This window comes from Suricata suricatta, chromosome 4, assembly GCF_006229205.1.
Source record: "Suricata suricatta isolate VVHF042 chromosome 4, meerkat_22Aug2017_6uvM2_HiC, whole genome shotgun sequence".
In the NCBI taxonomy this organism is placed as follows: Eukaryota; Metazoa; Chordata; class Mammalia; order Carnivora; family Herpestidae; genus Suricata; species Suricata suricatta.
In genome coordinates this window covers 131188521-131328203 of record NC_043703.1, presented here as the reverse complement: position 1 = coordinate 131328203, position 139683 = coordinate 131188521, and the positions used below count along the sequence as shown (strand labels likewise).

The 139683-nt window shown below is 46.3% G+C and overlaps 6 protein-coding genes and 2 long non-coding RNA genes across 12 annotated transcripts in view; 5 read left to right on the top strand and 3 right to left on the bottom strand.

The window, feature by feature from the left end:
• Nucleotides 1–520, top strand: part of NEURL3 (neuralized E3 ubiquitin protein ligase 3) — a 5862-nt gene extending 5342 nt beyond the window's left edge. The window contains exon 4 of the mRNA XM_029938545.1: nt 1–520. This exon is cut by the window's left edge and continues 363 nt beyond it. The gene's annotated coding sequence lies outside the window, so the exon portion shown is untranslated.
• An 11288-nt stretch (nt 521–11808) lies between these two features.
• LOC115289263 lies at nt 11809–13258 on the bottom strand. The gene is made up of 3 exons (XR_003907519.1): nt 13235–13258; nt 12738–12876; nt 11809–11883 (listed from the first exon to the last, which is right to left on the bottom strand). It is a non-coding gene; the product is annotated as an uncharacterized LOC115289263 (long non-coding RNA).
• A 5321-nt stretch (nt 13259–18579) lies between these two features.
• Nucleotides 18580–38309, bottom strand: LOC115290115. The gene is made up of 2 exons (XR_003907967.1): nt 37952–38309; nt 18580–19206 (listed from the first exon to the last, which is right to left on the bottom strand). It is a non-coding gene; the product is annotated as an uncharacterized LOC115290115 (long non-coding RNA).
• On the top strand, nt 37452–42066 carry ITPRIPL1 (ITPRIP like 1). Of its 3 annotated transcripts, none has more exons than XM_029937872.1 (3): nt 37452–37720; nt 37879–37992; nt 38826–42066. In XM_029937872.1, the coding sequence occupies exon 3, from the start codon at nt 38840–38842 to the stop codon at nt 40481–40483; it is 1644 nt and encodes a 547-aa protein (XP_029793732.1). In that variant the 5' UTR covers nt 37452–37720; nt 37879–37992; nt 38826–38839; the 3' UTR covers nt 40484–42066. The 3 variants fall into 3 exon arrangements, with proteins under 3 accessions (XP_029793732.1, XP_029793731.1, XP_029793730.1); XM_029937871.1 differs by having other exon boundaries at nt 38549–42066; XM_029937870.1 differs by lacking the exons at nt 37452–37720; nt 37879–37992 and adding an exon at nt 38403–38503.
• Nucleotides 37847–77999, top strand: NCAPH (non-SMC condensin I complex subunit H). Of its 2 annotated transcripts, none has more exons than XM_029937868.1 (18): nt 37847–37992; nt 50775–50994; nt 51147–51237; nt 52392–52484; nt 52817–52955; nt 53629–53753; nt 60013–60202; nt 61771–61862; nt 62580–62785; nt 66390–66538; nt 66860–66963; nt 67537–67659; nt 69965–70075; nt 71237–71413; nt 72052–72165; nt 73777–73868; nt 74223–74298; nt 77462–77999. In XM_029937868.1, exons 2-18 carry the CDS (start codon nt 50828–50830, stop codon nt 77519–77521), a joined length of 2109 nt encoding a protein of 702 aa, XP_029793728.1. In that variant the 5' UTR covers nt 37847–37992; nt 50775–50827; the 3' UTR covers nt 77522–77999. The 2 variants fall into 2 exon arrangements, with proteins under 2 accessions (XP_029793728.1, XP_029793727.1); XM_029937867.1 differs by lacking the exon at nt 37847–37992 and adding an exon at nt 46057–46131.
• A 10682-nt stretch (nt 78000–88681) lies between these two features.
• On the top strand, nt 88682–116774 carry SNRNP200 (small nuclear ribonucleoprotein U5 subunit 200). The gene is made up of 45 exons (XM_029937866.1): nt 88682–88842; nt 89308–89471; nt 91866–92037; nt 92707–92899; nt 93383–93438; nt 94450–94548; nt 94928–95080; nt 95190–95289; nt 95470–95606; nt 96191–96274; nt 96365–96538; nt 96831–96968; nt 97189–97344; nt 97881–98051; nt 99503–99696; nt 99905–100028; nt 101349–101498; nt 101737–101847; nt 102389–102520; nt 102697–102885; nt 103660–103857; nt 104489–104641; nt 104753–104833; nt 105107–105190; nt 106074–106180; nt 106495–106613; nt 106871–107025; nt 107139–107328; nt 107535–107708; nt 108815–108975; nt 109292–109519; nt 109881–110072; nt 110158–110336; nt 110505–110656; nt 111530–111638; nt 112428–112536; nt 113037–113226; nt 113323–113487; nt 113714–113835; nt 114059–114202; nt 114301–114477; nt 114791–114951; nt 115064–115145; nt 116183–116275; nt 116366–116774. The coding sequence occupies exons 1-45, from the start codon at nt 88798–88800 to the stop codon at nt 116507–116509; spliced, it is 6411 nt and encodes a 2136-aa protein (XP_029793726.1). The 5' UTR covers nt 88682–88797; the 3' UTR covers nt 116510–116774.
• Nucleotides 116775–119155: 2381 nt separating this feature from the next.
• CIAO1 (cytosolic iron-sulfur assembly component 1) lies at nt 119156–123441 on the bottom strand. The gene is made up of 7 exons (XM_029937865.1): nt 123148–123441; nt 122426–122574; nt 122176–122287; nt 121982–122070; nt 121535–121736; nt 120802–120889; nt 119156–120016 (listed from the first exon to the last, which is right to left on the bottom strand). Exons 1-7 carry the CDS (start codon nt 123284–123286, stop codon nt 119776–119778), a joined length of 1020 nt encoding a protein of 339 aa, XP_029793725.1. The 5' UTR covers nt 123287–123441; the 3' UTR covers nt 119156–119775.
• Nucleotides 123442–123608: 167 nt separating this feature from the next.
• TMEM127 (transmembrane protein 127) lies at nt 123609–136135 on the top strand. Of its 2 annotated transcripts, none has more exons than XM_029937863.1 (4): nt 123609–123768; nt 124177–124494; nt 133599–133763; nt 134541–136135. In XM_029937863.1, the coding sequence occupies exons 2-4, from the start codon at nt 124251–124253 to the stop codon at nt 134846–134848; spliced, it is 717 nt and encodes a 238-aa protein (XP_029793723.1). In that variant the 5' UTR covers nt 123609–123768; nt 124177–124250; the 3' UTR covers nt 134849–136135. The 2 variants fall into 2 exon arrangements, with proteins under 2 accessions (XP_029793723.1, XP_029793724.1); XM_029937864.1 differs by having other exon boundaries at nt 124084–124494.
• The last annotated feature ends 3548 nt before the right edge of the window (nt 136136–139683 follow it).

Here is a 139683-nt window from a genome sequence, read left to right as displayed (position 1 = left end):
CTGCCCACACCAGAACTATCTTCCTAGTAGGGTTCCTGTAGAATGTGGTTCAGTAGTGGGCCAGCAGGCTTCTCGTCCCCCCTGCTTGGCTCCAGATTCGTTTGTGCCCAGGGCTTACCTGGGCTTTTGGCTGGCCACCTGGTACAGCCACCATAGTCCTAGCTATCCTGGTACACATAAGTCACATCAATGAGAAGGACTTTTGCACAGAGATGGGACAGCCTGATCCCTGGCTTTATAACTGTGGAAGTTAAGGTAACTGTGTGTATCTAGTGAAATCCCAGCCCACCTCTGGGTATTGAGAAGCCTGGACCAGACACAGAGAGGTATCTGGAATGTTTACAGTCTTGTGCAGAAGCTGGGTCACCTCTGACGAGTCTTCCATAAAGTGGATAGTAGTTTCCCGCCTGCCTGCCTTGTAGGGTGATTGTGAGGTTCCAGTGAGATCGCGTAGGTGAAGATGTTTCCGCACATAAGACTCCACTGTCATTGCTCTGCCTATTTCCTTGCCGAATTCTGATGTGTCAAAATAAAGTTTGTCTTTTGTGAATGATTTGCAATGACTGTGTCCTCTTTGCTGCAGTTAGGGGGAGTGGATGGAGCTATGGGCTATCAGGATGCTAGAGCATTTAGAACATGCCTTCTGTCCTCTACCGATGCCCCCTAGGCTTGCTGTGGACTGAGTGGGGCTCGGGCATTCAGGTCTGTGGACTTTATTCTGCTGAGCGCGTGAAGGGGATAGTCCTACACTCGAAGCCCTGAAGTGACAGCCAGGCCTTGCCCCTGCCTCCCTTGATTTTGGGGGGACTTCCAGGAGGCCCTTACCCCTGAATGAAGGGAGGAGTTGACCCAGGAACCCACCTCAGCAAGTGCTTTGGTGGGAGCAAGCCATACCTGTTGCTTTGCTGTTGTTCCTTGCACCGTGACTAGTGAGGAGGTATCTCCCGATAGAGGAGACTAAAAGGGCGGTTCCAACTTACTGTGCTCAAGCTTGTAATGACGGACACCTTTATCAGCTGCCTCCCTAGCCACACCATTGCCAACCAGTGGGTCAGTACATGGGGTTTGGTGACAACGGAGTAACTTACATTTTGGAGTAGGATCCCCTCTCCACTACTCATGAATGGTCTAATTTTGGTTGTGTGACTTGACTTCTGTGAGCCTCAGTTTCTTCATCTGTAAAATGGAAATAAAATCATTTTCTTTGCTGGTATGTGTGAGAATAATGAGTACGAAACTTGTACCTTGGATGAAATACCCAAAATATGGCATCTCCCTTCCCCTGGAAAAGGCATCTCCCAGGGGAAGCAGCCAAGAGGTCAGCCGGCTAGGTGTCAGGGATTTGGGTGTGAGTCCTGGTAGCCTACTGAGTTTTACCAAGGCCCCCCACGTCACCCCAGGATTTTGGAATGATTCCTATAGATTCTTTTTTCATCTTTTAAGTGTCCTTTTGTTGTTAAATCCAGACATCTCCAGGGCAAGGATGGTACTTTAATCCTATTTCCAGTGAATACCTTCTTATTAGTTAACCTCTAAGCAAGCCTGATCTTAAAAAGGATCTGTAGCCAGAGCAGGGAGACTTCTGCAATGGTGGAGTAAGGAGTTCTGTAAATCCATTCCTCCATAAAAGCAACAAAAATATTGGCAAGGTTATAAAAATCAACTTTTCCAGATTAGGAAGTCCATATTTGGTTAGGCTAATAACCAAAGCCTAACAACAATCTGATGAGGGGTCTATCCAAGAGAAACTGCTCAACTTGGTAAGAAACAGTGGGGTTTGTGGGGTTTTAACTTGGCCTACTGCCATCCCTCAACCCTAGCTCCATAATAGCCTTAAAAACCAGCAGCCTTGAAGCCATAAAGGGGGCAGATTGGGTTAGGAGCATCTCAGAAAGTTCTATCACCCCAACATCATCACTATTTGACCTGTATGGCAATTCATTGGAAAAGCTGGATTTATGGGGTGTGATCATTACTTAATCCAACTTGGAGCTCTCTACCCGGGAAACCCCCTATTCCCAGGGCATTTGTCAAATTTAATAAGCTTCAATTGCTTCACATCACAGCTGCCTAAGACTGAGATACTTGTTGGGGCAAACATGAGCCCAGCCAAAAATTTAAAAGGAAGACCTCAGAAGAGAGACGTTCATAGGGGACTTTGAAAAACTCTGGTATATTTCTGGAGATCTAAATGACAGCATGCATGGTCTGGAAAGGCCTGAGAGGGCCCCAGTCTCTCACTTCTGGCTCATCTTGAGGTCCTGTGCAAGCAGAAAGTAAAGACTGAGTTGTAAATTGCCTGAGCATTAGAGGCATGCCTCAACTCACAGAGTTCCTTGGCAAAGAGTGGAAGATTTACAGCTCAAGGCATTTAAGGAAATCAGTGTCCAATCATTAGCTGACTGTGAAGCTACCTGAGTAGAGACATCAGTGGCTGCACGCTAATAGATCTTATAGAACTAGTCCAGGAAAGTCATTAAACAAACAAATATACAAACAACGGTAGCAACAAACCCTGGTGGTGGTGATGGTGGTGGTGTCATATTCAGAGTTGCCATATTATATTATCTAGAGGATCTGGTTTTCAGAGGAAAAATAACTCTCTCTATATATATATAAAACCTGAAAAGAAACAGGAAAGTATGATTCATATACACAGGAAAAAAAAATCAGTCACTAGAAACTGTCCCTGAAGAAGCTAGATGTTGAACTTACTAGACAAAGATTTTATTTCTTTTTCTTTTTTTAAATTTAAATTTATTTTTCTTTTTCTTTCTTTTTTTTAACATGCAGGGTTATATTAGTTTCAGGTGTACGATATAGTGATTCAACAATTCTATACATTTACTCAGTGCTCATCATGATAAATGTATGCTTAATCCCCTTCACCTATTTCACCCATCCCCCTACCCTCCTTCCCTCTGGTCACCAGTTTGTTCTCTGTAGCGAAGAGTCTGATTCTTGCTTTGTCATTCTCTCTCTCTTTTTTCCTTTGTTTATTAAATTCCACATTTGTACGAAATCATATAATATTTGTCTTTGACTGACTTATTTCCCTTAGTAGTATACTCTCCAGCTCCATCTATGTCACTGCAAATGGGAAGATTTCATTCTTTTTTATGGCTTCTTTCTCTTTTTTATGGCTTCTTCTTTATCAATTCATCTATCAATGGACACTTGGGCTACTTCCATAATTTGGCTATTATAAGTACTGCTGCAATAAACATAGGGCTGCATATATGCTTTTGAATCAAGTGTTTTTGTATTCCCTGGGTATTCAGTAGTGTGAGTGCTGGATTGTAGTGTAGTTCTATTTTTTATTTTTTGAGGAACCTCCATTACTGCACCACAGTGGCAGTGGCTGTGCCAGTTTGCATTCCCCCCAACACTGCGCAAGGGTTTCTTTTTCTCCACATCCTTGCCAACACTTGTTGTTTCTTCTGTTTTTGATTTTAGCTATTCTGACAGGTGTGAGGTGATATCTCATTATAGTTCTGATTTGCATTCCCCTCATGATGAGTGATGTTGAGCATCTTATAATGAGTCTGTTGGCCGCTTGTATTATAGAGACTTTAAATCAGCTATTATAAATAGGTTCAAAGTATTGAAAGAAACTATGTCTAAAAAATTAAAGGAAAGTGTGTTACCAGTGTCTCACCAAATAGAAAACATCAGTAGGGAGATAGAAATTATAAAAACAGCCAAATAGAAATTCTTTTAATTAATTAATTAATTAACATCCAAGTTAGTACATAGTGCAACAACGATTCCAGGAGTAGATTCCTTGACGCCCCTGACCCACCTAGCCCACCCCCCCCCACAACCCCTCCAGCAACCCTCTATTTGTTCCCTATATTTTGACCCTCCCTGTTTTTATATTCTTTTTGCTTCGCTTGCCTTATGTTCATCTGTTTTGTATCCTAAAGTCCTCATATGAGTGAAGTCATATGATATTTGTCTTTCTCTGACTGATTTCACTTAGCATAATACCCTCTAGTTCCATCCACGTAGTTACAAATGGCAAGATTTCATTCTTTTTGATTACCAAGTAATACTCCATTGTATATATACCATATCTTCTTTATCCATCCGTCAATGGACATTTGGGCTCTTGCCATACTTTGACTATTGTCAATAGCGCTGCTATAAACATTGGGGTACATGTGCTCCTTTGGAACAACACACCTGTATCCCTTGGATAAATACATAGTTGTGCAATTGCTGGGTTGTAGGGTAGTTCTATTTTGAATTTTTTGAGGAACTTCCATACTATTTTCCATAGTGGCTGCACCAGTTTGCATTCCCATGTAACAAGTATTTATATAATATTAATGTCAGCCAGTGAAAATAGCACCTTACATTTAGGGGAAAATCAATTGTAAAGACAGTGGTTTTCTCATCAGAAACCATGGAGGCCAGAAGAAAGTGTCATATTTTTCTAAATTTTTTTCAATGTTTTATTTTATTTTTGATACCGAGAGAGACAGAGCATGAGAGGGGGAGGGGCAGAGAGGGAAGGAGACACCGAACCGGAAGCAGGCTCCGGCTCTGAGCTAGCTGTCAGCACAGAGCCTGACGCGGGGCTCGAACCCATGAACGTGAGATCTGACCTGAGCTGAAGTCAGAGGCTTAAGTGACTGAGCCACCCAGGGACCCCAAAAGTGTCATATTTTTCAAGGGCAGGAAGAAAAAGCTATCAGTTCAGAATTTTATGTCTAGAAATAATCTTTCAGGAATGAAGAGGATATTAAGATCGTCTCAGATAAAGGAAAACTAAGAGAATTCTTTACCAGCAAACCTAAAGGAATGACAAAAGGAGGTTCCCCAAACATAAAAATCAGTAATTATAGAAGAAGGAATCTTGGAACATGAGAAAGAAAGAAAGAATAAGGGAAGAATACAAATAGAGTGAGGTCTAAGAGCTCAGTGGAGGATGCAGGAGCATAAAGAGATGTGCAATATGCCTGGTGGCCATTCCCAGCTGCTCCATTTGTATACAGCTTCCCTGATGCCCATGAGCACAGAGCTCCCTTGGACCCATGATACATGGGTTTGGCAAGACTGAAAGTGAGTACAAGCACAAGGCTATTGCTGGGAAGCAGCTGCCCAGCCTGGGACTACATTTTGAACCTTCACCAAAGGAGTGTGAGAGAAAGCAATATGTGCTATATCTGGTCTGAGGCTCTTCTCTTCCCCAGTTTACTTCCTGGGTGCAAAGGACACAGATTCTAGGGGATGGTCAAAACATAAGACAGAAGGTGACCAGGAATCACCCCACCGGATTGTAATGTGGATGAGAACTGAACTCTGTTGTGCCAAACCACTGAAATCGTGGGCTTTATCTGTTACTGCAGTTTGTGTTTCCTTTGAGTTTCTATCTTTGCAGAATCATAGCACATGACTTTTCCATTTAATCGATAATATTTAAATCTGAAATAATTTATTTTTATATAATTTGCTGAGCAAATGTCTAACATGTCTTTTGATACAATTTATTTTATTTAATTGTTTGCAATCATGTTATGTGCTTGTGCATATTTACTATGTTCGATGTGTTCAAGATATTTTAAAGAACAATGTAAGAAAATATTTGACCTCAGAGAAGTGGTAGCCTTTTAAAATGAGATTTAAAAAACAAGACAATGAAGGGAAGACTGACAAGTTTGATTACATACAGATTGTTAAAAAGCTCTTGTTTGCCAAAAGATACCATAAATAAAACTAAAAGGCAAGTTAATAGGAAGTAGAGTATTTCAGCATATGTAATACAATGGACTGATGTCCAAATATATACAGCATTCACGCCTACAGTCGATAAGAAAAGCCCAAATAGCTCCCCATGCAAGTGGCTAAGGTCACATACAGGGAAATCAACCCAAGCAGCCAATGAACATATGGTAGATGATCTTGTTCACCAGGATCTGGGAAATGCAAACGAAGGCAGCAGTAAGGTACCAACAGAATGGAACAAAAAAATTTGTAGACATTATCTACTGAAATTTAAAGCATTGATGGTGTGGGGTGCCTGGGTGGCTCAGTTGGTTAAGCGTCTGACTTCAGCTCAGGTCATGAACTCGCAGTTTGTAGGTTCAAGCCCCGGGTCAGGCTCTGTGCTGACAGCTCAGAGCCTGAAGCCTGCTTCGGATTCTGTGTCTCCCTCTCTCTTTTTTCCTCCCCTACTTGCTCTCTGTCTGTCTCCTCTCTCTCAAAAATAAATATTTTTAAAAATTTTTAATAAATATATAATAAAGTATTCTAACCGTATTGCCCCAGTTTTATCTGCTCTAAAACATCACTCGTACTGATGAGATGGAAAGTCACTGGATTAAAACAAATGGAGAGAGTGTGTGGGTGAGCTTACACGTTGGGAACTTTGTACCATGGTTACAAAGAATAAGTTATCATGATATTTCTGACATACAGAATGTGACATATAATAAGTTTAATGTATATAAAAATATGTAAAGTGTGTATTGGTAAATGCATAGTAAAGGATCTAGAAGGATAAGAGAGCTAACTCTGATGAAAGGAGTGGCGTAGCGGAAACGTGACTGAGAAAAATTTAAATTTAACTGCATTATTGAGCTTTTTTTTTTTTTTACAATAAGAATGAGTTTCTATATCAGTTAAAAAATAGTTGCTTTGGGAAATAGTCTGGTAGTTCCTCAAAAAGTTAAACATAGTTATATGACTCAGCAATTACACTCGTAGGTACACACGCAAGAGAACTGAAATCTTATGTCCACACAAAACCTTGTACACAAATATTGATAGCAGGATTATTCATAATAGCTCCAAAGTGGAAAACAACCCAAATGTCCATCAGTTGATGAATGGATAAACACGATGTGGTATAGCTATACAATGGGTAGTCTTTCACCATAAAAAAGGGACGAAGTGATAGGATGCTTGGTCCCCCCCCACAAACTAAGGGTCCAACTTTGGCTCAGGTCATGATCTCATGATTCATGGGTTCACACCCCGCATTGGGCTCTGCACTGAAAGTGCAGATCCTGCTTGGCATTTTCTCTTCCTCTTTCTCTGCTTCTACCCCACTTGTGCTTTTTTTCTCTCTTTCTCTCTCAAAATAAATACACTTTAAAAAAAGAGAGAGAGAGATGAAGTGCTGATGTCTACTACAACATGTTTGAAGCTTGAAAGCAGGCCATATATTGTGTGGCAGAATAGGTAAATCCACAGAGACAGAAAGTAAATTAGTAGGTGTCATGGCTGGGGACAGGGAGGAATAGGAAGTGACAACTAAGGGGTACAAGGTTTCTTTTTGGGGTAAGGAAAATGTTCTGAAATTGATTGTACTGATGGTTGCAAAACTTTGTGAATATACACAACAACAACTGAGCTGCGCACTCTTTAAAAATTTTTTTTTAACATTTATTTAATTTTGAGAGACAGAGACACAGAGCATGATCAGAAAGGGGCAGAGAAAGGGAGACACTGAATCCGAAGCAGGCTCCAGGCTCTAAGCGGTCAGCACAGAGCTTGTCACGGGGCTTGAACTCACTAACTGCGAGATCATGACCTGAGCCGAAGTAGGACGCTTAACTGACTGAGCCACACAGGCGCTCCTGAGCTGCGCACTTTAAAGATATCGATATTATGGAAAGTGGATTATACCTCAGTGGTAAAATGATGCAAAAGAGAGAGAGAGAGAGAGAGACCATCCCATACCCAATTAACACTAAAATAGATGAATAATGAAGTGCTAGTGGGAGAAAAAGAGGAAGGCAGTATAGTCCTGGGAGCAGGAAACGCTTCAAAGAGGAAGTGATGTTTGAACGGTACGTATAGGGCAAATGGCTATTTGGGGACTGGAAGGGAAATTCAGATAGTCCACATTGTGAGCACAGCTCATGGCAAGGTGGAAAACTGCGGGATGTGTCAGGGGAGCAATGAGGAGGCCACATTGGTCAAATCAGAGGGAGTAGGAAGGAGAAGGTGACCGGAGCTGGCCGCAGAGTGCTTCAACAGCTGTGGGTGGCTGAGGGCAGCCCTTGCTGTCCTAGCTGACCCCAGGGAAGCTAATCTGTAGAGGCCACAGGACAGCTGGCCTGTCCCATTGCAGCCAAAAATGCTCTGCTTATAAGGTACTTAGGAGAGGGGTGCCTGGGTGGCTCAGTTGGTTGAGCCTCTGACTCTCAGTTTTGGCTCAGGTCATGATCCCAAAGTCATGGGATCGAGCCCCGCGTTGGGCTTTACACTAAGCATGGAGTCTGCTTGGGGCTGTTTTTCTCTCTCCCTCTGTCCCTCTCCCCTGCTTGGGCTCGCTCAAGCGTTCTCTCTCTCTCTCTCTCTCTCTCTCTCTCTCTCTCTCTCTCTCTCAAATAAATAAATAAATAAATAAATAAATAAATAAGAGTACTTAGGAGAGAAACAGGCTGTTCTAAGTTTCACTTTCCTGGAAATTCGAGGTTCACAGTTTTTGGTGATGCCCCTGGATCAAAGGAAATAGAGTGAGTATATAATGAATCACCATCACCAGGATAATATATAGAGTGAAAGAAAAGTAAAAGTGCAACCAAGGATTAGCAATGTTTGCTATAAACATAAAGCCACCTTAGGCTGGGTCCAGGGACCTGCGAGGGGGCTTTCCTGGAGACTGGAGAAAAATTTCCTTGCTCAAGTGACTTCCAGATAAGGCTCCTGACTCCAGATAAGGAGTGTATGACTTCAGTCTGAGGAATAACAAACCCTCCCTTAGGGACCAGGTCCATTGTGTCCCTGTCCATCTCCCCCTGACACACACACACACACAGACACACAGACACACACTGTCTGCTTAATCCCCCTCAACCCCCCCCCCCATCCCCTGCTCTGCATGCAGAGGCCTCCTGCCTGCTGATAAGCTGTTCAGGAAATTCCACTTGGAAGAAATCCACAAGCAAAGGCTGGGGAGCGTGACGGAGAGGAAAATTCCTGAGCCTGGTGGCAGGATGAAGAGAACGAGGTTCTGTCCCATCCCACTGTGAACCTGCACTAGGTCTGTGTCCTATCTGCCTCCTTTGAAGGAGGAGGAGGCAGGGGTCCCTTCATGAACCTAGATAACTCTGTGATCTCTGGTCTGCATGTAGTAGGGAGGTCACAGCAGATGGTAATATTTCCATTGTACAGCTAGGAAAACTGAGGCCCAGACATTGTGTCCAACTTGCCCAAGGCCACTCAGCAGTCCACAGTGTTGTCAGGATTAGATCCCAAATCCCTGGATCCCAGCCACTGCCTCATGCTGTGGCATTTATGGTTGGCCATAGATACAGATCACCTGGTAGATACCACCTCTCCCCATCCCCCCAAAGTTCCCGACAACAACAGCAAAGGTCAATTTGGACGCAAACAGTGATCGAGACGGAAGGGCTGACAGCTTACCAATCTCCCTTCTGGGCCCGAACCATCGTTCTGGCTTCCTCTCCAGGACCTCTCCCCACTCCCTGTGCTCCTCCTGGGTCCTGCTGGCCGAAAAGAGGATCAAATACATTCAGTTCACTTGTCCCCTCAAAGTGTGTGTGGTCCTGGGGTGGACTACCCCAAGAGCCCTGAGCTTCCTGAAAGGAAAAACCCAAGTACAATATTAGAGAAAAGACACTGTCCCTTTCATTCCCCAAATGGACACTGAAGAGAACATGACCCTTGGCTGAAAGGGGACAGAGACCCTTGAGTTACCCTAAGGTAGAATCCTTTTTTAATGTTTGTGAGGGACCCAAGGGTCCCTTACCTCTGTAGCAAATAGGTGTTCTCCCAGACACAAGGCCAAGCCAAGACAGCGTGTGTCCTCTTGGGGGGCTGAATTGGGGACTGACCCTGGAGAGGCCTGAGGGTAGCCTTTTCTCTTCAGTGAGTTCATGAGGCCCAGAAATCTGATTCTGACAGCACCCTGTGGAGGTGGTCGCCTCAGCAGCCTGGGCCCACAGTCACCAGTATGCCCCGGGGAAAACCTACTGAGGGAAGTGTGAACTGGCACAAATGCCTATGGCTGCCACAGAAACGGCCTACTCACAGCCTGTGGGGGCTGTGAGAGACCAAGAGCCCAGCTTCCCACGGCCACTCCTGGCCTTTGACTGACATGGTGGGGCTCCAGGGCAGGCCCATCCCTGTAGCTCAGGGGTTCCTGGGATGGTGCCGTTAGTTCAACGATTGCCTCATCAGCCCAGCCGAACCTTCCTGGGAGCTGTCACACAGACCCGGCTCTTCCTCCAGCCTGCCTTCCTTCCCTCCCTTCTCCCTTCATGAGCATCGGGCTTATGCATCACATCTGAACGCTCTCAGCTCTTTCTCTATTTATCCCCCTTTATCCTTCCCAGACCTTAACCCCCTCCCCCAAAAATGCCTTGTATATGTAATTGTCTCTTGGCAACTGCTTCTAGAAGGACCCAAGTGCCACAGCGTCCATCAACAGTAGAATGGCTGAAACCAGCATGTTCATACAAGGGGTGAGCTAGGGCTAGAAGTGTCACCCAGACAGACCTCCAAAATATACTGTTGGTGGAAAAAGCACGTTGCAGAAGCATGCTTCAGATCAGTCCCAGTCCACTAGCGGCTCTAAGCAGCTCACAGGAACTTATGTATTTGCCACTCACACCAGCATTCTGAGGGAGGACCTATCAGCAGCTCCTTTTCACAGATGAGAAAACAGGGGAAAACCTCACTTCTCTGCACCGCAATTTCCTCATCTCAAAAAGGGGGTAAAGATAATGCCTCCTTCACAGGCTACGGTGAACATGGCAATATATCCATACAGCAAAACCTTGGATTACGAGTAACTTGTTCTGCGAGTGTCCCGCAAGACAAGCCAACATTTCTAACAAATTTCAACTTGGTGTTTTTTTTTTTTAATGTTTCATTTCTTTTTTGAGAGAGAGAGAGAGAGAAGCGTGAGCAAGGGAGGGTAAGAGACAGACGGAGACTCAGAATCTGAAGACAGGCTCCAGGCTCTGAGCCAGCTGTCAGCACAGAGCCTGATGCGGGGCTCCAACCCACAAACCGTGAGGTCATGACCTGAGCTGAAGCCGGCTGCTTAACTGACTGAGCCACCCAGGCGCCCCAAATTTCAACTTGTTAAACGAGCGATGTCTTGCAATTTGAGCAGTACATAATGTTGAAAGTCACATGATCACAACCAAGCCAATGATTCTTCTCTCTTGCTCTGTGGGATTGTGGGTAATTATCTCCCATGTTCAGATGCTTGATCTCAGGCCACAGTGTTGGCAGGAATCAGTGATTTTTCAGAACACTGGAAGGTGCCCAGAACTGGCACTAGTGTATTTTTTTGTCAGTTCAAAGCACCCATGGACAGTTCTTTGCTTTTCCATACAAGAGTAAGTTCAGGAATGCTTTGCTTCATTCTAGGTCAGGCTGCCTGCAGATCTAGACCTTTCCTCTCCTGCCTTATTGCCAGTTACATTAAATACAGTCGATGACAAGAGAGTATTCACACTGTACTGTAGTCCACATCCGTGTGAGTGTATACAATGCCCCCCATGCAGAAAAAGGTTCCTTTGGGTCAAGAGATAGTGATTCTGTTAGTGATAGTGAAAGTCATCCTACACAATAACCCTTCTCTCTCTTGTCTCCCTGCCATGACAGTTTTCAAAGATAAATGGCAGATTAACTTGTTTATTTTTCTTTATATTTTGTATTTTCTGTATTATTTTGTATTATATTATTGTATTTGTATTGTATTTGTATCTTAATCATTTTTATATGAATACTTTTGGGTTGCAGAATGAATCATCCGCCATTATTTCTTATGAAGAAATTCACTTTAATATACAATTGCTTTGAATTACAAGCATGTTTCCGGACTCACGAATTCAGGTTTTACTGCATAGGATTTCTCGACAAGATTCAGATTGCGAATACAGATCCATAGTCCTGAAAATTTATAAAGATATGGGTTTGGGAATTTGGAATTTTTTAGATGTGAGAAAGGGAAAATAGCAAATGTACCATATATTGCATTACACCAAATCCATGGAAAGGGCTTATAATCAAACATCATAAATCCCCTGCCACAGACTTGTGGATATTATGTTAAGAGAGAGAGATAAATGAGGACTTCACTCAGGTTCTGCCTCCAAATGACTCATGGAAAATCTTTTGGTTTCAGAGCTTTTTAAATTTCAGAATCTTGGATAACAGATTGTTATCTGTTACTCAAGGATCTACATTAGGACTTACTGTCTATGTTCACAAGTGAGAGAGACCTGTAATGGTCAATTTTCAGAATGTCCTCATTTGCTTCTAAAATCCAGGTAAAAATAATCTTATCAAGTCTTCCTTCTAGGGCCCCTGGGTGATTTAGTCTGTTAACAGCTCAGAGCCTGGAGCCTGCTTCAGATTCTGTCTCCCTCTCTCTCTCTGCCCCTCCCCGCCTGGTGTCTGTGTGTGTGTGTGTGTGTGTGTGTGTGTGCGCGCGTGCGCACATGCACGCATGCACACGTGCACATTCTCTCTCTCTCAAAAATAAACATTTTTTAAAAAGTGTTACTGCCTTTTCTGTTTGTTGTCACAGTTCCAAATTCACCAATAGCTAAAGATGTGCAATGTTACCGGGAACTCTGGGGTCTTTCCTGACACCTGCCCAAGTAAACTAAATGTGTGGCCAGCGCCCTGTCTGCGCGCAGGGGTGGGGGGAAGCTGGCAGATAGCAACGCAGCTTTCTCCTTCTCTCCCACAGCCACCAGCATTTCAAGACTGGGCACTTGCCCCGGAGAAGAGTGTATTACCCATTCAAGGGAGTTGAGCAGGAGGCTTGGGCAGAAATGAAACCCCATCTCTTCTAGGCTCCCTTTGGTGTCCCTGGTGAGCAGCCACCGCCAATGCCTCAGTTCCTGGTGGAAGTCAAGGCAGAGTTCCTAAAGGAGTCTGACGGAGAAGGATAAGGCCATGGGTAAGAGGCAGCCAGGGCATGGCATTTTCCTTTCTTGCGTTGGGTTTTGTCTGCTGTCCTGCCTTAACCTAACCACAGGGTTGGACTATGGTTGGTCCTTTCATGGTGGCACTCCTCTCAGCAAGCTCCTCCTCGAACATGACAGCCCAGGGCCTGTCTCCTGGCAATATCACCAGGAACACCCTTGGATCAGTGGGGTTACTCATTAGCCTCCCAGGTGCTGCCTAAAAACTTTCCCCAGAGGCTCATGGGAGGCTTGTGCTTTCTGTGATCTGATTTCACTCCTTGAGGGTCTACTGTGCTCACAGCCTCGTGTTCAGGGGAGCACAGTACCTCTGCCCTCAGGCTCTGCTATGCCAAGCCCTCTGGTTACAGAGAACGTGTCCAGCTAGAGGTTAGGGGCCTCAGGGAGATGGGAGCCCAAGCACATGATGGTTAAACTGTGGTCAGCAGGGTACCCAGTGGCAGTGGCGGGAGGGCTGACTTCCCAGTGCATATCCACCCATTGGCTTATTCGGCAAAGTTGTCATCAGGGGAACAAGGGTAGAGAGGCGGGTCCTTGGGCCGAAGCAGCTCTGGAAAGGCAGGCCAAGGTTGCCAGACCCAAAGCAGCATGGGGTGCGTTATGGACTGGGGATGGGGTGACACGTGGTACCCAGGGGAATGGTGGCTTGCTCAAGTTTGCAAGGCTCAGTAGGACTCCTCAAAAGAGTCCAAATATTCTCTCAGTCCAATAGTCCCCCTACTGGCCTTCATCCTGTAGCCACATACAGTAATAACATAACCAGCACTTCCTGAGCTCAAACTCTGAGCCAGGCACTGAAGTAGCCGTGTCCACCCAGCCCTATGATGCGTGTATGGTTATTATGATCCTCCTATTGAAGCTGAGGACACTGAGGCCCATGAAAGGTATGGCCAAGCTTTCACAGCCACGAACTGGCAGAGCTGGGATTGTTAACCTGGTGGTCTGGGCCATGTTACCTCATCTCTCAGAGGCTCAGTGCTCTCAAATAAAAATCAAGATTACAGCAGTACCTACATCCTGGGGGTGCTGTGAGGGTTTGTAAGTTACTACCTGTGAAAAATCTAACAACAGGCATAGAGTCAAGCCAAACCAATGTTATCTCCTGTTACCTATGATGCAGATTCATTTTTGGAAGTTTGTACCTTTTGGCCACCTTCACCCATTCTCCACCACCCTGCCTCTGGCAACCACCAATCTGTTCACTGAATCTATGAATTTGGGGAGGTTATAGTTTTGTTTTTTAGATTTCACGTATCAGTGAGATCATATAGTATTTGACTTTGTCTGACTTTTTTCATTTAGCATTGTGCCTTCAAGTTCCATTCATGTCGTCACAAATGGCAGGATTTCTCTCTTTTTTATGATGTAATAACACTCCATTGTATACATACACCACATTTCTTTATCCATTGGTGGATACTTAGGTTGTTTCTGTGTCTTGGCTGTTGTAAGTAACGCTGCTATGAACATGGGGGTGCAGAGAGCTTCTCAAGTTCCCAGAGGAAGGGCTAGTTCTCCATTTGTTGTAGTCCTAGGGGACCCGTGAAGGTAAGCCCTGCGGGCCACCAGAGCCAGGGAATCAGAGGGTGTCTCCTGGACAGCAGCCACAAAAACTGGGGCAGCAGATTTGTTCGCAAGCTCCGTTTTGGGAGACACTGGCCAGGCGGAGCTGAGGGAGGCAGAGAGCACAAAGCTAGCACCTGCCCTCTGAGGAGGTTTCTGGAGAGAAATTACCAAAGGCCCTTAGATGAGTGTTTAATTAGAAGCCTGCCCATCAGGCTGCAGCTGTGAAGATAGACTAATAGGGCTCTTTCGCCTCAGGCTATGCGTTGGGGCTGGTTGCTGGCTAAGAACTACTCCTTTGGTAACAGCCCTCTGGGATCCGGGAGCACAAGCCCTGCTGGCCACCAGAGACCAGCGGGCAAGGGTGGTAGCCGGGAAAACCAGGATGCCAGGCTAGAGCTCAAGGTCCCTTTCTGGAGACACTAGTGACCTGGAGTGAGGGGAGAGGGTGAACACACATGATACCTGCTGGCCTCCATCTTGGAGCTTAGCTCAGTAGGTCCTAGATGTGTGTTCAGTTAGATGCCTGCCCCTCAAGCCAAAGCTGGAGGCCTTTTCCACAGAAAGACTGGGTGCTTTTCAGTTGGCTGCATCTCTGCCGGCCCCGAGGGCTGCCAGGTGAGTCCAAACAATCCCTGATCCCCTGTAAGAACTGGTGCTTTTTTGCCAAGGTCTTGGTGGGGGTCTCAGGGACATAAACCCCATTGGCTTTCAAAGCTAGATGTTTTTGGACGTTCATCTCTCAGGTATAGGTCTTAAAAGTTGGGGTGCCAGATGTGGGGCCCAAATCCTTCACTCCTCAGGGAATTATGGGTTTAGAGTTCCCTCCTGCTTTTGGATTGTCACACTGGGGGTGCGGTTTATAGTAAGATTTATGTCTCAGCTTCTACCCCTAAGCATTTTTTCTCATTTTTAACAGATTTTATTTTATTTTTTAAAAGTAATCTCTAGGGGCACGTGGGTGGCTCAGTCGGTTAAGCATCTGATTTCAGCTCAGATCATGATCTCATGGTCCATTAATTCGAGCCCTGTGTCAGGGTCTGTGCTGACAGCTCAGAGCCTGGAGCCTGGTTCAAATTCTGTCTGCCCTTTCTCTCTGCCCTTCCTCCTCTCTCTGTCTCTCTCTCTCTCAATGATAAGCATTTTTAAAAAAGTAATTTCTACACCCAGTGTGGAGCTTGAACTCACAATCCCGATTACCAAGAGTTATCTAAGCCATGTGCCCCTCATTCTTCTGATGTATAGGAGTTACTTATCTAGATTAGGGTTTCTTTCAGAGGAAACTGTTCCATATGTAGCTGTAGATTCAGTGTGTCCACGGGAGATGAGTTGGGATCGTCCTACATCATCACCTGAACCAGAAGCAGTTTGGCGTTTTCTTTAAAAGTTAGGTGTACACCTACCATATGGCCCCGCCGTTCTAGTCGCAGCTATTTAGGCAAGAAAAGGAGAGCAGAAGCTCCCACAAAGACTTGCACATGAATGTTCAGAGCAGGTTTATTAGTCATTGCCCCAAACTGAAAACAAAACCCCCAAATAAGCCCATGAACAAGTGAACAGGCAGACAGATGACAACGCATCATATACGGGAATGGTACTAGGCAGTAAAATCGAATGGACTATTAGAAAAGCAACATGGATGAATCTCAGGATAATTATGGTGAGTGAAAGAAGACAGACAACCTTTTCTGGAAAATTCAAATGCGTCTGTGAAGGATGAGGAGGAACAGGAGGAAACTTTGAGGAATAATGGCTATGTTTATGATCTTGATTGCAGTAAGTTTCACAGGTGTATACGCATATCGAAATTTGTCAAACTGTACAATTTGAATATATGGAGTGAGTTCCATACTAAGTACCTAAAAGCTGTTTTTAAAAATGCAGCAATGAATTCCTCACCTGAGGGGAAACTGCAGCCTAGGCCTGATCAAAGCCGCCCCTGGCCAGGGACAGAGGTGGGGAATGCTTGGTCTTGAATGCTTTTCACATGCTGCACTGCCACCGTGTGGCCAGAGCAGGGCATCAGTGCAGGGCAGCCTGACTGAGCAGCCATGGGGCTCTAAAACTCCTGCCAGGGGGAAGCCTCCTCAAGGAGCTTGGATGCTGTTGCCCCAACCTAGACCCCAGATGGACCAGGTGGGCGATGCATCTGAGGACGGCAGTGATGCCAAGTAGGGTAGCCAGGCTTGATGAGGACTATGGAGAGATGGAGCAGTGATAACAGGTCCACATGCTTGTTGCCAGAATTAAGACCCAATGTTGCCAAGGTTATTTTTTTTTAAGAGCTGAAAATCCAGGTTTATATGGAAAACCTTCTAGTTTTTTAATGGCAAACTTATTTACTGCTTGGGCTAGTGCAGACCCATTAAACCATGCCCATGGGCCAGAATCTGGGGGGCTGCTAGTTTGCAACCTCTGAGCAAACCTCTTGGATGTTCTTCCCAGGGGACAGCCGTGAAGCAGGCCATTCATACTGTCCTTGCACAAACATGAAGGAAGAGCCCAGGGCTGAGAGAGCAAGATAGTCTATCCAAAGTGAGAAAACAAGAGGTCCAAGTATATTCCCTGAGGCTGTGCCATTCACTAATGCATAGCTGGTCTTCCCTGCATTGGAATTTAAGGCCTCTGGCTTAGAGTTGCAATAGGCTTCCTTCCCTGTCGTCTGGTACTGGGGAGGATTGAGGGAAAGATTAATAAAGGATAACGAAGGGAAAGTTCTAAACACACAGCAGATGCCAAGGCCACAAGCACGTCCCCCAAAGAGAGCAGACTCCTGTTTTTTCCCTTCGCCTTCTAGCCAGACAGGGAACCTGGAGTGTTTGTGTACATCTGAGGTGGGCCTGTAGCGGGAACAGAGCGTCTCAAAAGCTAGGACACTTCTTGAACAAGATGCGAGTAGGGAGCCTTTGGTCACCGAGATGTAGAGTGTCTGCCAACCTGCTGAGGGAGGTGTGGAGGGCAGCCCTGGTGTCCCTTTGCCTGACCTCAGGGCTTGACCAGGGCAGCCATCATTTGGCAGACAGAGGCCAGAAGCCACCTGTTGTGGGCTGCCAGGCCTCTGACTTCCTACAGTAGGTGAGGTGTCCATCTGTCCCTGTGAGTTGGGCCTCTTGATGGCCATGAGGTCATGAGGATGTACCCAAAATGGTCCTGCAACATCTAGAGGCTGCAGAGGCATGGGTCTTTCTTTGTGGATCAATGGGTCAGTGTCCATCAACCTTGCAGGGTGAGGAAGGTCACAAGCATGAGCCTCCTGCTTTCTGTCCCAGGCCTGGTCAGACTCTCTGAGCAGTGGCAACCTATCCCTAATCCTGGACCACTTGGCCATGGGGGCAAAGACCAGGAGATGTGAAGTCAGATGTCCTTTACCTGCCCCAGGGAGTCTGCCTCCCTACCTACATGCTCTGTTTCCACAGGCAGACAGAATGGCCAACAGAAGTATGCACATGACCCCTGGTCTCCCTTCACTGCTACTGCCGCCAGTGAGAGGAGGGCGTACCTATTACTCTCACCCTCCTGAAGGCCTAGGAACCATTCCCAGGGAAGCCATCTCAGGGCAAATAGGAGAAGCCTCCAGGGCAAGTACCCCAGGAGACACAAAGCAATGACCTGGATGGAGCAGCCAGCTCTAACTCTCCCGAAGAGACTCAAGGGGCAGGAGATAGGACTTAGGAATGTGGACATCTGTCAGGCCAGGCCAGTATCTCTGAGCCCCTGGGCTCTGGTGTGCTCAGTCCTGCCATGCTCTCAGCCAGTGCTGGGCAGTAGCCTCTGGCAGGGGCTGCATATGGAGACAACAGACTGAGGGACCCAGTGCCTAAAAAAATGTGGCCAGGGCACAGAGAGACACAATGTCCTGGGGTCAGAGCCCAAGCACTGGGTGTATCTCTAAAAGAAGCCCTAGGGACCCACCCTGGGGATAAGATAGCAGACAGGGGAACCCTGTGTGGGAGAGGATCAGGAGCATGTTCCTCAGGCAGGGGCACCTAGGTCTTCCCCAGGAATGGAGGAGGAAAAGCCACAGGGCCTAGGCTCTCTCCCTCAGAGGGAAGGCACCATGTGTTAAAGAGAAGATTCCTCATGACACTTGTTAAAGAACAGTAAGCTCGACTTTATTCAAGAGGGGGAGGGCAATGGGTGTCAGCACCCCTGTAATGGGGACTTGCACTGGGAGAGAATGGATTCAACTCTGAATGCAGCATGGGCAAGTGGGAATTTGTAGCCAAGGAGCAGGGTAGGGGTCAGGGGATGGAAAATGACTAAGAGGAAACAACAGGGGTCAAGGGGATCTGGCTAACTAACCCAACAGGATTCTTGCTGAAGGCAGCAGGCCAGGGTAATCAGACATCATCTGGGGGGGCGCGGGGTGGAGGCTGAGAAACTTGATCAGGCACGGAAGCTGGAGGATTCTGGCTAAACTGACTTAGCAGGGTGCTTATGAAGTTGGACAATGCAAAGATGAACACAGAAGTCCAAAAGTCAAGGTCTCATTGGAAAGAGGAACCTGATTCAAGTTTAGTCAGGGAGAGGAGACTATCAGTCCCCCTCTTGTCCAAGGAAAGGAGTGGCATTCTTCTTTCCTCTGAACAGTAGAAGTCCATTTTCTCACTTGGTTGCCTTTTGCTCGGTAAGGATCCCAACACCATCTATTTGGACTTAGTAGTAGAAGATATGTGCTGGATGGTGTGAACACTCAGGCATTTAATGAGAGGAATTTCTATAAAAATAAAAGGAAAAAAATTAATGGTTGGAAAGCCAGTTTCTGAGTCCGGAGATCTGCCAGTTGAGATTTTCCAGATGTTAGCTTAAGGACAGGACTGACAATCCAACAAATTCCCTAATCTGCAGTCTGAATGTTTTGGTGATGGTATGGGGTGATCTGGTGAAGTCTCTGAGCAGAAGGCATGATGGTGATTTCTTTGACATTTATGACAAGTCTTTTACCTTTGGCTTGAGAGCTTCTGGAAAAGGGTAGGGTTTAGTTTTTAGGGATGCCATGTCAGGAAGGTGTGAGAAAAATTGGAAGCATTAGTTTGGAGACTTGTAGCAAGCTATTGCAAGAAAGTTAGAAGAACTGACATTTTGATTAGAAGTGGCAAAATGTGCAAGATAGGTGCACTCTGGTTTTCCATTGAAACAAAAATTTTCTCTACAGTCACCTGCTTTTGGTTCTTGTTTATAAAATAAAGCTGGATTTAGCCTGATTATTCACGGAAGTGCAGGAATAATGGTAATGGATCATCTGGGAAATTTTGAGTTCATTTTGATGAAACTTTTCATAAGGAAATCTTAGACTAGACTTTTAAAATCCTCTTAAGGATAGGAAGCCAAATCAGGAGTTCTCCAGAAGAATTTACTTATAGTATCTATTTATTTGGATGAATGCCTCTCTTCTGCAATCCCCCAAATAACCCAAGCTTCCTGTGCCTGCCAAGAAGTGACTTCCTGGGGCGCCTGGGTCGTTCAGTTCATTAAGCCTCTGACTTTGGCTCAGGTCAGATCTCACTGTCTTGGGTTCAAGCCCTGCTTTGGGCTCTGTGCTGACAGCTCAGAGCCTGGAGCCTGCTTCCGGTTCTGTGTCTCTTTCTCTCTCTGAGCCTCCCCCTCTCATGTTCTGTCTCTCTTTGTATCAAAAATAAAAACTAAAACATTAAAAAAAATTTTTTTTAAAGAAGTGACTTCCTTACTCACCTGTAAGGCTGGGAACAATGTAAGTCAGGTAACTGGATGATTTTTTTTTTTCCAAGAAGACTTTGTTTGTAAGTATTGGCTCCATAAAGCTAACCCTGGTTCCTTAGAACCATAAGGTCCTATCTAATTCTCTGCATCATTCTGAAATATGACATTCACTCAAAGCCTTGGATATTTAATGAATGTTTTCCAAATCTAGCCAATTATGTCCTGTTATAAGAACAGATACTTACTGAACTTATTCAAGTAATGATATTGCCATAGAAATAAGAATATTCAGTAAGAGTTTCCAAATTCTTAAGGGGTCAGATAGAGAGAAAAGATAAATGTTTTATTTTACAAAAGTATAATCTACATAACTATTATAAGTTATAGACTGTTTAAGTGAAAGGGATTCCTTATGTCTGGAAAAGAGAACATTAAAGCATTAACAGTGTTCTAAAACAATAACTATAAATCATCATTTATTCTGTTAACTCAGTCCCATTTAATCAATTCTTGTGGGTTGTTGTTGTTTTTTTTAAGTAGCCTTCATGCCCAGTGAAGACCCCACTTTGGGGCTTGAACTCACACCCCTGAGATCAAAATCTGAGCTGAGATCAAAAGTCAGATGTTTGGGGCACCTGGGGTGGCTCAGCTGGTTAAGCATATGGCTCAGGTCATGATCTCACAGCTCATGAGATTGGGCTCTGTACTGACAGCACAGAGCCTGCTTGGGATTCTCTCTCCCCATCCGCCCCCTCCCTCAAAATAAATAAATAAACTTAAAAAAAAGAGTCAGATGCTTAACCAACTGAGCTACCCAGGTGCCCCCAAGTAAACAATTCTTGTTCCACTTGATCCTGGATTAAGAGTTCAATGAACCTTTTGACTTCTAAAGATCATGAGAGTTCATTTGATAAGAAAATGTTATTATTTCTATGACACATAACAAAAATAACCAGGATTTGGACTAATGGAATTATATTAAGGCCATACCATGAATAGCAAAGGTATTGCCAAATTTTTGTAAATGTCATACAATTTCTGAAATATTTACATTAATAATATTTACCCAAACAAGTATAATTTAGGAAGGTTAAAACTTCTTTTTGACAATGCCTTTCTATGCAATTTAACAAATCAAATAAACCTAATTACTTGAACATCTGTTTGTTTACAAGGTGAAAGAACAGAGCCTTTGAGGTTTTCCAGACACTCTCTAGGAAATCCCAAAGTTAGTCTGAGGTCAAAATTTTAACTTCATTTAAGATTTGACTTGGGGAAGACGAAATTGTCAACAATGTAAAACACTTAGCTCTTTTCAATGCGAGAAGTCTCGGTTCTCTGAAATAGTCAAACATATGATAAAAGTTAGCAGAAAGCACCGGAAATTATTCTGATAAGGTCTTGGTGTTCTAGGCAGATGACTCAAAAGGTTAAGAAGAAATCTTTTACAGTCTTTTAAGAGCAGAATGATATTCTAAGGAAACTGTCATTCTAACAGAGAGAAAACCAAATTCTACTTTTGCACCAGTGTATTTTTGTGATTAAGCCTCTTTTTTTTTTAAGACCTTGAAATAAATCCATTCAAGTCTTTTTTTTTAATGTTTTATTTATTTTTGATACAGAGAGAGACAGAGCATGAGAGGGGGAGGGGCAGAGAGAGAAGGAGACACAGAACTGGAAGCAGGCTCCAGGCTCTGAGCTAGCTGTCAGCACAGAGCCCGACGCAGGGCTCGAACCCACGAATGTGAGATCTGACCTGAGCCGAAGTCGGAGGCCCAACCGACTGAGCCACCCAGGCGCCCAAATCCATTCAAGTCTTATTCAGCTTGACTACATGAGAGAAGGTCTATTTTCTGCAAACCTTTTACAGTTTTCCTATATTCATTCAAGTGTTTGTTTATTTTTCTACATTTTCCTCTTTTCAGTCTGGAACAACCAGCCATTCTATTTTTAACTAAAATACCTCTCTTTTCCCCAGAACAAAAACATATCCTTCATACTTCATACCTTTCCTTATCAATAAATACACCCACTTTTCTTGCATGCTCTTCATACGCAGTTATTTTTCTTCACCCCTATTATTTATATTAGTTTTAACTGTACATACTAATTATGATTTTTAATTGTTTGTAACTTTTCTTTTACAGAGAAAATAGTAGACAGTAGTGAACTGTCACATACCAGCATTCTGTATGAGTAGACTAGCAAATTTTATGAACAGAAACATGTTTGCTTATGGTACAGTTTTCCATGTTTATTAACAGACCTGAATATACTTAGCTTCTCTATACCATATAAAAGCAAAGTGCCAAAAGTATGTAGGTTTGCTATTGTCTGTTCAGCCAATGCAGTTGGAGGGGTCCAGAATATGCTACCTCAAAACATGCCAGTTTGGCATAAAGATTATTTAGAGCTGAAGGCAATTGAGAAGCAGCAGTCACAGCCAGAACTCTCTGCTCTCACCCTTTCTGCCAAAATGCAGAACATAAATTCCCATTCCTAAAAGTGTGCCTGCTCCCATAACACGACTGGAGATTGCAGAGATGAGTGTGCATAACAAACCTTCCTAAAGGACCCTGATTTACCATACATTTATTTCCTAGTCACTTCCCCACAATTTACCCTTTCCTTTGTCTTGTCTCTTCTCCGTAATTTGTCGCTTTATTAAAATAGTATATTAAGTGCCAGCATCTAACAGCTTCTTTGGGTTTTTCACTTTTTTTCTATGAAGCCCCCATACACATAAAATAAAACGTATATACTTTTTCTACTATGAATCTGTCTTTTGTTAGTTTTGTTTGCAGAACTTGGGTACAGAACCTAAGAGTGTAAAAGGAAAAGTTTCTCCTTCCCTATAAAGTGCTAATTCTATCCAAAAGGGATCATTTTAGTCAAAAGTAATGGAGCAAGCCCTGCCTTGCCACTTCACCTGAGACAAACGCAAGTTGCCCACAGTAAGGCTGCCTAATATAAGTGTCTCCACAAGTGATGAATGGAGGAAGAGCAGGTGCTGACAATGTGTCCTGTTGGTCCAGTCTTTACCTAGAAGCCCCTGTTTGCGTTTCAATTTCCAACTTAGCAAACTGAAGTTGGCTATTTCCAGGGTCATCTCTTTCTTCAAAACCCAACCTAAAGCTGATCTGACATTTCTATAACCATCAACAGCTAAGCTGTCTGCTCTGTGAGGGCCAGCTGCAGAGGGAGATATGCTGGGGTCAGGCAAACATCTACCCTTACACAGGCTGGCCTTAGAGTGGGTCTCTGCCTGGTTCCTGCCCTGTAGACTCCTGTGTCCATTGCCTGCTTGGAGACACATAGCCGGACCCAGATATACGTGCACCCAGCTACAAATTTATGGCACCGGGTGTGAGCAGAGAGGGGTGAAGGACCAGATGTACACACTCACAGACATATTAGGTGCACTTCTGCACATGTGTTTACACAGAGTTCTAAGGGCTGTGTGGCTGGGTACCACGTTGGGTTCCCACAGGCCCTCTTGCCTGTCCCCCATGGTTCTAAAATTGTGCCCAGGTTCTGGGCTCTGTCATACTAGATAGCACCAGGGTGAGTCAAGCAGTCTCCTAGTCACCCTTCTGGTCACTGTCCTGGTCTGGCCATTTTTGGCAGGGCAGATACAAAGAGCTGAAAGATACAGGGAGCCCCCAGGAGGGAAGTTTTGGCCCTGAGGCATAACCCTCCCCCATTTGTCTCTCTGTCCATCTGTCCATCCATGCATCCTTTCCCCATCTGCCCACCACTCATTCGTTCAGCTCTAATTGGTGCCTATTTTGTGAGGCAACAGAGATGGAAAGAAAGGGCCTTTCTCTCAGGGGGTAATGGGAGGGATGGCACATGGTGGGGGCACCTAACCCCGTCCTGGGAGAGTCAGAGAAGGCCCCCAGAGGCGATGTCCTTCTAGTTGCACCTGGTGAATAAGCAGGATTTCACCAGAGGGAACAGCCTGGTGCTCTCAAGGAACCAAAGAGAGCGCAGGGTGGTCCAGGGGTCAGGATGCACTAGGATACATTCCTGGGGCCTGAGTCAGAGTGGGCATCTGGACTTTGGCCAGAAAGCCATAGGAGCCAAGGTGTTAGGCAGGTGTGAGTCAGGGACAGGAATGTGACTGCCACTTGCTGCACAGGTGTCAGAGCAAAGGCAGGGGTGTACTTACCTCCCTGAGAGGTAGCTCCCATACCTCTTCCCAGTCAGAAGCCGTGTGCTTTTTGTGAGAATTGAAACCTCATTTAGCTTTAAATGCTTTAAATGGGGTACAGCAGGAAGTCAGATGTGCAAAAACAAAACCCACTTAAATTTTTTTTCTGCAGTTACATTGAATTCCTGGCTTAAGTTTCCATTCCATTATATGGCAGAAATTACCCTGGTCAATTTAGGACAAGCCCAGGCAAGTTTAGGTTAGCTCAGTTGGGTCCCCGTAAGGCCAGACACAAATTACAAATAAGAGGCTTAATTCTGCTTGTTGATAAGAGACTTCTCTCATTCCCTTTCTTTTCAGAATGTCTTTCCCTGTCCTCTTCAGTGTACGTAAATCTTTTTTTTTTTTTTTAACACTTACTACTTTTGAGAGAGAGGGAGAGCATGAGCAGGGTAGGGGCAGAGAGAGAGGGGGCCAGAGGGTCTGAAGCGGCTCTGTGCTGACAGCAGAGAGCCTGATGCTGGGCTGAAACTCATGAATCAAAAGATCATGACCTGAGCTGAAATCGGATGCTTAACCAAATGACCCCCTCAGGTGCCCCTGTACATAAATCTTTATAATGACTAAATAAGCCACTAATACTCTGGCCAGTCTCACAGCTCAGGAATATTTCATCAGGAGCCTGGGAGCTGTCTTTACGAAATGCAAATATCAGACACCTGAGGGCGTTCTTGATAAGGTAGGTGGGGGTGTGGGGCAGTTGTCTAGTTAGTTTAAGCCCTACACTGGGCATGGAGCCCACTTTTTAAAAAATGCAAATGTCAAGTGAGCTAGCACATCACATTCTGGGGTAGGGAAGGCAAAATTTTACTTCTACCCACCATGGATGTTTCCAATGGGACTCTAAGAAAACAAAAAGTTTCTTAATCTGTACAGTGGAAGAAACCTACACAAAGAATAACTCGAAGTGACAGCTTAGAACTCTAGCTCATGAAGCACCTTCAATAAAGAACAATTAATTTAGGGAAAAATGACAGAACAAAGGAAAGCAGACTTATTTATTTTTTATTTTTTATTTTTTGAGAGAGAGAAAGAATACCAAGCAGGAGCTGCACTGTCAGCGCAGAACCTGACATGGGGCTTGATCTCATGAACTGTGAGATCACGACTTGAGCCAAAATCAAGAGTCAGATGTTTAACCAGCCAAGCCACCCAATCACCCCAAACGTAAGCATTTTTAAGCATCCAAGGACAGCAAACTGTAGGAAGGTAAACCTACAGGAGAAAACTCATGGCATGAGGTGTGCCTGCAGATTCTTCTGGTGCTGTCTCTCGGCTGATAAGTCTGTCCCCAGTAAGGGGGGAGTTTATGTCCTGTTTCTAGTCAGAAAGGGGGAAGTGTGGAGGGAGATTTTCCTGCACTTTCTGCTTAATTCCCTTCAGCTCAACATAATTTTTATGTTAAAAGGTATATTTTGGGGGGTGCCTGGGTGGCTCAGTCGGTTAAGCCTCCGACTCCGGCTCAGGTCAGATCTCACGGTTCGTGGGTTCAAGCCCCGCGTCAGGCTCTGTGCTGACAGCTAGCTCAGAGCCTGGAGTCTGTCTTCAGATTCTGTGTTTCCCTCTCTCTCTGACCCTCCCCTGTTCAGGCTCTGTCTCTCTCTGTCCCTCAAAAAATAAATAAAAAACATTAAAAATTTTAAAAAAAGGTATATTTTGGGGTGACATTCTGATTTCCTTCACTAATTTAATGCTTATTTAATAATAAAACTGCTTCCCCCCTCTACTACCTTTGTGAAGAGGTGTTCTGGGTTGGAAGAAGATTTCGTTTTTTATTATATTTGCCACAACCCCTTTCTCCAAGGCTGCCCTAAGTTCTTGGAAGAACTCATTCCTTGGCTCTCTGCTCACAACCACTGGCTCATGCAGGTCCTGAGTACAGCTCTGGACTCCAGAGATCTACCCTCTTGCATGTCTCATGCCACCTCCACTCCTCTGAGGGCCTGCGGAAGCTTGCTGCAGCAGTCCCCAGGCCTCTTTACACACACCAGAGATCCTGTGCAGCCCCTCTCCAACTCTCTTATGCTCAAACCATTGGGATCCCCATAGACCAGAAAGTACTACCCCAAAATATACATTAGGATAATTTTGAGCTGATTATTTTGAGATATAGCAGGCACAGGAGAAGCTCTGAAAATAGAGCAGAACTTTCCTTTTTGTAAAAGAAATTTATATTTATAAAAGAAAACTCCATTTATAAAGATGTCTCCCTCTCCACACCAGGAAGAGAGGAATGGATTTAAATTAAAATAAACTCTTGGGGTGCCTGAGTGGCTCAGTCAGTTAAATGTCCAACTTAGGCTCAGGTCATGATCTCACAGTTTATGCATTCCAGCCCCACATTGGGCTCTGTGCTGACAGTTTGGAGCCTGGAGCCTGCTTCGGTTTCTGTGTCCCCCTTCTTCCTCTTCCCCTCCCCAACTCCCTCTCTCTCCCTTCCTCTCTCTCTCTCTCAAAAGAGAATAAACATTAAAAAGTTTGTTTTTAATTAAATGAAACTCTTACTAATAAAGAAGGCACTTAAATGCAGAACAAACCTCACTCTTGTTTTCTGTATTTTCCTGGTCATCTCCCATAAGTGGCCTCCTTGACACCCTTGTCTGTAGCTAAAAGTGGTATTTAAGCCTGAGTTCTTCTTCTTTTTCCAATGTTTATTTTTAAGAGAGAGAGTGAGTGGGAGAGGCACAGAGAGAGAGAGAGAGAGAGAGAGAGAGAGAGCAAGAAGGTGCAGAGCCTGATGTGGGGCTCGATCCCATGAACTATAAGATCATGACCTATAAGATCATGACCTGAGCCGAAATCAAGAGTTAGATGCTTAACTGACTGAGCCACCCAGGTGCCCCTCATCCTGAGTTCGAAGCCATCTTCGAGAGTTACTCATTTTTCCCTGGGTGTCTCCTGATGCATATATGAGGTATGCATGTTAATAAAATTATGTAGTTCTTTCTCTCGTTAATCTGTCCTGTTACAAGGTCTCACACAGAAAACTTAGAAGGGTACGGGGAAAATGATTCTTTCCTTCCTTTGGCCTCCTCTGGGGCTTTTAGGCCACAGCAGTGATGGGCCCCTCCTTCAGGACTCACCCTAGCCTCTAACCTTTCTATATCACTCTTCCCCCTCTGTTTCTTCTTTCCCAAATCAGATAATTTGTGTCTCCTTCATGGCAAGGAGTGCTATAACAATGCACTTTGAGGACAGAAGCCAAAGGCCTTGCTGGCATGGAGTGTCTGATGGGGTAAAAGGACAAGAAAAAGACAATGACTAGATTGTGAAGAGTGATTGGCCAAAGCCTCTCAATCGTTCTCTAAAACCATCTGATGCCTACTGGTTTCAAGGGCTGGGTGCTGGGAGACACTCACCAAGGAGACACTTTGACCCAGAAGTCAGGAAAGGGAGTTTTGGAGAAGTAAGTGAATAGGGGATGGGAGAAAGTCCAGGGCTTGGGGATGAGCAAGGAATTCCACTGTTAAGATCACAGTCCTGTTGACCATTCACCTGGATTTTCCAGGACAGCCCAAACTTAGTATTCACTTCCTATGGTCCCATAAAGATTAATATAATTACTAAAACATGTGTGTTACAATTTTAAAGTCTTAGAAAATGTCACCAACCAGAAATATACTCAAGGAAATAACCCAAGATGGGAAAAAAATATTCTTGCAGATACCTTTTGTTAAGAGAAATTGGAGTCCAGCTAGTGCCTAGGTGTAAGGCAATGTCTTTGCAAATGCCATGTGTTAACATTCAGGACCGAGTCAGGCAGCAATCCACAGTCCAGGAAAGAATGGCAGATTGGGAACCAGGGAGAACAGGGCTCTGACAAGCAGGGTCATCCTTGAGAACAAGAAGAGAAGGCAGAACAGGAGGAGGCCATACTCTAGGAGGCCAATTGATGCCAGATCCAGCCTAGCTAGAAGCCCCATGGACTCTGGGTTGGCTGAGCGGAGAAGAATGCATATGCTCTGGGAGGCAGATGGGGTGACGGCAAGGCCTTGGTTGGTGGGTGCTGGGCACAAAGTTGATTGCATCATATGGTCCCCAGAGAAGGGACCCTCATCTTAGCCTCCTGTGTCTTTTTTAGGCAACCATTTAGTTACAGCTTGAGAGAGACTGGGGGCATGGGTCCTTTTAGCCATTGTGTGGGTGCTGACATCACAGGTCTGACATGAGTGTCCCCGGGCCACCCTGGGGGAACTGGCCCCCACAGTTCTTGAGGCTGAATGAGTCTGAGGCACGAAAGGCATGCTCTTGCCTGGCTGGGTACATTGGGGCCATTGTTTTCAATAGATGAAAACTGCGCCAGCTGGAAGAGGTCCATTCAGCCCCAGTGTTTACACATCAGGGGCCAAGGACCAGAGTGACAGGAAGTGACTTGCCCACGTCACAGAACAAGCCAATGGCAAAGCCAGGGCTTGTCCATGGTTCCCAGCCCTCCACTCTGGGTCAAGATAATTTTGTATGGCTGTCCCAAATGAACACGTATGTTGCTTCTGCCCTTTGGCTATTGAGAACAATGGTACAAGGAACATGGATATACAAATACCACTTCAAGACCTGGCTTTCACTTCTTTAGGGTACAGACCCAGAAGTGGAATTGCTGGATCATCTGGTAGTTCTGCTTTTCATTTTTTTAGGAGCTTCCATTGTTTTCCATAGTGGTTACACAATTTTACATTCTTGCCAACAATGTACATGGGTACCGTTTCTCCACATCCCCACCAATACTTATAATATTCTCTCTCTCTCTCTTTTATGGTAGCCATCCTAAGGGTGTGAGGTGGTTCCCTTTTTTTAATGAGCCCAGTCAGATTGGATTAAGACCTACCCTGATGACCTCATCTTAATATGATCATCAATCTGCAAAGATCCTATTTCCAAATAGAGTTGCATTCTGAAGTACTGAGGGTTTGGTCTTCAACATAGTTTAGGGGGACACAATTCAGCTTCTAATACCCCCATCCAGTGCTACCTTTTAATCCATCTATCTGTAGAGACATATACAGATAGTACATATCTGTACTGAGTTAGTGTTCCCACCCCCAAGAAGATTCATGTCCACCCAGAATCTAGGAATGAGACCTTACTTGAAAATAGGGTCTTTGCAGGTGTTATTAGGGTAAGGGTAAAAATGAGACCACACTGCATTAGTTTGGTCCCTATACCAAAGACAGCCTCCTTGTTGGAGACAGAGAAGGGCACACAGAGAAGGTGATATGAAGATGGAGTTACAGATTGGAATCATACAACTGCAAACTAAGGAACACTGAGTCAAGGAAGGCTTCTTCTCTAGACCCGTCAGAGGAAGCATGGCCCTGCCAGTACCTTCAGTTTGGACTTCTGGCCTCCAGAACTGTGAATGGATAATTTTTTTTAAATGTTTATGTGTTTTTGAGAAAGAGGGATCGAGAGCAAGAGGGGATGGGCAGGGAGGGAGACAGAATCTCAAGCAGGTTCTGCTGGCTGTCAGTAAAGAGCCCAATGTGGGGCTCAAACTCAGGAATGGTGAGATCATGATCTGAGCCACCCAGGTGCCCCAAAGTGAATGATTTTTTTATTGTACTAAGCTACCAAAAATGTGTGGCAGCCCCCAGGAAACTAATATACCTTCTCTTCATTGATCACATCTAGCCACCTATCACCCATCTGCGTGTGACATGAAGTGAAGTGCTGGCCCAAATCCTCTTTCATAGACTCTCCAGCGTTTGGCAACCATGCACCCGTGTCATTGGGACCCCCAAAGTCGGTCGCTGTAACCAATGTGTTGCAGGGGATGGGATAGGGCAGGGGGTGGGGATGAGAGCCTGGAAGGGGTGGAAAGGCCCGTGGGTGCATGGCTGCGCCTTGGAGCTGCTGGAACAGTTATGGAGGCTGCTAGTCCGGGCTTGGGGGAGAGCGCTTGTGGCTCCCAGGGATTGACTGGGGGGAGGAAGCCCGTTGCCAGGTCTCCAGAACCTCCAGAACCGCCAGAGCATAAAGCAGATCCTGGGTTAAACACGCACGTGTGGGCGCACCTGCTTCTTTAGAAAATGCAAATTGATATCTATTCATCTAAGACACACTAGAGCTTTGAGCACAGATCCTATTCATTTGTTAACTGGGCACTGTCTGAACGGTATTTTTATAATGTAAAAATACTACCTGCTCGTTATATAGTTCAAAAGAGGCACAGAGAGAGGTAAAAGTGACTTGTAATCAATCTCCATCCTTAGAGGATCACTAAATATTTTGGAATCCACCCTTTGAAACTTTTTCTTAGGCATATAATACACAAGCAAGGGATTAAACCATAGCATGCTTTTGTAACCTGCTTTTTTTTTCCACTTGCCAGGCAATGGTCTATTTTTCCACTTTAATGTAGACTTACATGTTCTTTTTAAAAATTTTTTAATGTTTTTTTAATTTTTTATTTTTGAGAGACAGAGAGAGACAGTGCGAGCAGGGGAGAGAGAGAGAGAGAGGGAGGTACAGAATCTGAAGCAGGCTCCAGGCTCCGAGCTAGCTGTCAGCACAGAGCCCGATGCGGGGCTCAAACCCACAAACTGTAAAATCATGACCTGAGCGAAGCTGGATGCTTAACCAACTGAGCCACCCAGGCACCCTTCTATTTTTTTATACATACAGCATATTTCTAAAGTTTTATAGGTTTATTGTGTCATGACCAAAACATGAGTCTAAGATTTATATAGTGATTTAATTTTGGTAAAAATATTGAAAACACATGGGTGCATCACAAGAATCTTTTCTGAAAACTTTATATCATTTAAAAAATATGTTCACAGATCGATGGCTCAAGTTATCCCAATGATTAAAATTATTTTTTCATGTGTCATCTGCTATTCACACTGGCAGTGGGAGTTCCCCCTGTGTGGCCTCTTCACACCTTTTCTAACATCTCCGGAGACAGCTCTAATAATGGACTTCTCATGTTCCAACCTCAGCAAGATGTTATAGGCTCATCTGACTTTTTGGATGTCTTGACATGTTGCATCGTCGCCCTCGTAGAAATTCTGATTCTTTTTAGAGAACAGCACAGTGACTCTAAACATGAAGAGTGGGGATTCAAATGTGTTTGTACGTAGCTAAGGCAGCTCCATCTCTGAGTATGAGCTCACAGACTGGTGCTCATTGGAAGCAAGTTTGGGTTCCTTTGGCAGTGACATGTACATCTTCTCTCTTTGCTCTTTCTCATTCCTGCTCTGTGCCCTGGGGCACACACTGACCCAGAAGGATTGAATCAAAAGGCTCCTTTGTTCCCTTGTTCAATTGGTTTTGGCCAATGGGAGGCATCAGCAGGAAATGAGTTTTGAGAGACCTCTGCTCTCTTCCTGTGGTGCCCCACAGGGTTGACTTCATTCTCTCAAGTGAAGACCACATTTTCTTATCAGACATCCTCTCCACAGTTACCCTCTTAAGTTTTGGTAACAAATCACTCCCTCCTCCTTGCCCTTACCCGGAGGTGGGCTCCCTGTTGGACTGGCTCCAGGACCTTAACCATTCCTTGCAGTTTTCCCCAAACCCTGAAACTCTTTTGTTCCCTAATTAAACTCTCCTCAATTACCCAGCATGAGAATGCAATCAAATCCTACTGGGGGTTCTAACTGACACCACAGGATGAAGGGTGGTTTTTAATTGCTTTTTAAACATTTATTTATTTTTGAGAGATGAGAGAGACAGAGTGCAAGTAAAGGGGGGGCTGAGAGAGAGGGAGACACAGAATCTGAAGCAGGCTCCAGGCTCTGAGCTGTCAGTACAGAGCCCAACGCAGGGTTGGAACTCAACAACTCTGAGATCATGACCTGAGCCAAAGTCAGATGCTTAACCGACTGAGTTACCCAGGCTCAGGGTGATATTTTTCAAAAACGGATTTTTTAAAAAATGAACTTTTTAAAGGTTTCTGTATTTTCCAAGTTTTTCACAATTTTTGTTTTGTGTTTATGAGTTTTTTAAATGATATCAAGAAGCATCATACGAATCTTTTTGATAAGGGTGAACTTGAGCAAGTAGTGTTCCAAGGGGCACATTTTTGGAAATACTGGCACAAATCATGTCTAGAAGGTACTCCCCAAATCTGTAATACTTATCTCTGGGTGGTGGGGTATGAGGATAGCTTCTTTTCCTATTCCTTCTATGTAATATGCATGTTTACAAGGAACATGTGTCATTTTTACAAAAAGATAAAACATTGAAAATGAATTTGGGGGGAAATGTATACATTTTGCTACTTAAAAGCAAAGGACAGGGGCACGTGGGTGGGTCAGTTGGTTGACCGTCAACTCTTGGTTTCAGCTCAGGCCATGATCTCACTCTGACAGAGGGAGTTCTCTCTGTGTGGCCTCTTCACACCTTTTCTAACATATGTGGGGTCGAGCCCCACATCAGGCTCTGTGCTGATAGCATGGAGCCTGCTTGGGATTCTCCATCTCCCTCTCTGCCCCTTCCCTGCTTGCGCTCTGCTTGCACTCCCTCTCTCAAAATAATCAATAAACATTAAAAAAAAAAAAGAGTAAAAGGTAGTTGACTTTTTCTGTGAATGGCCAGATAGTAAATGTTTTAGTGTTTGCCAGCCAAGAGGCAGACTCAAGGATATGATGTAGGCATTTATTTACCAAGAGAGAAAACACATTTCCACAAAATTTTATTGACAAAGTTCAAAGTATAATAATAATGATCAAGTGCGTTTTTTTAGTAATATGGGTCTACTAATGAAAAGAACAGAATTCCTTTATTTTTTGAAAATAACATGTCGCTTTATTAGGGCTCAAAGTTTATGTTTCCTATTATCCAAATTGATTGCAAATGTTTATTTGTTAAAACTGATCTATAATGATATTACATATTGCCTCTTTGAAAATGGTTTTCAAAACAGTTACTAACAAAAATCGATACATTAATCCATAAGCATATGATTTTAAATTGAGCATATTCATTTTTATATAACTAGATTATTCTCTTATTTGCCTTTTTAGTATCATTGCACTACAGATTAATCAGATCTTTTTCTTAAATGTTTATTTGGAGAGAGACAGAGAGCAAGCAAGCATGAGTTGGGGAGGGGAGAGAGAGAGAGGGAGAGGAGGGAGAGAATCCCAAGCAGTCTCCACACTGTTAGTGCAAAGCTGGATCCAGGGCTCAGTATTGCAAACTACGACATCATGACCTGAGCCAAGATCAAGAGTCAGACACTTAACCAACTGGGCCACCCAGGCGCCCATCCCCCCAGATTAATCACTTCTTTAAAAAAATTTTTTTAATGTTTATTTATTTTTGAGAGAGACAGTATGTGAGCAGGCAAGGATCAGAGAGAGAGGAAGACAGACTCTGAAGCAGGCTCCAGGCTCCAAGCTGTCAGTGCAGAGGCCAACACAGGGCTTGAACTCATGAACTGGGAGATCATGACTTGAGCTGAAGTTGGAAGCTTAACCGACTGACCCACCCAAGTGCCCTCCAGATTAATCACTTCTAATTGAAGATTTTGTGAAAAATCCTCAATTGCAAAGTTAAACAGATTTTGAAATACAGAACTATTCTTTCCACTTGCACTGATGTCTGCCAAACTCTGCTGGAACTATAGTTTGAGCTCAGAAAATATATCTGCTACAAATGTATGTAGGAATGGACATCTTGCTTCCTGTTTAATCTTTTGACAGCACTGCAAGTGTAAAAAGCAGCTTGATATTATTTGTGATTCAGTGTGTTAAAATGATTTCTTCAGAGAATAAACTTTATATGTAAATGCCATTTTGTCTTGTAAGTTTATGTTGACTTCATTAAGAAACAGTATCAAGTCTACAACAAAAAGCTGATTTCCAAAGTCATTCAGTGTTTGGTAAGACTAGTTGTGGGCAATTCTTGTTTAGAAAAAAAATGTTTTTTACATTTTTTTAAAGTTTATTTTGAGAGAGAGAGATAAAAGCATGAGTGGGGGAGGAGCAGAGAGAGAGGGAGAAAGAGAATCCCAATCAGGCTCTGCACTGTCAGCATGGAGCCTGATGTAGGGCTTGAACCCATGAACTCTGAAATCATGACCTGAGTCAAAGTCAGATGCTTAATTGAGTGAGCCACCCAGGCACCTGTTGTTTAGGAAAATTTTAATCTCAGCCCCAAGCTCAAAAAGATTGTGATAATGATGGTAGTGCAAGTCAAAATACTCAGCATCCATTTCTGATGGAACTTCCTAGAACTGACGATTTTTAAGTCCATGAGAAGAACAAAGTTCACCATTGACGCTACTGGTTCACAAATACATGACAGTTTCAAATATTTTCCACAAAGTATCTGCCAATGAATAATATGATGAATAACATAGGCTTGAAACACCTGACATTTTCACAAGCTTTGTAAATTTGACTATCTAAGCCTTTTTCTGTTCCACGTATTTTTTTTTATTACTATCAATTGTAACATATATTAGCAGATTCCACGTCAGGTTGCACTGAATTAGTGTTTTCTCAGCTTCTTTGAAATATTCTTGCCTATAGTTGTCCCATGCAGACTATTCATAAAGTCTAATTTTTCAGTAACTGCAAACTCTGCATTGGCTTCCTGAATAAACAGCAACAGCTTGAGCACCTGGGTGCCACGGTCCCATCTGACTTCAGTTCAGGTCATGATCTCACAGTTTGTGAGTTCAAGCCCTGCATCGGGTGGACACGAGTCCCCCTTCAGGTAAAACAAGAGCCTCATTTTGGGTGAGCTCCACTTTCTCTCTCTCTCTCTCTCTCTCCCCCCCTCTTGGGACTATCCCTAGTGGGATTCTCATTCTCTCTCTCTCTCTCTCTCTCTATCTATCTCTTCCCCCCTCTCCCCCTCTTGGGACTATCCCTGGTGGGATTTTCATGCTCTCTCTCTCTCTCTCTCAAAAACAAAACAAAAAAAACATAGCAACAACTGAGCAGTATTAGTAACATTTGCTGATTCATCAAGCCAAAGAAAAATCACTCAGAATTATGTGACCTGTTTTTAAATTGATTTTTGAAAAAGTAGGCTTTATGCCTAGCATGGAGCCCAATGTGGGACTCGAACTCATGACCCTGGGATCAAGACCTGAGCTGAGATCAAGATTTGGACACTTAACTGACTGAACCACCCAGGAGTCCCTAAATTGATTATTGATGTTTCTACCAATCTTCTAAATTCTTTGAGCAACTGTTCTCACCAAAATACTAAGAGTCTTCTTATTTTTAAGTAACCTCAAACTCATGACCCTGACATCAAGAGTTACATACTTCTTCAACTGAGCCAGCCAGGTGACCCAAAAAACACTAATAGTCTCAAACACATTTTAGGTTTCCAGGCCAAAAGACAGAATCATACACAGGTTATGAAGTTACTTACATTCCATGTAATTATTTTCTAATGATAAAAATAAAATTATTTGGGGAAAAACTACCATGTTTCCTTCCTTGACAAGGGTCAATCCTACCACAGTGGAATTCAGTTGTTAAAACCAGTGGCCCTGCCAGTGTATTCATGTCATTTGTGTACAATCACCAATTAGCATCAATGCCAAAGTATCTAGTGATTTGATTTTCTTTTACTCCTACTAAGCCAGCAAGCACTTCATATTATGCTGAAGAAGAAAAATGACCAAAAACAGACCAAGAAATGTTCACTGCTAGAGGGCTTCTTGCTGATTGAAGTGTGATATTTACATGGATGACTATTTCCCGAGCTTGGAGTTTGCCTGCTGTAGCAACCAACTTCATGAGTACAAACTAGCAAATGTCTTCTGACAAGACAATCACTTTTAAAAGAAACCCTTATTTGATCATGTGACATCTTTAAACATGTGGCTTTAAATTTTTTTTAATGTTTTATTTATTTTTGAGAGGAAGACTGCATGAGTGGGGCAGGATCAGAGAGAGAGGGAAATACAGAATCTGAAGCAGGCTCCAGGCTCTGAGCTAGCTGTCAGCACAGAGCCTGAACCGCAAGATCGTGACCTGAGCCAAAGCCGGAAGCTCAACCAACTGAGCCACCCAGGCGCCCCTAAACATGTGGCTTTAAACACCGTTGTTTTGCACACTCTGAAATGTATTTTTAAAAATCCCATCATTGTCATAAGAAATAGAAAATTTCATTGTCACTGCTTGATTGCATTAATACTTGCTGGTAGTAGCCCTCAAGTTTATAAAAATTAACTTTGGAACTTCAGTCATGGTCAGCCGGAAAACAGTCTTTCCCTCTCCGTAGGGAAATAAGTCAGTGTTTTTGGAAGAACTGTCCAAGTTGTCTGGGGCAGCCTCTACTTTGCCACTGGATAAGGAAGCCTGAAACTTGATTTTCTTGCAGAAGGACTTTGGTTATTAAGTATGTAACGATATCACTTCCGTTTCTCCTTGGTTAGCTGACACAGGACAGGAAGCCTGGGGGCTCTTTCTGATACTCTGAAGAGCCTTTCTGGGAAATCCCTTCTGTCGGTATCTTGATATCGTAGTGTATTACAAGGCTGTCCAGTTTCCACACTTCATGAAGTTTTCCTTTATACGCCATCTCATCAGCAGAGCTACCCTGGAGGTTTAGGATTCTTACTCCTACGTAGTTAGTGAGTGACAAGTAAGGCCTCAAGCCAGGTCTTTGCGTCCTGTCTGGTCCTTTTATGACAACCACCTCCCTAGGAGAAGGGAGGTAGGGAAAGACACCTGAGTCTGGGCATGGGCTGGGGTGAGGCACCTTACGGAACCTGTCGACACACCTCAGTCCCTGTGGCGCTTCGTGCAGGACGAGCCCGAAGTGGGAATGACTCGCACCTTTCCCCCATCCCGTCAATTCCTAGTTATGCCAAGATCCTCTTCACTGTATAAGTATGGTGCATTCCAAATTCCCAGTAAGTTTATTCTTCGCTAACCGAGCTGTGTGAAGCCGGCAGCCGGCACTGCAGTTGCCCTGGCACCACCCCCAAGGCGTGTGCGCCCCTAGCCTGCGAGTCCGAGACCGCAACCCCTCCGCTCTGCACACCACCCCGCGTGAGCCGGGGCGGCGGACGGAAGGATCGTAAGCGACCGGGGCCACCCGAGCCCCAGGGCGGCGCTCCCGCTGCGCGCTGGGCGAAGGAGCTGGGGTGGGAGGAGCTTGGACGGGGCGGAGCCTGGACGGCGGGATCCGCGGTGCGGGGCTGGCGCCCACCAAGCGGCGTGCAGCGCGGTGGGGTCTTCCAGGCGGGCCGCGCGCTGGCCATCGGACCCTCGGACAAGAGGATGCGTTCCCCGGGAGAGGAGAGTGGGGCCACTCCCCCGGGCGGCCCCGGCGAGGCACCCGGAGCACCCACCCCGCTGGGAAAAAGGCGGGGGCAGTCAGGCCGCACTGTCTCTTTAAGACCGTGTTCGAGCTAACACCGACGGTGAGTAACCTGGCCCCAGGTCCTGGGAGAAACCCCCAGAAGGGTAGGCGGATGGGAATAGAGATTTTTGGGCGTGGAATTTGGGGAAGTTATGAATGGGAGAGGGTGCTCCCTGCTTTGAACCACAGACACCCCCACCCGACCCCCCAACCTTGTAGATTTTAACAGAGCTCCCGGAGCCGGCGGTGAGACTAAGCAAGGCCAAGTTCCAAACGGAGGAGAGTTCCCCACCTGGTTTCAGCGCCCACACGGCATAGTCCTTCTTAATCTTGGTAAGCCCGGTAACTTGTAGGGTGAATGCAAGAAGCTCCTGGCCTCGTGGTGGGTGGGGAGGGAGAGGATCCCACGACTGCTGGCTGTCACCAGGTGCTTTGCGCACCTGGTTCTTCCCGAACTTTCCTGGGTTGAGAGGTCGACCCGTCCCCTGCCTATGCCTCTGGCCAGTTGACTACGCCGGGGCATCCAGCATAATAAGCCTTAGGACCTCAGAGAGCACAGCAGGAATCAGTGGAGAGGAGGTTGGCAGCACTAGGCCTCCCTGGTGCCCATTGGCAGTTGCCCCACTGGGCCGAGGGTGGTGAACCTGAGTGGTCTGATGACACAGGGTGAGCAGAATGAGGATTGTGAAGTCACAGAAGTGGGATGCTACAGCTGGGGCCTGGGGCTGGCTGCCTGGCAAGAGGAAAGGTGTTGCCCGGGAAGATCAGTGCTTTCTGCCTGTGGAAGGGAGCCCTCTGAGATCAGCAGGGCACACCTGGTGCCCACAGTGGACTGATGAGTCGGGTGAGGCCACCCTACCACAAGAGTCCCCCTCCTCATTCTACACAGGAATGAAACCAGTCCTATGTCCGTACTCTGGAAGCCTAAATACGACTCACACCATGTGGAAGGAAAGCAGAAAGACTGAGTGGCACATCCTGCTGACCCCCCTTTATCCCAAACCACCCCCAGCAGACCCTTGCTCTGTCCATGCCCAGCACTGTGAGCTTTCTGTTGGTCCCGAGTAACTTCCAGGCTTTGGGGTTCCAGGGCTCTGGGGAATACACACTGGAGAGCAGATGAATCCTGAAGATCACCACTGACTTCCACCCTCCTACTTCTCCAGATGCAGAGGCCTCCATGGCTGTGATAAGCCTTCTGTTCCTGGCAGTGATGTATGTTGTCCACCACCCCTTGATGGTCAGTGACCGGATGGACCTGGACACACTAGCCAGAAGTCGGCAGCTGGAGAAGCGGATGAGTGAGGAGATGCGCCAGTTGGAGCTAGAGTTTGAAGAGAGAAAGCGAGCAGCTGAGCAGAAGCAGAAGGCAGAGAACTTCTGGAGAGGAGACACATCCAGTGACCAGTTAGTGCTGGGGAAGAAAGACATGGGGTGGCCCTTCCAGGCTGATGGCCAGGAGGGGCCACTGGGCTGGCTGCTGGGAAACCTGTGGAATGCTGGCCTCTTCTGCCTTTTTCTCATCTTTGAGCTCCTGCGACAGAACATGCAGCATGAGCCGGCCTTTGATTCCAGCAGTGATGAGGAGGAGGAGGAAGTCCGTGTTGTGCCTGTCACCTCCTATAACTGGCTTACTGACTTCCCCTCAAGGGAGGCCCTGGAATCCTTTTACAAACACTACGTCCAGAATGTCACCCGTGATCTGTCCTGCACCTGCGAATTCGTAGAGAGCTTTGTGGATGACCTCATTGAGGCCTGTCGGGTGCTCAGCCGCCGGGAGGCTCACCCACAGCTGGAGGACTGCCTGGGCATTGGGGCTGCCTTTGAGAAATGGGGAACCCGTCATGAGACTCAGAAATTTGATATCTTGGTGCCTATTATCCCCCCGAAAGGCACTATGTTTGTGCTGGAGATGAAGGATCCGGCCCTAGGCCGCCGCTGTGGCTCTGTGCTGGTGGAGTCAGAATGTGTGTGCAAGCGTGAGAAGATTCTGGGGGACGTGCTGTGCCTGGTGCACCACCACGGGGATCACTCGGCTCTCGTAAGCAAGTGTAGCAGTACCATCAAGGTGGCTCTCTGCACCGGCTCCCACCTGGACGTGTGCAAGACAGTACAGTGGTTCCAGAACATGGTGGGCAATGCCTGGGCCCTTGTGGCCCACAAGTATGACTTTAAGCTCAGCCTCCCACCATCTACCAACTCATGCAAGCTCAGGCTGGACTACCCTTCGGGCCGCTTTCTCTCAATCCGCTTGGTTCTGGGGGTGCAACGGGAAGACACGTTGGTCTACTTGGTGAGTCAGGTTCCTGACCAGGAACAGCTCACCAGTGTGGACTGGCCTGAGTCCTTTGCAGCCTGTGAACACTTGTTCCTGAAGCTGGTAGGGCGTTTTGCTCCAGAGAACACCTGTCACCTCAAGTGCCTCCAGATCATTTTAAGTCTCCGGGGCCTTCAGAGCTTACCCCAGGGAGCATCTCGTCCCATCCTCACCTCTTACCACTTCAAAACAGCCCTCATGCACCTGTTGCTGCGGCTGCCCCTAACAGACTGGCAGCATAGCATGCTCTCCCAGCGGCTCCAGGACATCCTCTGGTTCTTGGGCCGTGGCCTCCAGCAAAGGTCCCTCCATCACTTCCTTATTGGTAACACCTTCCTGCCCCTGACCATCCCGATCCCTAAGACATTTCGGAACGCTGAGCCTGTCAATCTCTTCCAACACCTGGTGCTAAACCCCATGGCACACTCACAGGCAGTGGAAGAATTCCACAACCTTCTGACCCAAGTGAAAACGCTGCCCTGTGCCCCACTGGCTGGGGTACATTAATGTAAAGGCCATTAAAAAGGGGGAGAAAGTATTTCTGATTCCTCAGGCTGCCAAAGAGTTTATTTTTCAGACACATCAGTGGTGTGTGTGATCTTTACCTTGCCAGTGGGGGGGGGGGGGCTATGATAGGTTAAGACACTTTAAGGAGTGCCGGAAGTGCTCATAAGGGTGGGGTCCAACTGTAGGGCCTAATCTACAGTGTGTCTTCTGAGGTTTTCTTCTCCTGCCTTTTAGCATGACCTGAAGAGGGCCCAGGGAAATGGATGTTATAGGAAGATCTTGCAGCTAGAGTTGAAACCCAGAGGCGGCTTATGAAGTTATGTTTTGTATCAACACTGGAAGTGAAAGAGAACCACAGAATACCTCCATTCCAGCTTATTCCGTTTTGTGAATGACTCCCAGCACATTCCTTGTAATCTGGTTTCCTGGTTGAACTGGTAGCTTAATTCACATCCAAGCTTTAGTGCTCCATTTTATCCTAAATACCTGTGAAGGTAACTTCGTATGTTAGGATCTCTTTCTTCAGACCTTCTCTATTTGAAGATATAACCAAGATGTTTTTCATTTTCTTAATTTAGCCCTATTTTCCTAGAATATATGAAATAGAATGTAATATAGCTGTTTTTATGAATCTGAAAGAAAAGTTCCAATACTACCCAAATAATTCATTAGTATTGAGTCACAAATATTAAGTCAATGGTGATCTATTTCATAATTGAGATAGTGTATTTACTAAAATTAATGACATAGCCAGCATCTAACAAGCTTCTCAAGCCTGGAGCCAATGTTGTAAAACTTTTATGGAGGACAGTTTTTTTTTTTTGGCCGGGGGTGGGGGTGCTCTGAGATGAACAAGTACTGTTTCCGAAGGGAGCTGTTTGTTTGTCAGACGAAAAGGTTTAACCACCCTATGTAGCCGTGCTTTTTCTCTGTCTGTTAATGCCTTTGTATTCTCTTTTCAAAGATGACAAAGGGATTTTTCTTTTTTTGAACTATGTTTGCGGTTTTGCGAAGCAGGATCCTCACAATCCAGGCCCATTGCCAGGGCTGGACAGGAAGGGACTGTGAAACAGTCCAGATCTAACAAGTTGTGATTCTGAAGATGTGATTGGTGGATTTTCCCCTTCTTTTAAAAACCTGCGCATCCTGATGAGGAGGCTTAAGAAAAGTGACTATAGTTGTAGGTGTGGTTGTTTTGGAAATAACAATGTTGTTCCTGCCTTGCATGCCAGGAAGATCTGGGGAGGAGAACCTGGCCCCACATTTAACTCATCACAGGGGGATTTAGATGCTGGCTTCATGGGCTTTGGCCGTATCCACACCCTTCCCATGGCAAAATTAAATTACAAATCTATGTCCCAAAAGCTGATGCCAGTCAATGTTTGTGGCTCCTACCTCTCAGTAACGGCCGTGCTCCCATGTTGTCTAATGCATGCCAGGTACCGCTTTCAAGCTAAGATGCAATGATGGTTGGCTCCATGCTCGTTGGGATTTTGATGTTTTAGAAACATCCATATTCTTTTTGTTTGGAAAGTAATGTGTTGATGTTTTAGTTCCAAATCAATAAAGGAAGCTATTTTGTGTGCCAGTTGGAATCTATGTAATCACATACACACACACACACACACACACACACACACACACACACACACTAGCATTCTCACATGCCTGTTCACAAGATGTTCATGTTTCACTGATAGCTTCATCCAGGACATCCTGCTGTTTCTCAATGCACCTTGAACCAGTCTGCCCTGAGGTTTCCCAGTGGCATGGCCAGTAGCCAGGAAAGAATAATTCAGAATGTTATTCATTTTCATGGTGCCCAAACCAAAACATCAGCCAATTTAAAAGACTACAGACAACATGTGCAAGCTGTAGGAGGCATAAATCTGTCAAGTTGAAAGGTAGTATGATGTTCTAGAAGTCTGTGGTTTCTAGTCTAGTAAGAGGTAAGAAAACAGGCACGGACAGAAGACTACAAAGGGAACAGTCAGCGAAGCTTGGGTGGGGCAGAGGGTGTAAGAAGGAGTATAGAAAAAACAAGTAGTAATGGAAAGAACAGAGCTGTTGTGCTCTGGGAATACTCTTACAATGAAAGGGGAAACTTCTCTAAAATATTTAGGAAGCTGAGCTTTATTCTAGAACAATTCCTGGCTGGCACCCAGGATATAACAGGGGTTATAGTAATGCTTATCCTTAGCGTTCATTGAACATTGCCAGTGGTCCAGGAACTATCTAAATGCTTCACATCTGGTAACACATTCAATCCTCAAACTATAACAGCCATAAAGCGGGGGCTTTATTTCTCCCATTTTAACCTATCAGGAAACTGAGGCACAGAAATGGTACACAACTGGGGCGCCTGGGTGGCTCAATCAGTTAAGCATCCGACTCTTGGTTTTGGTTCAGGTCATGATCTCACAGTTCCTGGGTTCGAACCCTGTGTTGGGTTCTATGTGGAGAGTGCAGAGCTTACTTGGGATTCTGTGTCTCCCTCTCTCTCTCTGCCCCTCCCTGACTTGTGCTCTCTCTGTCTTTCTCAAAATAAATAAGTAAACTTAAAAAAAGAAAGAAATGGTACACAACTTCCCCAATGTCACATAGCTAGTAAAAGACAGAGCCTGGAAGTAAGTGCCTGTCCTAGCAACCTTCCAGCATGGTCTTGGGAATATCAAGATGTAGGAGTTAACATGCTTTGAAAAGTTAAAAGCACTATATTAATTTTAAGATAAAGGGTGGTATGTTGTTTAGGAATTCTAGAAGACAGAAATTGTTGGTCCTTAGCCCAGTCTTTAGGTCAGGAATTTCGTATCACATACAAAAATTAAAGGCATTTGCTCAGAGACCAAAATGAATGTAAAGCCATTTGAACTACATGCCTGTTGAGCCCCAGTGACTTGGTTTATATCATAAACTACATTATGATATAAGCCAGCTGCAGGATGGAAGGTCAGGGCAAATTTCAAGCCAAAAGATTGTTTAGGTAGCCAACTGATAATAGTATTCTTGCTCACCTAAAGGTTTTTGCCATTCATTTTGGGGAAGTAGATCTTGGTGAGGAGTGAAATGGGGAAGGGGATGGCCCCAGTACTGCTTTTCTGGCAGACAAGGAGTGGGGGAGGGACCCACTACTTAGAGTTTCTACAGAGGAACTAAGTTTTGCATACCACTGATAAATCGTTCAATCTTTTGGCACCCTCCACCCAATTACCCCTCAAAAAACAAAGACAGTATTCAGATCAGGAGGTGAATGACCCACCTTGCAGGGAGTGGAGCTGGCTCTGCCTCCCAGCACAGGGAGCCCCAAGCAGTCAGCTCGGGAGGCCCCATTATAACCATAGGGCAGCCTCGTGGTTCACCTAAAGGATCATCTAGCCTTCCTCTGCCAAGAGTAACAAGCCAGTTCTTCAGAGGTTCTTGATTCAGGGCCACCTACCCACCTCCCAACCCACACTGCTCCTAGTTGATGCCCAGAGGATCACTACCTATTTGCAGTCTCCTCTCTCAAATGCACTCAACACAGAGAGGATAAGAGATAACAGGGACCCTAGTGTACACTGAGCCCCTGTGCTCACGGGAGTTTAATCTGTTACCTAATTCCTTATAAAGTCCAGTGAAGGGGTATTATTATCACCGTTTTATAAACAGACAAGAAAATGAGGCCCAGAGAGGTTCATTCACATGCCCAACCCAAGATTTAAACTTGTCTTCCAACTTCACACATTCAATACATATTCAAGCACTTGCTGTGCTCAGGGCTAGCACCACGCCCTGGGGAAAACAATGGCTTCCTCACGGAGCCGACAATCTATGGAGGAGATAGACATGAAATAGTCATCCCAGCGGATGTAAAATTTCAAAAAGTGACAAGTTCCACTAAAACCTCCAGTAAGGGCACTTAAGTGTATCAAGGAAGACTTCCCTGAGGAAGCGATGTGAGCTGAAACCGGACAGGTGCCAACTGGGCGAAGATGGGGTTGAGGAGATCCTATATGGAGGACATGGCATGTGCAGAGGCCTTGTGGGAGTGGGCATGATAAGGGAGAGTCTGATGGAAAGCCCAAGTGTCTGGAGGGCGGAAGTAAGGGGAGGTAAGGTGCAAGATTAGGCTGGAAAGGCTGTGGGAACCAGAACCGGCAGGGCCTTCTAGACCACTTTAGAAGTTCCAGAGTAGTGGAGCTTTTGAATGGTTGGAGAGTTTGGGAAGTGACAGGTCGGATTGGTACTTAGCAACAACCACACTGGGCCCAATGAGGAGGGTGTCCGAGCAGGTGCAGGGCTGCTGCAGACCAGCAAGAAGGTAATATGGATGAAAAAGACGCATGGTTGAAGAGCTTTTTAGGAAGTAAAAATGCTCAGCAATAGATTGTGTGCAGAGAGTGAGGCATCCAGGATGGCTCCTGGGTGCTGATTTGGGTTCCTGGTAGAATCATTTGCTAAGATGAAAGACACTGTAAACTTGCTTTCTTTTCTCTATTCCATGCTGCCTTACACTAAAGATTTGAAGGTGGTCACTATTTGTGCAAAAGAAAATAGGCTTTAAGAAGTGGTATTCCACAAAGAGTAGTACTTTTTCGTTGCCAAAATGACTGAGGGGCATTGATGACATTTAGTGGACTGATGGTATCCAGATTGCTGAACAGTCCTACAAAGAGTCCCACATGTCAAGAATTGTTTCACCCTGAATGCCAACAGCACCCTTGAGAGGAAACACTGTATGAAATGCCAGATGTGTGTTATAAGAAATGACGGGGTGGGGGAAGGTGCCTGTGTGGCTGGGTCAGTTAGGCTCTTGATTTTGGCTGTCACGACCTCAGGGTTCATGGGATTGAGCCCCTGCTTGGGACTCTCCTTCTCTCTCTCAAAATAAAGAAATAAACAACAAAAAAGAAATGATAGGATGTTCTAGAGATATTTGGGGAAATTGTCCTGGTCTTTCCTTCCATAATACAATTCTTGGGATCAGATGAAGAAGGGATAGGTGGCAAATTATACCCATCTCATTTCTGACCTTAATCTTTTCTTTGGTGTGGCTGGGATAGGAGTGTGGGGAGGTAGATATCTAGTTAGCTTTCCACAAGAATGTGAATAAAAACGATGGCCTTCATTTAAAACTGTATTACAACATTTCGCACCCGTCCTTCGCCTGCCTGAACCGTTCACTGTGTTGTTGGCTCTTACTCATCTCTGTCCCATACCCCACCCATCACTTTCTACCTCCTTAGTGTTTTGCGGCCTTCACAATACAGGTCGCTATGAGAAATTGACCTTGTTTCCTAGTAATCTGCCTCCACTCTCATTAGAAAGTGAATTGCGTAAATGCAGAGCTCTCGCCCTCCTGCTCCGCGCTGGATCCCTAGCGCCCAGTTCCGCATCTAACGCTCGAAAAGAGAAAGTTTTCATAGTCCTTCAGGGGGTCCATGTGCAGTCACAGGAACCTAGCCAGGAACCCAGCCACTCGGAGCAGCACCCTCGAGCACAGCCCGGCACGCCCCCTTCATTGGCGGGTGACTGAGGCGGCCTGCGCAAGCGCGCTCCTGGCCCCGCCCACAAAACGTCACCGCGGCCGTTACGCCGCTAGAGCGTCTCGGCGCGCGATTTAAAACCTGCTCCAGCAAGGACGAGCAAGATGGGACCTCCCTGCCCAGGTGAGGCTGGGTGCGTGGGTGGGGGGCGCCGCTTTAAGGGGTCGGCATGAGGCGGTGCTGCGGCCGGGCAGGAGTCAGCGGGCTGACCTGAACGGGAGGTACGGATATTCTCGGCCTAGTTGTTGGTCTTGGGGCCCCGCTGGCGGAGAGAGAGGCGGGCGCCGTGAGGGAGAGGCGGGAAGGAGGGGTGGGGGAGAGGTGTGCCCCGCCAATCAGGACACGGCTTCAGTCGGCCCCGGGAGTCCGCATGGGGCTGTCCCCACTCCTCAGTCCCCGCAGCACCGTGCGGGGCGACCTTTACCGTGGGCTCCTACGCCGTATGCGGTGTCTCTCCATCGAAACGGTGGTTTTCCTGGAATGCACGTTAGTTCAGGGCCTGGGAAGAAGAGTGGTTACTGCCGAACACTTAACACGGGTGCCTGCGTTTTTGTATTCATTCAGCGAGCACTGAGCTCTCCCTTTGGGCCAAACCCTCTGTCAGATGCAGAGATACAGTAAAGAACAAAACAGATAAGATCCCAACCTCTTGGAGCTTGTATTCTAGTTGGAGAGCCAGGAAACGAACGAAAGAATCACACGAGAGGCTGAGTGCTCTGACTGAGAATAGAGTGACGGGAGGGGCCCCTCTAAGTTGAGGATTCAAGGAAGCTCTTAGAGCAGAGACTCGCGAACGTGTTCTAGGTAGAAGGAGCAAATGGACAAACGGGCTAGGAGGAAAGAGCCTGGCTTGGCTAGGACTAGCAACATTGTGACAGAAGAGTGAATGAGACCCTTGAGGTAGGGAGGGCCTTTGTAGGTCTTGGTAAAAGGTTTGGAAGTTTACAGTTATATTTTGGACATGGCAAATGACTTATGTGAGAGACTGTTGAAGGGGTCAGTAAACACTGGGATAAGAGTTGAACACTCAGAGGAGTGATATGGGCCACTCCAGGTCGTGGCCCACAGACTCAGGAACAAATTTGGACATCATCATCAAATAGATCATAAAACCATGGGAACAGGTGAGAATGCGAGGAAGACCCTGTATAAAAGACACTCAGGACCAACATTTAGAAGCTAGAGAGAGAAGGGGGAGCTTGAAAAACTCAGAAGAAAGTGGTGTCATAAAAACCAGGAATGTTTCAAGAAGCGCTTGAAGGGATTTCATCTGTTTCAAATGCTGCTGAAACTCTAGAGAGATGAAGCCTGAAACGTAGCCAGAAGTTGTAGGTGACTGTGACAAGATAGTTTTCATAAAATGGTGGGGACGGTAGCCAGACCACAGAGGTTTGAAAAAGGAATGGGAGGTAAGGAAGTAGATGTAGAAAGCGTCTTTGAGCTCAGTACCTATCTGAACGAGAGAAATTAGAGGAATATTCCAAGAATTGAAGCATGCCTCTGATCCCCATCTTAAGTTTCCCTCTCAGACAGGTTCCTCCTTCAGTGCTTCCTATTTCTGTTGGTCTCTTGTCTCAAGGTCCAACTCCCCTCCTTCTCTGAAGTGCCCTCATCCAGATAGTAAGGAGTCCTCTTGATTCATTCTCTAAATATGTGTCTTGCCTCCTTCCTTTTCTATTTTTTCTTTCTTTTGTTTGCTTTCCCCTCACCCAAGAGTTAATGTTAATCATACTCTTCAGCTTGTGGGAAGCTATTGGGAACATGTGAAGTTCTTCTCCTTGTATTTTATTTATTCCTTTTTATCCCTTTGCACCACTTTAAAAAAAATTAATGGTTTTTTTGAGAGAGAGGGAGACAGGATGTGAAGTGGGCTCTGCACTGACAGCAGAGAGCCCCATATGGGGCTTGAACTCGGGAACTATTCAGATTGTGACCTGAGCCGAAGCCAGAGGCTTAACCGACTGAGCCACCCCAGGTGCCCCAGTGTTTTTAAGTTTCTTTTGGGAGAGACAGAGTGTGAGCAGGGGAAGGGCAGAGAGAGAGGGAGAATCCCAAGCAGGCTCCATGCTGTCAGCACAGAGCCTTACTCAGGGCTGGAACTCACGAAACTGTAAGGTCATGACCTGAGTTGAGATCAGGAATGGATGCTTAACTGACTCCCCCACCCCTCCACCTCCATATGCCACTTATGTTCCTTCTCCTAAATGGGCAGCATTTAATGTTAATTGTGTATCAGTTTGTTTTCAATGTGTTGCTATAAAATATGTGTTACATTGGGGATTTTATTTCCATATCACCAATTCAGAACCAGCTGAGATATACTTTCTTATTCCCATTTGGAGGATGAAGAAGCAAATGCTTAGAACATTTACTTGCTTAAAATTTCTCCAGCCATTGGGTGCCTGATTGGCTCAATCTGTAGGGCATGTGACTCTTGATCTCAGAATTGTGGGTTCAAGCCCCACATTGGGCACAGAGTTTACTTTAAAAAAAATCTCCAGCTAGTAAGTGATGGACCTGGTGTTTGAGGCCAACCTTTTTGATTCTTAAATCTGGGAACTGTCCCCCAAGGTCTCTCAGTTCCTTCATCCCCTCTCCCAGTGATCTTGTTTCTTGCACTACCAAAATAAGCAGTAGCCACTCACTACCATAGTTACACCCTAGACCTTGTCATTATCAGTAGCGCACCACTCTGTCTTCTCCGTTTTAAGCACCTTGCTTGTCAGTACTATTTCTATCCTGCCAACTGGTTCCTTCTTGTTCCCTGACTCCGACAACTCCAACAGTCTTTTGACCCAGCGTCTCTATATTTTTTACTTTTCACTGTCTGTCCCTCGTGTCCTTGTTCCCCTCCTTACTTAGCTTATATTCCCTGGTCAATCAGTATAATCACTCCCTTTCATATACTTCTAACCCCTTGCTCTCTTCTAGCCTCTGTATACTTTCTTAATAAAATCACAACCCTGATAATTCCAACTTTGCCTACTCTGCCCTTGCCCCTGCTCACTTGATGGTCTCTAGGGGACCCTAAAGCTGCCCAGCAGTCATGCTGTATTCCCTTGTTCATGCACTCACCTAGTGGATGAACTATTCCATATCTTCCTTTCTCTCCTAAATCTCCAGTACCTCCTCTCTGGCTTTCACCCTTAGCTATTGAGTTTTGGGTTTTTTAATTTTGTTGTTGTTGTTTTTGTTTTTGTTTTAATTTTTTTTCTTAACATTTATTTATTTTTGAGAGAGAGAAACACAGAGGTGAGTGGGGGACGGTCAGAGATAGAGGGAGACACAGAATCAGAAGCAGGCTCCAGGCTCTGAGCAACCGGTCAGCACAGAGCCTGATGTGGGGCTCAAACCCACGAACTGTGAGATCATAACCTGAGCTGAAGTTGGCCACTTAACTGACTGAGCCACCCAGGCGCCTCGAGTTTTGGGTTTTATGTGCTTCTTATTTTACTAAGAAAGTAAAAACAGCCCAAAAGGAGCATCCACAAGTGCACCATTGTACTTGCTCCCCTACCTGCATCTCTGCCTGTGTTTTCTGGCTTCCTTCCTATTGCTATGGATGGGCTTTCTGTGATGTCAAGAAAGGCAGTCCTTTTACTTGCTTGAATGCATTGTTCAGTGACTTTTACCCTGTATTCTGTATGATGGCTGCGAATAAAGCTGTCTCCCTCTACCGCCCAAAGATACCTGGAACCTGTGAATATGGTATCCTTACATGGTAAAAGGGACTTTGCTGGGGCACCTGGCTGGCTCAGTTGGAAGAGTGCGCAACTCTTGATTTGGGGCTTGTGAATTGGAGCCCCATGTTGGGTATAGAGATTACTAAAAAAAAAAAAATGTATAAACTATTTAAAATTGTAATTTGAAGAGGACTTTGCAGACATGATTAAGTTAGGGGTCTTGAGATGAGTTTTTCCCAGATTATCTGGATGGGCCCAGTGTAATCACAGAGGGATGCAGGAGGTTCAGAGTCAGAGAAGGCAATGTGATGACAGAAGCAAGAGGTTGGAGTGATGGGAAATGTGTAGGCAACCTCTAAAAGCTGAAAAAGATAGGGAAAGATTCTTCCCTGAAGCCTCCAGAAAGAACACAGCCCTGCTAACACACTGATTTTTTAGATTTTGACTCCAGGACTGTAAGAGAATACACTTGTGTTGGTTTAAACCACTCGGTTTGTGGTAATTTGTTTTAGCAGCAATAGGAAACTAAATACAATTTCTTTGCTTCATTCTTTCTACCAAGCTGGAGTTTTCCTGTCTTAAAATTAATTTCTCAATCTCACTTTCCTTTCTACTGCTTCCCTGCCATTTTAGTCCTTCCTTTTTACAGCAGAAGTCCTTGAAAACCTTGTCTCCATTTACTATCTCCCAATTCCCCTTCTATCTCCCCTGGAATCTATGCCTGTTTGACTTTCTCCTCCCGCTGCTATCCTAGGAAAACTGCTCTTATCAAGGTCACCCATAACCGCTGGGTAGTTAAACCCCTGGATTGAGTCTCAGTCCTTCTCTAATTTGACCTCCTCTCAGACCTCATTACTTTGTCAAGGAAGCATCAGAAGGCCAGCACCCCACAAAAAACTTCAACTATAGAGGTTCTGGCCATGGAATATTCGAGTTGGAAAAGGTCTTGGTGGCAGATGTGCAGTGAACTTCCACCTCGTGACAGGTCCCGAGCCCTGTGTTAGATATAGGAGGTATTCTGTGGAATGTTTATTAAGTGTTTTGTTCCATCTCTGTCAACCACAATGAATACCTTTTCTTCAGAAATCCGTGGGCACCCCAACAGTGGGTCCTCACCTTCAGAACGGGCATTCTCGATGCCCCTGCCCCGGAAGGCCCCTCTCAATACTCCTGGCACCCCCGTCCTTGAAGACTTTCCCCAGAATGACGACGAAAAGGAGCGACTGCAGCGAAGGCGCTCCCGAGTCCTGGACCTGCAGTTCAGCACAGACTCGCCTCATTTGCTGGCCTCCCCGTCCAGTAGGTGAGTACATTCTGGGCTGCCTCCGCGGGGTGGCTGTCCTGACGTGGGTGACATGGGTCCAGCATCTCCACGATACCATGTGGATTCAGGATCCAGATTTTTAGGGTATCACAGATCTTTGCCAGAGTTTTTTGTTTTTGGTTTTCGTTTAGGAATATTGATGTTTCAGCCACGATTCCTAAATTTACAAACACACAGATTACGGAACATTACTCCACCTGTATCAAACTATCCACTGAAAATGTGAGTATCTGGGGCACCTGGGTGGCTCAGTTGGTTGAGTGCCCAGCTCTTGGCTTTGGCTCAGGTCATGACATTGCTGCTTTGTGAATTTGAACCCCAGTTTGGACCCTTGCTGGCACCGCAGAAACTGCTTGGGATTCTCTCTCTCTCTTTTTCTCTTTTTTTCTCTTTGTTTCTCTCCCCCCCACCACTTGTTGCTGTCTCTGTCTTTCTCAAAATAAATAAACTTTAAAAAAGTATTAGAAAGAAAATGTAAGTATCTGCTAGATTATCAGTGAAGATATTGCAACTTGATAACAAGGGAAATCTAGCTTTTTGATTCTGTGAAGAACACGCAATTGATGATAATTGTGTGCTTTCATTGTCCAGTGACTCTTTTTATTTTTTTTAATGTTTTTTCATTTATTTTTGAGAGACAGAGACAATGGGAGCAGGGGAGAGTCAGAGAGAGAGGCTGATACAGAATCTGAAGCAGGCTCCAGGCTCTGAGCTAGCTGTCAGCACAGAGCCTGATGCGGGGCTCAAACTCACAAGCGGTGAGATCATTACCTGAGCCAAAGCTGGACGCTTAACCAACTGAGCCACCCAAGCACCCCTTTTATTTTTATTTTTTTAATTTTTATTTATTTATTTTTAAACCAGTGACTCTTCTTAATGCTGATGTTTTTCAGTTATGCTTTTACTGTTTCTTACAAGCCTTTGTTGCTCTTTGATAGGTTGCCGGCTACCTGCAGTGTATCTAGAGAGGCAGCATTGCTTAGGGGTTAATAATGTGAGCCCTGGAGCTAGCCTCTGTTGGAATCCAGTCCCTGTCATTCACAAGCTGTATGGTATCGGCAAGACACCTAACCACTCTGCTGCAGTGTCCTCTGTAAACTGATAATGATTAGTACCTGCCTCATAGAGTTGTTCTGAGGGTGGCCTTTGTGTGCTGTGCTTGGAACAGGGTCTACATACACTGAAAACTCAGGAAGTGTGCTCTCGCTCTCTGGGCCTTGAGAATGAGGAGATAATGTATGCATTTAGCCCTGTCCTCAAGTGTTTATGGGAATTGAACCTTTGGTGAGATGTGGGCTGTTACTTTGTAAAAACTTAGCTTCCTCTATGAGCCTAGGCTATAAATAAGGAACCTTTCTATGTTTTTCTGTTTTCAGAAAATTACTACCAAGAATGCTTTTGGTTTGCACTTGATTGATTTCATGTCAGAAATTCTTAAACAGAAAGACACCGAACCGACCAACTTCAAAGTAAGAAGGATGTTCACCTTCTCTTAGATGTGAATTAATGATGGTTATATCTGATATTTAGCACAGCACTGTAATTGAATTCTGCAAATACATGAGAACCTTCCTTGTGTAAGACATTTTATTAGCTTCTTTACTTTCTTTCCTGAACTGATGAAATAGAGAAGATACCTTTCTGTTATATTTTGTTTATTCCCTGTCAGTCTTATGGGAATCTTTGTCATTTTTCTTTTTTCTCCAGAGCAAGTGATTATCTTATGAAGCTTGCTGTGTTTTGCTTGTTCAGCAGTCCCTTCTTATGCCTCCAGTGAGTTTAGCTCTGCTTGTTTGACTAGGTGGCCGCCGGCACTCTGGATGCTAGCACCAAGATCTATGCTGTGCGCGTGGATGCTGTCCATGCTGACGTGTACAGAGTCCTTGGGGGGCTGGGCAAGGATGCACCATCTGCAGAAGAAGGAGAGAGCCATGACGCAGGTACATGGGATGGGATCTGGATTTAAGGGGCTTTCTTAAGGGCACAGCAGGTAGTTATTTGAATAATATTTTAGAATGAAGTCATAGGAAATCTATAATCTCTTTTGATTGAAGACATAAACATTGTCAGAATTATATATGAGAAGATCTTTAAGCACTAGAGTTGTTTTTCTTCAAAAAAGAGAATGACCTTATTAAAACTTTTAGCTTTTATTCAGGCAAGGTTGAGTAAGCTCCAAGTAGGGAGCTTCTGATTTGAGGGGCTTTAGAAATTGGCTTGTATTAGAAGCCAAATACTTAAGGTTTCTCCCAAAGCTTCAGATTTTTTTTTTATGTTTGTTTATTTTTGAGAGAGAGACAGAGAGTGAGCAGGGGGAGAGGTAGAGAGAGAGGGTGACATAGAATCCAGAGTAGGCTCCAGGCTCTGAGCTGTCAGCACAGAGCTTGACACAGGGCTTGAACCCATGTGAGATCATGAACTGAGCTGAAGTCAAACACTGACTGACTGAGCCACCCAGGCGCCCCCAAAGCTGCGGATCAGATGTGCCTATTGCTTTGAGAGAATGGCACGTTTCGATTATGATCACTCTTTAGAGTTTTGAAGAATGTGAGTTAATAAGTTTAGTTACATGCTCTAAAGCAGTTCTTACAGTGCCTAGTCTTCTTCTTTCAGGCGGAAGTGCTACTGAGACAGGAACAACCAAAAAGTCTCAAAAGCCAAAGAAGAAGCACTCCTACAAAACCATCGAGCAGAACGTAAACAACCTCAATGTCTCTGAAGCAGATCGGAAGTGTGAGGTGAGGAACTACATGCAATGTGGTCTCTGACTAATTCAGAATCTCAGCGGCTGAAACTTGGCAGGGCCAAGCCTGCCTGGTGTGTGTTTGCCTAGGCCTCAAGGGAGTAAAATATATAAGTAGTGTGTGCATTATCATCCCTTAGCTTTAGAGTGAAGAGTGACAGGTGTAAGTCCCTGCTTTTCCCACAGTAGTTCAGAATGATTGAGTAGAAAGAGACGGCAAATTACCAAGGACTCTGATTGATCATACCTTTGATTTTCTTTCCTAGCAGATGCAGCAGAGATAATGATGGCTAACATTTATTGTGCATTTACTGGGCACCCTACACTGCCCTAAGCCTATGTGCTGTGTTACCTCACTTAATCCTCACTACATCCTTGTTACATTTTCTGCAGAGGTTATTGAAGTACAGGGCTGTTAAGTAACCTTCCCAAAATGGTACAGCTAGGAAGTAAGCTGGGATTTGAAACTAAGTGGCCTGGCTCCAGAGTCCTTGTTCTAAACAGCCTTACGATCTGGCAAATCCTATGGAATCTGCTTAAAGGAAACCAGAGGCCTCATTTATCTTTAGCATAATTAATTTAAAGCAAAGGTGTTGGTACAAGCTTTTGTAAATTTTTGCTATTAAAAACAATATCTCACTGAACATTCTTGTGCATATTTGTGCTCTTCTGAGGGTGTATCTGTAAGAAAATTCTGAGTCCTGGAGTCTCCATTGGCTTGTACCAATCTACTATCCTGCCACCAGTGGACTAGATTACTTTCTTCTACCTCCATGACATTAGTGAATGGCAGTTAATGTCAAGAGACTGGATTGATCACCAAAATGAGTGTATGTGGAAAGAGGACTGAACCCTGGGATACCCTAATCTTAAGAGTTCAGAGAGCCAAAGAAGAAACATCCAGTAGGTAGGAGGAAAACAAGGAGAGCGTGGCACCCAAATTAGAAAGTGTCAGGGAGGAGAGAGTGGTCAGCTCTGCCAAAGTGGCAACCTGGGCCCACTGGTGTTCTGGAGAAGGAAGGGTCTATGGAGCTGAAACTGAGACCAAAGAAGGGGTGCTGCGTGGCTGGTGCTAGTGTTCCTGAGTTTGGAAGAGGGGCTCATGGGGCCAGGACCCAGACCTCTGAGGAGGACATTTTGGTTGGTGCTGGTGTCTGTGAGGGGCACACGGTGAGGCTGGTTCTGTGAGTGTGAGTGAAAGTGCAACTGACCTCAGCTAGTGCTACAGGTGGGACCTGCTGCATCTGGGGTGAAGAGGCCCTGCTGGGTGACGGCAACCGGAAGCCTACAGAAAGAAGCAAGTCCCTTCTTCTAGCCTTGCAAGCTCCCTCTAGTGTCCCCTACTGGTGGAGCCCAAGAGGGAGCTGCTGGCAAAGCCCAAATGTGGTCCTAGAGTCAGCATCACAGAGCGGACAATACAAGGTAGGTTTAGGGCTGAGAGGCAATAGCTTAATAACTGTCAGAGAGGTAAAGTGTCACAATACCTACTTTCATCAAGGTTCAGTGGGGAGATGGCAAGGAGAGAAGGCAGATATGCAAAATGTTACCAACGGGGAAGCTAGATAAAAGTTACACAGAAGTTCTTATTAGTATTTCAACATTCTTGTATACTTAGACTTTTTCATAATAAATGGGGGCAAACAAATGGCAAGAGAGGAATGAAGACACTATAGGCTGTTCTTTTGAAGAGTTTTGCTGTAACAAAGTAACGGGTGGCAAGTGGAGAGGAAAGTAAGGTCTAGTGGGTTTTCTTGTTTTTTGCTTTTTTAGTGGGAAAACTAACAGCATGTATACTTGTTGATGAGAACAGTCTAGTGGAGAATGGAGGAGCGAGTCTTTGAGCACGTGAGAAGGGAAAGGGAATGGACAGTGTAGACAGAGGTTGCCTAAAGAGCACCCATGCCTAGTGGGAGAGGTATGCAAGTGTGCATGTGTGGGTGCATTCCAGGTATTCTCTTCTGGTTGTGTCTTTCCAGCCCCCCCACCCCCATTCCCGGCCCTCCCTGCCGTTGAAAATAGGAAGCCAGACCATCAACTGACTGAGTGTGGAGGAGGAAAGGTAAAGATTTGAGGAGAGAAAAAGGTAGGGGGTGGGTGAGTGAATGGACCGGGGAAGTATAGTTTGCTTGCCAGACAACACTCATGGTTGACTTGAAGGCCGTGGCAGACGGATTTAAAGTGAGTCAGTCAACATGGTGTTAGTTGTCTGGAAAGATGTGAGGTGGTTGTCAGGGGCATATAGAGTTGAGCAATGGAGAAGCTGCAGTTGTAGGTCGTGGTTAGGATTCAAGAGAACAAGCAAGGGAGTGAAAGATAGGAGGTGTGGGGTTCATGCTGGGATCTCTGAAAGTCCTGGGGTTTTCAGGATGAAGTTCAAGACCATTGAAGGAGAGGATATCAAGGAAATAAGAGGACAGAGTGCTGAATGGATCAATGTACGGGTATTGAAACCACCAAAAACTGACAGCAGTAAAGTTGGAGAATAGTAACAAGCCAAGAGTTCATATTAAGAGCTTCTGAGGGGATTGGAAGGCAATTGAAAAACATACGGGCAGAGGGCAGTGAGATCTGACCTTATTAAGTTCAAAGCTAAGGGTTTTAGGACTTGGGAAGGAGAGTAGTCTGGAAGCAGCAATGACGAGCAAGGAACTTCAGTCCCACATCGAGGCCAGTGGTCGGGCGGAAGGCTGTGGAAGAGGAAGCAGCCGCACTGGTGAGGCCTACAGGGAGGCAGGGTCCTTGGGCCGGCAGGCAGCAGGTTTCAGGAGAGCAGTGCTCCTCAGCCTTCTGTCATTCTCTTCCTCCTCCAGAGCCTTTTTAGATACTGTCTACCTTACCCCCTGCCCTTGAAATGAATTACAAAGGAACAAGATTTTGTCAGGTAGGGTTGAGGTTTAGAGAACCACAAATTATTTTAACTTCTGAGATTTTTTTTTATCCTCTCCCAGAACCAGTTTTCACTTCCTTGAGAATGATATCACCCCCACTGAAAATGAATGAGTTACAGTTGGTAGGTGGAGAGAACCTTCAGGAAAGAAGTGGAGGAATATAGGGAATTTTGGTGATAACTGACCCAGTCTAGAGGGCCCTGGGGGAAAAGACCAAGTTAACAGAGGGGGATGGGGTCCAAAGAGGGGATGTCAGAGCTATATAGCTTTTAAAGCCTGGGAAATGTAGAATCCTGAGGGGTCCTGGGTCTTTTTATATGTGACTAATTAAGTAAAGGGTAATAATGAAGTTAGTTCTGGTGGCCTCATGACAGATGGTGGTGGTAGAGGCTGAGCGTGCAGGGGGCTGGGAGAGGGGAGCCTTGCCGCTCTTACTCTGAGTGATAGAGCAGTTTTTCTCTGGGCTTGTCCAGAGGCTCTAGCCTATGCTAGTGTGAGGACTGTGTGTGAATGGGCAGTAAGGGGCCCGAGGAAAGTGCATCCACTGAGGCCGAGGCCAAAGAGGGAGGGGGAAAAGCATGGGCAGCAGGCACTTTTGGGAGAGAGAGTGTTTTATTTATTGATGTGTCAGCACTGTCCATGGGCAGTACCAGATTTCCAGGCAGGTGATGTAAAGTTCAGATCCTAGTTCCACTACCTTAGCTGTGTAGCTTGGGAAGAGGCTCTGAATCTCACGTTGTTAAATTGTAAGAACAGGTGACATTAGTCCCATCCACATATGGGTTTTGTGGTAGTGAATCTGTTCCTAGCAAACTGCTTTTTATCCATAGTAATATGTTGCATACATTTGAAGCAGAGCCATAACCTTCCTTTCCCCTCCCCAATTCTCCGTGTTTTTCCCCCTTCTTATATCCGACTTCGGCTCTAACAGAAAATTCTGTTTCCAATCATCTTTATTTTGACCAGGTAGACCCAGTTATGGGGGAGCCTGAGGAGGCGTGCACTAACTAGCCTTTCCCATTGTTCTAAAGAGAAAATGAGAGCAAGCAGCACTTCTCCCTCTAAGCCTGTGGTGGTCAGCTACATCTAGGCCAAATGAAGTCATTTATCCATTTTTTTCTTTTTTTTTATGTTTATTTATTTTGGCGGGGGGTACAGAGAGAAGAGAGAGAGAGGATGTGAAGCTGGTTCTGTGTTGAGAGCAGAGAGCCCAATGCAGGAATTGAACTCACAAAGTGTGAGATCATGGGCATTGGACGTCCAACTGACTGAGCCACCCAGGCGCCCCATCACTAGTCTTAAAGAAGCACCAAGTCCCCCATCCTAGAAAGCTTTTTTTTTTTGCTCTGTAATCTGCCATAATGGCCCAAAGCCCAATCTGGAAGATAAACAAGAGGGAGGGATTGTCACAAACCTAAAGTTTGAACTGTTTCTTGAACCAACATTCTCTTGGAGATGAGACAGCAAACGTTCTGTGGGTGTGTCTAGACCAGTTGAGAACTCTTATTTGTGTATGAGCTGATCTGTTTTGGACACAGGTCTCTGTGTGCAGAATGTTTGCTGTCATGGGAGATTCCAACCTGATTACGCTCCAGTTCTTTATACCAGGAGAACACAAATAGATACAATGAAAGGAAGTTCAAGGCACATACTATAGGAAATCAGAGTGGGCGGAGGTCAGAATTGATGGAAGAGGTGAAATTTGAAACTGGGCCTTAAAGGAAAGGTAGGCGTTTGTCAGATGGATATTGCCAGGAAGGGATTGTAGGCAGCTGGGTAGTATATACACGTTTGTCTAGAGCCTAGTATTTACTCACACGGCTGAGATCAGCTAGACTTTACCATGCAGTGTGTTGTCGACCAAGGTCTCCTTTTACTCACTCTTTTCCTTGCTGTCGACCCTCGTTTCTAAAGGTTTATCTACCCAGGGTACCTGGCTGGCTCAGTCTTTAGTGCATTGACTCTTGATCTTGGGGCTGTGAATTCCAGCCCCATGATGGATGTAGGGATTACTTTAAAAAAAAAGAAAGAAAGAAAGCTTTATCTACCCAAACTGTGCAGTTAGCAATAATTCATCTATCCATAAGATTACTGAAAGATGTCAGTCAGATCTAATTTATATGAAACTTAGTGTTTTCAGTTTTATTTTAGTGTGTACAGTTTCTGCATTGACTCTTTGGAAATCTAAGTTTCATTAACTACCCACACAGGACCTCAAAATGTGTGGGACTCCAAGTGGGAAGCCAGCAGTCTGGTTAGCATTTTAGGAAGGGAATGGGAAATGAGAAAGACCAGAAACAAGGGCTAACTTAGGTGTGGGTTGTATTGGTGGCAATAGGGGTAAAGAAGGAAGGGACAGTTGGAAGAGATGTGTGGGGAGGAAAACCCGCCAGGCAGTGTGACTGACTAGGTGAGCGGTAGGGAGACAGGGAGAACATGGAGGTGATATATGTGATACTTGGGCTAGGAAGATGGTGAGACGGGTTTATTGGGAAGGCGAGGGGAGGATCTTGGTTCTGGTGAGGCCAGGCTTCTAGAGCTAAGGGGCCAGGAAAGAGCCAGAGAACCACATATGTCATTCTACCTGAGGCCTCTTCTCTCCATAGTAGCTACATCTTGAGACATAAAGAAAACCTGTGAATCCAGTTCCCAACCTGTTTCCTGTTTCAGGGCCACCTGTACAATCAGGTGGCTTTTGCCCTCTTGCCATACATGCATGTGCCTTGCTCTGTCCTTATTCTGGTGCTCTGTGCCCTGTTCTGCCTTTGGGATTGGTGTGACGTGGCCATGCCACTCCTACTCTGTACCCTGCCTTGGGAGCCTTCTTCCAGCCTATTCCATGTTTTACCCATCCATCTAGTCCTGCTGACTCTGCCTGTCTTTCCCCTCGATCTCTTGGTGTGTTCCTCCACATCTGTGAAAATATTTCTTTTCAGAGTAATAATGGGATCTTGTGAACAGATCCCTCATACAAGCTTTCTAAGTCCACAGACTTCGTTGTGATACCATTCTACTAGAGACAGCTATTTGAAAACAGTGACGTGTGGAAAGACACCAGCAGAAGGGTACTGTCTGTGTAGATTATAAACAGATTGACACGGTAGAAGCTTCTTCCCATTTACAGTGTACTTGAACAATATGCATTTATTCATCTGACCACACACAGGCTTCCTTTTCAATTGGTGTCTGTTAGGATGAGATTTTACTGATCAATTAGAAAGCCCTCCACGTGTTTTGATCATGTGCAGAGATATTTCAGTCCATCATATGCAACTGTGTAAGAGGAGCAGGGTCCACTGAATGAGATTTTATATTTGCTTTGGCTGCATTCCATAATTCTTCGGTTCCCTCTGTTTTTACACTCAGATCGATCCCATGTTCCAGAAGACAGCAGCCTCATTTGATGAGTGCAGCACAGCAGGAGTGTTTCTCTCGACCCTCCACTGCCATGACTACAGAAGTGAGCTGCTGTTTCCCTCCGATGTCCATACTCTCTCCACCGAAGAACCCCTGGAGTTACCAGATTTAGGTTGGGTAGAAATGACGGATTTAAAAGGTGAGTACCCATCGTGTGTCTCACCAGAGCATTTCGTCATCAGAAAAGTTTGCGTACAACCATGGCATGTAATGAGCCCGTCATTATGTTGCTTGGTTAAATGACCCAGAAGATGCCTCTTGAATGCCAAATCGGGCATCCTTTTGGGAGAAACTAACTTCTCTTCCTCTCTGCAGCATGGAGTCTGTAGTAGTAGCTGATGCCCACCGTGGCTCTTGGTCTATATGTGCTACATCTCTCATGTGCCCTTGTTAGCAGCCAGCTTGCACAGTCACCTACTGGTGCCCTGGGCTGAACCTGAATTGTCAGTTTGAGCTTGGGAAAGGAGATTTAATAGGCTTTTGTTGAGCCAGAGAGGCCTTGTTCTTATTTGTTACCAATCTAGGGGGTTCTGAATTATTGTGAATTATTTTCAGACTCCGCTGTGGTGGTCTGAGAATGGACCTGCCCTTTTGTTAGCTCCTTATACTGAAGTGGCAAAAAGGTTTTATTCCCCCTCCCATCCTACCCTCCACACCCCTCTGGGGGAAACATCTGAGAATGTTGTGACAGACATGGGGTCGGGGGGAGTCAGGTGCGGGAATGCAGTAGCTACACTTGTGTGCAGTCATTGTTTTATGTTGCATGAAATTGATCCTCCAGGCCTACACAGATGTTACAGTGCCCATTTTCATCCTTTCTATTCTTATCTAAAGTTTTCTTTTTTTCTTTTTAGAGAGAGTGAGTACACATGCATGTGTGTGTGCAGGGGAGGGGAAGAGAGAGAGAGAAACTTAAGCAGGCTACACACCCAGCACGGGCCCAATGTAGGGCTCGATCTCATGAACTTTGAGATCATGACCTGAGCTGAAATCAAGAAACAGACACTTAACTGACTAAGCTACCCAGGTGCCCTTATTCTAAGTACAACTGTTTCCAAGTTTATGCTCTCAACTGGGACTTTAATCACGTGAAGTAGCTAGTTTCGTTTGGGACTAAAATAAGTAGCATTGCATGATTGGTTGTGCAGTTGATACACTTTTTTTTTATAATGTTTATTTTTTTTTTTGAGAGAGAGGGAAAGAGTGAGCACAAGCAGGGGAGGGGCAGAGCAAGAAGACAGAGGATCCAAAGTGGAGTCTGTGCTGACACCCCAGAGCCCAGTGGAGGGGTCAGACTCCCGGGCTGCAAGATCATGGCTTGAGCCGAAGTTAGACACTCAACCGACTGAGCCACCCAGGCGCCCCCCGTTAGTACACTTTTCCGGAAGGGTTTTTGATTTCCCAGTTGTAGCATAGGGCACAGAGTCCATTTCAGAGTCAAATGTCTGTGCTTCAGGTTTCTGCCCTAATGTTTCAATAATTCTTGAAATGCCAACGTTGGGAGCCTGCCTCCAGTGTGGGTGTGTCTTTGGAGCACCCACCCTCTCCCTGGGCAGAAGTCTGTGACCTGGAGCTTGGCCTCCAGCCAGCCTCTGCCACAGAACAAGAGACAGCTTAGCCTCCCTTCTCTGTTGTGCTGCTCCGGTAGTTCTGAGCAGGGAGGAGTGTGCTCTATTCACATTCTTTGCCATCTTCTGTCCTCTCCAGCGCCCTTGCAGCAGTGTGTGGAAGATAGCCAGATCTGCCCTTCCTTGGCTGGATTCCAGTTCACTAACTGGGACAGCGAGGCACATAATGAGGTGAGTTCAACTTTTAGGCTTCTAAGGGCTCTGGGCATTTGTCCAACTGCTCGTGGTTTCAGGAAGATGGCCCAAGACAAGTCCTGCCCAGTGAGAACCAAATCTGTGGCATCATTTTTATTTGGCCAGGAGTACAGATAACATTTCCCTTGGCACTTCTATAAGGACTAAAACCTGGGGGGTAGGGATGGAGGGTAAGGCAGCCCTGTCATTCCTGGGTGTACCTTTTTTTTTTTTTTTTTTAAAGCAGCTTTACCCTCAAACATGGTTAATTCCAGCCCTCTGGTCTCAGGCTGCTGTCAGGCTCAAGGAATTTCCTGCTCTTCAGGGTTGAGTCCCTTGGCACAGAGTTTCCTGAGAAATTGTCATGTGTAAAGCTTTCCTCTGTATATTTTTAGTATGGCCCCCTTTAACCTACATACTATGACTTCCAGAATAACTGGTCTCCATGGAAAACTCTAAACATGTAGTTAATGGATACAGATTCCTGTTCCATGTTTTACAAAATGTGCCTAAGACAATACGGCTTCGTCCTGTGCTGCACAATATAAACTTCCTCAGCGCTTTACTATCGTGAGAATGTTGCCTCTGGGGAGGTGGGAGGAGAAGCTGGAAACTCGAATTTGGGGGGAAGAGAAGGGAGGCTATTCCTCCAGTGGTGGCTGGGGTGGCCATGGGAATGGGAGCACTAGAGAACCCTCTCTTTGTCCTCTCCAGTCTGTATCTGCCCTGGTAGACAAGTTCAAGAAAAACGAACAGGTGTTTGACATCAACGCCGAGGTAGACGACAGTGACTGCGGGGACTTTCCTGATGGCCCTATGGAGGACGACTTTGATGCAAACGATGAGCCAGAGCACAGCACGGCTGGGGACAATGCTGAGTTCAGGAGCTGGAAGGAACCGTGCCACACTCGCAGCTCCCCGTAAGGCTGTCAGGGCCACAGAAGATGTTCCCAGCGGATCTTCCATCCGTTGTTTCCCTGCCAGAGCAGTCTTATTTCATCTCTGAGATTAGCTAGGCTGGTGTGCTGGCCATGTAGTCCACACAGGCCGAGCCATTCTGACTCACGGAATCACACTTGCCTGTGAATTTGGCTCAGCGACTCACTGGTGATAAAACTGACACTGTAGGAGTTTGTAAGGAGAACTAAAATATGTAAAGTGCTGGAAAAAAAGTACCTGGGATACAGGAGCTACTTCAGTGGAGGCTGTTGTTAATGTGTATTGGTAGCACGGAGTGTGCTTGCTTTCTACACATGATGCATAGTCTGGCTTTTGACTACCTCACTGTATATCAGTTACGGACATAAACAGGCGTATGTGTTGCTTACAGAAACAGCGGCCCGTGCCTGAAGGGTCAAGAAAAGAAGGGTGACTGGGCAGTTTTCGGTTACCAGATAGGCATACCAAGGGGCAAGCAGAGCAGGGGAAGCTAAATAAGCAAATGAAACTGAGCATATTGGGCAGGAGGAATTAGCCTGTAGTAATTTAAATTTTTATTACTCTAGTAGGCATAGGAGAAAACCAGAGCTTTGTTGGCTTTTATTACATGTACTGAAGAGATTAGTATTGTTTTAATTTTGAATATGGTTTGGAAGCATAATAATCACGGCCTCTGAAGGTCAGGAATAAGCCTGGGTGTGGGAGATTCTCTAAGACTGCAGTGAACAGTCCCTGGGCCTACGACAGTTTTGTGTACCTGCTACTGGGGACAGCCATGCTGGTTTACTGTGGAGTAAAACCTTAGAAGTTGTCCCGTATAGTTTGTCTGCTTATGTGGGAAATGATTAGATTGATAATGTCTCTTCAAATCTGAGTAGAAATTGATGGGCTAACTATTGGCACCTCAAGGCAAAACTGCCATCTAGGACCTTTGGTACCATCCTTTCCTCTCCTGATTTGTACTATTAGTATACTATCAATCTTGTCCCTCTTCCCATCCTATACTCTGCGAAGTGAGAAATGGTAGGCAGGTTGGTAGATTAGCTCTCTTAGTATCATTTTCAAATGTCAAAGAACACTGTTATTTTTCCTGGTATCTGAAGAATTGATGGTAACAAAGGGCTTTGGTTATTTCCATTTGTTATTTTGAATAAATGGCTTCATTTCTCTCCAGTTTCAAACAGAACGAAATCATAGAATCCATCCTACTGAGTGCATTAGGAGCAGAGGGCTTAGGTTCTAGCCTAAGGTTTTGTCCATTTTGAAATCCCTATTCTTGGCATGGTGCTATTCTTTCCTAAGAGCTCAGTAAATATTTAAATTGCACAAACTTGACTCCGTCATTGACGGCTGTAAGATGTGGGGCAGAGATAAGTGGCATCACCTTTTGGGGTCTTTGTTTTCTCATCCATAAAATGAAGGGCTTGGACTAGATAAAAATAACGTCTGAGCTCATTGAGTGTTTTATTATTCTGGCTTTGTGCCAGACACCATGCCAGGTGCCTTGTCTGCGTTCCCTCATATAATGTATGTCATATGGAAAATGTAATTTCTTAAGCCTTACAACAGCCTTACCATTAAGTCCTGTTATCCCTGTTTCACAGATGAGGGAACAGGCTCAGAGAAGTTCAAATAATGGGATGGAGCTGGGTATCACTCAATACCTTTGACCAATTCTAGCTATACATAATGAACGTTGGATAGTAGTCTCCACCCCAGAGCATTTCACTGAGAGTCACTGAGGCCAGGCTCTTCATCACATTTCCCAAACTTTGCTGGGTGATTGAACTGTGCACCCAGGATTATAAACACTGTACTGGACTAAAAGGTCTTTAAGGGCTTCTCTAGCTCAGGGTGGGTTATGGCAGTGCTGAATTAGAGATTCCAGTGTTCTGTAGGACGCCCCATGTTCTTGGTTCCGGGATGGCAATGCTTGTATGACTTTTCACATCATACATGATCAAGGCTGGGCCTGACAGAAGTGCTGTGTGTCCGACAGCAGCTTGAGTGCACTCCCTCCTCCTGCAGCAGTGGGCCACGTGTGCCCTAGCCAGTCTCTGGTGCAGGCATTTGCTGTGGTTAAAGACCTGGTCTGTGGTCCAGGCCCACACCACAGCGTCCTCTGCATGTAATAATGCTAAATGTTGGGTGAAGCCATCTGGGAGGAGACCTTAACCCTGCAGGTATTCGTGTGATATGCTGAACTGGTGCTGAATTGAAGGAGCCCTGTGGTTGGGGGACAAGTGAAAGAAATAGTTCCCCCAGAGGGGATTAGAGAAGATTGATTGATGGGCAGGCCTTGGAAACTGGATAGACTATGAAGTAGGTTAGCTATTGAGTCATGGATTTGGGACCCAGAAGGTGCCTGCCACATAGTATTGTGTATTATAAGACAAAATGGCTAGAGTTCAAGCCTCAAGGGCCTTAGCTCTGCCCTGGCCCACAGCTTCTCAGGGGATAAGAGCCAAGCTCTTTATAGCTTTGCCTATAAGTTCCCAATAAATTCCAAGCTTGACTGCCAAAACAACAGTGTCTGTGAGAATTGAGCAGAAATTCTACTGAAGGCATCATCTTTCTCCCGCTGGAGAAAGTGACGCTGTTTCTCAGTTACGTATGGGCATTCTACAGACTGGAAATGTGAACTTAACATATTCTAATTTTTAAAATTAAGTTTTAATTGCACAATAATTATACGAATACATTTTCCTAGTTTTAAGTAAAGATTCCGTAGATAAAGGTAAAGTCCCCTGTTAAAGCTTTTTTACCTTATTCCATAAGGTTTAATGTAGCCAGGATTTATGTGTACACATGGCTCAGAATAGATGAAAAGCCCCTCGGTGTTTGAAGTTTCCTTGTTACCTTTACCTTTAGAGGGCAGTAAAGCAGCACTAACATACTTTGTGATGTGTCCAAGGCCTTTAGGAGAAAGCTACCTCGCATATACTAGTACCTTGTAGAAAGGTTGAAAAACCAACCCAAAACTCCCATACTGGACTGGCCAGTTAGACTTCACACACAGCAAAGAATAAAGCTAAGATGGTCCCTGATGATTTGGGGGACAAATTAGAATAACATCTGTTTCACTTTTACTAGACATTACACCAGTTTGGAGCCTTCACTTATGGAAGGATGGTGAAGAAAGAATGAGAGAGATTATCATCTTGTGTGGCAGGGAGCATTCCATATGGAAAGATCCTGAAGCTGATTCAGAGAACTTTGTCCAACTCCCAGCTCTGGCATTTTACTAACTGCAGTCTTATATAAAACTTACTTTCTCTCTGCCGCTGTTTTCTTATCTCTCAAATGGGTAAACTTGGATTTTATGAAGCACTTTCAAACCTCCTTGTAGCGATGATGATATTGTTGTAAAATTAAGAGAAGCAAAAGCATTTTGACAAAGTAAAAACTAAGGGATTTTTAACAATGAAGTATTTACATTGAACTAACTCTTAGAAATCCTACCCACCTGTGAAAAGTAGGTAGGTAGTCTTCAATTGTATCACATGCTGCTTTACATGATTATGTTATATATATTGACATGTACCTGGTTGTACATGTAGAAACATGATTTCATGTGTGTTACAGGGAAGAAATGATTCCCCTTGGGGATGGAGATATTAGGACCATGTGCCCCCTTCTGTCCATGAAACCTGGAGAATATTCTTATTTTAGTCCCCGTACCATGTCGATGTGGGCTGGCCCAGATCACTGGCGCTTTAGACCCCGAATCAAACGTATGTACTTCTCTTTTTTTTTAATGTTTTATTTATTTTTGAGAGAGAGCATGAGCAGGGGAGGGTCAGAGAAAGAGGGAGACACAGAATCCAAAAACAGGCTCTAGGCTCTGAGCCTGACGCAGGACTGAAACCCACGAACCGTGAGATCATGACCTGAGCCAAAGTTGGACACTTAACCGACTGAGCCACCCAGGTGCCCCACATATGTACTTTTAGATGGAACTTTAAGACATAGTGTTAATGACCATCCAGTGGTCATATGGGTAAAATATTGTCCACATAGGTAAACGGTATTGACATCTGTGTTCATTTCTGCAGATGATGCTTCCTCCAAATCAGAGAACAGAAAGAATACAAAGAAAGATTTTGAAATTGATTTTGATGATGATATTGACTTTGATGTATATTTTCGAAAAACAAAGGTTTGTGCTAAGTTTATTAGCATATGTGCTTTCTTAAATTACTCTTTTCACTCTTCTTTCTTTTCAGATGTGATTTTATTTATTTAGTTTTAGAGAGAGAAAGCGCGAGTGAAGGGCAGAGAGAAGGAGAAAGAGAATCCCAAACAGGCTCCGTGCTGTCAGCATGCTCAAACTCAGAAACTGTGAGATCTTGACTTGAGCTGAAATCAAGAATTGGACACTTAACCAACAGCCACCCAGATGCCCCACAGATGTGATTTCTTAAAAATTCATTACAGATATAAGTTTTAGAGTAAATGGATGGTTTCATTCTCTCTCAGTCTCTAGAGGAAATGAGAAATAACCCCAAACTCAGTGGCAGGTAGAATCAGGTTTAGAATATGAATGTCTAGCAAAATCACTCTTTCACATGCAACTGGGAACTCTGACAGTAGATTAGTGCTGCCCAAATCCTTCCCAAGCTCTTTGTGTGTGTGTGTGTGTGTGTGTGTGTGTGTGTGTGTGTGTGTGTGTATGTTTTGAACATTCTTATTAAAGATGCCTAAAAACTTTTTTTTGTTTGTTTTTAAATAGGCTGCTACTATTCTGACCAAATCCACTTTGGAGAACCAGAATTGGAGAGCTACTACTCTTCCTATGGATTTCCTCTATGAGACTGATAATCTTGTCCAGCTGCATCTCAAACCAGGCACCAGGGTAAGACCAGGATAAGACTGTTCTTGGTTTCTTCAGTCTGCTGCTGTTGTCTAACCTGTTGATCGCATCCGAGATATCGAGTGGTGGGTAGTGTGACTGTCAGACAGTGCCTTCAAGGAAAAGGAGAGCCTGAGAGGAGAGATAGATGTGTGTTAGCCCAGGGCAGTTCTGGGAGATGCAGTGGGTATAGCAAAGCTAAAGGGAAAGATTTGAAATACCTCAGTTGGTTAGACCTCTGGAAGGGCATTGAGGCCTATATGCTGAAACGCTAGGGAGATAAACAGTCTCTTGTTGAGGTGCTTACAAGATATGAGTTATTGCTGGGTTTCTCTACTTTCTCATTGAGGTTGTGAATTCACTAGCCAGATGCTGTCCCCATCCTATGTGGCCTTCCTCATGGGTGTAGACACGAGCCCCATTGTGACATGCGGGGTGATGTAGGAGCCAGGGTCTGACTGTGTAGGGAGTTCTCAAGTGCTGCGCAACCTTCCCGGCTCCTCTGTTAAGATGAGCACCCCAACCACTTGGTGCTGTACCTGTCACTCTTCACTTCATCTGCCTGTGGCTCTCCTGGTGATCCTGGTAGCAAGTGCCTGTCACTGTTGCCAAGGTGACCAGTCAGCGGTTTAAGCGTAGTTCCGTTTTATCTAGACCTCAGTTCATTTGCATTCCTGGTGGTTCTAGTCTTGTTGTGTCATATACACAAACTGTCTTCAGTTTCCTCTTCCTTATTTTGCCTGTTTCTGTACAAGGCCATAATGATATGTATACAGTTGCCCCAAATCACTGATGTCTCAAATTGTGTTCTTATAAACCAACATTAATGTATTTTTCTTTTTAATCAATAGTGTTTACTTAACAGAAGTACTCTTAAAATTGCACAAAGAGTTACAAAGTTACAGTATGAGAAAGTGTGGCTATGGTCAGTATTGGTTAGATGCTAGACCCCTCTTGCTCTAATCAGAAGATGGAGCCCTGTGAAGAGCAGGATGGTAGGTAGGACACTTCTCAAACCTTGCCCACCTGGAGCTGCTCCCTTTAGCCACAAGCCACCTCTTCTTCTCTCAAGCCCTTATTGTGAGCATTTGAAGATTGTGGCCTTAAGTGAGAATTTGTATATTCAGATGTTAAGGTGGTAGAATGAAGTCACTGGGACGTTGCATTCCAGGGGGTTTTTTGTTCTGTTTTTTAATAATTGTCTCTTGTAGAAGAAGGAACTTTTTCTTCCTATTGTCCACAGGAACAAGGTCACTGTGTGTGGTAGGGCAGCCAGGCCGCAGGAGCTGGAGATCCCTGTCCTTCCCAGCAAAGCTATCCTGGGGAAATGACTGTTAAACTCTGGAAATTAGATGCTTGATTAATAAGCACTATTTGGTTAGAAACTATACAGATCAACCACCCACCCAGTTTAATATCTTGCAAGGGGATTCTAATAGCAACCGCTCTCGAGTACCCTTCCGGAAACGCTTCTTGTAGACTATGGACAATTTAGAGTATGCCTAGAGGAGAGTGTCCTAAATGGAGAGGGATTTAGAAACAATGTCATAGGAGGAACAGTGGAAGAAAGTAGACGATAAATACCTATTGAATATTATTTTTGGATTTGTATTCCAAAAACATGGTGAAGGGTTCTTTTTGGCTGCTTTTGGAGTATAGTTATATTAAAATATTCAGTATGCTTTGCAAACTACATACCTTTAGCCTCATGTTCTTCTCCCCAAAGACACACCTCAGGCAAAAATCACTGGTCTAACGATCAGCAAATATCTGAAGGGCTGTGGTCACACGCGGTCCCAAAAGAGGAGGCAGACTTGTTCTCTGAGGCTCTGGAAGGCAGAACAAGGACCCTGCATGTAACAACAGGGAGAAGAGTTGGATGTTTCTCCTTATAACTATGATTGTCCCAGAAATGAGACGGGCTGCCTGTGAATTAAAATCATGCGTGGGTTTTCTCAGAATTGCTTGAGCGGCAGCAAGTCGGCTTCTTTTCAGCTACCTTTAGGCAATTTTGTTTTTAATGAAAGAACTCTTTCCAATAAAGTTGTGCGCAGACCTAATTGCAAACTGGTTGCTCTGGTTTATTCGGGTTGGATGGAGTCTCCAAGCCCTGCTACCCCAGGGCTTGCTTGAGAATGGAGCTCTGCAGTTGATGCCTGCAGGTTTAGATGACTTTTCAGGGCCCTTAGAACTCCAAAAGTCTATAATTCTAGGAGATTGATCATAAGAACTCAGGTTGTTGTTCAACCCAGTTTAGAGCTCCTTTCCTAGAAATTGCTTTCTACAGTTACTTGTTCCTTCATTCTAGTTACTTAAGATGGCCCAAGGCCAGAGACCAGGAACTGAACATTATGAAGAAATTGGAGACTATGATTACAACAACCCTAACGACACGTCCAACTTTTGCCCTGGATTACAGGTAAAGAGAAGAGCTCTGTCCTCTCTTCTGAGCAGAAGAGCCTTTCTTGTTTCCCATCTCCCTCTTTCCTATATGGCAGAAGGCTGTAGGAAATTCTAAATCAGGTGGGGGGGTTTGTGGCTGCCTGCCCTGCCCCAGGCATCAGGGAATGGAGTAAAGCTGGGGAAACAGCCAAAACCTTGGCCTGCTCTGCCTCAAGCCCTGTATGTGGAAGGTGAATGGTCATACTCCAATAAACCGGTCAGAGTCTTTAGCCTGTGCAAAGCACTTATCTTGGCTATTTGGGGATTTCAAAGAGCACATAGACATGTGAAGATGGTGTGGTCTGACAGGCAAAAAGTTTATGGGGTAGATTCAGGAGACCAGGCCTGCAGCACTAATTTTAGTTTACATTGTGAATTTATACAAGCCACTTCCATCTTTAGATCTAGGTTTAGACTAAATAATCTTAGTATTTCTTTTCTGAGTCTACTAATGAGATAGCAAATGTAAATAACGAGAAGGGGGGAAATATTAGGCCTCATCTGTGTCCCTGTGGGGAGGGACAAGACCTGCAGAATAGTTTGTTCACCTTATCATCCATGTGGAGGAGAATTGGATTGTTAGATTTTAGTGAAAATCCAGACCTCTTGATGAATGCTTCTCAAACTTTCCAGGTACATAAGCATCACCCTAAAAAAGAATCACTGCTGAAAACCAAGTCCTGGGCTCCAGCCCAAAGATCTGATCCATTCCTGCTGGGCTTAGGCCAAGAATGGATTTTTCACGGGTCTCAGGCAGGAATCCTGCTGCCAGCAGGAGACCCCTGGCAACTCTTATGCTCACATTGAGTGAGGGATGTGGGTCAGATCTCCAGTGTTTCTAGAATGCTTTCTATAAAATGAAATCGTAAGTTGGCTAGAAGCCAAAAGGGAACTGGCAGTTGTGATTATTGAAGACTTTTTACCTTGCTCTGGGGGTCTTAGTTAACAGATCCCTTCCTAGGAGGGTTTGTGCATAAAAGGAACATAAGTAGAGGCACCCAGAAGTCCATCCTCGGCTTAACTCACACAGTGAGCTCCCACGTGCCATGTCTTGATGTGTAAATACAGTGTTTCTCAAGGATACTTCTAAGCCTCTCAGACAGCGTTTGCCAACTTGAAGAACTGTTTCCTTGCCCAGGCTGCTGACAGTGATTATGAAGAGTCAGATGACTTATTTGTGGGACCTGTTGGGACCTTTGACCTTACATCTTGCCATCCACCTAAAACAACCCAAGAGAATGATGATGTGCCTGAAGTCCAAGGATTGGACATCACCACTTATGGGGAGTCGAATCTGGTAGCTGAACCTCAGAAGGTAGAGATGAAAGCCAAGAATTTTGTTACGTTGTTTGCTTGAGATCTACTTAATTTGCCTCCTACATGAGAGTCATATTGGTCTGGGCTTGATTTTCTTTCCCCCCTCGATTTTAAGTTATTGCTCTTCAAGTAGCTGACTCTTAAGTAGGGCTGTGCTGCGAATGAGCTGATGCTAATTAAGTTTGTGTGAAAATAGCCATCTCTCCAGAGATTGTGATAAACCATATAACTAGGGGCAAATCAGTTTCTATGCTGATTGGGTGAGGCTAGCTATTTGTCTTTGGAAAATCTTGGCCAGATTCAATTTGTATTAAATTATCATGCATGTAGCATCTATACATATATGCATGTAGCATACCAGGTGACAGGCCTGGTGATTTCATATATATTTGACTGACTTTTGTCTTTTACACTGGAATTTCAGGTTTGTCTTAATATAGATTATACTTGATCAACAAGAAATTAGAATGAAGTAAGGGACTGTGTTTTGGTATATCCAAAAGAAGTTCTTAACTCCTTGGATTGAACTAAACTAGATTCTTTACCTGAACCCCAGACTTTTGATTTTACAGTGAGTTGATGATAAATGTTTTTTTTAATTTTACTTAGTTTTACTTCATTACATATATGTTGCAGGTAAATAAAATTGAAATTCATTATGCCAAGACTGCCAAAAGGATGGACATGAAGAAGTTGAAGCAAAGCATGTGGAGTTTGCTGACAGAGTTCTCCAAGCATGCAGACGCGAAGGTAACATGTTCTGCTTACTCTCTAGGTGCCCAGCGTGTGGGAAGGGAGTGGCTCATGGTTAAGGCTCTAAGATCAAAGGCACGAATGGAGAAAGCAGTCACTCAGAACTACAAGGAAGACTTCATACCTCTGAAAGAGAAATGAACTGAGTATATGAACATGCAAGTCACACAGAAGGTGATACAGGCAGTAAACTAGTGCACCGGATATTATTCAGCCTTGTTGGTAATCAGGAAAATACAGATGAAAACATTTTAGGGTCTTTTAAAATAGCTCTTTAGCAGTTAAGCAATTTTTTCAGTACAGAGTTCAGGACAAGTGATCTAAGTAGAAAAATAGTAAAAAAAAAAAAAAAACAACCAAAAAACAATTTTGTCAAATTGTCTCTTTCTCCTTCAGAACAAGGTGAGAACTTGACTCTTTCCAACTAAATGGAACCCTCAGTTAACCAGAATCCTTCTGTTCTCTTATCCCTTCTCCTACTGGCCAAGAAGTGAAAATCATGATTTGATTGAGGCTCTTGAGTTGTATCGTCCTAGATATCAGCTAAAGCTTCAGTCATATGCCTGAGGTTTTATCAGCTAAAAGTGAATAGGATGCAAATTTAAGGGAAATGTGCTTTTTCAGAAAAGTAGGAAAGGGGTGGGGTGCCTGGGTGACTCAGTCAGTTAAGCTTTCAGATCAGGTCATGATCTCACGGCTTGTGAGTTCGAGCCCTGCATCATGCTCTGTGATGACAGCTCGAAGCCTGGAGCCTGCTTTGGATTCTGTGTCTCCCTCTCTTTCTGCCCCTCTCCTGCGTGCACGTGCTCTTTCTCTCTCTCTCAAAAATTAAAACACTTTTTAAAATTAAAAAAAAGAAAGGGATTCTACTCAAACTTTGAGTTTATTTAATTTTAAAGATTTATTTTATTTTTAGAGAGTATGTGACCAGGGAGGGGCCCAAATTGAGTTGGATGCTCAACTGAGCCACCCAGGCACCCCAAACTGAATTTAACCAACTTCTAATGCCCTCTCCTCCAGGGATTATGGTTAATTAAGGATTTTTAAAGATCTTTTATCGTGAAAATATTCAAACATATTAGTAGAGAATAGTATAGTGAATACCTACTTCTATAACTATCACTATTTTATGTAGACCGTCACCCATCCTGCCCTGCCTCCGCATCCCACCCACCACGTACACATTCTGAATTATTTTAGCGCAGATACCGGACATGATATCCTTTGATAACTGCTTGCCTGATGGATTATGGATTCTGTGCTGTCCTTGGTTGTGTAGGCCAGTCGAAGCTATAAATGATCATGGCTTTTGTCATTTTGTATTTTTCATCTTCAGAGAAAACTAGAAGCCTTTTTGCAGTTTTTCCTTTCCTGGGATTATACTGGCATTGACATCGATATTTACCATAGCTTGGTAGTCAGTGTCCTGGTGCAGGGCCAAGGCCTGCAGTCCCCTTATGGGTCCCTTTTCTTCAAGATGTAACTTAGAAAATGTTGTGGTTTCATTCAGATGTAGACTTTTGGAGATACAACCTTTGGGTTTATGTTGCTTTCTCAAAAGTGAACTGGCCCTACATGTCTGAATTGTCAATATCCTTCTTCTGGTAGACAGACCACAGTGAAACTGGAAAAGAAGGGGGCATGGTAAAGATGGCTGATGAGAAGATGCTTAGCGGGCTCACGAAGGACCTGCAGAAGAGGTACATGCCAGTGAGTGCAGGGGGCTGATGGACCCTCTGCACACCATCTGCTGTTTTAATACTTGCAGCGGTTTTTCTATTTCTTCTTTGCATTGTTAAATGAGTTAATATAGACTAACTTTTAAAAAGGCATTAAAAAAAAGGCATTTTTCTGCACCAGTGGCTGGAATGGAACAAGTGATATTTTATTTCCAAATAATAAAACTGGAAAAACCTGCTTATAAAATGCATCTGAAATATTTCTTTGTTTCTCATTAGTTTGTTCACTGGACATGTGTATTCAGACTTGATGAAAGAGCCTTTGTTCCTAGAACTGCAGTGATCTAGCTAAATACTTGCCTCTTTGTTTTATAGTTTGCCTCCCCTCATGGCTCAGAACCTCTCTATACCTCTGGCCTTTGCCTGTCTCCTCCATTTAGCCAATGAAAAGGTAGGTAAATGTGGTAAGCATGGGAATGTTCTGTATTCATGGCAACCTTTTTGGGCTTTTATTAGATCTTTCGCAGGCAACCTCATAAGACATCTTAAGTACGGTGACTTAGGCAGTACTTTCAACCCAAAGCATCAACCATACACTTAGAAGTGACATAGAAAAAGGCCACTCGGTATGATTAGCAATGAAAATAATGAGGAGGACCCAAATGGGAAAATTTTTAGGTGCTGAATTGTGACCTGTCAGTTCCCAACTTTAAAACATGAAGTGCTTTTATATTATTGGGTGTCAGAGGCTTTAAAGGCCAAATCCTGCCAGTGCCAAAGTCAAGACACATGGAGATGTGGTGGAGGACAGAGGGCCAGGCGAGGATTAAAGGAAAATAGATGCAGGAAGAGGACAGTGAGACACGGAGGCCATGACCAGCAAAGCTGAACTACCAACCGTGCCGGACTCCCCGGTGTGCCACGCCAGCCAGCAGAGCTGAGCAGCTTTGGCAGTTACCAGAAGCGCAGGCAGGGACCATCTTCTCCAGAGTGTGGTCGCAGCTTCCCAGGACGCAGCCCAGTGAGGCAGCCAGCAACCAGCCCCAATAAGTGGCACTGCGTGAGGCTTTATACGCTTTTGTGTCCTCAGGCAGCTGGTCCCTCACGTAGACTTTGGCTCTTGAAGTAGCACATCACTAGGGCTGGGGGTGCACCACAACTGGAGATTCTAACCTCCTCCAAGGCAGGAACCCTGTCCCAGAGCTGAGAGGTGGCTCTTAAGAGTGTGGCACTTGTCTGAACACTCAAGTGTGGTTTGAGAGGGTTGATAAGACTGCACTGGAATGCTAGCAAAAATGGGGTGCTGTAGAAGCACCCAGAATTTCCTGTGTGCCAGTGCCTGACCTCTGGCCTTAGAATTAAAATGACGCAGTGATGATCGGCTCTTTCCCAGCTCTGGGTTTGCTGGGACTGACTGCTGGGCACAAAGGAGAGAGGTTCTCTTGTAGGATGACCTGTGTAGCATAGCCGTCAGCTTATCCATGCAGACCCACCACTGGGGGAGTCAGGGACCACTATTTCTCTTCTGGAACTCATGACCTCACTGAAGAAGAAAGTGTCCATTTGGCAGAAGCTAGTTTTGATTCTGGGCGGGGAAGAGATGCAGAAGAGCCAGTGAGCCAGGACGAGTGCTGCATGTATCCAGCTATGGTGCTGACTGCTGGGCCCGGGCATTCACAGCTGAGGCATGAAAAGAGCAACCCCGCTTAGCTTCTGACAGGAAGAGCTTATCCGTCAGAGCCACCGAGGTTGATCGTTGACACAGGAACACTGAACTCACATGGCTGCTGGATGGAAGGCAGTAAGCAGCAGTGGCTGGCTGGAGAGGTCATGTGCCTGTTCGGAAGTCGTGAGGGCAAGGCTCGGGGGCAGACGGCCCCATCCATGGTTGTGGGAGATGCTAGTGAGAATGTCGCCATGGGATGTTTTTACACATCCTAAGTTATCCTATGTCAGAAACAAACGACGTGAGGAAAGAATAAATAGGAGGGAAAAAAACAAATAAAAAGATATATTATTATCATCCTGACAAGAAATCCACAGATGGCTCTGAGGAGGATTTCCCATCTGAGGAGGAGGGTACACCAGCCATCCGTCTGTCTGACATTCAGAAGTGTGACTGTGAAGCTGCTCCAGAGGAGGCCTGGAACCTCACACCCTCTTTACGGACGTAGGTGCTGGTGAACTCTCCCACTGGGTGTGTTCTCCTAGCCCACCCAGGCTCCTCAGCACAGGGTGCCTCCAGAGCTCAGAAACCCTTCTCTTGAGTCCAAATTAAGAATGTTACTGATCGCACTCAATCGCACCAATCAGAATCCGCGCTGCCCTGGGCTGTGTGTCTCTGCAGAAGCCTGCCTCTCCCCTGTGAGAGAGTGGCTTCATGGTACACACGTGGCTCCCGAATGGACTGGGGCTGAGGAAATCCTGCTACAAAGCGTCAGTGATCTTGTGGCCTCACTGAGGGTCACAGGGCTCTGGCTCCGGCACTGCTTCCCCAAACAGCAGGGCCAGGATTGTTTGGCTGTGATGGAGTGTGGCCCTCTGGGCCCCGCATTTGAAGGATGGAGAGATCGCACCAGACTGGAAACCGTTGGACTGACCACTGAGGGAGGCCTCTGTTGGGGCTTGGCTTTGGGCTGTGAGATTTGACTGTAATATTGACCCTGCCAGTTACCATGATAATCTGCAGGGATCTGTGGTAACTTCAGAGCTAAGAAGCACCAAGAGAAACTGCACAACACTTAATACTGGAACATGACTCTCTGGTGGCCTTCTTTGTCCCAGTCTTTCACTCCCATCTGGACTCTTCATCAGCCATTCTGGTCATGAGCTCCCCTGAGAAGTGCAGTGTGACGGGGCTTGGGATGCAGTGATGGACACTGGGTCCTCTGCCTCCATTGCCCTGAGTGTCAATACGGTGTGACTGATTAGCCAAACCTAAAGCACTTCTGGAACCTGAGCCGCAGAAGCCACACTTCAGGGGGGTGGGATTTCAGCTTTCCCTTTAGCAGTACAGGAAGGTGCACTAGAAAGGGTGGTGTGGTTGCCGAGTGCCAGCACGTCACGCCTGCCTCCAGGGCCACGTGAAGGGAGGTATGCTTGTGGTGAGCTTAGGCAAGAGAGGCTTCTGGCAATTGTTTGGTCCTGAGGGGAACAAGTGCCTGGGATTGGTGGGGGATTTGTGGGGTGGGGAAAGAGCTGAGAGGCAGGAAAAGGCCTGAGCAGATGGAGCGAGGGGGCTGTCATGGTCATTGCCAGGGATGAGGTTATGGGACAGAGAGGGGGAGGGCCTAGGGAAGGCCACGCGTGGACAGAGTTACAGGCATGTGTTAGTGTCTCCTGGTGGCTTCCCCATCCACTTTTAGTTCCTTCCAAAGCAAGTAGCTTAGCTCTTGGGCCCTTTATAGAGAGGTTCTTGCAGGAACCAGCACCAGGAATTCTTGCTTTTTGCCTTTTCCCCCCTGTAGTTGGCAAGGATTTGCAATTAGCTTTATTATGCAAATGATATTTGCTATAACATAATTTTCTTATAATCATGGGACAAAGCTCATTCTTTGTAGTCACCACCCTGTTACTTTGATTAGAATCTGTTCATATGTTTGATCTTCCTTCAGAATCTAAAGCTGGAAGGAACCGAGGACCTCTCCGACATTCTTGTGAGGCAAGGAGATTGAGTTTGCCCAAGAAAAGCTGGCAGAAGGGGGCTCATTGCTTCTTCGGTGACTAGGACGTCCCCACCCTGGGTGTCGCAAGTGTGGTAGGCCTGTGGCAAGGCTGTAGCCCACTACCAAAATGCCAAGTTTTTTATCTGTTGCTCTTCACTTCTTTCCCTCGCAGTCTGGAAACCAGAACCCTGAAGCTCTTTGACTAAAGTTTTCTGCCTTGTGGTGACTACCTAGCAGGGAGGAGATGGTGAGGGTACTGTTCTTGATTATGAAAACCTATATCCATACTTTGTATCCATGTCTCGTTTTGCCTCCTAAATTGACCTTTGTTTTTTCCCCACATTTTTGTAGAAAATTATTTCCCAGGAGGCACTGGTTGTCTTTAAATAGCTGTCTAAGCCATGTACATAAGATACATTGTATGTCTACTTACAAATGTATATATATATATTATGAATGCTTAAAATAAAATCATTTTGAATAATATGCTTGACAAAATATTCGAGTGTGTTCTACATAAGTTCCAGAGCTGGTCGTTTCCCTTAAGGGGGGTGCGGTCCTGTTAGCTAGACAAGGTGTCCATGTGTCAGTAAAGGCAGGAAACACTTAAGGGCTGAGAAGATTTGTCTTGTAGCAGAGGAGAGGAGAGGGGAAACCACTGGCTGGAGGTTCAGATTTCCAGATCTGAAATCTGGAATTTCCATTGAGCCCATGAATTCTGCTGGAGGTGATGGTAGTAAAAATTGCTAACCTTTGTTAAGTGGCTAACTTCTGTGGATTACTTCACTCAGCCTTCTTAACATTTCTGTGGGGAATATACTTTTATCACTCCCATTTAACAGAGGAGAAATGGGTACTTGAAAGTAAAGGAACCTGCCTAAGGGCAGACAGCTGTCAGAGTCTGATCTTGAACTAATGTCCTGCTAGAGCCTTTGCTCTATTTATTTGTTTGTTTTTATACTTATTTTTGAGAGACAGAGTGAGACAGCATGAGCAGGGGAGGGCCAGAAAGAGAAGGAGAATCTGAAGCAGGCTCCAGGCTCTGAGCAAGCATTCAGCACAGAGCCCGACATGGGGCTCGAACCCACGAACCAACCTGAGCCGAATTCGGACACTTAACCAACTAAGCCACCCAGGCGCCCCTAGAGCCTTTGTTCTTAGCCACTGGCACTATATGCTGCTCAGATCACAGGCTCTGCCTGTAGACGTTGATCCAAGTAATTCTCTCCTTGGCAGGTCCTCCATCTCTCCCAGAGCACCCTGTCACCACTCATTGGGGAAATAGAGAGCTTGGATGTTAGATGAGAAGCAGTGAAGTATATAATTGGCATGGGCTCTTGATAATACAGAACTTACTTCTAAGCCAAAAAACACAAACACACACCCCAGAATGTGCTTCCCAAATTGTGTCCAAAATGTTACCTGCTCTGCCACATTGAAAGAGTAGACTTGTGAACATACTTTAGAGGAAAAGGCAGAGGTGCTGAGGGAGGATCCCTGGCCTGCTGGGGCTGAAGCCCCCCACACCTTTCCCCTGCCAGGTGAGTGCTGCCTGTCCTGCTCTGCTCTTACTCCCAGGCGTGCAACCTGCCGAGTCCGCACACACTCCTCCTGGTCCTGTTTCCCAGGGGTGATTCTGTTCAGTAAAAGAGGGAAGAGCCTGTGTTTGCTCATCTGCACATCAGGTGTACTAGATGCACTGCTCATATCGGACTAGGGAAGCAAAGTGCTCCACTGGGCTCTGTAGGCATCCGGCTGCCTCGGAATCTTCCAATAATCCTGAGTTCATCACATTTTGTTCTTTCTGATAAAAATGATTTATGAAATGGGGCACCTGAGTGGTTTAGTCGGCTAAGCGTCTGACTTCAGCTCAGGTCATGATCTTGCAGTTCGTGGGTTCGAGCCCCATCTCAGGCTCTGTTCTGGCAGCTCAGAGCCTGAAGCCTGCTTCGGATTCTGTATCTCCCTCTATCCCTGCCCTTTCCTCACTATACTGTTTGTTTCTCTTTCAAAAAAAAATTATGAAATTATGAAAGAAAAGGTGATTTCATTTGCATACCTTTGTAAGATTTCCATATGAGCAAACTCTCAAATCAGAAAGAAGAAAAAGAAAATGTCAGGTTAAATGGGACAGTATTGCATTTGTGTCTCTGTCATAGGCCACGTAGTACCTCTCTCAGTGGGCTGATATCTCAACACTGTTCATTCTGGATTTAGTTAAGTGTCTGTTCTTGCTTATGATGTCCTCACTCCATCTCTGCATGATTGAATTCAGACTACAAGGAGAAGGAGCCGAAGTGGGTGGTGGTGGGTGGTGGTCGCCATTTCCAGTGAAGATACACTTCCTTTGTCCTTTGCGAATGGATGGCTGGAAACTTTCTTTCTGGAGCTCTGCTAAACAAGTTTTTTTTTCCTTCCCCAGGAAGGAAATAGAACAGTTTCCCAAATTTCCCTGCTTGTCGGGAGGCTCTGGGAGCAAGGTGTTCCAGATCTGAGTCCGAGCTCAGAGTACTTTTTCGTAGCAGAAATCTTTTCCCTAACATTAGAGATTGTTTTTCCTGGGTAACGGTGAGTGAATTCATTTACAACTGGGTTTTCCAAAGTGAGATCTGGTCACAGTTCTTTAGGAATTAAAAATCCTGGAGAACCAGAGAAGGAGGCGGCCATTCCCTGGAAGGAAACGCTAAGGCATCAGAGTGCCCTCCCTCTTCCTGCCAAAGGCACTATCAGAACACAAAAACAACGGAGGAGGGTGGACACCTGAAGGCAGGAGCAAATGCTGCCAGTGTGGAAAAGAGAGCTTCACCGGTGGTGTCCTTGGCAAAAATACGCGAGAACTACTACTTCGCCACAAAGGAAGCCCCGTTGGGAAACCGTCTCCCATTCTTACAGATGAATAGGGACACTGAATCCAGGATATTGTCTTAAGAGTGTCCCTCTGGATCTCAGTCACCTCCTGCAAAATAAATTTCCTGTAAGATAAAGATGGGAGTTGTAAGAGAGTCTAGTCAGGAGACAGAAACCTAGAAGTGAATAAAGAACTTACTATAAAGAACTGTTTAATAGGTATATAGGGTATCTAAAGTAGCAACTGCTGGAAGCAACCAGCAGTCCCAGGGCTGGGAAAACAAAAGGAACACAGGAGAACATCAAAGAGATTCCAAAGAGGGCTTGGCAGAGTAGAAACTGCCTCCCCCCAGGAAGGGTGCTGCCCAGCTGACAATGCTATCTAAGGAGGAACACGGTGAAGCTTGTGCTGGGTGCTGGAAGATTGTCGGTGGGCTGCCCACTATGTGAGGAAGCCCCACTGGGTGGACTGGCAAGCGGACAAGAAGGAGCGAGTCCTTTTTTCTCCAGCCTTGCGGTCTCCTTGACATAAGCTGGCTGGGTGCGGCTGGCAAAGCTGAAATGGGGCTTACAGAGTGGCACAGAATAGAGGGTGGGTTTGGAGTTGAGGAATTGATGAGGGAGCATGGGCCAGGCTGAGGGCAAAATACAGGCTAACGGCACCCCCGTCACAGGTGGACTGTGTGTGATATTCCTTGGACACTCCTGGCTACCCAAGAACAAAGGAAAGGGGTTTAAGCACTTGCCATGGTGATGTGGGAAACTAAGACAAAGAAAAATTAAGTTCCCTTACTGCCTATAGCCCATTGACAAGTCCTTGAGACCAGCTGAGTGACCTCCTTAGAGAAGCTCAGCTCCCTTGATGATGACATTTTGCTGGGGGCAAAAGAGAACTTTGACTTAACATTATCCCAACCTCAAGGATCCTGTAAGTCTAGTTCCTTTATTTCAATTGCCCCAAGATATATGTTGGCAATCATACTCCAAGCTTATGGCTTCCTGATATATATCCGAAGGGTCTCATGACTGAGGTTTTACTAAAAGGTAATAAATGGCATTTCCCTAGCAACAGCTAGCACCTCAAGGTCCTGGAAATCTTGCTTCCAAAATACCTGAGAGACTTACTCTATTCCTGACCCCCTCCCAAACTGAGGGCATATGAGTACCAGTCCTGTCCCTGTGCTTTAATAAAATCACCTTTTTGCACCAAAAACATCTTTGAGAATTCTTTCTTGGCTGTCGCTCCGGACCACTCTACCATCATCCCGAAACTTCATCAGGATGATTACCTCAGAGCTGGCACAGGGTGTGTCTCATCTCTAAGGATTCTAAAATCCTTCCTTAATGCTTCTGTTTGAAATAGGCTTTATTTATATTTGTTCACCTATTTTGGTGAGATACCAGTATATGTTCAACTGACTCTGAAGGTGAAGCCCAGGCAGGCCTTGAGGACGAGATGGCAGCCCTCTGCCTTTGAAGAGTTGAGACCTGCCACAGGTGTTCCAGGCAGACCAGGGGAGCAGAGGTGTGGGGTGAGGGGTGTACAGCATGGCAGATGCTATCAAGACTGAAGGATAAAACAGAAGCAATCTCCCCAAAGTGGAGTCAATGCCAATGGCTAGAAAAGAATAGAGAGAAATTATGAGGGTTGCCAAGTGCCGGAGTCCAGCTCCAGCATGTCCAGGGCTCCCTGAAGGATAGACAGTGTTGGCGAAAGGGAGAAGGATGAGAGAGCCATGAGTTTCTTTCTGATCACCAGGCAGGCATCTCTGCACTGACCTGAGAGTCAGCTTTATTTATATGGTAAAAAAATGTATGGGGTCAGCACAGAAGTGGCACTTGCCTTAGACAATGATTTCTGATGACACATATCTTTGGCATGTAAAAATTTCCCAGAACATAGATTGGTAGAAGACTCATGCATGATATTTATCAATAGTGATTGATGTAGGTGACTTAGATGCTTATCATATGGGGAAGGAAGGCATCCTCAGGATTTAAATACAAGACAATGTTTTTAGCATAGCAAAGGCAAAAGTTAGTTATTTGTGAGCAGGGGTCAATATCCTGTTTTCCTGAGGGGAAGTAAAACAGGTTTCTCAGGAAATGTAATATTTGTTCCCATAATCACAAAAGAAGAAATTCCTATAATAAGTTCCTTCACAAGGTGCAATCAGCATATTTTAGAATAAGGGGACAAGCCACTCCTGATACCAATCAGCAAGGGGCCTTGGAGGGGGTTTTCAGTGCTCAAAAAAAATTGAGTGGGGGTGGATATTGGTCACCATTTGACCATGGGAGGCCTTGCAAAACCCGTCTTAACCTCACAAGGAGTATTCTCAACTTAGTGAGTTCAGAAATGGCTCCCAACAGCCAAGTAAGTCCTGCATGACAATTAAGGAACCCAGAAAAAAAACAGAAAATGGAATGGAGGAAATCTTGCTGAAGAATTAATTATACCCATACCTTGTGGCTGAAGGACATGGGTTTTCAGATTGAGACTTATTGTCTAACACATGGATGACAATAAACCCACACCAAGACACCTTGTCATAAAGTTTCAGAACACTCAGGACAGAGGGTTCTACCAGCCTCTGGAGAGAAATAGGTCACATACACAAGGGCAGGAAGAAGGGTGTCAGACTTCTCAGAGCAACACTAGAAGCAAGAAGATAAAAAAGCAATGCCTTCAAAATTCTGCAGGAAAATGGTTTCCAAACCTAGAATTTTATACTTGGCTAAATAAACTGCCAAACAACTGTGAGAGTAGAATAAAGACAGAGTTTTGGGCTGTGCGATGTTTAAAAGACAACAAAACAGCCCTCACAAGTACGTACCCCTTTCCAAGAAGCGGTACTGGTCCCTACCAAGCCCCTGCTCGATGCCCAGATGCCCTGAACCCTGTGCTTCCAGGCCTCCTTTGTGGCCTTGCCCACTCACTGCCTGGAGTAGCCTCACAGATGCTCAGGGGAGCTGAGGCCAGCCTCTGATGCAGACATTCTGCTTTGTCTGCCTCCATCTATTGGGACCCTATTGCCCTTTCTTTGCACAGTGGGGTATTGTGCTTGCTACTCAGTTTCTTAAAACTGAGCAATATGTTGATTAGAGATCCTACAGAAGTAGTAAGACTATGAAGAAAAGCAAGAGAATGGCTAACTATGAAAGTCAGGTAAGTGGTTACCTCTGGTGGGGACAGAGGGAGAGGAGCAAGTGGAGAGAAGCCCCGAGTGGCTTCTGAGGTACTAGTGGGATGGGCACACTGGTGAATGCTTTCTTTTCCAATTTCCTCGGCATATTGATCCCTGGCAGGAATTAGCATTCCAAGACTTTTTCACTCAGCCTGCCCTCAGCTGCTGGTGTCTGTCCCTGAGAAGGGCTTGCCCTTGGCGATCCTCCTTCCACTGGGCCCCGTCACAAGGGCATGGCAGGTACTGTGCCCGTGCTGGAGGCCACAGTGCCTCAGGAAAATATGGGGCTTGGGATTTGGATTTCGCCCCAACCAGCTGTCTGGGGCTTGGAGAGATTAATGGGCACAGACTTAGAGCTGCCAAAATGAAAGGCAATCAGGGCCCAGAGAGGAAGATGGGTAGGAGTGCAGTAAGATGAAGGGTAGGTATGATTTCTCTCTTTATTCCTCTCATTCATTTTTTCATTCATTCATTTTTAAGTTTATTTAAGTATCCTCTACACCCAGTATGGGGCTTGGATTTACAACCCTGAGATCAATAGCTGCATGCTCTTCTGACTGAGCCAGCCAGGCGTCCCTGTTCTTTCTTTTATTTCTTTTCTTTTTTCTTTCTTTCTTTCTTTCTTTTTTTTTTTTTTTTTTTTTTTTGAGAAACAGAGAGACAGCGCGAGCAGGGGAGGGTCAGAGAGAGAAGGAGATACAGAATCAGAAGCAGGCTCCAGGCTCCGAGCTAGCTATCAGCACAGAGCCCAACGTGGGACTCGAACCCACAATTGTGAGATCATGACCTGAGCCTCAACCCACAATTGTGAGATCATGACCTGAGCCAAAGCTGGATGCCCAACCGACTGAGCCACCCAGGCGCCCCTATTTCTTTTCTTTTTCAATTTTCAATTTTTATTTGTATTTTGAGAGAGAGAGAGAGAGAGGGAGAGAGAGAGAGAGAGAGAGAGAGAGAGAGAGAGAGAGAGAGAGTGTGAGCAGGGGAGGGGCAGAGAGAGAGAGGGAGACACAGAATCAGAAGACAGGCTCCAGGCTCTGAGCTAGCTGTCAGCACAGAGCCTGACGCGGGGCTCGAACCCATGAACCTTGAGATCATGCCTGAGCCGAAGTTGGACACTCAATCAACTGAGCCACCCAGGCATCCCTGTTCTTTCTTTTAAAAGAAAGCTCTACTCTGCAATGGAAGTTGGAGGGAACAGATTGGTAGGGAAGGAAAAGCCTGACAGAGGAACTGCCCAGTACAAGTAGGAGGTTCCACTTGTTACGAGAGTCTGTCCTCCATCTGTGGCAGAAGCCAGTCCTCAAAACTGCAAGCCACGAAGCTGCCTTGTTAGGAATGGATCCATCACAGAACTGGTATGAGCCACACTTTGACCTATGATGACTGCCTTTATAACGAGGCTACATTTATATATAGTTAGGACATTATTTCATTTCTAAACAAGCAACCTGCACATCAAATAAATGAGTTCTCAGGAAGCCCTGCAAATAAGTCACTTGGTGAGGTCACATACTTGGCGCAACAGTGTGCCCTCCTCCACACAACATTCTGGCACAGCCACACAGCCTACAGCCATGTTACTGGGTGCACCTAGTCCTGGCAAACTGTTACCTTCTATGTGGGGGCTAGAGTCTAGACAAGAGCCAGCAGTCATTCAGAACCAAGTTTGCTGGGTGACAGGTAAGACCATTTATAATAAGCAAGGAAATGACAAAGAATGAGATGGTTTGCCTGTGTTCAAGTCACAAACTGCTTCCAAACACAGAGTAGTTCATAAATGCTTTTGAAAAATGCAGTTATGTTGGACAACACGTGACCCTTTCTATTTCCTGGTGTAGTTCTAGGTGCCCAGTAAGCCTACAAAGTAGCTAAAACAATCTCCGTTCCACAGGTGATGCCTAAGATTGTATAGCCAGTAAGGGGTGATGCTGGGATTTGAACCCCAGCAGTCTGACACAAAGAGTCCATGTGTTTAATCACTACATCAAACTGCCTCTTTGTTGTTTAAAAAAATTTTTTTTTACATTTATTTATTTTTGAGAGACAGTGAGACAGAGCACAAGCAGAGGAGGGGTAGAGCAAGAAGGAGACAGAATCTAAAGCAGGCTCCAGGCTCTGAGCATAGAGCTTGAGGCGGGGCTGGAACCCATGAACTCTGAGATCATGACCTGAGCTGAAGTAGGATGCTCAACCCACTGAGCCACTCAGGCTCCCCAAACTGACTCTTTACTAATACAAGGGCATTACTGGGGTGCCTGGGTGGCTCAGTTGATTAGGCCTCCGACTTTGGCTCAGGTCAGATCTCACGTTTGTGGGTTCGAGCCCCGTGTCAGGCTCTGTGCTGACAGCTAGCTCAGAGCCTGGAGCCTGCTTCCAGTTCTGTGTCTCCTTTTCTCTCTGCCCCTCCCCCTCTCATGCTCTGTCTCTCTCAGTATCAAAAATAAATAAAAAAACATAAAATAAAATAAAATAAAATCTTTAAAAAAAAACAACAAGGGCGTTGCTTCTTAGGGTGAAGACCTGGAAAGGCAGTAAATCCTGTTTAGAAACATACAGCAGATAAATTAGAAAATAAATTTTGTTACTACATGGTTAAATCTTACGTTCATCTGCATGTAATATCTGTCTTGTTGCTGTAACAGCCCTGGAACCTGGTGTGGTGACTGGCACATAGGACATAATAAAATTTTGCTAGATGAAGAAGTGAATGAATGGAATAGTTCCAAAATGTGCATTACTGGGTGAACTGATGTTCTAGGCACATCGAATTTACTGAATCCCTTTTCCATGTAGGACACTGTGTTTACTGGAGTTAATTTAGCCTCACGCAAACCCTATAATGTGAATGTTCAATCCTGGGTCGGGAGGCATTTCAGTACCTAATGCACACGTTACCAGGAGCTTTGGGCAACCCAGCACTCCTCTTACCCCAAGAGTTCAGGCAACCTAACAGCTTCCTGGATACACCAAAGACCATCACCAGGTGTCTTTGAATTTCACTCGTATTTCTAACTAACATTCCATTACCCCTGCCGAAGCCCCTGTGCAGAGGGTCTAGAATGAGGCAGCCTGGCTTTAAGGCAGGTGAGGCCAGGCAAGTCAGTTATCTTCCCTGGCCTTCGATTTCTTCATTGGTAAAATGGGGAAAATAAGTATATCTAATAGGGCTTTATGGGAATTAAATGAGATCATGTATGCTAAAGGGGTACTTTACAAACACTTGCCACATGATGAATGGTAGGTTTTTTTTTTTTTTGCTTAATCTAAATGTTAGTCCCTCTAATCAAACACCTGCTATAAAGCTGCAAAAAAAACTAACTCCCAAAACAGAAATCTGTATGGCTTCCTATTGTCTCCTAGAATAAGGTAAAAACTCTTTACAATGGCATCATTTTTTTCAAGAGATTCTGAATTATATCTATCCAAATTATTACATTGCTCCATTCCTTACATTTGCCCTTCATTCATCTGAATTGTTCTTAACAGTTTCTAGAACATGTCTGTCTCTGTCTTCCCATCTTCATACTTGTGCTGCTTCTGTATTCCTTGATATCTCTCTCACTCCCTGCCTCTACTGAAATCTTAGCCATCCTTTACAGCTGCAAACTCTTGCTCATTCTCCCCAATCAGCAGGGACTTCTCGGATCTCCCACAGCGCCCCCTTGTGACACTGATTGCACTTGGCTTTATCTATCTATCTATCTATCTATCTATCTATCTATCTATCAATCATCTATCTATCTTTTAAGGAGATTGAAGTTTATTGAATACACTGCAAGGGAAGGGAGGAGTGGGCAGGAGAGCAAAGGAGAGACTGTCTGCCAGGAGGCATTGGTGGGGACTTTTGTTAAGGGGGAAAGGTGAGGAGCTATGGGAGCATACAGAATTTTCCTTTTTTTGGTAACTTACCTAGGTTTTTAAATTGCAGTTACTGGTACATTTCATTTCTGATGCAAGACTATATAACTTTTCAATGGTTCTAACTGCTTTTCTCTGAGTCCCTAAAAGTGCTCACAAAGTTTAATGCACATGTAATATTTGAGAGATAACAAAATGAAATGACAGGTCTTAAGGTACAGAAATGCAGGGCCCAGGAGCCTGGGTAACTCTGTGTCCAGGCCTGGCTTAATACCCATCTTCCCTTTCATTCCTCTTTCAAAAGTAAACAGAGCTGTTCCTTCAATTATTAGTTGCCATACCACATTCCTTAAGATGAAAGAGCACCACGTAACTGCGTGGTGAGAACTGGATCATTGGGGGTGGGAAGGCAGGGGTGCCTCCTGGCTCTAGGGCTTTGCCCTTGAAGAAAATTAAGTCACTGCCTACAAGGAGCTGGTCCTGCCAAGAGGGCAGCTGCCTTCGCCAATGTTCCTTGGGCTCTGCAAAGGAACGAGACCAGCATTTAGGAGCAAATAGCAGGCCCCATCCGACTCAGAAGGAAGGTCTTGTAGGCACGCATGGGTTTTAGGTGGGATGGTTTGGGGACAATTCTTCCTAATTGTTAAACACATAATTGAAACCCAAAGTAAGATACCAGTAATTCACAAGCACACTTAAAAATTTTTTGTTTTTAAATGGTTATTCATTTTTGAGAGAGAAAGCGTCAGCAGGGGAGAGGCAGACAGAATCTGAAGCAAGCTCCAGGTTCTGAACTGTCAGCATGGAGCCCGAGTGGGGCTCGAACCCACAAACTGTGAGATCATGACCCGAGCTGAAGTCGGATGCTTAACGGACTGAGCCACCCAGGGATCCTCTTCCCACCGCACCCCCCCCCCCAACCCTTAAGCCGCTGGCTGGGTGCTTCAGTTTCCTCAACCGGAAAAGCAGCTAATTAGCCCCGTCTTGCCAGTACAAACAGTGGCCAGAGTCAGGAAGAAGTGGGTAGAAAAGCTCTAGGGTTTGGATAGGGAGCTAGGCAGGCATACGTTTCGCTCTGATGTGAGTAAACCGAAGGCTGGAGCCTGAGGCGGGAAACCTATGACGGAGGCGGAGGGGTTGGGGAAGGTCTTAAGTCCCGAGGGGTTGCGTCGGTCCCACCCAGAAGGCCGCGGATGTGCGCGTTCTATCGCCGGAGACACGCCCCACGCATACTTCCGGCGCGCGACCCGGAAGCGGAAATGAGCCGGTCTCTGTGCCTGTCCTGTGCGTCAGTCCTGCGTCGTTGGGGCAGGGCGGGAGAGCAGAGCGGAGTTTCATAACGTGTGGTGAGGGGAGCCGAGCTCTGAGACCCCCTCGGCAGCCGCGGCCATGGCGGATGTGACCGCCCGTAGCCTGCAGTACGAGTACAAGGCGGTGCGTGGGGGCTCGGGGGAGGGCCCGGGCTAGCGAGCCCAGCGCGGGGCGGGAGGCCGGTCAGAAGGCCTGCAGGTGAACCGCGATAGCGGGGAGGAACTCAGACCCGGGCTGAGGTACAGGACGACACGAATAGCCCCACTAGGGTTCAGGGCGGGTGTGATGGGCTAAGAATTCTGCTAGGAGTGTTTGTTCCCTGTTCCCTCAGCGCTGTACCCGCCGCCTTCTCTACCCCCACCCAGCAAACCCAACACTTTTCCCAGGGGTGGATTCCTATGGACGCTCTTTCCTCACACGCAGTTACGTGGTGCTCTTTCATCTTAAGGAAAACCACTTATTCCGACCGTGCGTTTCGGCACTCAGTTGCTTCAGTTCTTACTAATTTTGATACCAAAGTTGTATTCCCGTGGTACAAGAAGTGGCCCTCCAGGTGTCAGAGCTTCGGTAATACTGTGATCTTTTCAGAACTCGAATCTTGTCCTCCAAGCTGACCGCTCTCTCATTGACCGGACCCGCCGGGATGAACCCACAGGGGAGGTGCTGTCCCTGGTTGGGAAGCTGGAGGGCACCCGGATGGGCGATAAGGCTCAGCGGACCAAACCACAGATGCAGGAGGAAAGAAGAGCCAAGTGAGTACCAAGGAGAAAATGACTTCTCTTCAGATGCAAAGTCCATCTTTGCTTGAGCATTTGACCGACTTTTTTGCTGAAATGTTTGGTGCGAGATGAGAATTGGGCATTAAAACAGCTTAGGGAAGGTTAAAAACAGAACATGAGCGTTAAAAGGGTCTTTGGCCTCAATGGGTGTACTTGAAGTGAGACAACTTTTAGATCTTTTTCTAACTTATATGTTTCTGGTCCACAGATCTTAATTTTCTCCACGGTATTTTCAGGACCCTTGCTCTTCTCTGTCTCAGTAACTCTTTTTCCTCTGTTCCGAACTCCCCACCCTTCTTTATTTTGCTGTTGCCCACATCCTACTTTTGTTGTTATAGACTAACGTTCAAGCATTCATTGTATGAAAGACAGGTTTTTTGTTTTGTTTTGGGTTTTATGTGTGTTTTTGTTTTTTTAACTTTTGGGGGAATATATATATATATATATATATATATATATATACACACACACACACACACACACATATATTTTTTAATTTTATAAATATATATCTTTTCATTTTTGAGAGACAAAGTGAGAGTGTGTGTTTGCAAGCAGAAGAAGAGCAGAGAGAAAGGGAGGCAGGATCTGAACTGGGCTGTACACTGATAGCAGAGAGCCCATTGTAGGGTTCAAACTCACAAACTGTGAGTTCATGGCCTGAGCTGAAGTTGGACGCTTAACCCACTGAGCCACCTAGGTGCCCTGGGGATATAGTTCAAAACTTAAAAAATAATTGAACTTTTCCTCATCTTTATGTTTTTTTTTTTAATTAAAAAAATTTGTTTTTGAGAGAGCCAGATTGTGAGCAGGGGAGGGGCGGAGAGAGAGGGAGACCCAGGATCTGAAGCAGGCTTCAGGCTCTGCACTGTCAGCTTGGAGCCTGATGCAGGGCTCAAACTCATGAACCACGAGATCATGACCTGAGCCGAAGCCAGACGCCCAACCTGCTGAGCCACCCAGGTGCTCGTCATGTTTATGTGTTCAAATCCCTGATCGTCTCTGTCTATTCCTCTTCAGTGATGAAATCTTAATAATTCAGAGGTCCAGTTTTGATTAGTTATATTTGTTTTTTAAGATTTTATTTTTGGGGTGCCTGGGTGGCTCAGTTTGTTAAGACTTTTTTTTTTAACCTTTTTAAAAATTTTGTTTATTTTTGAGATAGATCGAGAGAGAGTGTGAGCAGGGGAAGGATGGAGAGAGAGGGAGACCCAGAATTCGAAGTAGGCTCCCGGCTCTGAGCCCGATGTGGGGCTCAAACTCACAAACCAGGAGATCATGACCTGAGCCGAAGTCAGATGCTCAATGGACTGAGCCACCCAGGCTCAGACTCCTGATACCAGCTCAGGTCATGATCTCAAGGTTTCGTGAGTTGGAGCCGTACATTTGGCATTTGGTTCTATGCTGACAGCATGGAGTCTGCTTGGGATTCTCTCTCTCTGTCCCTCCCCTGCTCTGCTCTGCTCTGCTCTGCTCTTCTCTTCTCTTCTCTTCTCTTCCTCTCTCTCTCTCAAAATAAGTAAACTCTTAAAAAAAAGGGAGATTTTATTTTTAAGTAATCTGTTATACTCAATATGGGGCTCGAACCCACAACCCCTAGATCATGAGTTGCATGCTCTACCAACTGATCCAGCCAGGATCGGTTTAGTTTAGTTATATTTGTTTAGTTATATTTGAAAGGAGTAAATACATCATTGTTTCTTTACCTTGCAGAGTATGGCTTCCTTTCCAGGTTTGTTAGAATTTGTTGAGAATCTGTAGTAGTAGATTCCTCTGGATCCTCAGTTTCTCTGGCTAGAAAAAGAAAAGGTGCCTGAGGTGTGGCGAGTTGAAATTTAATTGTATAGTGTTGTTATGCCAGCAACCCAAAAAGGGTTGCCCTTTTTCACATGAATGAGGAGGCTGTCTCATTGCAGTGTTTAGTGTGTCTAGTGAGAGAATAACAGGACTCACTTCTTGTTAACTTCTTGTTCCTGTGTTCTCAGAAACATGGCCAAGTGGGAATAATTTGCTGAGGCACAGATTCCTGTTTTTATTTATTTTTTTGTTTTATTTATTTTTGATACAGAGAGAGACAGAGCATGAGAGGGGGAGGGGCAGAGAGAGAAGGAGACACAGAATCTGAAGCAGGCTCCAGGCTCTGAGCTAGCTGTCAGCACAGAGCCTGACGTGGGGCTCGAACCCATGAACGTGAGATCTGACCTGAGCCGAAGTCGGAGGCTCAACCGACTGAGCCACCCAGGCGCCCCAGATTCCTGTTTTTAAATATTGCCTGTGTGCCATGAAGCTGAGGAGAGGAGGGATAGGCTTGATTTAGTTTAGCCTTTGGGGGGAGGTTCTTCCTCTTCAATACCATGTGTTCATTAGGCGAAGAAAGCGTGATGAGGACCGACATGACATTAACAAGATGAAGGGTTATACTCTGCTCTCGGAGGGCATCGATGAGATGGTGGGCATCATCTATAAGCCCAAGACTAAAGAGACCCGGGAGACCTATGAGGTGCTGCTCAGCTTCATCCAGGCTGCCCTTGGGGACCAGGTGAGGAAGCCAAAGCGTGAAGCCATGTTTTTTGGAGAGGGAGAAAGTTGCAACTGGGAGGCACCAGAAGAACCTTGACTGTGAATTTTCCTTTGTGGGCCATAGTTTGTGGAAGGGACTAATGTTTACTGTTGTGGAATAGCACTTTACATGTCTTCTCTTTTTCAGTTCTCACATCAGCTCTGTGATTAGGTCCTGTTAATATTTATTTTTCATTTTACAGGTGAGAGGTAGGAGACAAAGAATAGTTAAGTAATTTTCCCATGTGACAGAGGTAGAATTTTGCAGGGTCACCATAGGAGCCTAGGTATTCTATATCTGGAATCTGTGTTCTTGACCATTACATATGTGTGATTAGTTTAAGGGGATCTTTGAATCTCAGAGGCTCTGGTGAGGATAAAGAATTACCAAAAGTTTGGTGGGCTAGAGGAGCACTGGGGAGCGCCTGCAGAAATGTGCCAGACTGTCGTGGAATCCGGGTCCTACTTCTTGAGATGACCTACCTAATCTTTTTAAAAACAGGTCTTCCTTCACTTGTGGCCTATAACGAAAGTAGTCAGAATTTGGTAGGCAAGTTTTAAAGAAGCATGGCTCTTCACATCCTGTTGTCACATAATGCTGGTTGGGGATGTTCTAGGTCTTGTTCTAAATTTTTTTTTTAACCTCTAGCCACGTGATATCCTTTGTGGGGCAGCTGATGAAGTTCTAGCTGTTCTAAAGAATGAAAAGCTTCGGGACAAGGAAAGGAGAAAGGAGATTGACCTGCTGTTGGGTCAGACAGATGACACCAGATATCACGTGCTAGTGAACTTGGGCAAAAAGATCACAGACTACGGCGGAGACAAGGAAATCCAGAATATGGGTAACTGAGTTTCTTCTGTCCTTATCTTATTAAATGATTGCTTTTGACTTCTAAATTTGATCTGCTAGCCTCAGTCATTAGAGCCTCTGAACGTGTCAGCGAGTTCTCATAACCTGTTTGGTGTTTGAGGAGTTGTGATGAGAAATCAGAATCCCTAGATTACAGCAGCCATTTCTTACTCTTAAGAGCCTTTTGTATAGAACCTGTGGGAAAACATGGGCAGACCCTGTGTGGGGGCAGGGGCCTGACACACTCAGGTGGTTGAGTGGGCAGTCCAGGGCCGTATCCAGAATTGGCAGGTTGGAGAAGACCTCAGAGGTGGCAGTGTAGATGGCTGTCTTAAATTAAGTGTCTTAGTCTGTGGGTCCTGAGACTATAGATCTCTGCTGAGGACAGGCAAGTTGGGCAGGTGGAGAGGAATTAGCTCTGTGGTGCCTCATTTCATCAATTCATTACTCTTGTTCTTACTCCTTATCATCGCAGATGACAACATTGATGAGACATATGGTGTGAATGTTCAGTTTGAGTCTGATGAGGAGGTGAGTGATAAAGCAAATGGACCCAGTCTGTTCTTGTTTTTTGAAATTGTTAAGGTGAGGAGACCACTTCTGGTGTAAAGAAGCTCCCTAACTTAAGCCAGATAATTTGAAATAAGTGGATCAGCAAAAATAAAAAGTACAGTGTGTACCTGCATTGAGAGCATACACCACCATGATTTACTCTGTTTTAATCTATTGTGATGATTTTCCACTTTTCAGTACTGTGTCTTGCCAGTTTTTTTTTTAATGTATGTTTATTTTTGAGAGCCAGAGCAAGAGAGAGCATGAGCAGGGGAGGAGCAGAGAGAGAGGAAACATAGAATCTGAAGCAGGTCCCAGGTTCTGAGCCGTCAACACAGAGCCTGACGTGAGGCTTGAACCCACGAACTGTGAGATCATGACCTGAGCTGAAGTCAGATGCTTAAGACGCTTAACCGACTAAGTCACCCAGGTGCCCCGTGTCTTGCCAGTTTTAGAAGAATGCACATTTGCCCAAGAGCATAGGCATATTTTGTACATGTTTGTTAAAGTAACAATTGCAGCAGCCACTGAGATTTAACACCTAACCAGAATTTCTTGGGGGTGCCTGGGTGGCTCAGTCAGTTAGTTGTCTGACTTCGGCTCAGGTCACGATCTCATGGTTCATGAGTTTGAGGCCTGCCTTGGGCTCCATGCTGGTGGTGCACAGCCTACTTGGATTTTCTTTCTCTCTCTCTCTCTCTCTCTCTCTCTCAAAAAATAAGGGAGTTTAACAAAACTAAGGGGAGAAGCAGAAGAGAGAGTAAAAGCATCCAGTGAATCCATGCCAAGTGGATTTAAGAGTAATGAGGTCATTCAGTTAAATATATTGTGGAGTAAGGCTGACCCAGGCTCCAGTAAGCTATTGGTTCCTACCTGCCTCTCTTCTATTGTTCTAACCATGGATCCAATTTTAAGTGATTCAAGGGAGAGGTTCTGTGATGATGCCAGAGTCCCTTCCGAATCATGAGTTGGGGTTGGCTGTTTCTGTAGGAAGGTGATGAAGATGTGTACGGGGAGGTTCGAGAAGAGGCATCTGATGATGACATGGAAGGGGATGAGGCCGTGGTGCGCTGCACCCTTTCGGCTAATGTAAGTACAGTTTGTTCTTGCCTGTTGCTGCAAGGTTGGGGGGATTTCTGGGTGTAGCGTTTGTTTCTCATACGTAGGTCCTGTCATATATTACTTACCAGGCTACTCTTTTATAGGAGCCATAATAAACAATCAGTGTCTTGATTTTCTTAAGATTTCAGTCACTCATTCTCCTTTCCAAAGGCATGTGTTGATGAAATCTTAGTTTGGTATACTCCTGAACTCAACATAGCAGAGTTTTGTTTTTTTTTTTTTCCTTATGGAAAGTCCTCAAAGGATGGTAGGCTCTGGGTGGCAGGTAGGACTTCGTGGCAGGATGATGAGAAAGCCCTTGGTGCAGACAGAGGTGGTGTGAGCTAATGCCTGGTTACTTTTGTAGCTTGTAGCCTCGGGGGAACTGATGAGTTCCAAGAAGAAGGATTTGCATCCTCGGGATATTGATGCATTTTGGCTACAGCGGCAGCTCAGTCGCTTCTATGATGATGCCATTGTGTCACAGAAGAAGGCAGATGAAGTGTTGGAGATTTTGAAGGTACGGCCAAGACATTGTTTTGTGTGCATCATATGTATCTCAGCAGATGGGACAGTGGATGGAAGCAGATGGCTGCATCCTTAATCATGGTGTTACCTTCTCTCTGCAGACAGCCAGCGATGATCGGGAATGTGAGAACCAGCTGGTTCTGCTCCTTGGTTTCAACACGTTTGATTTTATTAAAGTGTTGCGACAGCACAGGATGATGAGTGAGTATATAGTGGTCCCTTCTGGAGCACGTATGGACTGTGTGTGCGTGTGTGGTGGAGGCTCTGTCTCTGTTAATTTTCATCGCTTCAGTGCTGCTTTTGTTTGCTTTCTCCCCAAGGTTGAAAGGTGATTTTACCTTTCCCTTCTCACCTTCCCTTTCTTCCTTTTGCTCTTGGCAGTTTTATACTGCACCTTACTGGCCAGTGCACAGAGTGAAGCGGAAAAGGAAAGGATCATGGGCAAGATGGAAGCTGATCCAGAGCTCTCCAAGTTCCTCTACCAGCTCCATGAGACCGAGAAGGAGGATCTGATCCGGGTAAGGGCTGGGTTGGTTTGTCTGATTCCAGAGCTAGACTGTTTGATTTGGAAAAGAGACATTAGTTAGAAGATTATAACATAAAGCTGAATTCCTATTAGAAGAGGGAGTTGAAGAAGTAATTTCTCTGAATTCTTTGAGGTTTGTCACTGGTATAGGTTAGAATCTACACATTCACATTGGTGTGATCAAGAGACTGTTGATTTTTCTGTGGTCTTCACCAGCGCCATGGGCTGGCTGTTCGTTCTTTGTTTACACAATAAACCATGGTATCTACTGAAAATGCAGCGACAGAACACATATGCTGGCTGAACACAGGACCCACACTTCTACCCTTAGGGTTAGCCCTTGATGCTGCATTGTTGAATGTCTGCTTTTGAAGTCCCTGTGCATTGTCCTTTTAAAGCTGTCTATTTGCTTTCATCATTCTGGTAGTCCCCATGACAAGTGTCTGAACATAAAGAGCCATCTTTCTGTTTTGGGACTTACTGGTGAGCACCTGTGAGTCAGGCCTAGCTAAGTAGGGAAGTGACCAGAACCTACAGTGGTGAATAATTGTTACTTTATATTTTCCCCCATCCCAGGAGGAAAGGTCCCGGAGAGAGCGGGTACGTCAGTCCCGAATGGACACAGACTTGGAAACCATGGATCTGGATCAGGGTGGAGAGGTAAGTATCTGATCATTTCCAAGGCTGTGCTGGATGGAAAACTTAATTGTTCACCTTGTTCACTTTTTTTTTTGTCCCCCGTATTCCCAGGCACTGGCTCCACGTCAGGTTTTGGACTTGGAGGACCTGGTTTTTACCCAGGGGAGCCACTTCATGGCCAATAAACGTTGTCAGCTTCCTGATGGGTCCTTCCGTCGCCAGCGCAAGGGCTACGAAGAGGTGCACGTGCCTGCTCTGAAGCCCAAGCCCTTTGGTTCAGAAGAAGTGAGTGAATTGCTTTTCTCAGTTTGCTGCTTAGCTTACCTCCCTTCCAGTTTGGATTTCAACTCATTGGCCGAAACATGGCCTTGTGTCATGGATATTTTATCCCAGAAATGTAAGTTGCTTCAGTTAACCCATTTTGATTTTGAGCCCAGGGGACAATATTGAATCTCTGGTCTGGCCTTCAGTGGAGAGTTACTTGGGGGGTACCAGGAAATGCAGTCCTGGCCATCCTGCAAAACAGCCTGCTCAAGGGTGCTGCCAGTATGACATGCATGGCATTTCTTCCTTCTAGCAACTGCTTCCAGTGGAGAAGCTGCCGAAGTATGCCCAGGCTGGATTTGAGGGCTTCAAAACACTGAATCGGATCCAGAGTAAACTCTACCGTGCTGCTCTAGAGACGGATGAGAATCTGCTGCTGTGCGCCCCTACTGTAAGCACTGCCCTGGCTGCTTTGTTCCTGTGGGAAGTGGTGTAGGTGGCAAGGTTGTTCATCTTCACCCAAATCCTCCCCCAATTCTTTTGTCTTTGATGGAAGAGATGTTAAATGGTAGGATAAAAGTCTCAGGACGTGCTCTGATGTCTGTTTTGGTGATAAGCCTGTAGAAGTGAGGGCAGGTACACAGGCCTTCTCATCTTTGACTCTGTCGTAGGGTGCGGGTAAGACCAACGTGGCCCTGATGTGTATGCTCCGAGAGATAGGGAAACACATTAACATGGATGGCACCATCAACGTGGACGACTTCAAGATCATCTACATTGCCCCTATGAGGTCTCTGGTGCAGGAGATGGTGGGCAGTTTCGGAAAGGTAAGGGGATAGAATGGTACTGGGAATAGGTCTCGTGCATCACTGCTTGTATTAGGGCATCTCTGGAATGCTTTGTGTGGTGTTTCTCTTCCACTCCAAGGTGGAGCTTAACCAGGTCCAGAGTATTTCTGAAGCAAGAGTGTCCTGGGCCTGTCTTGGACTTTTGTGAGGATTTAGCATCTTTCTGTTATCGTCTCCAAGGCAGTTTTCTGCTATTGTTATCATTTACATTACTGAAGAATTTATGAAACGCTCACGGGGTATAGTTGATAATAGACCTGGCGGTGGTATTCCAGATTCTGTTATCTACAAGTTTCCATTTCCCCGTCTTTTTGCAGATGTCCCAGAGATTCTTTGCTTCATTTGCCTGAGTGTAAACTTGAGTTTATTTTAGAAATACGTGTTTGTGTGATCAATTCAGTTCAGCTGATAGTTCCCTGTTGTGTCAATACCTCCCTCTAATACCCTACGTTCAGTCTTCCCAGATAAAGGCCCCCTTCAAGCATTCTTGCCTGACGTGCTTCTCCTCCACTTAGCGCTTGGCGACCTATGGCATCACTGTCGCAGAACTGACTGGTGACCACCAGCTGTGCAAGGAGGAGATCAGCGCCACTCAGATTATCGTCTGCACCCCCGAGAAGTGGGACATCATTACCCGCAAGGGTGGGGAGCGCACCTACACCCAGCTTGTGCGGCTCATCATTCTGGTGAGCAGGGAGCGCTGGGCATCTAAGAGACCAGGCCTGGTCCAGGAGGGTTTGCTGGGTTTTAACGCTGTTTCTTCAGTGCTTTCCTTCAGTCACTAGCCTTTATGATGACAGCTGTTGTCAGTATTGCTGTTCCCATTAAATGAGAATCTGCCCCTAATTAAAAGATTTCCGACGAGGTGCATGGTGTTTGCCATGTTATTGTTTATGTTTGTTTGATGTCTGAAGTGTTCTGAAATAAATGTAAACAGACAACTAATTGTGCCCTCCTCCCAGGAGAGCTTTATAAATAAATAATCCATTCTCAGGCGGAATGGGGAACAGGATATTGTGTTCCAGATGTACAGAGAGCACCCAGAGAAGAATGACTTTGAGTCTGGTTGTAGTTTCTGTAAGTTGTCCGGGAAAGCAGAAAGGAGATCTCACATGTTCACTTTCAGTATTCTAGGGCTGGGCTTGGCAATCTGTGGCTACTGGATTTTGTTTTATTGAAATATAGCCATATGTGTTTATTTGTATATTGTTACAGCTGCGTTTGTGCTTCAGTGATAGAATTGAGTGCAATTAACTCTTGAAAAATGAAGGCTTGAACTGCCTGGGTTCACTTATATGTTAATTTTTTTTTTTTTCAGTAAATAGAATATATTACTGTAAGTGTATTTTTCCTTATAATTCTAATAACATCTAGCTTACCTTATTGTAAGAATGCAATATATAATACATGTACAAAATATGCATTAATCAACTATGTTATTGGGCTCTGGTAAAGAGTAGGCTCTCGGTAGTTAAGTTTTGGGGGAGTTAAAAGTTACAAGGGGATTCTCGACCCTGGAGCATACCTGACCCCTGCACTGTACAAGGGTCAGCTCTCTTGATGACAGACTGTATGGCCCACAAGCTTAAAATACTGGTTAGCCTTTTATGAAGTTTGCCTGCCCCTGCTTTAGTGCTACTCAAAGTCTTGTTAGAAGTGCAGAGTCCCTGACTTTATCCCACATCTACTGAAACATAATCTATATTTTAGTAAGATGCTCTGCTACATGCTGAAGTTCAAGAAGCACTGCCTTAGGCTATGTGAACTCATCATTTGATGCATGATGTCTTTTGCAAGTACAGAGTAGTAAGAGTGACTGCCCAGAAGTGAAGCCTTATTTGATATAAAGTTTGCTGAGAAGCTTCATTTTTTGTAAAGAAATTAATCTTTGAGTGAAGTTACAAGGAACTGATTTACCCGAAGTATCAGATTTTCTTGCCATAAAGCATTAGGTTTCAGTTATCTAGCAAAGCAATTTGGTGGTCAGAGCATGTTCTTTTCTGGGGTATTTTGTTGGGGATTCCTTTTCATCTTTATTTGGCATAGGAGGTATGTACTGCAGGATGGGGCTATTCTTAAGAAAGAGGGCTACATTTTTCTAGCCCTAGTGATAATTCACCACCTCCTCATTCCTTAGGATGAGATCCATCTTCTTCACGATGACAGAGGCCCTGTGTTGGAAGCTTTGGTGGCCAGGGCCATCCGAAACATTGAGATGACTCAAGAGGATGTCCGACTTATCGGGCTTAGTGCCACCCTCCCCAATTATGAAGATGTGGCTACCTTTCTGCGTGTAGATCCTGCCAAGGGCCTCTTCTACTTTGACAACAGGTATGAGAAAGACTGGGAGAAGATTAGGGTGACCTTCCTGATGCCCTTCCCCTTTTTCAAGGAGCTCTTTTGGATTGGATATTAGAAGGGTTTTGGGTTTTAATGCGGTGTGAATCCAGAAAAGAATGTCCTTTCCGTTGAAAACAACTGTCTGTTTCGTCAATATTTTGTGCCAGAAGCCTCATTGATCGAACTGTTGAACTTCTAGCTTCCGCCCAGTGCCTCTGGAACAGACTTATGTGGGTATCACAGAGAAAAAAGCTATCAAGCGTTTCCAGATCATGAATGAAATAGTCTATGAGAAAATCATGGAACATGCTGGAAAAAATCAGGTCTGTCCATGGTTTCCTATTAAACTCTATTCTTTTGAATTTTTGATGTATATAAAGAGAGAAAACACAATATAAGTCACCAATGTTAGGAGTGAAATTGGATATTACTATAGAACCTGTCGCCATTGAAAGGGTAATAAAGGAATACTATGAGTAACTTTACACGTAAATTTGACAACCTAGAAAAAATAATGGGCCAATTCCTCAAAAATTACTAACTACCAAAACTCAGCCTAGATGAAACAGATAACCTGAATAGTCTTATAACCATTAAGGAAATTGAATTTGTAATTTAAAAATTCCTAAAAAAGAAAGCCCCAGGGGTGGATAATCAGTCTCTCTCTCTACATTATCAAGGGTCTTTCCATAGAAGATTTGATTGGCTTACAGTAAAACTAAAGATAAAAACTATAAACTTGTGAAAGAGGGCATTTTATTAGAAAATATATAATTTTTTAATTGAACACCATTTGGTCATGTTAACCAAGACAAAAAACAAGGAAAAGTGACAGGGTGTGTATAGATTTTTATCTGATAAAGCATATGAATCTCGATGAAGAGAGAAATCTTCTTCCCTTCCTTCATTCCTTCCTTTCTCTCTCCTTCTTTGCTCTTTCTTTTTCTCCCTTTCTCTCTCTCTGTTTTTTCTTTTCTTTTCTTTTTTTTTTCAAGTTTATTATTTCTCTCCAGTTTAAGAGCAGAGAGAAAGAGAATCCCAAGCTGGTTCTGCACTGCCAGCGCAGAACCCAACGTGGGGTTCAAACTCACAAAACAGATCATGACCTGAGCTGAAATCAACAGTTGGATGCTTAACCGACTAAGCCACTCAGGTGCCCCAAGAAATTTAAATCTTTTCCTGGTACTAAATACTTGGAGGACTTTATTTCCTACCAAATGGTACTAGTCTATACTGAGACCTCCTAAGTCCTTTTATAAAGGCTAGTGCCTATCACTTAATACAGTATTTCAGGTGTTATTTTGCAGGTACATTCTTCAGTGACTTAGAATCCTGTCGGGTGCCTGAACACTAATTTGTAATTGAGATTTTTGAATTTGCATCTATATTATATTTAAACATGGTTTTAAAGATAGAATGTAGCTTAGTTTCCCAGCTACAGGATTCCGGCACTTTGCTTTGTAGCCTTGTTCACATAGGGTCTTATGGGTTTCTGAGTCAGTATACATTCCTGCCATTCCTCTTCGGGGTTTCTGGCCTCATAATGGTGTAGTCTCTACTTCCTGCTGCGGGTGCTGTGGGGCCAGAGGAGTGAGGGTGATCGCGGTGTCCCCTGACTGGGGCAAACCATGGTTTCTCCTTAGGTGCTTGTGTTTGTGCACTCCCGGAAGGAGACTGGGAAGACGGCCAGGGCCATCCGGGACATGTGCCTAGAGAAGGACACTCTGGGTCTGTTTCTGAGAGAGGGCTCGGCCTCCACAGAAGTCCTTCGGACAGAAGCTGAGCAGTGCAAGGTGAGGAGAGACATGCCCGGTTCTCTTGTTTCCTACCTGGTAACTGGTTCAATCCGAGGTTGTCCAGACAGTCTTCACCTGCATCGTGATGCTGTTGTTTCACACAGGTTAAGGTTGACTGGGTCAGGTTATGTGGAATAGGTAAAGGACAGGATCTCATGGGAGGAGATCTACTTAGTCTCTGTAGAGTTCTCACAGCAAATCTCACTTCATCACCTGTTCTTTTTCTGTTCCACAGAACCTGGAGCTGAAGGATCTTCTGCCGTATGGCTTTGCTATTCATCACGCAGGCATGACCAGAGTTGACCGGACACTTGTAGAGGATCTTTTTGCAGATAAACACATTCAGGTGAGAGTGGCACAGTGTAGACTTCAGAAGACTTCAGGTGTCAAATGCCATGTTTGCACCCGGTACTTGATTGTTTCTGGCTCAGGTAAACCGGGTTACGGGGTGGTGGTCAGTATAGTAGGTAGAGTTTTGTGCCACCCTTCCCAGCTCTTCACATACTGTATCAGAGAAGATGAGTGATTTTAGGAAAGCATCTGAGAACCATAACAAAGTGTGTCAGTGACTCCAGATGTCCCCAAGCAGGGCCTCATAAGGTTAGGACCTCGTGTAGTCTCTCTCTCAGGGTGTATTATAAATTGTCTGATAACCTTAAGTTGATTAATATCTACCTTTTAAGTATCTCGAGAACCATGGAATGTTAATTGTTGAATAGACGAGGAACCAAAGGACTCCTTCCCTTGTTACTCTAGTGTTACTTTGACAAGTGTAGGGCCTACTTCGGTCTTGCTAGAAGCTCTGAGGCCAGTTTCCAAGAGAACCTGGGGATACTAACCCTGTGGTGGTAACGTCTTTTCCTTATTACCTTGCTTTGCTTCTGTAGGTTTTAGTTTCCACAGCAACTCTGGCTTGGGGTGTGAATCTCCCTGCACATACCGTCATCATCAAAGGCACCCAGGTGTACAGTCCAGAGAAGGGGCGTTGGACAGAACTGGGGGCACTGGACATTCTGCAGGTATAGAGCCTTTGAGGTTACTTTCAGTGGAGAAAGGTATCCTGTGTGTAAAATTTATGCTAGGAGGCCAAAAAGGTGGCTGATGGAAGGTGGGGTTCTGTAAAGTAGAAGTGTGGGAACAAACTACAGGCTCTGTGGCCACAGCCCTTTCAAAAGGTGTGCTGTTTCTGACCTAGATGCTGGGACGTGCTGGAAGACCCCAGTATGACACCAAGGGCGAAGGCATACTTATCACATCACATGGAGAACTACAGTACTACCTGTCCCTCCTCAATCAGCAACTTCCTATTGAGAGCCAGATGGTATCAAAGTTGCCTGACATGCTCAATGCAGAAATCGTGCTGGGGAATGTCCAAAATGCCAAGGTAGGGAGGGCTCTGCCCTTGGCGCGTCTTACCTCCTCCAGAGAAGCAGGGTACCAGGGTGGGATGGTCTCCGTTGTGGTGTGGTGGACCACCAGCATGTAGGGCTCTCCAACCCTGTGCCCCACATCTTCGGTGTAAGCGGTCTCTCAGAAGCATGTCAGCTCTGGCTGACAGTTCCCCTTATTACCAAGATCTCACAAAGGGACTGTCTTTCTAAAACCTTCAGAAGACAGCGTAATATACATTCTTCTGGTTGGGAATTAATTTCTCTTTTTTTTAAATGTTTCTTTTGAGAGAGAGTATGCACATGTGAGCTGGGGAGGGACAGAAAGAGAGGGAGAGAGAATCTGCACTGATAGTGGGGGAGCCCAAGTTGGGGCTCATTCCCATAAACTGTAAACTCATGACCTGAACTGAAATTAAGACTTAGACACTTAACTGACTGAGTCACTCAGGCACCCATGGAATTAATTTTTTAAACAATTTTTAATGTTTGTTTATTTTTGAGAGAGAGAGGGAGCATGAGTGGGGGAGGGGCAGAAAGAGAGGGAGACACAGAATCCGAAGTAGGCTCTTCAGGCTACAAGCTGTCCGCACAGAGCCAGATGTGTGGCTCCAACTCACGAACCATGAGATCATGACCTGAGCCAAAGTCAGACACTTAACCAACTGAGCCACCCAGGTGCCCCTCTGGAATTAATTTCTAAGTGATCTCTGAGAGCTTTTCATATGGACATCAGTTCTCTATGCTGAGACCAACGAATTCTCTTGTAGGATGCGGTGAACTGGCTTGGCTATGCCTACCTGTATATCCGAATGCTCCGATCCCCAACCCTCTATGGCATCTCTCACGATGACCTCAAGGGAGACCCCCTGCTGGACCAGCGCCGCCTGGATCTGGTTCATACTGCTGCCTTGATGCTGGATAAAAACAATCTGGTCAAGTATGACAAGAAGACCGGAAACTTCCAGGTGAGTGAGTTGAGGGATTGAACCAAAGGTTTCAATAAAAGTGGTGGTCTCAGGAGATAATTGTTTAAATTTCTTAAAAAAAAAAAAAAATTTTTTTTTTCTAAGGTTTATTTTTGAGAGAGAGCCAGTGAGAGCCAGTGAGAGCCAGGGAGGGGCAGAGAGAGAGCAAGGCATAGAATCCGAAACAGGCTCCAGGCTCTGAGCTGTCAGCACACAGCATGAAGTAGGGCTCGAACTCACAACCTGAGCCAAAGTTGGATGCTCATCTGACTGAGCCACCCAGGTGCCCCTTAAATTGCTCTCTTGATTTAAGCACTGCCTGTGTAATTGCCTATTATTTCGAATTGTAGAAAAATAGGGATTGGACTGTGCTCTTTGAATCTAGGAATTTGTAAAATGGTATATAGAACCTGATGGTGCCTTCTTTCTGTCACTTAAGTCGAGGTGGCTAGTTGACCTGTCTTTTCTGTGTGGGCATCAGTTCCCCATAGGTCAGTTTATTGTGCCATCTTTTTTTCATGTGCTTGGGCGAGGTGCTCTTGTTGCTGTGAGTTCCTCCGGTGGGCACCTGTTGCCTGCGGTGAGAGGTTGCCACTTGTTTATGATTGGATTGATTCTTTGTCCTTTGTAGGTGACAGAACTGGGCCGTATAGCCAGCCACTACTACATCACCAATGACACAGTACAGACCTACAACCAGCTGCTTAAGCCCACCCTCAGTGAAATTGAGCTTTTCAGAGTCTTTTCGTTGTCTTCAGAGTTCAAGAACATCACCGTGAGAGAGGTGAGTCCACAGTGTGTTGGGACGTGTGGTTGGTACTCACTGCTGAGTTGCTGGATGGGTTCTCTCCTCAGTCACCTGGCTTTTCCTTGACCTGTTTCCTTCTTGCGGCAGGAGGAGAAGCTGGAGCTGCAGAAGTTGCTGGAGAGGGTGCCCATCCCTGTAAAGGAGAGCATTGAGGAACCCAGTGCAAAGGTGAGCTCGCTCCTCTCCCAGGCATAAGGATTGGGTGGTTTTGTAACCCTCTAAAAAGTGAATCTTGAATTTGAGTTTATGTTTGATAACCTGCTCAGTTTTACCAGTTTTTGCATCCTTTTCTCATGTTCTTTATGTGGAGTAACAGTTCACATTCCTGGAAGCAAGAGCGGTAGATCTGACCTGGCATGGATCCCAGAGCAGAAATGGGATTTCACTTTCTTGGACCATTCCATGATTGGTCAGCTTCTCGCCCACCTTGCTTTTTTTCAGATCAATGTGCTCCTCCAAGCCTTCATCTCACAGCTGAAATTGGAGGGCTTTGCGCTGATGGCAGACATGGTGTATGTTACACAGGTAAGAGTGCAGATGTGCTGCTAGGAGAGGAGGGCTGAACAGTTCCAGTCCCTTGTGCTGTTGTGTGTTTTGCAGAAAATAGGGCTGACACTAATGAGGTGGGAAGAAGGCCAAGTTTTGTTCTAGTTGGCTCATTGGTTGATGTGCATATGGCATAGCCACTCTGTGTCGCTGATCTTGGGCATGAGAATAGGTAGGGCCTTAAGCGAGAGTGCCCGGGAGGTGCCATAGGGAGAGTCTTGAGATACAGTGTTTGCTTCCTTACAGAGAATGACTTTCCCTTATGGTTAGACTCCTCTGCAGATGCAGAAATGGCAACAGGCTATATTAGCTGCACTTTATCTTTATCTTTAAGGGCAAGTCATTAGCATCATTAGTTTTGCCAGAAGTCTTGAGTGCTAAATGAGCCAAACTTTAAATCATGTGGTGAATATTAGGTTAAGATGTTGTACAGTAAGCTGGAGCTGCACGTTTCTAACTATTCTGCATTCAGCAAGCATGTGCTACCTAAAAGGGGAAAAGCAGGGACGCCTGGGTGGCTCATTCAGTTAAGCATCTGACTCTTGATTTGGGCTCAGGTTATGATCTCATGGTTTGTGAGTTTTGAGCCCCCAATCGGGCTCTGTGCTGACAGTGCAGATGGGGATTTTCTCTCTCTCTCTCTCTCTCTCTCTCTCTGCCCCTCCTTTGCTCTCACTCTCTCTCAAGATAAATAAACTTTAAAAAAGTCTTTAAAGGGGGGGGAGTAATTACAGAGGACTTTTTTTTTTGAGTGGTGTAACCAGTTACATCAGAGCGTGAAGTAATTAAGTCAGGTGTCGGTGTTTCATGAGGCCTGGGGATGGTGGGGACCTAACTGAGGGAATGCTTTATCTTTACCCAGTCGGCTGGCAGGTTGATGCGTGCCATCTTTGAAATTGTCCTGAACCGAGGGTGGGCGCAGCTTACAGACAAGACACTGAACCTCTGCAAGATGATCGACAAGCGCATGTGAGGGCTTGCTCGGCTGGAAGCCGGTCCCCAGGCTGAGGGTGTGGTGGGCAAGCTTGCGTTATCTCTGGTCCTCACTCATGAAATGGGACTTGGACTTGGGTAAAAGTTGAGAAGAGGGAGGGCCCTTTGGGGCAGAGCCTGGGGGTGAGGGGAGAGTGGTGGTGAGTGATGGCTTTCAAGTCTCACTGCTGGTGCAGTTCCAGATGCCTTCCTTTAACAACTGTGTTGTGTGGGTCACAGCTAATTGGAAGCCATGACAAAGGCAGTTTGTTTCACAGGGAACTGACGGCTAATGTTTCCTTCCTGGCTAGGTGGCAGTCCATGTGTCCTCTGCGCCAGTTCCGGAAACTCCCTGAGGAGGTAGTGAAGAAGATTGAGAAGAAAAACTTCCCCTTTGAGCGCCTGTATGACCTGAATCATAATGAGATAGGTGTGTGGGGAGCTACTCTCTTTGTCCTTACTGCTCAGAAATCGTTCTAAGCCTTGCGTTCCATCTCCGGGGCCTGGTGCCCTACTGTCCTGTGTTCACGTCTCACATCCCTCCAGAGTAACGAGGCTAGCTCCTGGTCCCGGGACTCGTTCCTCTGGGCCACACTGAGATCGGGCTCTGCCACCTGCCCTCAGGGCCTGGGCTGCAGCTGTTCTTGGCAGGCTGGGCTGCAGCCCCTGCTCTCTCTGTCCTTCTAGGGGAGCTTATCCGCATGCCGAAGATGGGGAAGACCATCCACAAGTACGTCCACCTCTTCCCCAAGCTGGAGCTGTCGGTACACCTGCAGCCTATCACACGCTCCACCCTGAAAGTGGAGCTGACCATCACGCCGGATTTCCAGTGGGATGAAAAGGTGAAGATTTGCTTGGCCGAGGGACTGCTCGCAGAATGCTCCTGAGGAGAGCTGGATTGGGGTTGCAAGTCCACGCTGGCTCATGTTCCTATTACTTATGCTTGTGTTGACAGGTCCATGGTTCATCGGAGGCGTTTTGGATTTTGGTGGAGGATGTAGACAGTGAGGTGATACTCCACCATGAGTATTTTCTACTCAAGGCCAAGTATGCTCAGGATGAGCACCTCATTACGTTTTTCGTTCCTGTCTTTGAACCGCTGCCCCCTCAGTACTTCATCCGTGTGGTGTCTGACCGCTGGCTCTGTGAGTGTGTCCTGCATGCTCCCACAGGGGCAGGTCTTCCCGGGGAGTCAAAAGAATGTCTTTCCTTTTGTACTGGACTGGACTTTGTGGGGTCCGTGATAGTATCTTCTGCTGCTTTGGGGTCTCTAGGATGCATGGAGGGGCTCTGAGGGGCCTTTAGGCCAAGAGAGGACTGCTTACGACCCCTCCCATTTCTGTCCTGGCAGCTTGTGAGACCCAGCTGCCTGTCTCCTTCCGGCACCTGATCCTACCAGAGAAGTACCCACCTCCAACCGAGCTTCTGGACCTGCAGCCCTTGCCCGTGTCTGCCCTGAGAAACAGTGCCTTCGAGAGCCTTTATCAGGATAAATTTCCTTTCTTCAACCCCATCCAGACCCAAGGTAGGCGTTTCTATCCACATGTGTTTCGTTCCTTTGGACGCCCTTTGAGATTCCCTAAAGACAGATCTGTTCAGTGGCAAGAAGGGAAGTAGGGCCTTAGATAGGTGTGGGAGCTCACCACCAGCCACTGTTGGAGCACACCAGGCCTTTTTCCTTTCTCAGTCCTTGGTTACTATTCGGTTTCTTTTACTTAGTTGCCTCATTGAGGAGGGTCAGCAGAGCAAGGTCTTATGGTGCATTGGTGTTTCTCAGGCTCAGAGGCTGGATTTGTGCTCCTATTGCTCAGGTGTTGAACCAGGGCATGCAGTTTTGTTGTTTTTTAATGTATTGTTTTGTTTTTATTTTGAAAGAGCACAGGGAAGGGGCAGAGAAGGAGAGAGAATCCTAACTAGGCTCTACACTGTCAGCACAGACCCTGACGCGGGGCTAGAACCCACAAACTATGAGATCATGACCTGAGCCTAAGTTGGACGCCAACCGACTAAGCCACCCAGGAGCCCCTGATCTTTTTTTTTTTTTAATGTTTATTTACTTTCTTAAGAGAGAGAGAGTGTGAGTGGGGGAGGGACAGAAAGAGAGGGAGACACAGAATCTGAAGCAGGCTCCAGGCTCTGAGCTGTCGGCACAGAGCCTGATGCGAGGCCTGAACTCACAAACCGTGAGATTATGAGCTGAGCCAAAGTTGGATGCTTAACTGGCTGAGCTGCCCAGGGGCCCCCGACTTTAACCAGTCTTGATGCCAGGACTGAGGCTTTACCTTCTTTCAAGGAGAGTGTTGGAGGGACAGAGAAAGGAAGCCAGTTCTTCTTGTTCTGTGTCCTGGTCCCTGAGAAGACGGGCAGAGAAGCACAGGATACTTGGCTTACTTCTCTCTGCCATCCTGCAAATCTCCCTGCTACCCGGCCTGTTGGTCTTGGGCTCTTCCCCTGTTGCTTGTGTGTGAGAGCAAGGGAATGAGGGGAGAGGTACAGAAGGCCGGCTGCAGCTAGAGGCCCTAATGCTGCTCCCTTTGTTGTTGGCACTTGATGGCTGACCGGCTGAGTTTCTCCTGGTGTCCTCTGTTCTGAGTCTCTTCTCTCCTTGATGTCCCCACTGCCGACTTCCAGTGTTCAACACCGTCTACAACAGTGATGACAATGTGTTTGTGGGGGCGCCCACGGGCAGCGGGAAGACCATCTGTGCGGAATTTGCCATCCTGCGGATGCTGCTGCAGAACTCGGAGGGGCGCTGTGTCTACATCACCCCCATGGAGGCTCTGGCAGAGCAGGTGTGTGGGGTTCTGCTGTGTCACGTGTGAGTTTTCCTGCAAGCTGTTTTCATCTGCATCCAGATCAAGATTTTCTAAGCCCTTGAAATTTGCCGTGTTCATTGGGGCAAGACTCTTTGCTTTCTTTTGTTCATGTCCCCCCAGCTTGTGTCCTAAAGAAGAATACTCTTAAAGGTCAGTGTGAGATTATAAGGTAGCTTGACACCTACAGATCATCAGGTCTCTGTGTTTGGCTTCTCAGACTCTTATCATTGCAAATGAGATGATGCCTGTTGTGGCCTGATGTTTTGCTGCTCTTCTTTTCCCTGCATGCCAGGTTTACATGGACTGGTATGAGAAGTTCCAGGACAGGCTCAACAAGAAGGTGGTGCTCCTCACGGGGGAGACTAGCACAGACCTAAAGCTTCTGGGCAAGGGCAATATCATCATCAGCACCCCTGAGAAGTGGGACATTCTTTCTCGGCGGTGGAAGCAGCGCAAGAATGTCCAAAACATCAACCTCTTCGTGGTGGATGAAGTCCACCTTATCGGGGGCGAGAATGGGGTATGACTTAACCTTGCACCATAGGAGAGGGGCTGTGATTGGCTGAGTGTCCTTGGCCTTGGAACTTGCATTTGAGTCTGAGACCATAGACTAGGCACTTCTCCCAAGAGGATTCTACTTGTTGCTGTATTCCAAAGGGACATTGTGACTTTTTTGTAGTACTTTTGGCAAAAAGCATTGCTTAGTGAAGATTGGTGACTGTGGAGGAGGTAGAACCAAAGATAGGAGAGCCCCTAATTGGAAGGAAGAGTTAGGTGATCATTTTGAGGTGGTTGGACTAGACAGAAAGGATAAGTCAGGGTTGAGAAGGGGGAAGGGAAGGGGAGCTTGGGCCCATAGTGACTCCCCACCTCTGTCCCAGCCTGTCTTAGAAGTGATCTGCTCCCGGATGCGCTACATCTCCTCCCAGATTGAGCGACCCATTCGCATTGTGGCACTCAGCTCCTCGCTTTCGAATGCCAAGGATGTGGCCCACTGGCTGGGATGCAGTGCCACCTCGACTTTCAACTTCCACCCTAATGTGCGCCCCGTGCCCTTGGAGCTGCACATACAGGTAGGGCCTGCTCTCTGCATTCCTGCATGGCCTCATGTTGGAGTATCAGGTCTTGTAACTTCTTTTCGTTTCCCTCTGTCTCCAGGGCTTCAACATTAGCCATACACAAACTCGCCTGCTCTCCATGGCCAAGCCGGTGTACCATGCTATCACCAAACACTCTCCCAAGAAGCCTGTCATTGTTTTTGTGCCATCTCGAAAGCAGACCCGCCTCACTGCGATTGACATCCTCACCACGTGTGCAGCAGATATCCAGCGGCAGAGGTGGGGGAGGGGAGTTGGGTCAGTGAGGTTGGCACACCCTGAAGAGTGTTCTATTTATGAGGGTGGGGGTGAGCCCCGTTGGGCTAGGGGCTCAGCAGCTGCATAGTTGGAAGGGTCTGGCAAAGGATTGGGACTGCTCTGAGCTGAGTCCATGCCCGTGCCACCTAGGTTCTTGCATTGCACCGAGAAGGATCTGATCCCGTACCTGGAGAAACTCAGTGACAGCACGCTCAAGGAAACACTGTTAAATGGAGTGGGCTACCTGCACGAGGGGCTCAGCCCCATGGAGCGACGCCTGGTGGAACAGCTCTTCAGCTCAGGTGAGAAAAAGTGCTGTGGCCTAGAGGGAGATTGTATCTAGGAGTGTCACAGGTGATAGGCACGAAACTTTAGGATGTGGGTGATCCTTTCCTACCATACACTAATCATCTTCAAAGTACTTTTCTGATTGGTTTATGTATTACCTCATTTGATTCTCCCAGTAATCTTGTGGTATAAGTAGGATATTGTCCCTACTGGCTAGATGAGAAAACAGACAGGTACATATGGTGGAATTATTTCAGAACCTGGTTTTCTAGATCAGGACTTTTGACAAGTAAGTAGACCTGGTTTTCCATGGATATCAGACTCACCAAGGTTGTTAGACCTTAGAAATGTATGAAATCAATGGTAGAGTCTCCTTTGGGTGGCCTGTGTGCCACCCTCCCATGTTGATCTCTGGCATTTCACATAGACTATTATCACTCTGACACTCCTTGGTGGAGCTGCAATGGAGATGCTCCTGCCAGAACCACTCACCGGCACTCTTTGACCCTTAAATCTATTTGGTTTGATGTATGCTCCCAGCTCAGTTTTGCTGTCCTGTACTGAGCCGGCCTGTGACTGAGTTGGTGTTAACATTTTCCAGTCAGCAAGCCAGTGTGTCAGGCAGATGGCTAAGCCTAGCTCTCTGCGCTTTGGAGTCTGTTCCAAGATTACCTTGTTTCCTCTAGGTCAGTCCCCCCAAGCAGGGCAACAGCAGCATAGAGCCAGCTCTTCTAGTACTGTTTTAGCCCTTAGCCATTATTATGGCTCGTTTCCCAGCTTGCTTTGCTCTGAGTTCTGAAACATAGCACAGGATAAGCCCCTACATGTGTAGAAGGAGACTCCCATGGAGCCCTGCACTCAGTCGTCTTCTCCTCTCTGCCGCTCAGGGGCTATCCAGGTGGTGGTCGCTTCTCGGAGTCTCTGCTGGGGGATGAACGTGGCTGCCCACCTGGTGATCATCATGGACACCCAGTACTACAATGGCAAGATTCATGCGTGAGTCTAGCTGTGCTCTGCATTAACGGGAACCTTCCTCCTAAAAATGAACATGACATCTGCAGATCCAAAAATTAGCTATTCTGAAGAAGTGTTAGGGAACTAAACAGCCAGCTGAGATTCCTCCACAGCTAGGTGTCAGAAAGTTTTTCGTCTCAGGACCTAGGTTCACATTTGCTTTTATGGTCATCCTCTCATATTTCAGCAAGTTGGAGAACCAGGGAGTTTGATCTAAAGACTAGATAGTTAACTCATTTGTTTTATAGATTGGGAAAGTTATATGGTCCAAGTTACACACCTTTGTGGTGACGAGTAGTAGAGGGTCAGTTTTTCTCAGAAAAAACTTGAATGATTTGACTCTTAATAATTGTTTTTTCTCAAAATGTAGACTTTTAATTTAAGGGAGTGTTATTTAACATCTAAAATTGCATCTAGGTGTGGATTTAAGTCTGGTGACTTGATAATTCTTGAAGTATACACCTTTTTGGGGAGCCTAACTTAACATATTTCATCCTTTAATAGGGAGTTTCTTTCTTTTGGCACTCAATGGGTGTGTAGCTTTGGTTCAAGGACCCTGAGCAGCAGTGTCCCAACTCTTAAACTTGAAAACTATAGGTAAACAAGTGAAGCTAGTATCCAAGCACAAGAAGTCATGAACACAGAACTTCTTGTAATTTGCCATTGTCTCATATTTACGTTTTATTCTTTGATATTGAGATAGTCTGAGCCTCCTGAGTGCGGCCTCTGTGTTGATGCACCCTTGCCTGCCTTATTCTCTTCTGTCACCAGGTATGTGGATTACCCTATCTACGACGTGCTTCAGATGGTGGGACATGCCAACCGCCCTTTGCAGGATGATGAGGGGCGCTGTGTTATCATGTGCCAGGGCTCCAAAAAGGTCAGTCCTGGCCGTGGGCACCCTCTTGAGATCCTGGGCCTCAGACTATGTTCTTTAATAGATGCCTTTCATTGTTTACAGTTTGTCAACTTCTGTTTTTTATTCTTGTTTATTATTTTAATTTTCCATATTACTTTTATAATAAACCTCTCAGCCATGTGGAATTTTGTAGCCCTTTGTTTTTGCTACTGCTCTTGACTCCCATGTGTCAAAGTCTTCTCCTTCTGGTTGGTTCCTCGTGTATTGTTAGGCCTGTATGACTTGCTGTATTCCTGTTCCCACTGTAAAAATACTCAGTGATGCCAGTGGGAACAGGCATGCACACCCAGCATTCCAGGTCCAGACCCAGTTCATCTTGTCTGTGTACCTGATTTCCTCTAGTCTTGTATTAGCTGTGTCTGTCACACAAGGGGCATTGCCTGTTCATTTGCCCTTGGCCCTTTATTGTGACCATGTTGTCATTGAGTCTTTATTACTGTCTCTCCTTTTCCAACCCACAGGATTTCTTCAAAAAGTTCTTATATGAGCCCTTGCCAGTAGAGTCCCACCTGGACCACTGTATGCATGACCATTTCAATGCTGAAATTGTCACCAAGACCATCGAGAACAAGCAGGACGCTGTGGACTACCTCACCTGGACCTTTCTGTACCGCCGCATGACACAGAACCCCAATTATTACAACCTGCAGGGTCAGTGGACTTTGGAGCACAGTATTTTTCTGTGGTTCTCATAGCCCTGGCTGGCCAATTTCCCTGTGACTCCCCACTTGTGTCTCACCTTTGCAGGGATCTCCCATCGTCACCTGTCTGACCATTTGTCCGAGCTTGTGGAGCAGACCCTGAGTGACTTGGAGCAGTCCAAGTGCATCAGCATTGAAGATGAAATGGATGTGGCACCTCTGAACCTGGGCATGATCGCTGCTTACTATTACATCAACTACACCACCATTGGTGAGGGGCTGGCAGGGGCTGTGTCTGGGGAGACCAAGCTAAAGAAGTCTGACAACAGGGGTCTGTAGCCCACTGGGATGAGAGCATAGGGCTTCAGTGCCCTGGGAGCACATTCCAGGGATGTATCATAGGGTGGTAAGGAGTAATGCAGGCAGTTCATTTTCCCGCCTGCTCCTTTTCTGCCTGTGTTTGACTCCTCCCATTTCTCCTCCTCTTTGGCTATCAGAGCTCTTCAGCATGTCCCTGAATGCCAAAACCAAGGTACGAGGGCTTATTGAGATCATCTCCAATGCGGCGGAGTACGAGAACATTCCCATTCGGCACCATGAAGATAACCTTCTGCGGCAGGTGAGGGCATCTTGGATGCAGGAGAACATCTTTGGAGTTGAAACTTGGCCTGTGTGCCCGGAGCACATGTTGTCCTTGTCACCATAGGAAGACCCTCACACATCATCCACACTTCTCTGTTTTGAAGGGTTGTCAGCTTGGGGCAGGTGGTTCTTTGGGCCTGAGAGCTGTTCTCAGGCAGGGTCACCTGTTCGTCACCAGCTCTTTTCCTTCCACTCCCCAGTTGGCTCAGAAGGTCCCCCATAAGCTGAATAATCCTAAGTTCAATGACCCACATGTCAAGACCAACCTGCTTCTGCAAGCTCACCTGTCCCGTATGCAGCTGAGTGCTGAGCTGCAGTCGGATACAGAGGAAATTCTTAGCAAGGTATAGGGCGGGTGTGGGTGTGGAGTTGGGGGGCCAGTGGTGACCTGTGAAGTAGCGGTTCCAACCCTACCTTGGCTTGTACTCCTGTATCCGTATAGGCAATCCGGCTGATCCAGGCCTGTGTGGATGTCCTTTCCAGCAATGGGTGGCTTAGCCCTGCCCTGGCAGCTATGGAGCTGGCCCAGATGGTCACCCAAGCCATGTGGTCCAAGGACTCATACCTGAAACAGCTGCCACACTTCACCTCTGAGCATATTAAACGTTGCACAGACAAGGTGACCTGAGTTTGGACCTGGACGGTTGGGTATCTGTGCCAAGTTCCTGGAGAAAGTGGCGGGGGGGGGGGGCTTGTGGGGGTTGTGGGAGGGGAGTCACAGAATGGGGGAGTTCTGGTTCTGATTCCTCTGAGAGTGTTACATATTGAGGTACTAGAGGGCCTGACCGTACAGTTGTGGGCTGTGTTTTTTCTGAAGTCATGTCTTTGGATGATCTGATAGCACATGAGTTAAACTAGCAGTTGTTTGGAGCCAGGTTTCATCTGCTGTTTGTACGTGTTCTCCTTCTCTGACCTCTGAATGCCCGCCGCAGGGAGTGGAGAGTGTTTTTGACATCATGGAGATGGAAGATGAAGAACGAAATGCGTTGCTTCAGCTGTCTGACAGCCAGATCGCGGACGTGGCCCGCTTCTGCAACCGCTACCCTAACATTGAACTGTCTTACGAAGTGGTGGATAAGGACAGCATCCGAAGGTGAGCCACAGCCGTCCAGGCGCCTGCTCCCGGGGTCCCTGCCAGGCACATGACGGTGTGGTGACCCCATTGCCACATTGCTGATGTGCTTCCGTGCTCTTCTCTCACACAGTGGCGGGCCGGTTGTGGTGCTGGTGCAGCTGGAGCGGGAGGAGGAAGTCACAGGCCCTGTGATCGCACCTCTCTTTCCACAGGTGTGTTCTCATAGCTGGACAGAAACAAAAACAGAAAGCTTCTTGAAATTTCCCCCTGAAAGACAGTGTGATAGAACTAGGATTTTAAAGTGATCAAAAGCAATCTCCAACTCAGTTTGTAAATAGCGGTATGAGGTATCTTCTGGAGACCTTGTTCATTGACTAGAGTCCAGAGGTAAGGGTGCAGTATCACTGGGGAAAGGAAATTCAGTGTCATGACAGGACACAAAGCTGAAAATTAATCTTGGGGCCGTGGGTGGTTTTGGGTTTTTTGTTTTTTTTTTTTTTTTTGCTTTAAAACAATTTAGTAGGTGACTGATCAGTTGTACAATACTGTTCATCTCCATGACTGCTAAGATGCATTTGTTTTTCAATGGCTCCGAGACAGTTGGGTTTTTCTAGTCAGTGTTTCTTCTCCCTCCTCTCTCACTACTCCTCACTCTGCTTCCAGTACTTGGTTCTTTACCACCAGAAAACAGCCTGATCCCTTACATGAGAGAATAATTGAAGACTGAAATCAGAAACCAGATACACTATAATGTTTTATTTTGCAAACTAGTTGTTTAATAGGCTCTGGTGAAAGAGTGCTTCAAACGAACACCTGGGCTTTCTCTCCGGAATGGCCCACAGAGAGGCTTTCGATAGAGGCGAGGCCTGCTTTGGGTCCTCTTTGCTGGCAGCCTCGTCTCCATGCCAACATGTTTTGCTTATATGTGTTTTTTACTTTAAAAAGGATTTCTGAGGAACTCAGCTGCCTGGCCCCAAAGACTAGATTTCTAATAGTGGAATCTTAGATTCAATGACAAGGACTGAGTGGGAGAAGACATTTTGCAATAAATAAGGAAATGAGCCAGAACCAATAAGGAGTTCATTTGTGACACCTTTCGATAGTCTTGAAATCTTAAAATTATAACAGATTGAGGAAATTTTAGAAAGCTTTCTATCTGGTTTTTGTTTTCCTATTTTTATAACCATTCCTATGGTCTCATGGCTGTCAAGTTTTACATGTTGAAATTCTTGGCTTTTGGTCACTGCAGAAACGTGAAGAGGGCTGGTGGGTGGTGATCGGCGATGCCAAGTCCAATAGCCTCATCTCCATCAAGAGGCTGACCTTGCAGCAGAAGGCCAAGGTGAGTGTACCCTGGCCCTGACATTTCTTCTTAGCTGGGGTCCTTCCCGACTGTGTTCATGCTCACCTGGGTTTCTGCTGCTCTCTGTAGGTGAAGCTTGACTTTGTGGCCCCAGCCACTGGCGCCCACAACTACACTCTGTATTTCATGAGTGACGCTTACATGGGATGTGACCAAGAATACAAATTCAGTGTGGACGTGAAAGAAGCAGAGACAGACAGTGACTCAGACTGAGTCCAGAGGCACTTACTCTTGCAAAGAGAAGAGTTACACCTGAATCAGGAAGATGTACAGTCGTATGGGGACCGGGTCTGTTTGCGTGGGGTCTGGCCAGTCAGTGCTGTCCCAGCCCCCCTCCACTACTTTGCCCCCTTGCTCCTTTGCCATCCAGACTTTGCATCTAGTGTCTGTAGGTGTCCTGTGTACAGCATTTTTAGGCATGTTCTGTGTAGTTCATTTGTCAAACATTCTAATAAAATAACATGGGAGAAACCGCTTATCTTTGCAATGTTTCCAAATTAATGTTTCTTTTGTCTGCCTAAGGCCCTTGGCCAAAAAGATTTTTTTTTTTTTTAAGCCATTGAACTTGTATAGTGAATACCTCTAGAGGACAAGGCTACTCTTTAGGTGGGCTGTCACCCCTGGCCATTTCAGTGTAGAGGTGGGATCAATGTGAAATAGCTTCATTTTGTCAGATTTATCCCCTTGTCCTACTACCTCAGTTGTTACCCAGATAGCACTACAGTGGGAACTGACTCCGAACGTTAGTCTCTCACTATCTGCAGTTTCCCCTCCCATAAGGAGGCAGTTCCAGAAAAGAGGGATTAAAATGCACCAGCTGGGTGGGGCCCAGTCTTGATAAACCAATTTTGTAATCTTAGATTTATAAATTTTCCTCTTTAAATTCTTGCCTTACATTCTTTAGGAATAAATATGCATACAATTGGAGATAATTTTCAAGCCTAGTTTCTCTAGGCCAGCAGTTTTCAAACAATAACACATTAGAACCTCTTTTACACTACAAAAAACCCCCAAAGAAATTTTATCATCTATTGACCTTTACTATATTAAGGATTAAAACAAAATTTAATGCATTTAAAAATAATTATGAGAAATACTTTCCAAAACAAATCCAGGGAGAAGACTGCATTTTACACTTTTACAATTTTTCTTTATTTTGAGAGAGAGAAAACGCAAGTGGGGGAGGTACAGAGAGGAAGAACATCTCAAGCTGGCTGTGTCAGGGCAGAGCCCAATGCGGGAGGGGCAGCTGAATCCCATGAACCAGATCATGACCTGAACCAAAATCTAAAGAGTTGGACCAGTGCTTAACTGAGCCACCCAGGCACCCCTCCCTACAAATCTCTAATGTCTGGTTTAATAGAAGACATCCCCATGGCTGTTTCTACAGTTTTGTATATTGTTTTTTGAGTTAAAGCAAAATGAAGTCAAGTTTATTTTATACAGATACAAAGTCAGAAAAGAGATTTTAAAGCCTTTCAAGTGATCAGCTATTTGATGTTCAGCAAGATGCTGCAAGTGAGTTCTTTTTAAATGTTTTAAAATTTATTTTTGAGAGAGACAGCGTGAGCAGGGGAGGGTCAGAGATAGAGGGAAACACAGAATCCGAAGACAGGCTCCAGGCTCTGAGCTAGCTGTCAGCACAGAGCCCAACGCAGGGCTCGAACCCATGAACCACAAGATCATGACCTGAGCCAAAGCTGGACGCTCAACTGACTGAGCCACCGAGGCGCCCTGTCTGCAAGTACGGTTCTTAAAGGCAATGTGGAATGTGAACCCTCATCAGTAATAAGCTTTGTGTGCTCTATTGTGTTAAGACCCATTCCGAATGAATCTCTTACCATGAATGATTTTGTAACATCATGGTTTAGTCATTTAGAAAATGTTGGTTCACTGATTTAGGCAAATCTTCCAAATGACACGTTTCATCATAAAATCACTTCTGTTAATACAACTAATCTCATCAGAAAAGTCTCAAGTGTTGGGAAGATGTCAAGTTCATGATGGCAATACAAGTTTCCAAAAGTCTAATTTTTGCCTAAGAGCTCTTATTTTTTCACTGGCAACACTATCAGTTTCCCTTGAAGTGAAAGTCTCATTCCATCTGTTTTCCAGAAAATGTCTGCCAAATAGTCAATTCTAAATAACACTTTGCTAGTTCAAGTAAAAGTGGTATACCATCAAGACCCAGTTCAGCTTGTAACTCCACTGTACGACTGCTTTTCATCTAGACAGTCTTACTGCAATGTGTTTTATCATACTTTCCACTATCAGAATATTAGCCCATTCTTAGGGGTCAAGATTTAACACACTTCTTACTGGTTCTATCCAAGAAATTTGCCAGTATTTTTTTTTTTTTACTGTGAGAGCAAGGCAGTTGAAGATCATGACCACTAGTATTGGCTGCCACTGCCTTGATTCCTGCCAAGGTGCCAACAGCTGACCTCGGGTCCCCCAAAAGGCTCTCAAGACCTCACTTTTGAGAGCTACTGTGCTAGGCATTGCCTCAGCTGTCTTTTCAAAGTCTAAGGTCATGATTCTTGTGTTGTAAAAAACCCAAGTGAAGGCTGTAGCTTTGGGGACGGTCCTCAAGTCAAAACCAATTTGGAAGTGCCTTTCAGAAGACAACTTGGGTGAGACTGAAGAACTGATTGCCTATGGAGTAATTCTCTACCTTTTTTTCATTATCATGCCTCTAATGAGCCTTATTAGCCATCTTTTTCCTACTTGCCCCACTATGAAAATATAATTCTGATGGTCCGGTAGAGGATCACAAAATAGTCATAGATTTTTCTGCTAAAATTTTCAGAAACTAATTTTCCAGCCCCACTGAGAATGTATGGCCTGTAGCCAATAATAACTCTTTCAGGGTCCATGTCCTTCCCCATTTATTTTTCAGCATTTCCAGTTGCCAGCACAGCATAATGACACAGAAGGGTTTCTAAGGGAAAGCAGAAGTGTAGCTATCTTACTCTAAACCAAACTACACTGAAGTTTCCTTCAATATTGATTTGAATGTCATAAATGTAAGGATTACCCACAAATCTGGAATGTAGGACCAATTTCAGAAAAGGACTCACCATAGAATTCTTTTAAATTGTTAATGTCCTTATAAAATAGGACGTGGGACTCAGATGACCTATTTCTACAAAGCCTCCAAGTTCTGAAATGCCTAAGATGCATCCTTTCTACATAGAGATATGGTGAGTATAAATATTATATTCACCCCCCCCCCCCAATTTAACACTGTCCTCAAGCAAGCACATCTGTGGCGTAACCACAATGCACAATGATACTGTCTAGCTCTTTACCAAGAATCCCATGTCAAAGGACAGGGAGAGTGAGCATTTTGTGTCTCTGTACTTCTACCCAAGTGTGAACAGAAGAGAGCCAAGTTAAACGAAGGTCATGGATGCTCCTCTAGGTCCTCTTGGGGCTGGGAAAGTCTTATGACATTTTCTGTCCAAGGTCAAGGTAGCTCAGATGCCTTCTGGCCGCTGGTACTTCCAGAAGGCTACCTCCCCATCATCACTGCAGGAGGCCAGGAGCCCCTGCTCCTTAGGGTTCCAGGCCACACAATTGACATCCTGGGAGTGGGCCTGAGGCAAGTGGGCTGTCAGGGAGAAGGTGGGCTGCTGCGGATCTGAGCTGGGATCCTCTTCAAACACTCGGATGGCATCATCCCCACAAGCTGTGGCCAGGGCCCCCGTCAGCTGACACCTGGGAGGAACATGTGCATCGGTGAGTATCCAGGTGGCTCCCCTATCTCCAGCCTGGCACATTAGGGCAGAAGAGATCAGCTCTACAGTCCTTGGCCAGCTCTTCCCAAACCGCAGGTCTCAGCTAAACGTCTAGTATTGAAAAGCTTCCCTAACTAACCACAGTCACAAATCTCTCCCCCGGATTCAGGTGCTGCCACCTCTGTGGGGTTTCCCCAGTCAACCCAAAAACCTCCACGATTCTGAACTCCACTTTCCTCACTTGGCCTAAGCAGTTTCCCTTGTCGTGAGTTATTCTTAACCATTTTTTTGAACAGTACTAGGCCACTGAATTTTACCATACTTTATTTAAGGTCACTTTGCCCTCTGATGGACTCTCCAAGATGAATGGTATGGCTTTTCTAAACTCCATAAGGGTAGAGACAGTGTTACCAAACCATAAAAACCCCAGCCATAAGTCCCAACTTCAAGAATAAATATTTCTGGCTGGTATGATGCTGTGACCACCCCACCCTCCACCCCCTATCCCAAGGCTGGTGCTGTCCTCACAGCCTAGATCTTAATGTAGGTACAGGCCTGGGTCTCTCAAGTCTGTTCCCTGCTCCTGTGAACCTCAGGCCAGCCAGCTCTAAGCCAGCATGGTAGACAGGCTGCCTGATCTGAAGAAATGAGGGTGGCTGCTCCCTATTTCCACATACTCTCAAAGGTGGTAGAGAGAAGCACAGACAGGGTCTTGACTTCTCTAAAATCTCTCCAAATGAGTGGATGTGGGGATGGAGGTCTTACCAAGCAACGTCGTAAATGGTCCTGGAGTGGAAGCCTGACAAAGTGCAGATACATTTCCAGCTGGGGTCAGAGCCGCTGCATGCCACTCCTGCACAACAGATTTCTCTTGAGCTTAAGACATGTCTGTGTCCTGGGCACCTCAGGGGAGGAGATCCTAGTCTGCCCTCCCTTAACCCCACCTTCAATCATGAGTCCTCATTTTCATTCCTCTGTCCCCCTTCTTACTGATCTGCCTTACATACTGTGGCCAGGCAGGGGTTTTTACAGCAGAATTCTGAGAAGGAAATGTCCTGTTCTTTTAAAAACTTTTTGCTACAGACTATGTCTGACTAGTTAGCCTGCCTTTTAAGGCCCCCAACCAGCCACCCAACCCACCTTATTTCTCCTAGAATCCTTTACACCCTATGCTCCATCTAAAGGAATCATGGTTCCTGACATCAATCTAGGCTTTTGCACCTACAATGCCTTTGCTTATGCTGTTCTGTATCCACTCAGAATTCTTCATGCTAAATTCCTTGCATTAAAATCCTACACACACTCTCAAGTTCAGATAAAATGGCTCCTCTTCCACATAGTCTTCCCTGATGGTGCCAGCACTCGCTTGGGAACCCTCTTGTGGCACCTGACCCTTTCTACCCCAATTTGCTGTGATCCATCATATGTCTTAGACCCTTAGTAGACCATAAACCTTATGAGAGAGGAGTCTCCTTTAGCTCTCTGATTGGCCCCTCACCTTGTTCATTGTCGGGTAGATACTGGCGCCAGATACGCACAGTACGGTCATCACTGCAAGACGCCAGGCGCTGGCCACTGGGGTCAAAGGCTAAGCTCCACACAGTGGATTCATGGCCTTCAAGGGTGGCATAGCACACCCAATCATCCTCTTCCTCCCGGTAGAGCTTCACTGTGTCATCGTAGCTGGCAGAGGCTAACAGCTGGGGGATGGGGGAGAGAGGGATCACAGCACTGGTCTAGATGGCTCAGGAAGTGCCTATTTCCAATCGCTCTCCCAGCTAGAACAGCCCCATGGATCTGTTTCTCTAAAGGGATTAAAAATATTTTTAGTCACAGATAGAGATCTCCCATAAAAACCAGATTGAGGCTGAAGAGCAAAGGAAGGCTAGGCACAACACTCCACACCACAATTTCTTCCCAGCAAGACACCTCACCTCACACTTACCTCTTGGCTTGGGTGCCAAACCACATGCTTGACATCCTGTGTGTGAGAGTTGAGGACACTGACACATTCATACTCATCTTCTTCGTCAACTGTGGGAAGGAGAAAAATAAAAAGCCCACGAGCTGACCCTGTCAGGGACACAGAAGAGTCTGTTCACTGGCTCCCAACTGCCATCTGGAAGGACCTAGACTCACCTTCCCAGACCCACACACTCTTATCTCGGCTGCAGGTAGCAAGGAGGTTACCAGAAGGGGCCCAGGCCACAGACTTGACCTCGTTTTCATGGCCCTCCAGAGTGGTTACACACTGTGAAAAGGGAAGAGAGACAAGAATCAGGCAGTTAAGACCCCTGGGGTTCAGCCCAGCTAGTCCAGGTTGGTCAGGTTCCTGAGCCAGCCCTAAGGAGCAAAAGGCAACGATCCTGCTCCCATCCAGCCTGGTTACCTCAAAGTCATCCTGGTTCTTCTTCCAAATGCACGTGGTAGCATCAAAACTGGCAGAGGCCAGGTAATTGCCACAGGGAGACCAGGCCACCTTCCGCACAGTGCGCTGGTGGCCTTCAGAAAGGACAGATTTGCAGATCCAGCTGTCACCTAAAAGCAGAGGACAGGCCAGGCTCTGGGGCTGGGTACACAAGAAAGTGCAGAAGCACTATCAATGTGATAGATAATGGGGGGTAGTGCCGGAGCCATGCTGGGCTCAGTAGGTATATTTAACAACATGCTTTCAGAAGGCTGTAACTTCCTCTACCTCCTCTGGAAGCATCCTTACAAAACAAATCTGAGGAGTCACCTTCCCGATTTAAAACTGTCAGTGGCTCCCAAATGCTCCCTGGATAAAATCTAAATTTCACCATTGAGTCGCAAATTACTCTGCAGGATACATTCCTACCACCCTTCTCTTTTCCAGCCTCAGCAATGATCAGAATCCACTCGACAGTTCCAGCCTACTGACGTTTTTGCTTCCAATACTTGCCGATTCTTGGGGCTCACAGTCTTTCCCAGAGTGGCCAACTTGAAGGCGGCCTCTCCCTCCTCCCGTTTATCTTGCAACCCTATTCAGGGTCGACTTGTTCTAAAGGCTGCGCACTCCCTAAGCTCAGCACCCATACTACGCGCACGCGGAACCCACGGTAACAGGGGTCGCGCAGCGAGGCCGGGACCGACCTTCCCTGCCCCAGATGCGGACTCTACGGTCACCACCGCACGACGCCAGCAAGGTTCCCGCGGGGTTCCAGGCCAAGAACCAGCAGCGGGAGTCCGGGTGTGCCGGAACTCTGGCCAGCAGCACCAGCGAGTCCTTCATGGCGATCCGGAGCGGGGTGCGGAGGAGGTGGGCAGACACAGGAGCGCAGATTGCGAGTCCGTCGGGGCAATCCCCCGCGACGCCCACTCCGGCCTCCCAAGGCCTTCGGGTCCCGCAACTTCCGCCGGAGGGCCCGGGTCTTCCTGGGAACTGAAGTGCCTTCTGCTGCGGCCGTGCTGCCCTCTGGGAATTGTAGTCAACCTCACCTCGCCGGCCGAAAGCACCGCGGGACAATCTCGAACTACCAGTCCCGTGAGGCCCTGCGCAGGGAGCCTGCGGCGCTTCCGGGCTGTGACGCGCGCAGGGGAAGGAGCGGGGAGCCGGAGGAGGCGGAGACAGAGGGGGAGGAAGCCGGAAGTGGATCGGGCCCGGGTCGGTCCGGGCGTTGCGGGTTTGGGGCCAGGGATCGCTCGGCCCCTGGCAACTGCGGAGCCCGTGACAGAACGGAGCGGCGTCATACCGGCCCTGAGGCCTGCTGACCGGTGAGGAACAGGAGTCGGTGTAGGGGAGGCTCCTTTCTGGCCACAGGTCGCACCCCAAGACCACTGTTCCCAGATCCCGGGTCCCCGATCCCCGCGGCCCAGCCTGGTCCTCGACCCCTCGGCACTCTCTGGACGAGACCTCGGGTCTTTCTCTCATCAGTAGCCAATATTAACGCCCCTACTCTGGTCTGCCCAGATCCTGGCCGGCTCTCAGCCCTCTCCGGGTCCCTATTCTTCACCTCCGCAACCCCATTCCTGAGACCCTGTCCCCGCCCCTCGACTCCCTGCAGCCCTCCTGTCTGTGCTTGGCCCCAGGTCCCACCCCCTATTCTCGAGTGTGGGCCCTGACAGCGCTGCGCCAGCCTCTCTTTCCGTGAACCCAGCACCTCGCTCTCCTCCCCGGGACAGGCAGGCTCAGCGCGCCCTGCGGAGGTCCGCGGCGACCAGCAGCGACCGCGGAGCGACGGCGGGCGGCCCCGGGCATGTACGCCCCCGGAGGCGCAGGGCTGCCCGGCGGGCGCCGGCGGAGGAGCCCTGGAGGCAGCGCTCTGCCCAAGCAGCCGGAGCGTAGTCTGGCCTCGGCTCTGCCGGGTGCCCTGTCCATCACGGCGCTGTGCACTGCCCTTGCGGAGCCTGCCTGGCTGCACATCCACGGTGGCACCTGTTCCCGCCAGGAGCTGGGGGTCTCCGACGTGCTGGGCTACGTGCACCCGGACCTGCTGAAAGGTGAGGGCGCTGCGCGCCGGCCCTCTTCTTTCTGAGCGATAGGGCCTCCTTGGCTGAGAACAGAATGTGGTGCGGGCTGGAGCAGAGATAGCCAGGGGCAGGCGCTTGGCTTTAAGAAAACAACCCCTTTCCTGCCTGGTGTACATGCCCACCAGGTGGCTCTCTTTGGGGTCTGGCCCCTCATTAATTCGAATGTTACTCAGCCAGGCACCTGCTCCTCACGCCTTGCTAATCTGGACTGCTGCTATTTTAGGATTCTGCCTGAGGAAGGGAGCTGTATATGGAGAATTGATAAGGGTGCTAGGCATCACAATTAGCTGCCCCCCTTCTCAGGAACCTATGGGATATAGGAAGGTTTCTTTGGGGGCAGCCAGATGGAGGGAGGAAGAGGAACTTTTTAGTGTGGCTAGATTTCCATAGATATCAGAAGTCCGTTCCATTGCCCCCTTGGTAAAATGAATTTTTGCTTGGAATTTGGCTCTTGGAACCTTTACAGATGGGCTGGAGTGAGGTAAGATTGCTTTGTTCTTCATCACCTTCCTAGTTACGTGGGTAGGCAAGGAGAAAGGGACTGTTCTCTTTACTTGGGCGAATGGGAGACCAAAGTTTCCGGAGGTAGGGGTGGGGGTGGGGCGCCTGTCCCAGGGAGCTTCATAGGTTATCCTGCCCAGCCCTGTCTCCAGTAATGAGAGTAAAAGGCCGTGTGGTGGGAGGGCAGGACTGCATTTGCCTGGCTTCCTCTTCCAAAATGGTCAGAGGACCCCCCAAAAGCCCTTAGTAACAGCACAGTTCATCGCCCCAAAGGTCTTTAGAACTATTTATGAAGGTTTTCATATTTTCTCCGTGGGCCACCCCCATCCCATACATTCTAGATGTTTACTTCCCCATGTTAAGTAGAAGCATTAGATATCTTCACTTTGCCTCTTTAAGGATTCAGCCACGGGGATTTGGTGAAAAGGTCAAATTCCCTTCTGTGCTTTGGATTATATGCCACTTCTGCAGGCCTAGTCTGAAAAACCTATCCTTAGAGCCTAATGTTGTCTTTCTTTAAGAGTTTTCTTGTTGTTTTGCATCTCTCTTGAGTTTTCGATGCTTTAGGATACTTTTGTTGAGAACAGGATGGAGGTTTCTGGCTTACTTCCACATTTCACTGTGATGACATTTGCTGGTTCGGCTCACTGAGACCCAACTTATACACATGATGGAGGTCTTGTGACATGCAGATTTTTCTCTGGCGTGTAGCTGGTGGCAGAAAAGCCATCCGGCTTGAGTAGAGCCTGGATGGTTTTACCCTTAGCACCCTGCCTACCTTGAAGGACAGCTGCTCCCTTTCTGCTGCTTCATCTAGATCTTTGCCACTGATTCTCTGCTGTTCCAGTGTTTGAAGAACTTGGTGTCACCTACAAACAGGGAGAGAGTTCATGGCTCTTCCCCCCCTTTCAAATCATTCCTGGAGAGGCTCACAGAATACATGTGATGGAGGGAGAGGCACTCTGGTCCCAGGCCCTTATTTCAGAGGCCCAGCAAGCTGTGTCTCAGAGAAGTGAAATGATCTCTCCAGGGTCACACAACCGGGGACGTAGCTAAGGCTCCTCACACCTGTTGACCCCAGTATAAAATGATGCTGTCTCCTGTGTTTTTTGACCTTTGTTTTAGTTGAGTGTCATAGAGAACAATCTCATGAGTATTCCACGTTGGTGTGCATCCTTTCAAAGGCATTTAAAAAATAAGAATAAATCCGTATTGCAGGTTCTCTTTTGTTTACGTATATATTTACCCTTTTCAAGAAGTTTCTCAAGCCAGATTTTGTCTTTTACAAAGCATGTTGCTTTAACCTTTTCATTACATTTACTCATGTGTTTAGGGATCTTGCCCCATGGATAGTTTCAACCTATTTTTCTGTGGCCATGTCTTTCGCCATTGCAAAGCTGGGAACATGTGGGTGTCCATTAATAAGAAGGTACCTCATGAACTTTCACAGAATCCAGCAAGGAATCAGGAGGTTCCTGATTGCTTCTCTTCTTCTTTTTCTCTGTACCTGTTGGGTTTTTGGTACCCCGTGGGCCTTTAGACATGGGCTATCCTGTACAATTATGTTGATTCTTAGGGCCTAACACATGTCCTAGCACGAATGCCCGGGATATTCTGTATCTCAGGAGGGGGCGGAGCTGCGGAACACAGATCTGATGCCTGTGGATGCTACCACAGGGAGAACAGACCCTACCAGGTCTCTGCAGGTGAAGGGGAGTGGACAGGGCTGGTAGGCTTTGGAGCAGTGCCTTCCTATTTCTGAGCCCCCTGCCTGAGTGCCAGGCGTTGTGCTAAGCACACTCCATGTCTGGCTTTAGTTTCTTCTGAATGTCTTTACTTGGTAAATACTGTCCTCATCTCACTTCGCAAAGGTCTCGGGCTCAGGGAGGTTAGGTAACATGGGCTTGGAGGCATCCAGCTGGGTGTGCGTGGTGTGGACTCCACTCTTAACTACTGCGCCTTTGTACACTCTAGGTTTTTTTTCCTTCTGTCGGAGCTGTCCCCGGCTTATTACTTCCCCATCCTAGTGGAGTTTTTCTCACAAGCCTAGCCAAAACTGTGCTTGTTACTCCTCATTGCCTCAGCATTCCAGATCAAGTTGGTGATCCTGACGCAAAGCCCTCACCCTCTCGCTGTCATTTGCAGAGCCCCAGAAGGCTTTAGCAAAGCTGGCTGGCTCAAAAGATTTGGTCCTGAATTCTTCCACTCTGCAGGGGGTGCCTGCTTCTCACACAGCTCTTCACCCTGGGCCCACGTCCATAGATGTGCTCAGACTGCTAGTGGCCCCAGATAATTGTTCCTTCTGAGCCCCAGTCCCTCTCTATCAGTGTGGCCAGCAAAGGGCAGCTCACAGCTTCAGGAAGCATCTTTGGAGAATGAGGAAGTTTGGGATTTGAAGTCAGTGAATCACAATTGACAACAAGCCACTGGTAGATCAAGGCCCTTCCAGGGAGGGTCAGTGTGCCTGCTGAGTGGTGACTCATGCAGCTGGCAGTTTCAGTGCCTGCAAGGCCTGTCTCCAGAGGCAGCTCTGCTAGGACCTCTAGTATCTGTGGTAATACCCAGCCAGGCACTAGAGGGGCCTGTTGGAGTCCTGTGTCAGAAGCCTGTCTGGAAGCTGAAAAGTCACAGTGAGCTCAGCAGGTGGGATGCATGGACTCTGAGAAGGATTGGGGCAATGGGGCAGTGCCTCTGACTCTCTGGGACTCCAGTGGGGGGCAGAGGGAGGGAGGATGAGATAGAAGAAGGGAGCTGTCCAGAAGCCACGTTCACTTTCCTGCCTGCAGTCTGTTTGGGTCAGGAGGGGTGAGAGCAATGGGCAGGTAGACAGGAAGAGCCATGGCCTTCAAAACAAATCCAGCCCAGTGACTCACCAGTGATCTTGGGCAAAGTCAGTTCTGTGGGATCCTATTACACGGCAGCTGCCTTCTTCCCTGGTGAGGGGACGGTCAGCAATAATTACCAAAATAAACAGCACAACTGGAGAAGGGGATGTGTTCTCTGACTCAACAGAGGATAGTAGACTGCACCACTGGTTTGAATGTAAAATTGGGACCCTGCCCCCGTGTGCCGTTTCTCTCCGCAAATAAAATAATTTGGAGATTTTAGCAGCCCTCAAGGGAGTGGATATTTGTTGCCCTCCCCGCCATTCTGATGTCTGGCAGGGGAGGAGAGACACAGACATTGAGATCCTGACCCTGGAAGAGTCTGAGCTGGGTTCTAAGCATGTCTGCAATAACTGCTTGTGCTCGGAGACTCTGATGAAAGACTTTCTGGGGTATTGATAAGTATCACTTCAAGAGAAATTAATTTTTTAAAACATTTAAAAACATTTTTAATGTTTATTTTTTGAGACACATTCTCTCTCTCTCTCTCTCTCTCTCTCACTCACACACACACACAGAGAATGCAAGCAGGGGAGGGGCAGAAAAAGAGAGAGACACACAATCCAAGGCAGATTCCAGGCTCTGAGCTGTCAGCACAGAGCCCAACACAGGGCTCGAACCCACGAACCATGAGATCATGACCTGAGCCAAAGTCAGATACCCAACCAACTGAGCCACCCAGGCACTTCTCCAAGGGAAGTTTATATTTGGCTTCCTCACTACACCTGAGGATTTACTCACAGCTTTGGAGTCACGTTGAAACAAAACTTCTTTGAGTGTTGGGTCAAAAGCTTTTTCTCAGTACCACATCATGACTCTGGTGGGGCAGATTCTTAGTCTGACTTTAGTAGGTTCTTTCCCTGGCCCACATTGGCTGACATGTGCAGAGGAGGAAGTACCAGTGGAAGGAGGAAAGACATGCCAGGGATGACACAGCTGTGGCCCAGCTATGACAGCCCCAGTGCCGAGGGAGTGGGCCAGTGGCAGGCAGTACGGACGGGCTCATTGCTGGCATGGTATGAGTTAACTGTCAGCACACCCTGGCCTAGAGGGAGCAGGTGTTACTGCTTTCATTTGCTAGATGAGAGAGCAGGGCAGTAAAGTGACCTGCTCAAGGTAACACAGAGTCTGGTCGATCTAGGATTCAGTGCCTTTCCGGTGTCCCCACTGCTTCTAAGCGCCAGACTGATGGCTGCAGAAGCCTAGACCATGCCAAGCAGGTTTTGCTCACTTTTCATGGCTCAGTGATCCAAACCTTTCTTGCCTAGAAGAGGTTTTGTGCTTCCAGCTGTTCCCTTAGTGAGCTTGTTGTACCCAAGTTTGTAAAATCACCCCAAAACAAACACCAGAGACTGCTAGGGAGACCGAGTCACGCCTGCAAAAGCGAAGGGCCTTTATTACAAGCTTAAGCTCGCACGCACAGTCTCCACCCGATCCGCTGGCCACATGGAGAGAGCCCCCCTAACAAAGGCAGGGCAGGGCCTTTTATGCCTTTGGGAGGGGGAGTTATAGGAAATGATGACAGGTGTACAGTGATCCAATCCCTGCCCCCCCATCAATACTGGCAGTTGTGGGAGCCAATCACAATAGATGGAGTATTGACCAATCAGAGTGGGCCCAGGACGCCCCACGTGGGGTGTGACTAGGCCCGCCTCTAGAAAGGTCAAAGGTATCGGCCGGCCTCCCCTGATTGGGCGCCGGAGGAGTTGTCCCTCCTTAAGGTGTGCCCTTTCAGGAGAAGCCGGCACCTTCCCCTTTAAGTACAGGGGAAGGCTGAATCAGACCTGTGGCCGGCGGGGGACTGCCCCCACCTGGCGCCTGGCTGCTGCCGGCGCATTTCCACAGCGGCAGCCCGCTGCGACCAGCTCCGGGAACGCTGGGAAGGCCCGGTGGGGAGGGCCAGATCGGACCTGCGACCTTACAAGCTCAGCAGCCACCGGCTCTGAGGATGGCTCTGACAGCATTCATATTAACTTTCTGACCCTTCCTTCAAACTTTCTGACCCTTCCTTCAAACACAGCTCTTTAGGATTTGATTGATTACCTCCATTAGGACAAAATGAACCGGCTAACTGGTGCTTGGTGATTCCAAGCATCATGATGCAAGGGAGCCCAATGCAGGTTTGGAGTCTTACCTGTGCTGTTTGACCTGGAGGAAGTCCCTTGACCTCCGGAGCCTCCGATTCCTCATCTGGGCTGTGCGATTAATTCCCCAGTGTGGAGTGAGGTTTATCCAAAGTAATTAAAAAAAAATTTTTTTTTTAATGCTTATTTATTTTTGAGAGAGACACACACAGAGTATGAGTAGGGGAGGGAGGGACAGAGAGAGAGGGAGACACAGTGTCTGAAGCAGGCTCCAGGCTCTGAGCTGTCAGCACAGAGCCCAACGTGGGCCTCGAACCCACGAACTGTGAGATCATGACCTGAGCCAAAGCCGGATGCTTAACCGACTGAGCCATCCAGGCGCCCCTAACTTTTTTTTTTTTTTAGTAGGCTCTGCGCCCATTCTGGGGCTTGCATTCATGACCCCACGATCAAGAGTAACATGTTCTACCAACTAAGCCAGCCAGGTGCTCCAACTAAAATAATGTCTGACCCATCTGCGTACACAGGCTATTCCTGGAGGGGTACACAGGAAACAACAAATAATGTTGGGTGAGCCTGTTGGACATTGGGAAAGGGAGGGACGTCAACTCTGAAGCTTTTTATCACCTGCAAGCATTCCTTATTATTGAAACATAAGATACATAGAAGTATATATAACAAATGTACATTTTTGAGCATGGTAATAAAATGAACACCCTGTACTCCCTATGCAGCCAAAGAAAGTGTCTGAAGCCCTCGTATATTACTTTTTTCAATTAAAACTAATTGTTAAAATTTAGTTGATTTTTTAAACTTTATTTTTGAGAGAGCACCTATGTGCAAATGCGCATGCGTGTGAGTGGAGGAGGGGTAAAGAGAAGGAGACAGAATCCCAAGCATGTTCTGTGCTGTCAGCACAGAGCCTGATGTGGGTCCTGAATTTATAAACCTCAAGATTTTGACCTGAGCCAAGGTCAAGAGTCAGACACTCAACCAACTAAGCCACCCAGGTGGCCCAAAATTTAGTTTATTTATTTTGATAGATGGTGCAAGTGGGGGAGGGAGGAGGAAGAGGGAGAGAGAGAGGGAGGGGACCCCAAGCAGGCTTCATACTCTCAGTGCAGAGCCCCATGTGGGTCTCAAACCCATGAACCATGAGATCATTACCTGAGCTGAAGTCAGATGCTTAATCAACTGAGCCACCCAGGCGCTCCTAGTTGATTTTTTTTTAATGTTTTTTATTTATTTTCGAGAGAGAGAGAGAGAGACAGCATGAGCAGGGGAGGGTCAGAGAGAGAAGGAGTCACAGGATCTGAAGACAGCCTCCAGGCTCTGAGCTAGTTGTCAGCACAGAGCCTGATGCGGGGCTCGAACCCACGAACCATGAGATCATGACCTGAGCCGAAGTCGGACGCTTAACCGGCTGAGCCACCCAGGCGCCCCCCCTAGTTGATTTTTAAGAACCACAATTAAAGCACCACTCAGAGTGTCTGGTTGCATTAAGTAATGCTGCTGAAATCAGAACACAGCCTGCTGCAGCGTAGAGTATGATGTAAGCCCTCATACCCTGCTGCTCTCGGGTTATTCTTGGAAGCACTAGAAGAACTCTTTTGTCCTGCCCCGTCCCATTCCGTCCCATCCCTGCTACATGCCATGTGGAGCCCAAGAAGAGCTATCTTAGAGGGCTTTTAACAATATTCTAGCAAAGGCAGGACCACCTTCTGCCTCCAGGAGCTTTTCTTTCAGTGAGGCCTAGACTCAGGCCACAGCACTCACTGTCAGGCATGCAGGCTACAGCACTCACTCAGGCTGAGCTCACTCATAGGCAAGCCTCTTGGCAGCAGGCGATTTCCCAGGCTGGATGACTGGCCCCCAAACAGATGGTCAGCTGACAAGAGTGACAGATAGCACTGGGGCAGCTTAATGAATGACCTGCAGCCAGATTGAGGCATCTGAGTCCTGTGTGGGCTCAGCCAACATTTGCCTGGTGAATTCTGAGCCAGAGGCAGTTAATGTACGCTGTCACAAAGGCCCAGAGTCTCTTGGTCTGGTTCTTCAGACCCTCTGCCCAAGATCCAGTGATGCAGGGTCTGTTGGTTTGAGCCTGCACTGTGGGGTTCAGATCCCCTCTCCAGGTTCTTGGACTCTTCTTTGATAGTCTACCTTCCTCCAGGTCCAGGATCAGTGTTTGGGATGCAAGGCTTGGCCCACCTGCATGGGGGTTACCTGGGCTGCTGGCTAAAATCTAGATCCCTAGGCCCTGCTTCAGGCTGAGACATGCTCTCAGCCCACAGCCCTGTGATTTTCATGTGAACTAGATTGATGACCGTCATCCCACAGCCTCTCAGCCTGAGATCAAGACTTAGGAAAGGAGCCTGTAGTCTAAGTCCTGCCAGCGCTTTCAAATTGTCCTCAATCAGTTGGTGACCCATGGCCTAAATGAAAGAAGAATTTGCCTTTGGCTAGAATAGAGAAGGGAGAGTTAGTGAAGGCCCATTTCTTTTTACTAAGGCTTAAAATGGTTTCTTTTTGGATGGGCCTTTATTCTGCATGTTTCTGGGAGCTCTCGTAGTTTGCACAGATATAAAATGGGACAGTATTGTCTTGAAGGGTTTTGTTTGTTTGTTTGTCTAAAGGAGATTTTAACATCCTAGAAGTTTGTTGTGTCTGGTGTCTAGTTGTCATCCTGGGACCTCCCTTCTCCATGACCCTGGGGACTCTGAATATTGGGTCTCTTGTTTCAGTATCTTCCTTTTTCTTGGTTCATTCCCTCGTTTGGATAGCTATGCACCCCTCAATCGCTATGCTCTCATTTTAGAAGGTATTGGGGGCTGTCAGTTTCTGAATCTGTCAGGCTTTGGGGTGTAAACTAATTGCTTCTTAGCTTTTCTCACATCTGGCTTATCCTCGGGCTTATCTAATGTGCTGTCTGTTCTAAGTAGTTCTAACTCCTTTTAATTTCTAGTTTCCAGAATTTTGTTTTGCCCCTCTCCTTTTTGGGTGGGTTTATGTATTAAATTTTTTTTCTTTTGTTTTAGTAGTATGCAGGGAGGGAGCAAAAATAAATGTGACACACTAGTCTACCATCTTTCCTCATTTGTTTAGCACTCTTTTAATTCTCTGTTTTTCTAAACTGCTTCAACTTCTTTTTGAACAAGGGAATGAATGAGTGACTAGACAGACAGTCAACATTAACCGGCCTCTGGACTTAGCCTCTTTGGCCATCTCAGCTCAGAAGTCAGGGGGCTCTTCCTGCTAGCCCAAAGCACGCTTCAGCAGAATGGGCTACCGTGTCAGGCTCTTTGTCAGGGTCTTTAGAAATGGTTAGCAGAGTGTGGCAAGTACGAGGAAGTGGAGCCCTGCGCTCAGACTGATTTTGCTGGAAAGGGAAGAAGGACCTGAGGCACATGGGAGCAGTGACCAGAGTTCCTGTCTGCTATTCCAGTTCCTCTGCAGGCCAGCTGGGAGCAGGAACCGAGACTGCTCGGCCCAGTACTCCCCTGGCTCCCCAGGACTAGTAGCAGGGGACAGACGCCCCCCAGCGGGAGACTTGCTGCACCAGGGTGTTGCCTGGGGCCCTGAAGATGTGGTTCTTCCCCTACAGATTTCTGCATGAATCCCCAGACAGTACTGCTCCTGCGGGTCATTGCTGCCTTCTGCTTCCTGGGCATCCTGTGTAGTCTCTCTGCGTTCCTCCTAGATGTCTTTGGGCCCAAGCATCCAGCTCTGAAGATCACCCGTCGTTATGCCTTCGCCCACATCCTTACAGGTAAGCTTGGCCCTGCTCACTGTGGGGAAGCAACTTCGCAGGGCGGAGGCATCCCGTCTGGAGTTGCAGTTGGGGTCCTAGGGGCTTCTGTGAGCAGACACCATTCCAGATGTTCATTTCAGCTTTAGCCTCTCACAAAGCATCGACTTGTAATAGCAGCTTGTTTCTTTCACTTGCATTTATGCAGGCCAGGACCACTGACCCACTCAGCCCAGCTGTGGAGAGTATTGTTAGTATTCCACACAAAATCTCAGTGCGCTCTAAGAATTGGAGTCCAAGCCCAGCTGGGCTCATGGGGCCTGGAAGGAGCAGGGAGGGAAATCAGGGTGTCTCACTGTGTCTCCCCTGGAGTGCCTGGTCTCATCGCATTTGCCTCTCCCTGCTTCCTTGCATGCCACCTTTCTGTTAGATGCAGCCTCTGTCCTCCCTCAGGACTGGGCTGCTGTGTTGATTTGACTTTGGTGGTGCCGATTCCAGCCCTCAAACTGCATGACCTGGTCTATCCCTTTCAAGCACACAGTGACTTAGAGCAGTGACATCCCAATTCCAAATTCTTAAGACAGAGAGACTCTGACTGGCCAAGAAGGGGTCGGGCATCTGTGCCCAGCCCCAGCCCAAGAACATCAGGGCCAAGAGAGCTCCCCATCGCAGGGTCTGGGGTGGGGCAGGTTCTCTGAGAATGGGGTTTGGGGAGAGAGGCTGCAGATGGTTCTTTGAGCATCCTGGCTGCAGGGTGCCTACTAACCTCCCCTCCCATGCTGTCGCTCTGTCCCCCAGTCCTGCAGTGTGCCACCGTCATCGGCTTTTCCTACTGGGCTTCCGAACTCATCCTGGCCCAGCAGCAGCAACACAAGAAGTACCACGGCTCTCAGGTCTACGTCACCTTTGCTGTTAGTTTCTACCTGGTGGCAGGAGCCGGTGGAGCCTCCATCCTGGCCACAGCAGCCAACCTCCTGCGCCACTACCCCACGGAGGAGGAGGAGCAGGCCCTGGAGCTGCTCTCCGAGATGGAGGAGAATGAGCCTTACCCAGCAGAGTATGAGGTTATCAACCAATTCCAGCCGCCCCCAGCCTACACACCCTAGTGCCGGCCGAGGGCTTTCTTCCGCAGCAGCCCCTCCCCGCTCTGCAGCGCCTCTCACCCCCAGAGGAGCTCCTGTCCCTAGCAGGCCTCACTGGTAGGATCCTGACCATTTCACCAAACCTTCCCAGGAGAGACTCTGCCTTTAGGGTTGTTCATGTATCCCTGTTCTCAAAACCTGGGATTTACAGATTTTATATAATGCACTGTTTCCCCTCTTGTCACCTTCCTGTCCCTTGAAGGTCACTAGTCATTACCAACCAGGGATGGTCATACAACTTTTCTCCCTTCATGGGCCATATCTTTGAAACTGGGACTTCCCATGGGGAGCCGCTGATAGTGGGCAGTCCCAGCTAGAAGTGTCAGCAGGTACTGTGGGAAAGGGGGCTGTGCCCTGCAGGCTTCATCACAGTCCATGTTTGTCCCACAGCTGTAGCCCTGGACTGACCCCACGCCCCATTCCTTCTTGGAGGGCCCCAGTACTGGGCGCCCACTCCATGGAATTCTCTGCACTTTAGTCTTTGGACTTCCCATTACGTGTATTTTGGTTTTATGGGAAGAAGGAATTGCTGTCGGTAAGCAGAGCCAGCGCTCTCCCTGCTCTGCCCTTGCTTGGGTGACTGGAGCCCAGGCAAGGAGAGCAGGAGCTGGTGTGGGCCTGAGGCCCCCTGCCCCCCAGAAAGGATCAGAGTGAGGGGGACCAACTCTCCTAGCCCCTTCACCTTTTAAACCGTGAGTGGTTTTAGAAGGAAAAAGCAAAACCAACCAACAGCAACAATATTCTTTTTAAACTAGCGACAAGACTGTGGTCGTGTCTTCAGATACGTATCCCATTCCCTGCGGCTCCACAGTGTTTGGGGCCGCAGTCCTCCCGAGTAGTTCCTCCCTGTACCTCTCCCAGCAGAATGCAGCCTCTTCCCTTGCTCCCTCCCCTGCAGTGACCTGGCTCCTGGGCCCTTCCTGTGCCACCCAGAGCCCTGGCAGCCCCCGACGGGCTGAGGACTGTGGCCTGGCTGGCCGGCCAGCGTGGTGCTCCTCAGGACTGTGGCACTGAGATGTAACCTGGCCTCCGTGCAGGAACAGGGGCCACAGCAGGGCAGGAAACCCTCCACTTTCCACATAGGAACCACAGCCAGTGGGGTCCCGTTGCGTGAGGTGTCAGAACCACCCTGTCAGACGAGCAGACCTGGCTGTGTCCTTCAGGCTCAGTGTGTCCCCTAGACTGTGACATGGGGCAACAGCTTGCTGCATGCCCCCTCATCCCTTCTTGAATGTACTCTGTCTGGTCTTGGAGTGTGCCACTGGCTCTTTCTTGCCCAGCCATCACTCGGGCTGTGCTGTTTGCCACACGTAGCTTTGGGTCAGGCCAGATACTCTGCCCCGAAATCTGGGGAGAAACTTGAGAGACCTTCAGCGTGGATTCAGATGGCCATGCTTCTTTGGGATCAGTGTCCTGTGCTGAGCTGAAAAGCAAATTGGTTCCCAATTTCCTTTCACGGGCAACAGACAGAACAAGACTGGAGAATGGATGCCACAGTTGAATTGTGGCTAGAAAGGGACTGTCTTGTCCCTCGTCCTTCTTCAGCATGTCGTCCTGGGGACATCTGGACAGATGCCTGTGAGGGAGCTGAAGACCATGTCTGTGCACGAGTGAGTGGCTGCCTGGAGTTCACTGTGAGGCCAAAGTGTGTCCCATGGTGACTCGCACACTCTTCCAGACTCTTAGGCAAGCAAGACTACAGTGTGATACCTGAGCACAAAGCCAAGGAGCTAACTTTTAAGTCTGACTGTAAGTCCGAGTTTGCCTTTGGCAGATCTCCAGGGTGTGGCCAGCTCTCTCTGACCGTGGGTGTCGAAGCAGGCAGACCAAGAGACCGGGTACCAAACACGCATGCCAAAGTGACCAGTCATCTCATGAGGACCCAGACATGACCCTGTGGACCGTTCCATGTGATTTGGAACCCACTTTTTATTAGCTTCCCATACCTCTGGCCTTTCTCCTTTCCCCTGCCATCCTGACACTGACAGTTTGTCACATAAATCCCCCTGGTTGTTTTTTTTTTCTAGGAAAAAAAATTAAAAAAGCAAAACAAAACAAACTACAAATAAGAATGTAAATGCCAATGGCCTCCTGTCATTTTTCTGTTGAGGTTTCCCTGATTTGGTTTGTTCCCTTCCTCTCAGAGAAGCAGGAGAAATGGATGAAGTGTGTAAGTCAATAAAAAGAAAAGAAGGGACTTGCATGTGCTTACTCCATGCAAGGCATCTCCACCACTACGACCCTTCTAATCCGACACCTTCCACACCAGGGTCCCAAGGCTAGGGGCGTTAGACGCCTCCAGCCCAAGTCCCTGACTGCAGACCCTGAGCTCTTTTACAGGGAATGATTTTTTACAGGTAGAGGCATGTGAACTGAGATAGTTCCAGGAATGTAACTTGTAGAAGAACTCTTGCTTTAGTGTCCATGCCTCCCGTGGCCACCCACTTTCCCTTCATGCAGCCAACACACTAGGCCAAATGTATATATCATGGTAGAAGTTTAGGGCTCTCTTTGAGGAGTGGCCCGTTTAGATGTTCTTCTTCTTTATTCTTTGGAGGAGTACGTATCTTTCTTGAAAGGTAGGAATGTGCTCTTTCTCTTTTCATTTCAAACCTTTACAAATGGCGCGCGTTGTATACAAGGTGCCTTTAGGTACCCTGAAAAGAAATGAGATGACCAGCGTTCTCATCTCCAAGAATTTTATATTCTTAGTTCAGGAGATGGTCTTATTCACAAATACACAGTGAAGCAAGTGGTCTAATAGACAGTTGGGGAAAATGCTGTGCCAAGAGGGGAGGTTGGTTATGACTTGAGCGATTACAAAAGGCTTCATGGACGAGGCAGCTTGAACCAGGCTTCCTGTGAGAATTTGGAGGTAGGGTTTGGGGAATTCCCACTGAGGGAATAGCAAAAGCAGAAGCACAACTGGAGGCCCAGATATGGTGAGAGGAGAGGTTAGAAAGGTGAGAGGGGCCCCTTGAAGGCGCTAAAAGCAGTGGGGAATCCTGGAAAGGTTTTGAGAAGATAAACCAGATTTATTTTAATGACTCTGGCAACCGTGTGAAGGAGGCCTAGCCTCCTGTTAAGTGTCAGAGCCTGAGGGTGTGGGAAAGGGGAAGTGGTGTGGGGGCCTGGAAGCTCGCAGAAAAGGAAGACCGCACTGAGTGCGAGCTTAGAAGGGCTCACGTATGAAAAGCTGCAGGATGTGAAAGGGCAGCAAGGAGAGAACCTTACAGAACAGAGGAAGAGGTGGTTGCATCTTGGGGAAGAGCAGTTTTCTTAAAATGACTAGACAATCTCCAGCTGACATCTCACCCACTGATGTTCACACCATCAGCCACTAAATTCATAGGTCACAAGGTTCTGGGGGGAGGCAAAGGGATTAAAAAACCTTCTGGCCCTTCTTTTCAAATAGCCTGAAATGTCCCCTGCATTTTTTCTGGGAGTGGCATTTTAATGGTTTGGGAGGCACTCTGTTAGGTGCCCACTTTGAGAACTAAGATAAACAGTTCCTCACTTGGGGGAAGTGGTTGGCTTTGCTGCTGTGGGCAAGGGAAGTTTCCTCAAGAGAGATTGCAGTGGTTTCTTAAAGCTGAAGGATTTATTTTGGCCTGGTTTGCCCACTCAGCTGAGTGGGGAAAAAACACGGTGGTGAGGGGCTTTTGTAAGATGAGTTCAAGGAGACATAGAGGCTCCTTAGCCCTTTAGACAACCACACATGTCTGAAAAGTTTGGTAAACTTTCTCTTTGACAAGCTTTCAAAGAGACTCTTGTGGTTCCATCTTACCTAAGGGCTTGTAAGGCTCTGACAAGGGCAGGAGGCACAGGGCCTGCAGGCGGCCAGCCCTGTTTGGAAGCTTCCTGTTCTCTTGGTCTCTGTAGCAAAACTAGCAGCTAGCCTTCTAAAGGAGACCTCCCTTAATAGTGAGGTCTAACAGAACCTGTAGCTCAGTCCTCCACCTTGGTTTTACCTTCCTCTTGGCGTTCTCTCACCTAGATTTCTAGCGCCACGACTACTGGCAGGGAGTTTCCTTCTGGAATAACCTTGGGATGGTGGGTGGGTTTTGTTTTAAAAAGGGGAAGGCTGTCCCTTATTCATGCTTTCCCACCTGTTCGCTTCCTTGTGCTCTAGGAAGAGTGGTGAGAGAAGTTTGTGCAGATGTTCACTTGAACACATAGACTATTATGCTGCACAGGCTTTGTGTCTGGTTTTTTACATTAGTTAGTTAGGGTCAGGGGGTCATGCTTTCTTATGCAATGCCCACTCACTAAATGAATACAATGTGCTTTGTGACAGATGCAAAGAAATGAATACATAGTGTCCTTGTCCTTGAGGGTCTTCCAGTCCAGCTGTCTGGAAAGAGGAGATCTGCAAGGCAGAGACCTGACAAGGGCAGTTGATGCCCCTTGAGAATTATGGTCCAGGAGGGATTCATGAAGGAGAGACTTAATATGGGCACTGAGGAATGGGAAGGCTTGCATGAGAATAATGTAATCAGTGTGTGTGTGTGTGTGTGTGTGTGTGTGTGTGTGTGTGTGTGTGTGTGTGTGTGTGAGAGAGAGAGAGAGAGAGAGAGAGAGAGAGAGAGAGAGAGAGAGAGAGAGAGGCAGACTGAGAAAGGGTCAGGCTTTTGAGGGACGATGAGTAAGTGTTTTGAAGTGGTGATAACCCCTAGGAGGAGAGTAATAAGGTGGAGGGACCCAGCCCTTAAGGGCCTGGAAAGCAAAGGTATTGTCAGAATACTTAAAGTTCCAGGATACAGAACTCTTAACACAGATTTATCTTAATTAAATGGAAT

Bases quoted from the DNA above. Each gene is read 5' to 3' on its own strand.
- ITPRIPL1 (XM_029937872.1), top strand. From the start codon at position 38,840: ATGGCTGTGATAAGCCTTCTGTTCCTGGCAGTGATGTATGTTGTCCAC.
- NCAPH (XM_029937867.1), top strand. The intron at 50,995-51,146 runs GTGAGTACATTC...GTTTTCGTTTAG, and splicing joins CTGGCCTCCCCGTCCAGTAG to GAATATTGATGTTTCAGCCA. The intron at 72,166-73,776 runs GTAACATGTTCT...TTCTTCTGGTAG, and splicing joins CCAAGCATGCAGACGCGAAG to ACAGACCACAGTGAAACTGG.
- SNRNP200 (XM_029937866.1), top strand. From the start codon at position 88,798: ATGGCGGATGTGACCGCCCGTAGCCTGCAGTACGAGTACAAGGCG. The intron at 94,549-94,927 runs GTAAGTACAGTT...TTACTTTTGTAG, and splicing joins GCTGCACCCTTTCGGCTAAT to CTTGTAGCCTCGGGGGAACT. The intron at 107,709-108,814 runs GTAGGCGTTTCT...GCCGACTTCCAG, and splicing joins CAACCCCATCCAGACCCAAG to TGTTCAACACCGTCTACAAC.
- CIAO1 (XM_029937865.1), bottom strand. From the start codon at position 123,286: ATGAAGGACTCGCTGGTGCTGCTGGCCAGAGTTCCGGCACACCCGGAC. The intron at 122,575-123,147 runs GTCGGTCCCGGC...CTCTGCTTTTAG, and splicing joins CCGCATCTGGGGCAGGGAAG to GTGACAGCTGGATCTGCAAA. The intron at 120,890-121,534 runs GTGAGGGGCCAA...TCTGTTGTGCAG, and splicing joins TCTACCCGACAATGAACAAG to GAGTGGCATGCAGCGGCTCT.
- TMEM127 (XM_029937863.1), top strand. From the start codon at position 124,251: ATGTACGCCCCCGGAGGCGCAGGGCTGCCCGGCGGGCGCCGGCGGAGG. The intron at 124,495-133,598 runs GTGAGGGCGCTG...CTTCCCCTACAG, and splicing joins GCACCCGGACCTGCTGAAAG to ATTTCTGCATGAATCCCCAG. The intron at 133,764-134,540 runs GTAAGCTTGGCC...TCTGTCCCCCAG, and splicing joins CTTCGCCCACATCCTTACAG to TCCTGCAGTGTGCCACCGTC.